The sequence below is a fragment of the Aotus nancymaae genome, unplaced genomic scaffold, assembly GCF_030222135.1.
Source record: "Aotus nancymaae isolate 86718 unplaced genomic scaffold, 86718_ANA_hifiasm-v0.15.2.pri h1tg000033l, whole genome shotgun sequence".
Lineage (NCBI taxonomy): Eukaryota > Metazoa > Chordata > Mammalia > Primates > Aotidae > Aotus > Aotus nancymaae.
The window spans coordinates 47951346-48095524 of NW_026988447.1; positions in this window are offsets into that span (position 1 = coordinate 47951346).

Sequence of the window (144179 nt, forward strand, 5' to 3'; positions counted from 1 at the left end):
GAAGTTAGATAATTAGAGTTTTATGTGAACACTCTTTTTAGCATTGAAAAATAATTCAAATTAGAAAAATAAAACCACAGTGGGCCAAAATGCATTTATTTGCATGCCATATCTAGCCTGGAGCAGTTTGTAACCTCTGGATTTAGTACTAATTTTAAAATTTTGTTTATTGTATCTTACTTTACTTTAAAGGCATGACACTCAAAAAAGTGAAGTGGTTTGTCTAAGATGATAGCACGTTAGTTCCAGAGCTGTCTCTAGAACCGGGTCTCCTGAATCTTGGTTCTCTGTTTTTTTGAGGGAAAAACTGATTTTTATTTTTTGTCTTTGAAGAATAATTATTTACTATCCCCATTAGAAGGTATTTTTTTTTTTTTGGCTACAGATTATAGAAGAGTATCCTATTGGTAGAGAATTGATAAGGTTTGAATTTATATCCCTGACCCCCAGTATTGAAGGACGGGCCTGGTGGGAGGTGATTAGATCGTGGGGATGGATTTCCCCTTGCTATTCTTGTGGTAGTGAGTGAGTTTGCATGAGAGCTGGTTGTTTAAAAGCGTGTAGTAACTCCCTCTGCTCTCTCTTTCTCCTTCTCCGGCCACGTAAGATGTGTCTGTTTTCCCTTTGCCTTCCATTGTGCTTCTAAGTTTCCCGAGGCTTCTCCAGCCATGCTTCTGGTACTGCCTGTGGAACTGTGAGTCAATTAAACCTCTTTTCGTTATAAATCTCCCAATTTCATGTAGTTCTTTATAACAGTGTGAGAATGGACTAATACAAGAATATTTAATTTTAGTGCTATGCTTCTAAAACTCCTTTTATATAGATTTCCTAAACCACAAATTTGCCCTGAAAACCAAGCAAATGGTAACCATCCTCTACTCCCTCCAACAACCCCCTCCCTTAAACCTTGGGTTTGAAGCATTCTTCCAATAATATGGCAAATGATTCCTCTTAAAAAGGCTGCTATACAGAGAAGTAGAAATTTGGTAACCTTTCTACACCCTCAATGACACTGGCTTTCAAGACACTATTTTAAACACAGCGTTTTGTGTTCCTACTTCATTTAGCAAATGTCAACTCTAAGAAGGAGTGCATCAGAATGTTGAGCTCTGGATCTTCTTGTACTTTCAGAATAATAATAGATTTGCAATATCATTTACATTTTGACATTTCCTATGTGTGATAAGTCATATTCTCTAACCCAAGACAATGCTTACATTCAGATTTTTTTTTTTTCTATCATTAATGTAACATCCTTACTTTTGCCAATCAACTCAAAGGCACTCCATTTACAAACATTTTTCACATATATTAAAAAATAATTATCGTAAATATATTTTAATGTAATTAAATATGTTACTCTGAGTCTCCCGTCTTCAGCCTTCCCTTTTTTCCAACCTAATCTGCCTTCCAGTCTTCAATAAGTCTATCACATTGTTTTGACTAGGTCATTCCCCTGCTCAAAAACCTACAGTGTTTCTCATTACAGATTAATGATAAAACCCATAGTTCCCAAACTATGAGCTAAGTCACCCAGGGGGCCATAGTGAATTCACAGGGACACCACAGATTTTTTGTAAAAATTGAGGGAAGCACAGTGAACGTTTATCAGACACTGTCAAAAGGACTATCTCAAAGTAGTTCACAGTTTTAATATTTACATTCCTTTAATTATCTTTCTTTACTTTTGATGATGTCCTTTCTTTTCAAAGGCAAATTTTCAACAATTACCGTGATACAAGGCAGTACCACTCAGAAAATAATGTGGAACATGAAACGGGGATGGTGATATCCAGTCTGATTTTGATGCCTGAGAAACTGTGCAATGCCCAGCAGGCATACATGTCTCATTAGTAAACAATCGTGGCTGCTTAAGAATGAAATAAAATATACTTTTTTCTTTAATGGAGTGTATTTATTTTTCAAATGATTAGTAAGTTTTCAGGATATAAATACATAAGTTGTTTGAACCTACTTAGTAAATGGAGGTATTTCTTTTAGTCTAATAGTGCTATTAAAAAATTACTGAGATAAGAATGAGTCACGAAAGTTTGAGTATGTCCCATCTAAGCCTTTTAGCCTTGCATTCACTGACCTTTAAATACACCTCAACTCCTTTTAAATTTGTCTTATACCATTTTCTTATTTTAATTCTCTATTATCTCTAACATGGTATATTCGTTGTCTCTTGATCATGGCTCATCCAGCTGGTATTTTGGGTGCTTACTTTCCAACCTGCACTTTTGTTCATATATTTTCCACATGTGCCAGTATAATTTGTTGAGATATAAATTTGTGTTTTGTTATCTCTTTCTCCGTCTCTTTTCCAAACAAGTTCTTAGGCATTTTTAGATCACTGGATAAAGGAGGGTGGGTGGGAGAGAAGAAATTTCCTCTAGTCAGAAAAGAGAAGCTATTGTCAGACAAACCGTTTTTCTGATTTTATTTTATTCAGAAGGCCAGAGTCCTTGAGAGATTTATGTTTGGGGGTTGGGGAGGGCAGGAATGGGACTGTGTTGCAGATGGGAAAAAAAGAAAAGCAGAATGTACTAGTTCCCTAGGGCTACCACAGCAAATTAACATAAAGTTGGTGGCTTGAAACAACAGAAATGTATTTTCCAAGAATTCTGGAGACCAGAAATTCAAAATCAGGATTATCAGCCAGGTTGGTTTCTTCTGGAGGCTTGGAGGGAGAAGGTTTTCTGCCACTCTTCTGACTTCTGGTGGTTGCCGGCAGTCCTTGGCATTCCTTGGCTATGGAGATGTCGCTCCCGTCTTTGCCTCAGTCTTCATGTCGTGCTCTCTTCTGTGTGTCTCTGGGTCCTCTCCTCTTCCTATAAGGACACTTGCTTTGGATTTAGAGACCAGACTAAACTCAGGATGATTTAATCTTGTGATTATTAATTATATTTGCAAAGACCCTATTTCCAAATAAAGTCACATTATGAGGTTCTTGGTGGGCGTAGGTTTTTCAGGGGACAACATTCAAGCCACCTAAAGACTGGGAGTAGAAAGAGATTGGCAGCTAAAGAATATTGGGGACTACAAGTATGGCAAAATGTGGAAAGGGACTGAAAAGGTTTTTATTTTACCACATAGGAGAGAATTTAGCTTCTAGAGTTCTGGCAGAACCCAGATTCTTCTGTCCAAACTTGGTACAGGAATGGTAGTCACTTGCCTTCAAGGGACCACACAGGCTTGGAGCACATTTGATTTGAATGAACTAATTTCACAATCTTTATACATCCAAGTATTTAAAATATATCACTACAAACAGATTTATCCCACCTATCCTCCAAGTCTGAGCTCAAATTCCCTTTCTTTATAAAAACTTAGATGAATGTCATTCCATTCTTCATTGTATTGATGGTGACTTTCTTTTAGTAATTAATGTTCTTGCCTCATCTCATTTTTTCCTCTCAAGGTATTTGTATTTTAAGCTTGTAAAGCAGTTTATCATTTCATATCTTTATTTTGTTTCCCTGCTATAATAGATTTTAACTTAAAATTTGTTCTAGTGTTTTATATATCTTGGTAGCCATCTTCATTCTTATCACCATGCACTATTGTGCTGAACTCTAAAAGGAGTTTCCTATTAGAGGGAACTAGGTTTAAGAGGTGGAAGCAAAGACCCAGAGCCAGCAAACAAGGCAAGGAGTTTTATCAGGGGATGACATTCAGTGGAGAGAGTCCAGTGGCAGTGTCCGGACAAGAGAACCACTTTACATACAGCCCAGTGTCTAGGGGCTGGACAGCATGACTGCTTGCACAGTGATGGTGGCTGGGTGGGTAAACCACAACTGCTTGCAAACAACATGCAGTTTAGATAGCATTTTCCCTTAATGATCTCTCCTTAATGATTTCTGCCTGGCAATCTTCATTTAACCCAAAACTCAGGACCTTGATCCCCTGTATGCCCCACTGGTGTTCCACAGGATGGACTGAGGTCTCAGATGTTCCTTATAGGCAAGGAATCAGTCTCTGGGTTGGCCAGTTCCAGGTTCCATAGCTCAGAGCACACATTCAGGTGTGACTGTCCTTCAGTGTCATTCCCAGAGTGTGCTTAAGTTATTGATGTCCGATGCATTTACCATGCATGTACTCAATAGATAATGGATTTAATTTGATTGACTGTATTTACTTTGTGTTCCTGGTATTCGTACCTCTCCCTGTTTCTTCTTTGATATATTTAAAAAATATTTTTGAAAACATGGTAGTATATGGCACTTTTCCATTGCAAACAAAGTATATGGGAGTGTTCAGTCTGCAAATACTCTTTATGATTTTGACTAACCCATCCCAAGATAAATGACAAGCGAAATAAGTTATGTTTTCTATGTCCCTTGCATCTCAGGTGCCCTGGAATTGCTTCCTGTTGTGTCGTACAGCATTGCTAGCCAAACTTGGTCACTTCTAAATTTCACAATTTGGCTTGCTTTATCAGATGTATATGGCAGTGAGCTGTTAGTAAGTGATAAATGAATTACCGTTTGATCCACAAACAGATCCTCTGGGACACAGTTGATGTTCTTGTAGGAATGCACTGCTCCATCTGTTTTCTTTTTCTTGGTGTGTGGCATTTAATATCAGACCTGGAAATAACACAAAACTTAGGAAAAATTTAATCCCAGGATACATCCGTTGTTTTCAAAGGAACTAAATTCATCTTCCATGTCTAGGACCAGGAAACATGTGGTTCTAGACATTTTCTTCTGTTTGACTAGATGGAATGACAGACTTAAGCACAAAGTGAGAATGCCTGATATCAATGAAAATTTTTCCGTTCCAGAATGTTCTATGTCCAGAGTGGATCTGAATAGCTCTGAGAAAATCTGTAGGCCATAATATTCTATGGGCAGACTATCACATTTCAGATCTGTCATTACCTTTGACCTAACATAGATAGTTCTTGTTTAAGTATAAGAAACTTAGGCAGTATCCTTATTAAATACCTAATTTATTTAGCTACACTTTCCCCAAATGGCTATTGTTAAAAATACCTTTAATCAACTAATAAGGAAAAGAAATATCTTAGATTTATTTGCCAACTTATGCATCATTTATCACAAAAAAGTATTTTTCACCTAATCCTAACATAAAAAGTCATTTCTCTCTTGAATTAGAAAAGCACATCTATTTCTGAAAACTTTACTGATTTTTTTTTTCTCGGTGTGGCAACCTCTCTTACTTCTTCTCTTAGAGGTGCAGTGTATTCAGCTGAGTCATTTAACCTCTAACTTTAGGATGGGCTGTGCTTCAGTTTTGAATTGGTGGCTATCATTGAAATTTAATGATTTTACATGAAATTTGTCTTCTCTATAAAAGTTAGAAGATGAAAAATTCATGATCCATATTCCCAAAAAGCAGAAATATGACAGAGCTCACACTTTTACACAGGTCCTGAACATAAATCATGTACTTAGTCCAGTACTCTGGGTTTTTTTCTGCTGGGCTTTACCTGGCCTGGAGAAGGTAGACTTGTTCCTGAGTACAGCAGTACCTGGAGGACCCTGGTTTTATTAACTTGTTTCTGCCTTAATTGTCTTAACAGTGTCCTAAAAATTGTTCTGGTCCTTCAGTTTGTTTGTTTGTACCCCTGCAATGCCATATATTGACCACTGAGCTCTGCTGTTGTTTACTTGGAGCACTCTGAAGCCCTGCATTCCTGATCTCTGCATATGACCTTTTTTTAGACACCCCTGCTCCCCTCAACCCTCCAACAGCTGCACTATGTCTCATAAAGATTTTTTAAGATTGCTTTTTATTTTGTGGCCATAGTGTTATTCTGAAAATTAGCTAAACTTACAGAGGAATGAAGAAAATGGAACCTAAAGAAAGACAAGTGAGAGCACAGGGTAGTAGGGTATGCGAACAGATTTCCCCAAATTCACAGGGATTGGTTGGGTGTGCCAGAGCCCCACATTAGAATAATAATGATCTTGTCACTGGTGGTGGCTTTGCTGGTACCAAAACTTTCCATGCTTTCTATAACCCCTGTGAGGAGATTTCTCGCTTGCTCAGAGACTGCATGATTTCCATCCAGATAACCAGCAGGGCAGTTGAAAACTCTAGAACCATTTGTGTTGGGTCCAGTATTTGCCTCCAGCAAGGTGCCAGGACCAGTGTGCTTCCAGAAATTGTTAACAACATATTTCTCCTGGTAGATGGATTTTCTACCAGTGTCATTGTAGCATGTAAAATTATTACTCAGACATGAAAACAGAGTAAAAGTTCTGTAAAGAGTCTTGTCATGAAGCTCTTTCTGTTTCCCAAACACCAAGAATTTTCTGTGATTTTTAAAACTTTGAAAATAGCTTCAAACAAAGAAAAAGGAAGGGGACTAATTGTCAATAGTAATATTGAATTATACAACAGTGAGTTGGTCCTAGCAAGAGTCAGCCCAGCCTTTACATGTTGGCAGGTCCAAGAGGCAGAGATGTGCAGAGTGCCTTGATCACTTCTTTGACATCCACCAAAGTCTGTTCATCTTCTTTTGGACACTATTTCTCCTCCTTGCTGGATTCTTACTAAGACTGATTTATGTTTCTCAGCACTGTTATTTCCTCAGCAGGGAAGATCGGTGCCCAGGTTCAGGTTTCTATATACTATCTACTGTGAATTACTGTGTTGTGTACCTAGCTGGAGCAAGAGATATAACAAATTCTCTGCATCCATGTGATGTGGTTGGCTCTGTGTCCCTACCCAAATCTCACTTTGAATTGTAATAATCCCCACATGTCCTGCCCTCTTAAGAGCAGGGCCAAGTGGAAATAATTGAATCATGGTGGTGGTTTCCCCTGTGTCGTTCTCATGAGATCTGATGGTTTTATAAGGGACTTCCCATTTCACTTAGTTTTCATTCTTCTCTTTCCTGCTGCCATGTGAAGAAAGATGTGCTTGCTTCCACTTCCTCCATGATGGTAAATTTCCTGAGGCCTCCCCCGTCATGCTGAACTGTGAGTCAATTAAACCTCTTTTCTTTATAAGTTACCCAGTCTCAGGTATGTCTTTATAGCAGCATGAGAACAGACTAATACACCCTGGATCATGTGTTCTGGTTTAGAGTTAGAAGAGATGAGGTGCATGATGCAACATCACTGACTATGAAAAGTGACAGTTGAAAGATGGATGGAGTTACTGTAAAGATTTGGAAATGGGGAAATAAAAGAGGACTGTACTTTGTGTTTGTGAGTGAAGAGCATCAGTACAGAGAATTTCACTTCAAATGACCACTTTTGTAATTATACATGTACTTTAGTATAAATGTAAATGATTAACTGTGAAGCCTGGTAGAGTTTCTTATGTTCACTCACTTGAGTCTTGTTAAATGTTCAAGGTCAGCATGTTCTGGACCAGGGCCCTCTTCTCCATGCTTGTTTATAACACCACAGTTCTTAATTAATAAGGAAATATTCTCTGTGCTTAAAACACTGAGAAGTATTAATAAAGCGAAGTAATAACTGAAGTTATGAGAATATTGATATTTTCACTTTAATCATCTTCTCCTTAATTCTCTTTCTATGTAAGTTTTAGGGCTTGCACAAATCAAATGGGACTGAGTCTAAAATATTGAATTAGTGGCCAATGGTGAAAAACTGATAAACTTCATACTCAACTCCTGATACCTGTTTTCTTCCAGAAAAACTGGAAGTTGTAGCAATTTGTGGTCACATTTTGAAGCTGTTAGCATCCCCACTTTAGGACAAGGCATTTGTTCTTTACATGTCCTGAACACCACAGCCCTGCACACTTCTGCTGTCTCTCAAATGGTTCTTAATCTGACTTGCTTCACTTATGTATTGCCTGCCAAGCCTCTACAGGCATTTAAGAGTCAACTACTTTTAAGTCATGTCAGCATTCTGTCAAAAAAGACCCAAGACATTTCACTTATGCAATACAGGTATTGTCTTTACTTATGCAACACAGGTATCACAGAAAACAACATCCTTAATGTATTAATAGCCAGAACCTCTAAACTTAGATAACTCTTGAAAAGAGGAATCTGGAGACCAAGACCCAGCTTTTTACAATATATTTCTGTGCTTTAGTGACTAGCACAACGACTGTGTTGACTGACCACAGAGTGGCCAGCTCCTGTCTAAGTACTCTGGCCAATGCATGAAGGTAAATTCTGATTTTTATTTTCTTCAAAAGCAACCCAGAAAACCTGAACTTTTCAAACATCTTAGCAGTGAGAGATATCAAAGAATTAGATATAGGTGCAGCATAGAATAAATCTAAATTTGTTCTTGATTACAGAGTATAGCTTACTCCTTGGAGATACCAGGCCCCATCAGATTCCATATGAAGTGATAGTTACAGCTCCTGCTTTCTGAGTGCCCACCATCTGCCAGTTACTAGATTGGAACATTATTTATTTATTCATTTTCATTAGGTCTTCACAAAAATCTTGTAAGATAAAGGTATTTTCTCCCATTTTCCAACCAGTAGACATAGGTTGAGAGGCGCAGCAACCAGCAATACATCACAGAGCTCTTTAGCCAAGCATCTGGGCTTTCACCCCAGATCTGATTCTGGAGCAGACACTTTGGACATAGTGCTATACTGAGAAACAGCTAGCTTACAACCTTCTTTTCCTTGTATCAGGCCTAGCTCCACACGGCTGGCAGCCCGTTTAACATAGATCTCCAGCACGTCATGTTGAAATCTGGAATGAATAACATTATACTCTTCCACAAGAGGCCTTTCTTCTCAGTTGTGTTTTCTGGATAAGATTAATTTGTGTCAATTGATCTTGAGTCTTCCAAACACATTTACAGATGAGTGGCTTTGTATGTTTCTTAGAGCTTGATCTGTCTTAAAGCTGCAGCGTTACGGCTTTCATACTGTGGTCATGTCATTTTTGCTGAGTTGGGTGGTAAGTTTTCTTGGAGTCCTACTTAATTCAGACATAAGAAGAAGAGAAGCAGTCAGGCTACTGTATTGATAGAACATGGAGCCACTGCTCCATTATCTAGTAGGTTGGAATGGAGAAAAAAAATAATTCTAGCAACACACACAGACCAGATCGACTAGAAGTTCCTTGACTCCAGAATTATGACCTGGCTGTGACTTTTATGCCAAGGCTTCTCACATCCCTGCCTCTCTTCCTAGTGGTGGGTATAGTTTGGGGTCTTTAGGCAGCAACATCAATAAGAAGAGGGGGAATGTGCATGGAGATGACAGCAGAACTCTGTGCTGGGTACCCACAGGGGTACTGAGCTGATGCAGCATTAGTGACATGGGCCACAAGGTGAACACTATGATCCATCACCCAGAATTCCACTTCAGAATTGAAGAATTTACTCCTTTTGTTGTTGGGAGTGCTGTAATCAGAAAGACTTCAGCTGTCACCCCTACAGAAAAATATGCCTCTGCTGAGAAGCCACCTTACCCAAGATCACGTTGCATTTCTAGGGTGACCTGCATGCAATGGCTGATTTACATGGGATGTAAAATTTTGACCTTATCCTCCTAACTCAGGGCAACTCTGAAGGGTCATTCAGCATTACAGCTTTTCATAGAGGTGGCTGAGGCCTTCATTGAAATTGCACTGATGCTGAGCTTCTTTTGCCCCGTCTTAATTTTTCCTCTTCCTTTCCACAGGAATTGAGCCCAATACTTCCTAATAACTGTCTTACATACTAAGCTCAGTCTCAACATTTTCTTGCTGGGGAATCTGACATGTGACAGCCACAGGTGGCATGTAGATGAGAGGGGGCTGCTCCATTCATAGCTGTAGTTGGTCCAGTGATCCATGTGGATTGTTCTAGCAAGAAAAATCTTTTAGTTGCAGAGTCGGAGAGGACTTGAAGGCAATTCTGGATGAAATGAGTAGGCTGGTGGAAACTTTCTAATGTTTTTAAAAACACCATTTCCTCATTTATTTTATCTGAGTAACTTTCCAAGGCTTTTGGAAATACATCTTAAAATTATAACTTGATTTATTTAGAGGCCAGTGGAAACACAGGATTTCTCTGTAGAATATAACAGTAGATTTCACCTCATACCTGAAACCTTTTCCGATTAGTTAGCTGATAATGATTTTCCTTGTCTGTAATTCTATACCACTTAGCCTGTACTCCATAACTGGCCACTTATCTCTAGGCTTCTGCTCTTTGTAGAGAGTAGCCTTCTACATTCTAATGTGAAGTCTTATCTTCTTTATAAATTTATGTATTTTTTAAGAATACCTATTTTATTTTCTAGGTTTATATTCACCATAATACGTAGCTAAGAACAGGACACACAGGAGACGTGATGCATATTTTCTGACACAACTCAGATTAAATTCTCATTAATGGTTTGAACAATGGATACACAATTCAAAGAGCTATATCATATTGAGAGCAGAATTGGGTCATTCAGGCAGTTTGTCAAGAAAATGGTATTGGTTCATTTAAAAAATTATTTATGAGTCCTCGTTACTTTCTTTCCCCTTACTTTTGCCTCAACACAAAGATAACTATTATATTCCAAATTTTAAATCATGCCTTTATATGCTTATATCTCATATCTAAAACAATTTGGGGCATAATCATTGTCATTCATCTTTGGTAATATGACTGGTGAAAAGTAGTATTTTGTATTTCTTTTGTTACTGATGAAATTAAACATTATTTACCACGTGTTTATTAATATGGTACTATTTCCCTCTTAACGAGAGCCTGCTAATATCCAGACAAGGTGCTATATATTATAAGCTGTTAACACATTTAGTAAAATAACACTGTGAGGTCTTTATTTTTATCTCTATCTTATTAAAACTGAGTGCTTAGGTAATTTGACAGAGATTACGGAACTCATATGAGACAGACTCTACTTGTCTGTCTTACCTCTTAGGATTCTAGGTCCCAGACCATGTGATTATTACCTGGGAAGAGTAAAGTAAAGATAGGGATAGGGAAACAGTCTAGAGAATTACAAAAACAGTGAAGAATTTGTGAGCAAGATAAAGGTACAGTGCTGGGGAGGAAGAAGGAACGGTCTCAGACTGAGAGTATAGTCAGAGTAAACTCCTGATGCTTTCTTGACTGGCCTCGTGTATGTTTCCTCTTGCTGGGTGTGCTTTCACCTTAGGTAGCTGATGTCAGGAGACTTCTTTTTTTCTACTGTGCTATGATCTTGTGATATAGAGATAAAAGGTGCCTTGTTTTTTTCTCTGAACAACTGAATGACTGCTCAACTTATTGTTACTCAAATGGGTCATATAAAGATAAAGTTCTCTTAGAAATAAACTTCATCATCCTCATTCTTTTAATATGTAAGGACACTGAGCCACGGAGAACTTGAGGTCCCAAGATTCTGGAACTGATTGGTAGTGGACCTAGAGCTGGTGTCTGGAAGTCCTGATTGCTGGTCTTGTCATCTTTCAGTTATCTTGTTCCCTCCTTAAATACTCAGACACCATCTAGAGACTGGTTATAGGAAAGTCTCTAGATTAAAATAAAAATAACTGTCATGAATAAAAAGATGGGAATTGTAAAAAATAACTTGGTATTTGAGTATCCAGAAGGTCTTTAGAGCTAAAGGTCTTACTTCACGACTGAGTGGAATAAGCTTGTTAGAAGAGGAAATATACCTCTTACTCAAGGTGGCAGAGATGACAGATTTAAATGGCCTTTAAAAAATATTGCTTTCCTAAACTCACAGAAAACATTTGTCAAACTGCTATTGCTCTTACTCTAGCAAAGTACAGTTAGTAAAAAAAGAAGAAATAATATGCATATTAGAAAGATTATAAATCAATAGGTATCCAATTCTATATCGTATATATTTATATTTTGGCTGCTACCCAGCATCCAGCTCTATTTCCAATTGACACCCTGATTTTTCTTGGGAGTATTCAAATTTCTTACTCTAAATACTACCTTTAAAACTTTTCTTCTGCAGCTCAGAGAAAAATAAATTTTATCACTTCCTACCAATCACATACATTTATATGAAACTAAGCAAGCTTCAGCAAAAATATTACTAATGGTTATAGATTCTGATATTTATATTTCTATTCCATATGAGTCTATTCTTTAAAAAATTATTACTTGGAGTTTGTTGTATTGATGCATGTCCCACAAATGATTATCATCTATGGTTTGGAAAATACTCATTTAACTCATTATGGTTTGCGTGTAGTTGAACTGACCTCAGGAATGGTCAAATGACAGTAGAGATCTGTTGGGGGTTGAGTAAATAACACAGACAGAGCCAATGATGTCAAAGAAAACTTTTGCTGGAACATAAGGATGTAAATTTTATAAACCCCACAGGAGCTTTGCTACTATAAAGGTAGAGTCCACTGCCAGAGGTCACTGGGTGGAGCCTGAGGCTGCATCTTTCACTAAAAAAGCATAGCAGAGCCATGGAAATACATAAATCATGGGTGCTATTATTTGAGTAACTGTATCAAGTCCCTTTTCAGTCATAATTCTAGATATTTCAGTTTTGTAAACCAATAAATTACATATATTGTTATATAATTTCACAGAATGAAAATCTAAAATTTTATTTTATAATTTTAACTACTTTCCATTATTGCAGAAAAGATAATTTTTTTCATGGATCTAAGTTGTGGTTGGGAATTATTAACAGGAGTTGCGATGAGATGATCCTTTTAAATTTGTTACTTGCTTCAGTGAATTCTGTATAAATGCACCTTCTTGACATTGACAGCTTAAACTCTTGAGAAGAAACACATTCTTAAATGACCCATTCCTAGAAGAAGTGAGAGCTTTGTTTTGAGGACAGTGTTCATATCCATTTGGAATGAAGGGGATGCTACACTACATCATGGACAATTCAGCTTTATCTGTGTGCTTCTAAAGCCTAATGGAAGTAATCGGGGAAACAAAAGATCCAATCTTTCTGCTCTGGGAAGGGGACTCTTTAGTGGCATGGAGGGACACAAACCCAGTGCCATGATAAGACTTTGAGAGGATTTCAGATTTGGATGGAAGTGCCCTACCTAACAAGTGCCAGTGTCCTTTTAAGGTTTAGGACACCAGGAAGTTACAAGGGAGAAGGACATCTTGCTTTGTTGGATAGATGAAGTAACTAAACTCAAATGTTATTTTGTGTTCCAAGTTTGGTGACTAATTCAAATATAGAATTATAAAATAATTGTGGAACATCATTTTCGAGATGATGACATTAACTGTGTAGGCCAGTGATGACCTTGTGAAATATTAGAAATAACACACATCAGTTTGACTGAAGTGTAGCTCAACGTGCTTATTTTAGTTGGGAGGTGAACATTACTTTGAAATCTGAGGGTGGATTGAGAATGAAGCACTGGATCCAAAGCTTACTTGTTCATAATCTTTAGTTAATTTTGACTTTTAGAAAATAATTGAGATATATTTATTTACAAGGATAGTGTGTTTATCTTTAGAAACTTTCCAGTAGAGAAAGCAGCACAGATACGGAAATCATGCTTGGAGCTAGACGTCTTGGTTTTGCCATGCATTATCTCTGTGACACTTAGAGTTTCTTTAGATTTCCTTCTGGGAAATTAATATAATGCCAACACCTGTAAAAATGGTTTGAGAAGCATTTTTATGTAGTACTACAAAAGACTATATAAATATATGAAATTATTTATGTACATTTATAGAAAGAAACAGCTCTGGCAGTATTAAGAAAGAAGTTAAACTAATTTTTATTTGTTAAAGAGGGTCAGAATTTGTCTCAATTTTTCTGAGTTTAGTATTTCTGATTCTGTCTGAACATGTGAGTATATGTTTTAATATTTTCATCTTTAGGTGACCTTGTAATTAATAGTGTCAGCCAATCACTGAAAGTGTTCGACAGCCAAAGTCTCCTTAAAGAGTGGTTACAAGCACAGTAGGTATTTTCAACTACAATTGTAGTTTGCTCAGTGCTCAATTACCTCACCTTACTCAATGCTGTGATGTTGGAAATAGGATCTTAGAGATCACTGATCCAATATTATCATTTTACAGATGAAAAAAACTGATGTCCAGCAAAGTGTGAGCTGTCTAAAGGTACAGACTAAAATTTTGAGAAAGTGAAAATTAGTATTTGGGATTTTTTCTTCCTTGTTTGATTTTTTTTTTTTTCTCAGAGATCCATGCTGCTTCTCAAGGAAAGAACAATGCTCTGGCTATAGTGGATTTAATTATTGAGTGACTTAAACTTGAATGCATATGTCATTTCTACTGCTGGAGAAGAAATAGCTACAGAAATGTGTGAAACAACCCATATTATGTATACCAGATGTTAACAACTAGTGATCCTAGTAATAGGGGAAAAAGTCCCATTGAATGATTACTGATTATAAGGGGACTTCCAGTCTTGGAATAAAATTAGAAAAATTATGAAATCACTGCCTTTAAGGTTTTTTTGTTGTTGTTGTTCCAAAACGTAGTGGTGATGATTATAATGAAAATTCTTAAAGGTATAAACTGAAGTCTGAAAAAAAGGAAATGTTTGAAACACATCAGACAGATACTTTGGTCCTTTCCTGCATCCTATACAGGTAGGAACCTGTCCCTCTCTGACTTTGGCAGGAAGCTGGAGATTTCTTTTTTGGGGGTAACTGAACCAAGGGATTCCAGGCCGGGGACAGAAGGCTTAGCAGACTATACACAAGAGTTGCCATACCAAAAAGAGACGATTATGTAAAAACACACCTACCGAATGGTGAGATCATCCAGCTTTCTTTTGCCTTTTGGATTTGTGCCTCTTGACATAACATTGCCGATAGATTAAAGTTTACTCAGTAGATTTTTCTTGGACAAACTGAATAGTTCCCAAGGAAAAACATATGGTTACTAACATTTGGAAATATCTCAACAAATTGGCGGGCTTCCACTAAACAAAATGTACCCATTCATGCAGAACTTCCAATCTGCCCATTAGTTTCTCTTAAATATGAATAAACCAAAAAATAATCATTAAATATTTGAGAGAAGCCACCAAGATAAAATACAGGAATGAAGGCAAATTAATAGAAATTGAAATTCAAAGAAAACAGAAACAATACAGGGACAGAAGAAAATTTCAAAAGAGATAATATTTATCTATGAAAGCAAAAACATGCCATAAGGGAGAATAAGAGGATGCTTACATTTTAAAAATACATACAAATAAAAATATGTTGTTAAGAAGATAAAGTCAAAGTAATCTACCAGAAAGTAACCAAAAATACAAAGAGATCTATCACTGTGGGGAAAAGATAAGAAACTTAAGGAATCCAAAGATGTTCAATAAACAACTTTGAGGAGTACCAGAAAAAGAAAGAGTTAAAAGGGAAGGAATCTAGAAATAATTCAAGGAATTAAACACTTATTTTCAAATTCAGAAGGTTCACCACCCATACCATGCCATTTCATCATAAAATTTCATAGATTTGTCAATATTAATAATTTAGTCAATTTAACAAAAGTTTATTGAGTGTGTATTATGTGCCAAGTCCTCTACTAAGTACTGGAGATAAAGTGGGAGCCCAATGAGCGGAAGTCTGTTCTCATAGATTTCCCCTCTAGTGAGCCAGAGAGACAGGAATAAGCCATCTCACCAAACAGTGTAAAACTTCCATTGTTACACTTACAGCACATAGTACCAAGCAAGACTATTTTAGGGGCTTTGGCCGTGGAAGAGAGATTAGCAAAGTTTTCTCTGAGGAAATAATATTTGTGCTCTGATCTGAAGGAAGAGTAGGTATTATCTAACCAAAGAGAGCGGGAATGAGTGTTTACGGCAAAGGAAGGCCCAGTGGGATAAGGCAGAGACTGCAGGGAATCCAGTGTGGATGAAACAGAGGGAACAAGCGAGGAACATGGGGTGAGAAAAGGTTGGAGATCATAGGTCAGTGGGATGCTGCCGTCTTAGAGTTTTGCTTTTTTCCTATGGGTACATAATTGGAAGTTACTGAAATGTTTAAGCAGGGTTGGAGAAGGAGTAAATTTTGTGTTATTGTGCTGGTCACTTTGCTTGCAGTGTGGAGAATGGATTGGAGGAGGGTTGGGGAGAGAATGTTAGCAGAGCTGTTAGGGCTTTCATAGTCACCATGCAAAGGATGATGGTAGCTTGGCCAGCCAAGTCTGATAATGACGAGTATGAAGTGAAAGTTTTTGAGAACTACTTAGTGGATTAAATCAACAAGACTTTACAATCAATTATATAAAGGTTGATTCTCTGAATATTCTAAGGAAAAACAAACTGGCTAGTCTCAGCAAAGAAGCAGAGAGGGAAATATAAATTAAGAACATGTAAATGTCAAAGCAAATATATCAACTTCAAACAAGAGTGTTAAAAATTTTACCAGTAAGTGCTAGGTATAAGTCTATACAGTAAGTTTGAAAATCTAGGCAAAAGGATAGTTTCCTAGGAAAATTAAAATTACCACTTTCTTTCATGGCTTATGATATCCTGAATCCGCAACCTGGAAATAAAAGAACCAGACCCTTGTGGCTCCTGTGAAGGGGAGTGGGAAGATTTAGGTGCAATTGGACAGCACTAATTATGGCATCTGGAAATATTCTAATCAGCTCTGCTGTGGTCCCTTTTTATCATCCCATGGTCCATGTTTGCTCCCTGCCCTAGTGAATAACAAGCTTGGCATTCCTCTGGGGAGTCACTAGACAGACAAGTTGTCATCTCTGCAATAGCGTCTCCTGAATATATTTCTTATATAATTTTCTGATATTTCAGCAGGACTGTAGGGAAAGAGAAAATAATATATATATTTTTATTCTATTAAATCAGAAGCAGTAGTAGATATTTTTCTGAATGTATCTTTGAAGTTAATATCCATTATTGTAATAATTTTTATATTAATATAATCTTTGAATTAAATTCAAAAATATTTTTCTTACACTTATCTCCCCTTTGTTTTAATATTCTTATTTATGATGAAGTTTATTTAGACATAAGGAACATCACCATTATTTATTGGTATACATGTTATATTTGTATATAATATAGAATCATACTTGTGGAATTAGGAATATCATCTGAAGAATTTAAGAGAAAACAGTCTAGATATAAATTTCTGAATGCCAAGGGAATTTCTGTGCTTTAGAGCTTTTTGTGTCTCTGTTTTAAAAGATCTGGCAGAAATGAGCTCCAACTGAAGCAGGGTGAATAATTAGATTCTGCTTCATGCAACTTCAAGGCATTTTGGAGTAAAAAAAACTATAGCAACCAAAGAGCAAGTTACGTTTCTCACAGATTACAAATTATGCAGTTGTACAAACCAATGCTGTGGTATGCTGACTTGTCATTAAAAGACTAAGCAGCATACTATGAAAAAAATGGTTTGATTGAATGGTTCTGACACAGCTGTACTTAAAATCTTATGGTCTGTTTTCATAAATGGTGGCTTGGCTTAGAACACAAAACCAGGGATCAGCCTACATATGTTACATTACATGAACTTTGCAGATGTGATTAAAGTGATGGACCTTGATATGGGGAAATTATCCTATATTACCCAAGTGAACTTAGTCTAATTACTTGAGTTTGTAAAAGCAGAGAGTCTTTCACGGATGGAAAGAACTACGGGAAAAACAGTACAAGTAAGATTCAACCAAAAGTAGCTGGTTTTGAAGATGGAGGAAGGGGCCTACGAACCAAGGGATGCAGGCAGCCTCTAGAAGTTGGGAAAGGCAAATAAATTGATTATTCCCTAGAGCCTTCAGAAGTGAATGCAGGCCTGCCCACACGTTGATCTGACACCACTGAGACCAGAACCAAACTTATGACCTACAGAACTGTAAGATAATACATTTTGTTGTTTAAGCCACAAGTATGTGGTGATTTGTGACAGCAGCAACAGAAAACTGATACAGATGAATTGTGGGGAAAAAAACCCTAGGATGGAGGGTTGCAGGAAGCAGATACCAGTTAATATCATTTTACTCTTCCAAACTTCTCCTTTGCAAAAAGGAGGCTTTACTCTCAGCTCCCCAGGAAAAGGCAGTAATGGGAAAAGGCTCTCTGTCTACATAACTGTAACTCTCCACTAGGGATGGCTACTTAATTTCTGGGACCCTGTGCAAGAGGAAATTCCAAGCCCTTTGTTCAAAAAAGCAGAAAAATACCATTAAAGATACTAAAATATAATGCTTTTTCTTTTCCTCCATTGTCTCTCAACTGGAAGTGTCCTTTTTTCTCCTTAGTGTTCTGAGTAAAGAAAAATTACAAATTTAAATTTTAACATGAATTTTCCTGTTCTTTACTGGCAATGACACTTTCAGATACTAATATAGGTTGTGCATGGTGGCTCACACCTGTAATCCCAGTACTTTGGGGAGGCTGAGGCAGGTGGATCCCTTGAGGTCCAGAGTTTGAGACTAGCCTGGCCAACATGGTGAAACCCTGTCTCTGCTAAAAATACAAATATTAGCCGGGCATGGTGGCAGGTGCCTGTAATCCCAGCAACTCAGGAGGCTGTAGCAGGAGAATCACTTGAATCTAGGAGGTGGAGTTTCCTAGTTTGTTATTATCTGAAATTGCATTATTTTATTATTGTTATTATTATTTCAATAGGTTTTTGGGGAACAGATGATGTTTGGTTTCATGGATAAGTTCTTTAGTGGTGACTTCTGAGATTTTAGTGCAGCCATTATCTGGGCAATATACACTATACCCAATATATGGTCTTTTGTCCCTCATCCCTTCTCCCACTTTTGCCCCTTCAAGCCTCCAAGGCCCCTTGTATCATTCTCATGCCTTTGCTTCCTCATAGCTTAGCTCCCACTTATAAGTGAGAACATACAATGTTTGGTTTTTCATTCCTGAGTTACTTCAGTTAGAATAGTGTTCTCCAATTCCATCCAGGTTGCTGCAAATGCCATTATTTCTTTCTTTTTTATGGCTGTGTAGTATTCTATAGTATATATACACCACATTTTCTTTATCTACTAGTTGATTGATGAGCATTTGAGCAGGTTCCGTATTTTTGCAATTGTGAATTGTGCTGCTATAAACATGAGTATGCAAGTGTCTTTTCTGTATAATGACTTTTTTCCCTCTGGGTAGATACCCAGGAGTGAGATTGCTAGATCAAATGGTAGATCTACTTTTAGTTCTTTCGGGAAACTTTTCTTAAAGATTCCATTGTTTTCCATAGTGGTTGTACTGCTCCCACCAGCAGTGTGAAAGTGTTCCCTTTTCACCACATCCATGCCAACATCTATTATTTTTTGATTTTTATATTATGGCCATACATTCGTGAGAAAGGTGGTATTGCATTGTGGTTTTCATTGGCATTTCCCTGATAGTTTGTGATGTTGAGCGTTTTTCATATGTTTGTTGGCCATTTGTAGAATTGTCTATTCATGTCCTTAGCACACTTTTTGATGGTATTGTTTGTTTGTTTATTGTAAATTTGTTTGAGTTTCTTTCAGATTCTGTGTATCAGTCCTTTGTCAGATATATAGATTGTGAAGATTTTCTCTCACTCTGTGGGTTTTTCTGATGTTATCTTCTAGAATTTTTATGGTTTCATGTCTTAGATTTGAGTCTTTGATCCATCTTGAGTTGATTTTTGTATAAGATGAGAGATGAGGATCCAGTTTTATTCTCTTACATGTGATTTGCCAATTATCCCAGCACCATTTCTTGAAAGGAGTGTCCTTTCCCCACTTTATGTTTTTGTTTGCTTTGTCAAAGATCAATTGACTGTAAGTATTTGGGTTTATTTCTGGGTTTTCTATTCTGTTCTGATCTATATACCTATTTTATACCAGTACCATGCTGGCATAAATGGTATAGATTTGATTGCTACTATTTTACTAAGGATTTTTGCTTATGTTTATCAGGCATATTGGTCTGTGATTTTCTTTTTTTGTTATGTCCTTTCCTGGTTTTGTTATTAGGGTGACACTGGCTTCATAGAATGATTTAGGGAGGATTCCATCTTTATCTTTTGTATCAATAGGATTGGTACCAATTCTTCTTTGAATGTCTGATAGAATGCAGCTGTGAATCCATGTGGTCTGGACATTTTTTTGTTGGTAACTTTTTAATTACCATTTCAATCTTGCTGCTTGTAACTGGTCTGTTCAGAGTTTCTGTTTCTTCCTGTATATTTTAAGCCCTCATCTGTCTCCTCTAGGATTTCTAGTTTTTACACATAAAGGTGTTCAAAGTAGCCTTGAATGATCTTTTGTATTTCTGTGGTATAAGTTGTATATTAATATCTCCCATTTTTTGAGCTTATTTGGATCTTCTTTCTTTTCTTGATTAGTCTCTCTAATGACCTATCAATTTTATTTATCTTTTCAAAGAATCAGTTTTTTGTTTCATTTAACTTTTGTATTTTTTTGTTGTTTCAGTTTCTGCTCTGTTCTTGGTTATTTGTTTTCTCCTGCTGGGTTTGGGTTTGGTTTGTTCTTGTTTTTCTAGCTCCTTAAGGTATGATCTTAGATTGTCTATTTGTGTTCTTTCCAACTTTTTATGTAGACATTTGATGTTATGAACTTTCCTCTTAGCATTGCCTTTGCTATATCCAAGAGGTTTTGATAGGTTATGTTACTATTATCATTCAGTTCATATAATTTTTAAATTTTCATCTTGATTTTGTTGTCGACCCAATGATTATTCAGGAGCAGGTTATTTAATTTCCATGTATTTGTATGGTTTTGAGGGTTCCTGTTGGAGTTGATTTCCAATTTTACTCCACTATGGTCTGACAGAGTACTGGCCATAATTTCAATTTTCTTAAGTTTGTTGAGACTTGTTTCGTGGTCTATCATATGGTCTGTCTTGGAGAATGTTTCATGTGTTGATGAAAAGAATGTATATTCTTCAGTTGTTGGGTAGAGTGCCCTGTAAATATCTGTTAAGTCCATTTCTTCTCAGGTATAGTTTAAGTAAATTGTTTCTTTGTTGATTTTCTGTCTTGATAACCTGTCTAGTGCTTTCAGTGGAGTATGGAAGTCCCCCAATATTATTGCATTGCTGTCTGTCTTATTCTTAGGTCTAGTAGAAATTGTTTTATAGATTTGGGAGTTTCAGTGTTAGGTGCATATGTATTTAGGATTGTGATATTTTCCTGTTGGACTAGTCCTTTTATCATTTTACAATGTCTCTCCTTGTCTTTTTTAACTGCTGTTGGCTTAAAGTTTGTTTTGTCTGATAAAGAATAGCTGTTCCTGCTTGCTTTTGGTGTCCATTTTCATGGAATATCTTTTTGCACCCCTTTACCTTAACTTTATGTGAGTTATTATGTGTCAGGTATCTCTTGAAGATAGCAGTTACTTGGTTGGTGAATTCTCATCTATTCTGCCATTCTGTATCTTTTAAGCAGAGAACTTAGGCCATTTGCATTCAATGTTAATATGTCTTATTTTGGAGTTTGTGGTCTTTAGTCATCTCATGACACCACTTTCCACACTTTTATTTCTTCTTTCTCCTAGAAAAACAAATGCTTCTTTCTGTCTCAGGCAGAGAATTTCTGGGTGCATGAGGGTCTAAGCTCCTATCATAAAAGGACCAGCCAAGGAGTTTCTTCTAAAAGAATACCATCCTTCTCCTGAAAGGAATGCTAGAGAAAGATGTTTCTTCTCCAACTCATTGCACAAATTTATTTTATAGCTTCCAAGTAACAAGCTCAACTTGGAGCTTGAACTATTTAATATTTTTTCCAAGTGCTCCCTGCTTCCATTCTATACTGCATGGCACTCCTTACCCTATGACTCTGTAGAGGAAGAATTCTGTGTCTGTATTGTTCATCTGCAACGATTAAGATAAGTGTTATGGTCTGAATATTTGTGTTCCCCGCCCCCCCCCGCAAATTCCTTTGTTGAAAACCTAACTCCCAAGGTATTAGGAGATGGGATCTTTGGGAGTGATTAGGTCATGAGAGCAGACTCTTTATGATTGGGATTAGCACCCTTTAAAAGACACCCCTTGTCCTTAGTTACCTCCTAGACTCCACCCTATTCACCTCTTTGCTTTGTTAATTCTAATCTGTATCCTCTTGCTGTCATAAACTATACAATGAGTATAACACCTTTTTGGGAGCTTGTGAGTCCTACTCTTAATCATCAAACCTGAAAATGGTATTGGAGCTCCTTGATACTATTGGTGATTGCTGTGTAACAGGAAGCATGAAACAGGAAAAATGGCTATCACTTTCCCAATAAGAATACTTGCGGAAAGTTGAGCACCATACTTCCATTTATATATCATTGACTAAAATCTAATTATTAAACCATAGTAGCTGTAATCTTATAGCTTGGCAGCAGCATGTTCATCCCAAAATTAAATTTCTCGTCAATAAAGAAAGTGGGGAAAGTAGATGGATATTAAGAACTAACTGGTAGTCCCTTTCACAAGGAGGACTGAATGTGATTTATGAGCAACATATCCTCTTAATCTATTTGGTTTTTAAAAGTTTTTTAAATATTTTTTTATATTTAACATAACATAGCTTTAACTTAAAAGTTACACAAATAAATTTATTATTATCAAAATCTTTCTTCATTGAAAACTTGATGTTTTAACATGGATTTATCTGTTTTCTTTAATTATTTTCACATTTAATTTATGAATGAGGTAAGCTTTACCCAGGCCTCAGTGCTAAATTAATGAGGCACTGCTAATGGAGGTAACTTTACTTGATGAAGATGAAGTATTTGCCAGGAATTTAGCTGTTACTTAGGACAAAAATAAAATCTTAGTTTTATGCTAATCCTCTAGCTATTTATCATCTATCTATTAATCAATCAATCATTTACTTTTCTGTCTATTAATTAATGAGCTGACTTTATGGCCACATTCCTCACTGATTCAGGATTGTTTTTAAAAATGTTCCTCAGAGCACATAGATTCTTTCTCTAACCTTAATGTAGGTCCTGTGGTGCCTAATCTCTGTGCTCTCTATATAGCCCTCTGGATATGTTCTCTTTCCTCTCCTCTCATCTCTTTCAATCTATTTCCCTGTTTCCCATCACTGCTCTGTGAGACAGCTTGGCTAAGATATTGAACTGTCTGAGGGAAGTTACCTCACCTACAGCTCCTGCAAAGGGAAGAGGTTTAAGTCACTCCAGAGATGGGGTGACTGTGGTCTATACCATATTACTCCCCTGTTCCTCACGGTCAGCTACATGTACCAGGGTGGGCACATGAGCAATGTGTAGGTTTACCCATGAGGCAATTTGACAAGTGGAAACTCTGCCCCCAAAAAGGATAAGCTCGGAAATTTAGACCCTTTCTCTTGTTAATTTCAACTGGAAATAAGGGCCAAGAGATTAGGGAGTAGAAGCAGAAGTTGAAAAAGACATTCAAAAAAGTGGTGGGACAGGAAGCCATGAGAAAATAAACTAATAGTAATGGGTGCTGTTGTTTTCAGTTTGTGAAAGGAGAACAAACAGAGAAAGTAAGAGCTCAATACCATGCAGGCAGAGAAGCAACGGCCTCCTGCCTCACAGCAGGTAATAAGAAAATCTATTGAAACTCCAGAGTTCTGCCTGAGCCTCCACTCTCCAAATTGTTTTTTAGTTTCTGTGACATTTTATACTCTGGGATTTCTATGAGATTTCAGAGGTCCTCATGTTAAAATTGATCTTTACAATAAACCTCTCATTACTTGAAGTAATCCTGCATGAACCCAACTCATACAGCTGCGATCAGTTTTGCTACTTTAGATTAATTCTCTCTCATTTACCCACAAACAACGAACTACTCTTAATTCTGAACTTTAATCCTCTCGTCCTTTAGTTCTTCACAATTTAATTCTACACACTATAGTTCTTCACAATTCTTTTCTTGGGAGAGTTCCCTTTACTTTCAGCAGTGACATGAACTCTTTTACTCTCTTTACAGTGTATCTCCACTGGGACTCACAATTTATGTTTGTGTGCTAAAGCAAACCCTCACTGGCTGCCATTAAACATTTAAACCATCCCTCACCTTGCCTCACATTTTTTTGTTGTAAGACATACCACCCAAAGTAGAGCGTATTCTCCATGCTTCATATCTTCTGAGGAGGGGGAATGGTTCTCGCTCTCTTTCTTTCCCACTCTCTCTCTCTGTCTTTTTCTTAAAAACCAATAAGTTTATATAATTTCTACAAAGCTACAGCTGTCATGAGATTTATAAATAAGAACTTGGAACTTGGGAACTTGGGAATTGCTGGAGTGACTCATAGTCCTAAATGATGTGCAGCACACGTTAACAAAATGTGTGCCAAGGGACTTACATTTTCATTTTCAAAAATCTTACTGATGACATTGTCCCCAAGCCAATGGTTTTCAAAAATTCTTAAACAGGTGAACCATTTTTTCCAAATGTGGAATCCCAACACGGAGTGGAACTGCTTTGTTGGGAACAGAAATGGAAAGCTTAAAGACTCTGTGTCTCAGTACCTTATCCAGCCAAATCCCTGCTGGTGGAACCTTGAGGCGCCTTCTTGTAACCTGACAGCTTGTTGGAGTACAGTTTGAAAATCTCTTCTCTGAATTTTGAGACAAAGCCTAAGTGAAAGAAGTAAACAGTTGACTGCTATTCAGGATCAAATGTATTCATAGCCTTGAGAAGCACTGAGTAATACTCTTACAGTCTCAAAGAGGAAAGGATTCCCCTTTTCCCACCCTCTAATTTCTATAATTTTTTGTATCTATAAGACTCCATTATTTTGTATATCTGAGAAGACCATGCTGGCAGCTTTATGGATGGTCCCAACTGACCTTTCATTTGCTTTTTGAGGGAGTCTAGTAATTTGTTTTGAAGCTTATCTGTGCCTTTCCCTAGAGCATACTATTTGTTGAATCTCTCCCATACCCCCATGCCATCAGAGCTGGCATATGTGCCCCATGAGCAGTGGCAAGTTCCTGGTATCTGTGATGTCGGACACAAGAGGTGGCGGACCAAAGACAATGAGAGGAGAAGCCTCGTTTGGTGTCTAACCCCTGCACATTCTCTAGATTTTGGTAAGCTGTCATTGAGTTTCCTACGTACATGAGAAACGCCAACAGGGTTGGTGCAGGTGGGAGATGCTCTGGCAGCCCCCATGTCTGAGGAATTGCCATAGTATTTAGCTGGGCAAGTCATATTGGCCAGATCAAGTGTTTCCTAATCACAGGCTGCAGTACTTTGGGATCTTATCTGTCTTGGTATGATGCCCTCCTTTTCTTTACAGCTCACATATTCTTCCCCCCTCTTTTTTTAAAATTACTTAGGCATAATAGAAATACCTCTTAATGTAACTGATTGACTCGTAGAGCTCTGTACGAGGGTACAACATCAAGTTCCCATTACAGCTTTTACTTCCCAGTCATCTCCTTCTCTGTATTCATGGGAGGTGACAGTGTAGCAATGTCAGTTACTTAGGGAAGTTGGTAGATAGTTCTCTGACTATGAGTGTCAGTGTGTGAGTTCTCCTCTCATGGGTGACTCAGGATAACAAACAGGAATTCTATGTGTCAGCTTGAATGTCCAGGAGATGTTAAAGAACATATCACAGGATAAGGTTATATAGGGCAGTGGCCTCCAACCTTTACAACACTAGGGACTAGTTTCATGGAAGACAGTTTTTCCATGAACAGAGCTGTGAAGAGGAGGGGATGGTTTCAAGATGAAACTGTTCTACCCGAGATCGTCAGGCATTAGTTAGAGTCTCATAAAGAGCATGCAGCCTGGATCCCTCTCATGTGCAGTTCACAATAGTGTTCATGCTCCTATGAGAATCTAATGCTGCCACTGATTTATATATCTGTGGCCCTGGGGTTTGGGGCCCTTGATATAGGGAATGTTAATCTTGTCAAAAGGAAGACTTTGAGTGATATTGTGGAGTTACGTAGTTTATGTGGAAGCAGAATAAAGTTACATAAGGTTTCAATTAGAATATATATATGTGTATTTATAAATATACATACACATATATATATATATCTCTTATTTAGCACAGCAATTGGCTTACGGTGATCCCTTAATAAATGACAGTAATTGCGATTATCATTAACTTTTTTTTTTTTTTTTTAGTGAATATCAACCTGTGTCTGTGGGACTATAGGTGTGCGCCACCATGCCCCATCTAATTGTTGTACTTTTAGTAAAGACAGATTTTCACCATGTTGGCCAAGTTGGTCTTGAACTCCTGACCTCAAGTGATCCACTTGTCTTGGCATCCCAAAGTGCTGGGATTACAGGTGTTAGCCACTGCATCTGGCCTAACAATGTAAAATTAAATTCTCATGAGGACTAGTTAATATTGTCTTTCTTAGAGTACACCACTGGCCTAGTGTTTCTGGTTCATGTTGTTCAGCCTTGTGTCATTACAAGTTTTCCAAAAATTTGTGGAACGACTGAATGAGTTCCTGACCTTGGCATATTGTTTCCCAGCTGCGTATTCTGACACATCAGTGAATCATGTACATTTATTATTGCGAATGGAAGAGGAAAACAGAACAGCTTATTCTAACCAGTGTCATTTTAACTGAATTTTGGATTTGCTTATGCCCCGAGTTTTAATGCCAATTTTCATTTTTAGGCTCTGTGCTTGTAGAGGGGTCTTCAACATTGTTACAGGAGCATCCAAAGGAGAGTTACAGATGTTTTCATCCCGTGTTTATTAAGCGTTACCAGCCACTTGAGGATGGCTTTTCACAAGTGCAAAGTTGTTGGAACATAGAAGTTGCACATCACGTGTAAAGTGTTGTGCCTTTGCCTGCACTTTCTTTACTTTTTAACAATTCAGAACCAATAGCTTAGAACACAATGGCTGTTAAAGCTGGGTTTACACTTCAGTGAAAGGGGAAAATTTATCAGGTGATAAACTTTTATTGTTGGTGTTCGTGGTGTGGTTGGGAAAGGAATAATTAAAATCTATGGCATATTCTTTTTTCTCAGTCTATTTTCTTTTAACCCAAGGCCACCTAAATGCCCAACTAAGTCAGTCAGCCATGGAGGCAAAATGTTTTCTTCTTGCATCACAGATATTCTTGCACTTTGGTGGGAAAGTCACAGAATATTTCCACAGAACATCTACCTTTCTTGATGCTGGTGCTTATCGGGGCCCCATTGTTTGCATTTGAGTGGAAGCAGTAGGCCTTTACAGGAGGAGAAAACAATCAGAAAAAAACCATATCGTGTTGAGTTTTGCCTTGTGGTTATGAGGATAAAGGAAGAGACAGGCATGTAAGTAACTGTTTTTCAAACCACACAAGGAGAGGAGACCAATTACTTCCTTTAGTTATTTTAAATGCATCCTAAGCAGACATCCTAATATATTTATGTTGCTTTATTTTTCTGTGCACTTTCAATTTTATAATGTTGTTGGCTAGCTTTATATTTGGTGTTAGGTAATCAATTCAAAAATAGCATAAGTTATAAGTACATCCTCTTAAAAATTATAAAGCTGAGTTCTGCAAATACTGGTAGAAGATGTTAAAGAAGAGCTTAATGCATTGACATATACAAGTTCTGGTCATGAAACGTTAACTACACTTATGTGTAAACTTAGTGAAGGAAACTTAAATTAGCACCTTAGAAACATTAGAAATATAATTCTTTAAAATGTTTTAAAGAATTCTTTAAAATAAGAAGTCCAAATAATTCTTTAAAATAAGCCCAGTATATGTGCAGTTCACCCTTGAACAACACAAATTTGAACTATGTGGGTCCGAATATAGGCAGATTTTCTTCTACTTTTGCCACTCCTGAGATAGCAAGACTAAGCTTTCCTCTTCTTCCTCCTCCGTAGCCTATTCAATGTGAAGATGATGAGGATGAAGACCTATATCATTATCCATTTTCACTTAATGATTAGTAAATATATTTTCCTTTCTTATAATGTTCATAATAACATTTTCTTTTCTATAGCTTACTTTATTGTAAGAATACAGTATATCATACATATACAAAATAGGTGTTAATTGCCTGTTTGTTTTATCAGTAAGGCTTCTGGTCAACAGTAGGCTATTTATCATTGAATTTTTGGGTAATAAAAAGTAATACAGAGATTTTTGACTGTGTGGGGGTTAGAATTTGGTGTCCCAAATTCCTGCATTGTTTAAGGTCCACTGCATATTTTTTGAGAAATAAACAATTATTACTGGTTAATCTGTAATTATTTTGTTGAACATCAGTTATGTGTCTAGGACTGAAATATGAGGGTAACAAAAGAAATTGAGTATTCAGCATTGTCTGGTAGAAATTCAAAGGGAAAAGATATTGAGTTGTTTGAATGGCGACTTTTAATAAATGGTATTCACTGGTGGCTCCAATTTGTTGCTCTACTCTGACAATCTGCATCAGAGTCACCTAATCTTCAAACAAACATGGTACATTAAAATAAGGCCCAGGGCCAGGCATGGTGGCTCACACCTGTAATCCCAGCACTTTGAGAGGATGAGATGGACAGATCACTTAAGCTCAGGAGTTCGAGACCAGCCTGGGCAACACGGCGAAACCCCGTCTCTACTGCAAACACGAAAAATTAGCCTGGCATGGTGGTGCACGCCTGCAATCCCAGCTCCTTGGAAGGCTGAGGTGGGAGGATCCCTTGAGCTTGGGGAGGTTGAGGCTGTAGTGAGCCATGATTGCACCACTGCACTCCAGCCTAGCTGACAGAGTGAGACCCTGTCTTAATAAAATAGTCCAGGTTAAACACATCTCTAAGAAACATTGATCCTCATCTTCCTCCAACTTTCCATGCCACAAATGGTCCAGTCCACTATCAATTTTGGAGTTATGGGATGCCATCACTTGTTTTCAGAACTGAAAATTTTGCTGTTCTGTGCATCATAAAAGAAAATATATCTTTATGAAAGCTCTCTAGTCTCAGAATTATACATTTTTCCATGTCTAGAGAAGTGACAAACTCTTTATCACTTATAAATAATAGCTATTACTTAAAATATAATACTTATAGTGCCTATGATAGGTATTATTTACAAGTGATAAATTTATTTATTTTTTTTTATTTTTTATTTTTTATTTTTTTTTTGAGACGGAGTTTCGCTCTTGTTACCCAGGCTGGAGTGCAATGGCGCGATCTCGGCTCACCGCAACCTCCGCCTCCCGGGTTCAGGCAATTCTCCTGCCTCAGCCTCCTGAGTAGCTGGGATTACAGGCACGCGCCACCATGCCCAGCTAATTTTTGTATTTTTAGTAGAGACGGGGTTTCACCGTGTTGACCAGGATGGTCTTGATCTCTTGACCTCGTGATCCACCCGCCTCGGCCTCCCAAAGTGCTGGGATTACAGGCTTGAGCCACCGCGCCCGGCCAATTTATTTATATTTTTAAGATCACAGAGTATATATGCAGGTTTGTTACATGGGTAAATTGCATGTCACTGGGGTTTGGTGTACAAATTATTTCATACCCAAATAATGAGAATAGTAGCCCAAAAGTTTTTTTTATTTTCACCCTGCTCACACCCTCCACTCTCAAGTAGATCCCAGTGTATCTTGTTCTCTTCTTTTTGTCCGTGTGTACTCAAAATTAGCTCCCACTTATAAGTGGCAACACGCAGTATTTAGGTTTCTGTTCCTCTATTAATTCACTTAGGATAATGGCCTCCAGTTGCATCCATGTTGCTGCAGAGGACATGATTTTGTTCTTTTTTATGCAGGTATGATTTCATAATATGAATGTACCACATTTTCCTTATCCAGTCCACTGTTCATAGACATCTAAGTTGGTTCCATGTCTTTGCTATTGTGAATAGTGCTGCAATGAACATATGTGTGCATGTGTCTTTATGGTAGAATGATTTATATTCCTTTGGGTATATATCCAGTAATGGGATTGCTGGGTTGAATGGTAGTTCAATTCTTACTTCTCTGAGGAATTTCCAAACTGCTTTTCACAGCGTCTGAAATAATTTATATTCCCACCAGCAGTAACTAAATCTTCCCTTTCTCCTTAACCTCACCAGCATCTGTTCTCTTTTGAATTTTTACAAGTAGCCACTCTAACTGGTATGAAATGATATCTCATTGTGGTTTTGATTTGCATTTCTGTAATGATAAGTGATATTGAGTATTCTTTTATATATTTGTTGGCCATGTATATGTCCTCTTTTGAGAATTGTCTATTCATGTCTTTTGTCTGTTTTTAAAAGTGGTTGGTTGCTTTTTGCTCATAAGTTTAAGTTCATTGTAGATTCTTGATATTAGACTTTTGCTGGATGCATAGTATGCAAGTATTTTCTCCCACCCCTTACGTTGTTTGTTTACTCTGTTGATAGTTTCTTTTGCTGTGCAGAAGATCTCTAGTTTAATTAGGTCCTACTTGTCAATTTTTGTTTTTGTTACAATTGCTTTTGGCATCTTTGTTATGAAATCTTTGCCAGGGCAAGTGTCTGGATTGGTATTTTCTAGGTTTTCTTCTAGAGTTTTTATAGTTTCATGTTTTGCATTTAAGTTGTTAATCCATCTTGAGTTGATTATTGTGTATGATAAAAAGTAAGGGTCTAGTTTCAATTTTCTGCAAATGGCTAGCCAGTTATCCTAGCACCATTTATTGAATAAGGAATACAGTCCCTATTGCTTGTTATTGTTGACTTTATTGAAGATCAGATGGTTGAGGGTGTGTGGCATTATTTCTGGGTTCTCTGCTCTTTTCTATTAGTCTTTTTGTACCAGTACCATGCTGTTGTGGTCACTGTAGCCTTGCAGTATAGTCTGAAGTTGAATAGTGTGATGCCTCCAGCGTTTTTCTTTTGACTTAGAATTGCTTTGGCTATTTGGGCTATTTTTTGGTTCTCTATGAGTTTTAGAAATTTGCAAAAAATGACATTGGTAGCTTGATAGAAATGGCATTGAATCTGTAAATTGCTTTGGGCAATATGGCCATTTGTACAATATTGATTCTTTTTATCTATGTCATAGAATGTTTTTCCATTTGTTTGTGTCATCTCTGATTTCTTTCAGTGGCATTTTATAGCTATCATTATAGAGATCTTTCACTTTCCTTGTTAGCTGTATTTTTAGGTATTTTCTTCTTTTTGCGCCTATTGTGAAGGGGATTACATTCTTGATTTGGTTCTCAGCTTGGATGTTATTGGTGTATAGAAATGCTACTTACTTTTGTACATTGATTTTGTATCCTACAAACTTTGCTGAAGTTGTTTATTAAATAAAGGAGATTTTGGACACAGACTGGAGGTTTTCTAGGTGTAGAATCATATCACGTTTTCAGTGAAGAGATACTATTTGACTTTCTCTTCATATTTCAATGCCTTTTCTTTCTCTTGCCTGATTGCTCTGGCTAAGACTTCCAGTGCTATGTTGAATAGGAGTGGTGAGAGTAGGTATCTTTGTCTCATTATGGTTCTCAAGAGGAATGTATCCAGTTTTTTCCTGCTCAGTATTGACTGTGTGTTTGTCACAGACGGCTCTTATTATTTTGATGTATGTTCCTTTGATGTGTAGTTTATTTTTTTTTCAACATGAAGGGGTATTAAATTTTATCAAAAGCCTTTTCTGAGTGTATTGAGGTGATTATGTGGGGTTTTTTTTTTTTTTTTGGTTCTCTTTATGTGGTGAATCACAATTACTGATCTGCATATGTTGAACTGACCTTCCATCCCAGAAATGAAGCTGACTTGATTGTGGTTGATTAGCTGTTTGATGTGCTACTGCACTGACTTTGCTTGTATTTTGCTGAGGATTTTTGTATCTATGTTTATCAGGGATATTGGCTTGAAGTTTTCTATTTTGTGTGTGCGTGTCTCTGCCAGGCTTTGATATCAGAATGATGCTAGCCTCCTACAGTGAGTTATGGGGGAGTTCTTCCTCCTCAATTTTTGGGATAATTTTAGTAAATTGGTACCAGTTCTTTATACATCTTGTAGAATTCAGCTATGAATTTGTCTGGTCAAATTTGTCTGGTCCAGGGCTTTCCTGGTTAGGATTTTTTCCTGGGTAGGATTTTTTAATACTGATTAATGTTCAAAACTCATTTTGGCTTATGGTTTCAGTTTCTTCCTGGTTCAATCTTGGAAGGTGGTATGTTTCTAGTAATTTAACCATTTCTTGTAGGTTTTCTAGTTTGTGTACATAGAGGTGTTTGTAATAGTCTCTGAGGATTTTTTTTTGTTTTTTTTTTGTGTGTGTGTGTATGTATTTCTGTGAGGTTGGTGATAATATTCCGTTTGCCATTTCTGATTGTGTTTATTTGGATTTTCTCTCTCTTTTTCTTTATTCATCTAGGTAGTTGTCTATCAATCCTTTTTCTTCTTTCCAAGAACAAATGTTTGGTTTTGTTGCTCTTTTGTATAGATTTTCGCATCTCAGTTTCTTTCAGTTCAACTCTATTTTGGTTATTGCTTTTTTCCTACTAGCTTTGGAAAAGCTAAAAGCTCTTGCTTTTCTGGTTTCTCTAGATGTGATGTTAGGTTTTTAGGGATATTTCTTTCTGATGCAGGCATACAGAGCTATAAACTTTCCTCTTAACACTGTTTTAGCTGTGTCCCAGAGATTCTGGTATGTTGTATCGTTGTTTTCATTAGTCTCAAAGAATTTCTTGATTTCTGCCTTAATTTCATTGTTTACCTAAAAGTCATTCAGAAGCAGATTGTTTAATTTCTACATAGTTGTATGATTTTGAGAGATCTTGGTACTGATTTCTGTTTTTTTTTGTTTTTTTTTTTTTTTTTGCACTATGGTCTGAGAGTGTGGTTGGTATAATTTTGGTTTTTAAAAATTTGTTGAGAATTGCTTTATATCCAAGCATGTGGTTAATTTTAGAGTATATGCTATGTGTAGATAAGAAGAATGTCAATTCTGTTGTTTTTACATGGAGTCTTCTGTAGGTGTCTGTCAGGTCCATTTGGTCAACTGTTGAGTTTAGGTCTCAAATATCTTTGTTAGTTTTCTGCCTTGATAATCAGTCTAATACTGTCAATAGGGTGTTGAAGTCTCCCACTATTGCTGTGTGGTTACCTCAGTTTCTTTGAACTTGTTTTTTCTGGGTACTGTTGTGTTGAGTTCATATATATTTAGGATAGTTAAGTCTTCTTGTTGTATTGAACTCTTTATCATTATGTAATTTCCTTCTTGGTCCCTTTTAATAGTTGGTGATTTAAAGTCTGTTTCATTTGGAATAAGAATAGTAACCCTTGCTCTTTTTGTTTTCCATTTGCACCATTTTTTCTCCATCCATTTGCTTTGAGCCTTTGGGTATCATTGCATATGAGATGAGTCTCTTAAAAACACCATAAATTGTGTCTTGCCTCTTTATCTAACTTTCCACTCTGTGCCTTTTAAGTGTGGCATGTATCCCATTTACATTCAAGGGTAATATTGATTTGTGCACATTTTATCCTGTCACTGTGAAATTAGCTAGCTCTTATGTAGACTTGATTGTGTAGGTCCTTTATGGTGTCAGTAATCTATGGACTCAACTCAAGTGTTTTTTTTTTTTTCTTGGCCAGTAATGGTCTTTTTTTCCCTGTTTCACAATCCATTAAGGACCTCTTGTGATGAATTCTCTTAGCATTTACTTGTTGGAAAATAATTTTATTTCACCTCTGCTTATGAATCTTGGTTTGGCTGGATATGAAATTCTTGGTGGAAATTATTTTTCTTTAAGGATGTTGAATATTGGACCCCCCCTCCCCAGTCTCTTCTGGCTTATAAGGGTTTCTGGTCAAAGCACTCTGCCCTTAGTTGATGGGTTCCCTTTATAGGTGATATGCCCTTTTCTCTAGCTGCCTTTAATATGTTTTCTTTCACAGTGACCTTGGAGAATTTGATTACTATGTGTCTTGGAGATGGTCATCTTATGTACTATCTTGCAGGAGTTCTCTGAATTTCCTGAATTCGAATTTTGAACTCTCTAGTGAGGTTGGACAATTTTTTGGGGACAATATTCTCAAATACATTTGTCAATTACTTGCTCTCTCTCTGTCTTTCAAGGATGGTGGTGAGTCACAAGTTTGGTCTCTTTACATAACCCATATTTCTTAGACGTCTTGTTCATTCTTTTTGATTTTTTTTTTTATGTTTGTCTGACAGAATTGATTTGAATTGGTCTTCAAGCTCTGAGATGCTTTCCTCAGTTTGGTCTATTCTGCTCTTAATACTTCCAATTATATTATGAATTTTTTATAGTGAGTTTTTCAGCTTTATTAGATTAGTTTCATTCTTTTTAAAAATAAGTATTTCATCTTTCAGCTCTTGTATCATTTACAAGATCATATGAGGCTTAGCTGCATGTAGGTGCAGCCAGGCAGAGACCATGGGAGAGGCTGGCAGACAGAGAGGCACTGAGATCAGACTGGCCCCATCCCACAGGCAAGATAGCCCTGTTCTTTCTAGGAACCATTGTCAACAAAGGCCAAAGCCACCTAAAGGAGTGAGATGAGCCTCGGAGGATGGGCATCCCTGGCTGTGCTCCACTGCAGCTGTTCCTGTGCCAAACCAGCTGGGCTCCACACAGGCTGGAATACTGTCCCTGTCAACTCTCCTCCAACCAGTTCTCCTTGCAAGCTCAAATGTCCATGGAGGTCACTGGGTCTCCTGCAGCTAGGATTCCAGAGGTCTATGGTGAGAGTGGGCCACTCCATGCCTATTTAACTCACCCCTTTCCCAGGAGCTGTTTGGGGCCAGGAATGAGTCCTGGTACTCAGTAGCCCCATGCAGAGTTCCTAGCTTCCTCCCTCTTCATTCCAGTGTCTATATCTTCTCTCCATCCACTCTCAGTGCCTTCCTTCCAAAGATCTACTTGGAGTGTGCCAGTCTTCTTGATGGTCTGGTCTCTTGGTGGCTGTGTCTAGTCAACCATCTTGTCTTTTCCCTCCAATAAATGTTGTATTGATCATAGTTAAAGAATTTTACTCAAAGAAGAATTGTATAAATCTTATGAGACAGGTTCATTCTCTATTTTCCTTTCAGGTAAAAGAAAAGACCTCTTAATATAAGATTAAGATATAATAGGAAGGAAGGGGTGCTTGTAAGCACACGGACTCACTCTTCTACCACTACTTTTCAAGGTGAATGCATAGTGACTCTAAATTATCACATATTCCTGTTTGAAATATATTTCCTTAACAAGCGTTCTCTAAATATAAAAGTGGTGCACAAGTATCATTACTTGAAGAAGATCCGCTGTATTTCTGGAAAAACCAGTAACTTCATCTGAATAGCTATTATAAACAATAAGAAAGTTCAAGAAATCAATATATAGAAACCTGTAGCATTACAAAATATAGTTAAAATATAATCATGAAGAAAACTATTGCTACAATCAGAAACAAAAGGAAACCTAAAAATAAGAAACGACAGCCTGTGCTTTGAGTGGGAAGATCAGGTTTTTAAACCTGTTAGTGCCATATAAAGTAATCTACAAGGATTTAAAAACTATATAACTAGATGAATGGATTCAAAAGTGTACAGTGTATATAAAAATGTGCAAGAACAGCCAAAAAAAAAAAAGGAAAAAAAAGTAATTGAACGAACTAGCTCTATTTGATACTATAGCATACTATGAAACTGTTATAATCAAAATGACATGACACTGATATAATTTTGTGGAACCTAATAGAAAAAGCCATCTATATTTACAAAACAGTAGTGTTAAGATTTTACGTAAATGAAAAATAATGAATAAGTGACAATTGAGAGCACTTGGATAAATAAACTTAGATTTCTGTTTCACTCCTTATAACAAAATCATTTGAAACTGTAAAAGTATTGGAATAAAACTTGGAATAAAAATACATTACTATAGATGAGGACAGCAATGCAAAAATTCAAAAGCCGTAAAAGATTGATTTTTGATAGAAAAATACTATAAGCAAATTCAAAAAAGCAAATAGCAAGCTCGGGAAATATTTGGAAAACATGAGAAAAGCCTAATTATCAAATACAAAAACTCCTATAAATCAGTTACAAAGGCTGTATAGGCTGTATACATATAATTCAAACACGAGTGAAGTATATGCCCAGACTTTGCAGGAAAAAATAAAAATAATTTTTATACAAATGAATAGAATTCAACTTTGCACATAGTATTTTGGAAAATAATATTAAGTAAATAAAACCTTTTTATCATTGACAGAATTTTGAGTAACAAAGTTGATTAATATACTGACAGATGTAGTCTCTTTTCTATTGATGGTGATATGAATTGACATAAGGAGATCTTTTTGACAATAGCTATTACAATGTAAAATGCATGTACTCTTTCACCTAGCAATTCTACTTTGAGAATTTATTCCTATAGCTTAGACATGCAATGTGCGTGTGTAAATGTATCTGTATAATTTCTTTAAAAACACAATTTTTGATACAAAGATTTGAAACCACCTATATTCCCAATGGTAGGTCATTTGTTAAGCAAATTATAAAATACTATAATGTGGAATTCTAAGCAGACCTTAAAAAATAACAAAACAATTCCATATACAGTAGCCCCCTTTTATCTGTAGTTCTTCTTTCTGTGGTTTTAGTTGCCTGTGGTCAATGGCGGTCTAAAAATATTAAATGGAAAATTCCAGAAATAAGTGGCCAGGCATGGGTAGCTCATACCTGTAATCCTAGTACTTTGGGAGGCCGGATCATGAGATCAAGAGTTTGAGACCAGCCTGGCCAACATGATGAAATCCCATTTCTATTAAAAATACAAAAATTATCCAGGTGTGATGCCGGGTGCCTGTAATCTCAGCTACTTGGGAAGCTGAGGCAGGAGAATTGCTTCAACCCAGGAGGCAGAGGTTGCAGTGAGCCAAGATTGTGTCCAGCTGGGCAACAGATCAAGACTCCATCTCAGGGGAAAAAAAGAAAACCAAAAATAATTCATAAGTTTGAACTGTGAGCCATTATGAGTAGCATGATGAAATATTTTACCATCCTGCTTCATCTAACCTGGGATATGAATCATCCTTTTGTCCAGGATATCCACATTGTGTATGCTATTTGCCATCACTTAGTAGCCATCTTGGTTTTCAGATAGAAAAAATAGAGTATATGTGGGTTTGGTGCTATCCACTGGGGCATCCACTGGGGTCTTAGAACGTATCCAGAGGATAAGGGTGGATACTCTATAGTGTCATATAATGAGCCTTAAGATCAATGGTAAAATAAAAAATAGAATAAAATGTATAATATGTGTACAAATTGTGTACTATTTTAAAAAATAATGCACACAATGCTATGTTATTCTAGGAACATATCTAGAAGAATTCACCAGAAATTAATAACATTTATTTCATCTGAAGCATGGAAGACAAGAAGAGAAGATAGGGTAGGGAGGAAGATTTTTTTTATTTATACCTTTTTTTTTTTTTTGGCTCCTGGAGTGGATGGGGCTGTGCAAATTGATAACTAGTACTTACAAATATTTGATTGCTTTATCATTTAGAATACTTTTATCATGTAATTTACCAATCATATGAACACAGTGTGATAGTATCATGCCTATTTTACAGAGGAAGAATGAAAGGCTAAGAAAATTTAAGTATGCAAGTTTAAAAACTTTGTTAGGGCCAGATTCAGGAAGTGACTCCAAAAGGCATTTACTGGAAATAGACACAGCTGTCCTTCATGGCAAGTTTCAAGGTTAAGTCAAATTTGGCCTTCTGGGTATTGCCACCCCTCTTAAAATTCCTTGGGAGAGCTTTCCCAACCAATGGTACATGTTTAACTTTGGTGATATCAAAGAATGAGGCCACCATTTAGTCTCTGGAAAACACACACACACACATACACACACAGTGCTGAATTTATTGCTTGCTTAAGTAAGGGAGAGCTATGCTGGTTAGGTACATCCTCTCTGAGCATAGCAAAGAGCTGATAGTGTAAAAGGCTTTTGGGAAATAGTGAGTCAGGGAGTTAGTTGGTGGAGTTTTAGGGATGGGTTTGTCTCAGCTTTAGAAACATGGTTACTTGGGCAAGAGTATAGTTGATAGATTGGCTTTTAAAAGCTTGCTCATGGGGTAAGCTTATTCTTATTTAGCTGATTTTCAAAAGCAAAGGACTGTCATGAATTGGTTTGCAAAAGTGTGTTCACTGAAGTAATCTATCACTGATTGATTTAAAATGAATTTTTGTGGTTATTTGTTTTCGTGACTACAACATAATCAGAATTTTTCTAGGTGTATGGGAACTTTTAAAATGTTAGTCTCTGGATAGATTGTAGGTATTCCCCGTTCTGGGCAACCTATCTAGATTATTTTCTCATTTCCAAACAACTTCTGCTCTTTAGTGCCATGCAAGTATATCTCCTGGGTTGCCTAGTGTGTAGACATTGATGATTTGTTCTAGTTCACCCTTGCTCATTTTCTTCTCCCACATAAAGAATGTATGAAAGAAGCATTAGTTAACATTTTGAGGAGTAATATTCTAAAATTCTGACATCAGCCTAATCTTTTTGTAGCCAGAATCCTTGCTAAACCCAGAAAGAATTCAGACTTCTCTGGATCTATTTGAGGAATTTGTGATTACAGGCAATCAGTGGTCTATTTACATGACAGCCTGATAATTTTGGTTGAGAGAGGAAAGGAGAGGTTGGTACACAGGATCTTTGAGAAAAGACAATGAAAGAGTCATTAAGGGTCAGGTCCTCTTTCAAGCTGCCTACACATTTTCTTGAGCACCTATGGAAAGAAGCATGGAAGGAATATTATTTTCATTAAAACTTTTTTCAGATACAATGAGAAAGGGCACAATAGTTCAAGTTAGATCACCTGTGTGGCAACAATTGACAAATATGGGGGCAGGCAGTTTCACTCGTGGCTTTCTGACTCTTATGAATCGTTGGCTTTGGGATGTTTGAGAGGCAGCATCTTTGCTGAGTTCTTATAGGAAGCAGCATCAGAAATCACAGCAGTTGGGCACCTTCAGCCAGGTGGGGGAACAAAAGTTATTGCTAAGGAGAAACTGGGGCAGGAGAACAAGGTCAGGGCAAGTTTTCCAAAGCTAGGTTTGAGAGTCTGTATCGGCTCTTACATAGAGAGGCCTAAGAAATATTAGGGGACATGTTTTCTAGGAGACTGGAGACTTTGTGGGTAAATGGAGACAAAAGCAGAATATTTATATGATTACTATATAACTTTAACTGTTAAAGTGACTCCCATCTGCATCAATGGAATTAAGAATTCGGGATGTTCAGTTTACATTTATTGAATTCTGATTAAAAACCAATGTTCATCCTGTTCTGATTTTCACTTTTTGTTCTTCAAGCCTCATGAGCACTTATCTCTTTGTGTTTCTAGTCATAGTAAGTTTATTCATTCATTTATCTAGTTTATTTTCATTCAGCTTTCAAACAACAAACATTTAATAGTTGCACACAATGATGAAAAGACAGTTTCTACACTCATAGTGTTTGTGGCTTAGTAGTTAAAAATCACAGTGATAATATTTTGATTTGTATAATGGAGTTATACACAGAGTAAAAAAAGTTGTACAGAAAATTATGTTCTTAAATCAGCTGGGCAGAGTCAGAGAAGGCCTCTCATAAAATGAAATCTGAGTCATCAAGGAAGATTAGTTGGTTTCCAGGTGGTCACACTTGAGGGGGAGTACCCCAGGCAGTTATGTTCAAATGCATGAGATTTGTCAGGGAACAACAGATGATGTTAAATTACTTGAGCATTTAGAATTAAAGTGGAATGGTAAAAGATGAAACTGAATGGATGTTAAGGATACACATAATGAAATGGTACTTTATGCCCTAGTACAGAGTTTATTGTGGGAGCAACTGAAAAAGTTTAAACAAAAGAGTAATAGAATTAGATTTGCATTAATGTAAATCACAGTGATGACGTTTTGCAGTACAATAAATATAAATAATTATATAATTAGATATCTACATCCTTTAATCAATTTTTCTATTTTTTGCAAACTATCTCCACTCCCTAACTTCCTTATATTTTTCTTCAATACCTATTTCAATTTTACATGAAACTGTCTCATAACTATTTAGAGGTAAGAAAAGAAAATTCTTAAAATGGATTTTAGGAAGATGTGTAGAAATACCCCCATATGACAGCCAATGTCATCTTTCCAATCAAGAAGTAGCAGTCCTGTCTTTGCTAAATATGCTAAAAATATATCTGGAACTGGCTACTTGAAACATATTTGGAAAAGGCATTCTTCACAGAAGAATGTCTATCTCTGCTGCTCCAACAGTGCACTTAATTTCCAGATTGTCAAATAAAAGTTGTACTCTACGTTTTTGTGGCTGGGCATAGCCTTTTTTTTTTCTTTCTTCTTCTAGCTCCTCTTCTCATTAGTAATGTAATTCCCACAGGAATCTCTGCATAAAGAAAGACATCTGTTTTCATTTTCTTCTTAGAGGAACAGGATCTCTATACATCATTGAATAGATTAGTGTCATGAGTGTTAGCACTTTCCATGAAGCATAATCCCAAAGACCAAGAAAAATTGAGATCCCCAAAGGAGAGGATGGAGAGTGCTTCCCCCACACCACAGGGTGTTACACTGCTGCTGCCTCTGCTTAATGTAGAGGGTACACATTTCTCTCTTTTTTTCTTTTTTCCTTCTTCCCTCTCTTCTTCTCTTCCCTTTTTACTTCCCTCCTCTTTTTATGTGCAGAGTTAGTAAAGAGATAGAGGTATTTTACTTGTATTGAGCATGTAAATTTCCATTTACATTCTAAATTAGAAAATGATAATATGATTTTGTTTTCTGTAACATCTTAGAAGTATAATGTGTCTCAAATGGATTTACAGCTCAAAAAAGCAGTATTAATTTTAAGTTAAAGATACATGATATAGGAAGAGATTCGAGAATAATCCATGAGAAAAGAGAGATGCTATATTTGTCTCTCAAGCAGCATAGTTAATTAAAATCTTTTGGTCACTTATTTTGGGTGAAATATACTTCATGGATTATGAACATGTTTAATGATAAGGGACTGAGAAATTAGTTCAGTATTACAAATCATATATTTTTATTTTAAAAAACATACATAACTTCAGCTAGGTAAAGTGTATCATCTTGTGACTTTCTTTTGCAGATTATGTAGTTCTATCAGTGGGCCTTATGAAATTTCTCTTAGAATTATCTATCAGTCTAACGCTTAGGGTTCACGAATATTTGTTAAGAAATACACCCTCATTAAGCATGTTGCACATATAATATTTAAGCATTTATATAAACAAATGTTAATAATTGTTTTTGAAGATAATGTTCATTTTTTAAAAAGTCACTTAGCTTGAAGCTGACAGTAGGAAACAATGAGGAAATCAACCTTTATCAAATGCACACTATGTAACAGGCCTGGATAAAGGACATCTTATTAAAACTTACACTCTAGGTTCGCTGTTGTTTTTTCCATTTTATAGATGATGATGCTCAGTCTGAGAGAAATTAAGAGGGTTGGCCCTATTTATACAAAATTCAAGTATTGGAGCTTTGAATAAAATGCAGATCTGTCTGGCTTCAAATCTATGCTCTTTTCAGAATATTACATAAATGATTTGGAGACGAATGACACTATTGAGTAAATTACATGTTTTGTCCTAAACTCAGGTAATTTTTAATGCAGGGGCTCCTCGAATTTGTTTCAAAACTAAAATCATCCTCAAGTAAAATTCCTTCATTGTCTGAAGTGGCCATTTTTTCAAGGTAAAAATTGTTTCATTTGCTAGTCTTCACCTTGCTAAAGTTGCAACCTTGTGAGATATCTAGAAGCTTTTGAAGGGTTTAAGGATAGCCCAGTAAGTTCTGGAGAAATGAATAGTGTAACACTGTTACCCTTTATGGCTGGCAGGGGATGGTGACAAAATAGCCATTTCTCCCCTGGCAAGTCCTGATACACTTGTTCCTTGAGTTATAAACTTCTCTCTCACCAGATACACATTAGCTAAAGATTTTAGCTGGGAGTTGAGTGATTCTGTTGCTTGGGTTTCCTGAACAGAATTATTAACTCATTCAGTGATTCAGGTATTACCTTGTATATTTTTATTAGAAGTCAGCGTATGTAACAATGAAAAGCCATTCCTTGAATTCCAGGATTTTTTCTCAGTAATATAAAATATTATATATATGTATACCTAATAGTCCCACTTTATAATAGGTGTCTTAGTTTATTTGGGCTGTTGTAACAAAATATCTTAGACAGGGTAGAAATTGATTGTTCACAATTCTGAAGGCTAGGGTGCCCACAATCAGGACACAGAGCCAGTCAGTGTCTGGTGCAAGCTTGCTCTCTGCTTCAAAGATAACACCTTCTTGCTGTGTCCCTATATGGCAGAAATGGGAGAGGCAGCTCCTTTTGACTTCTTTTATAAAGTTTTAGGAGGGAGGCTTGGCAGCAGAAAGAGACCCTGTCTCTACAAAAAGAAAACAACACAACAAAAAACAAATTAACTGGCCTAGTGGCGTACACCTGTAGTTGGAGCTACTTGGGAGGCTGAGGTGGGAGCATTCCCCTAGCTCAGGAGTTTGAGGCTTCAGTGAGCTGTGATCACCCCACTGCACTCTAGCCTGGACAACAATGTGAGATGTGTCTCTGAAAAAATAAAATAAAATAAAATTTTATGAGGGCAGAGCCCTCATGACTTAATCACTTCACAGAATATCCCACCTCTTGATACTATCACATTGGGTGTTAGTTCCTAGCACATGAATTTTGAAGAGACACCAACACTCAGACCATAGCAACAGGTTTCGTGGAACATGCTTCTGTATAAGTTCACTCCATGCACTTTGGTTTCTCAGCTTCCGCACTACTGATATTTGGGTTGCATAGTTCTTTGTTGTGGGGGGAGCTGCTCTTTTCAGGATATTTAAAAGCATCCCTGTGTTCTATTCACTAGATGCCAGTAGCATCTCCTCTTCTAAGTCATGACAATCAAAAATATTTTCAGGTATTGTCATATATCTCCTGGGAGCTGAAATTATCCCTAGTTAAGAATCACTGCCTTGGGTTCCTAGAGCTTTATTTCTGGTCAGTTTGGAATAGGAAAGAGGAATATGTTCTTGAAGATATAGAAGAAAAGAAGATAAGAAAGGAAAGTGAGATAAGTAAATAAAATTAGATGTGAGCAGGATTATTAATAATAGACTTAAACTGAAAGCAATCCAAATGTTCACCAGCTGATAAATGAATAACTAATTGTGGTACAGACATACAGTGGAAATTCAGCAACATATAGGAATGAACCACTGAACAATGTGAAACAGATTGCATTTTGAATGAATGTTTAAACACCATGCTCGGTGCAATAAATTTGATACAAAAGACTATATACATTATGATTCTATTTATATGAAGTTCTAGGAAAAACAGAGCTATAGTGACAGAAAGCAGATAATGGATGCCAGAGGCTAGGGGTAGGAAAATGCAATTGACCTCAGAAGGGCATCTAGAAGGTTTTTGTGATGATGAAAATATTGTTTATTTTCCTTGTTCTGGTGGCTGCATGACTGTGTACATTGCAAATATGCATAAAATGTATACTTGTCATAGTTTAATTTTATTGTATTTAAATTATACCTCAAGAAAACTGTTAAAAAAGTAAATGTGAGAATATAGGAAAATAAATACAATATAGTGGACAGGATGGGGGTGGGGAGAAAGAAATTTCCAGACTCATCTTTGTAAACAGTCTGTGACAATTGACCTTCCAGAAGTGGAGACGATGCTCAGGACTGGAATTGATTGGCAGGTCTGAATTTTTTTGGGGGGAATATCCCCCAGCAGTTGTTATTTTTACGCAGTGGCTTGCTTCTAGTGGGGCCAGTCAGACTTTTCTCAAAGATGATCTGAAAACTCCCAGATCTTTGGAAACTATCATCAAGGAACCCAGAGGCCCCTTTGAGAAACTATGAATAAATAAGAGATAGGAAGTTAATACTGGGGTTCAGCACCCCCAATAAAAAGTCATACAGCAGTGTCTCCTTAGACTCTGAGATGCCAAGAAACTTTAGAAATGACCTTATGGTGTTCATTAACCAAGCCAATTTTCAATGTTTCTTTCCTCCTCAACCTGCTTTAGGAGCTTTTTGACTTAAAAGAATGTGAGTAGAATGATCTTAATGCATTCTTAACATAAACTTATTGGCTTTTTCTAGAAAATGGTAAGGGAAAAGGTGTGGAATTATATGACAGAAGCCAGAGAGAAGAAGAAAGGGTTTGTTTGTTTGTTGTTTTTTAAAGTTCACATCCTGGCTCGGTCACACTCTTTCTCACTGAACTTAATTACTTTCTTTTCTGAGACAGAACTTCTAAATATAGAAAATGGGACAGTAGCATCTGCTCCTTATAGTTGTTATAGGAATAAATGAAAACACTGTATGAGTTTCTGATGGCTGCTGTAACAAACTATCACAAACTTGGAGTCTTAAAAAACAAAAAATTATTCTCTCAAGTTCTGGAGGCCAGAAATCCAAAATCAAGATGTTAGCAGGGCCACACTCTGTATGTGGACGTTAGAGGACAATCCTTTCTTGCCCCATCCAGCTTCTGGTGATTGTCGAGACTCCTTGGGACTGCATCATTTCAGTCCCTGTTGCTATTTTCACATGGCCTTCTGTGTGTCTCTGTTCAATCTCCCTCTTCTTTCTTATAAGAACACCTGTCACTGGATTTAGTGTCCTCCCTAATCCAGGATGATCTTGTCTCAGGATCCTTAATTATATTTTTACGCTTCTTTCAAACTAGTTCACATTTAAAGGTTCAGGGCAGATATATCTTTTCAGGATGGGGTGAGTATGCCATTATTCAGCCCACAACAGGTACTACTTCTAGAGAGCACATAGTGTCAGCTCAATACTTAGGCTATTACTATGCTCATGATTTTATTTTATAATTTCATGAGGGCTAAAAAACAAAAACAAAAAACTTCTGCAATAATCATTTGGATGCCTCAAATTACATGTATTTCTACTCTCGTAGGCACAATAAGGTATCAAGATGACTCAATTTTAAAACTAATGAAAATTCTACATTTAGTTATTTTTCCAGTGCTGTGACAGTAGTCCCCTTTTGTCTTCTTCCAATCATCTATGTAGCCTCACATTTTCCAGTAAGTGTGAGCATGAAACCACACAATTGTAATTTTTATTTTGTGTAGTATTTTAATAACAAATATTTATTAAATAATTATGGTAATAAATCGGGTGATACAAAGTATAAAATCTGAAAATCTGGAAATTTACTCTAGCTGTATGGAATGGAAAAATAAGTTAATCTGTTAGTATCACTTTTTACACAGACTAACACAGAGGTGAAGTTACTTGCTCAAGGTCACATAAGCAGTATGATTTAAGGGACATTCTTACATATGGAACTATTACTGACTTAGCTGACTTAAGGAGCCTCTCTCTATAGGGAACTATTACTGTAATACGCAAAATATATAAAGTTCATTATCTTGTCCCTCCTTCCAAGTCAAAATGTTTAATTACATGCCTTTAAAGTGCAATAGCTTTTGAAGTTATGATTAAAATAAATCTCTGCTTTGCTCAGCAGTATTCTGTTGAGTATCTTAAATAACTCCAAAGAAACTTTGTCTCCCTTTTCATAGGCTTAATAGCAATATTTTCTCTCTTGATGTTCCTTTGTAGTGATATACAGGCTTGGTGTTTTCTATAGATAACACAACACAAGATCAAAATGTACAGAAGTAAAATAAATGGCATATGAGGCTCATCTGCCGTCCTTAGGCAGCACATTGGTAGCGATTCCGTTTGCTTTACTGCGGTCTTGACAGGCATCCTGCTCCTTGACAGTGAAGCTAACATGCCTCAGCAGTGGCTGCAAAAGCAGCTTCGGGTGATTAAATCTCAGTCTTTCTGTCAGGAAACTGCCGGTGATGTCTTTTCTCACAACTACTTATGTCTCATTACAAGCCTCCTTTCTCCTCTGTAGATTTGACTCAGGCGTTGCACAGAAAAAATGCTCACATGGCATGTCTTGTTTCCAAATCCCTTACCTCTATATTTTAGGTGACAGGATGCTTTATTTGCTCATTACCAAAGAAGCCGAAAACAGAGGAAAATATTTCTGAAAATATTGAAACTTGCACATGCATTTCTAGTCTAAATATAAATGCTTGATTTCTTTCCCCCAATAGATTATAAATACACATGGTTGCTCTGTTTTCACTGATATTTTCTAAGCGAATATTTCATTTCAGCATCTTAGTGCCTGTGATGTAGTGTATTTGTGAAGTTCATGTAAATATATACACCATAAATTTAAAAAACTAATTAAGGTAAGTCTTCTAGGCAAAGCATGGGTTTATATGCACAGATAAGTATTGTAAAAAACAAGTATGTATTTGGTTTAATAGTCTGAACAGACTTTTGAATGGATATGATTTGTGAAAAAAGACATGAAAATTATGAATAATATTGAGCTGGGGGTGAGTACAGGGGAAAGCTATTTCAGGTCTGGAGTATCATCTGTATGACTCAGGAATGGGTATTTATTTACTTATTTTTTTTTTTATTTTAAGTTCTGCAGCACATATGCAGGACATATAGGTTTGTTACATAGGTTAATGTATGTCATGGTGATTTGCTGCATCTTTCAACCCATCACCTAGGTATTAGGCCCAGCATGCATTAGCTGTTTTTCCTGATGTTCTCCCTTCCCCTTCCTCCCCAACCAACAGGCCCCAGTGTGTGTCGCTCCCCTCCAGGTGTCCACGTGTTCTCAAAGATAAAAAGAAATGCATGTTAATTGTTTGATTAAGGTTGGTTCTAATTTTTAATTACTCTTCTTAAATAATAATGCTATGAATGTGCTTATAGATACAGCTTTCCCCTTTATTTCTGTTAATTGTATCCTCTTTGACAAAGGGTGCAGCTGTTATTTTTCTTTTTTTTCTTTTGTTATTTCAGTAGTTTCTAGAAAAAAAATTGCAGCACAAAGAAGCATACCTAAATATTATCATTGGTTTTGGGGAAATTAGTTTCTGTTATTGTTAGTGAAATTAGAAACTATTACTGGCGTGTGTATGCATTTGTGTGCATGCATGTGCGTGTGTGATATTAAGCTCATGGATAAGATGACTTAAACACTTTTTCATAATTTTGCATAACTTAGAGGTGATTACATCTTTTTGAATTTTCTGCTACTCAGAAATTTAAAGGAGCTGGTTTAAATTGCTATCTATATTAGGAGTGTTATTTCGAGGTAAATTTTGTCATACGTGTAGTTATATTTCAGTTTAGTCCATAATTTGTTTTTGGGGTTCAAACTTAGATCAGCTTTTGAACTTTTTCCCTTTTTTTCCAAAATACTATTGTGCAACTATTTTATATTCTTCTTAATAAAAAGGAACGATAGTAAATCTTCAACAAAACCTAAGCTTTCATTTTTATCTTCCACCTTCTTTCTAATTCCTAATCATGATTTTTCGTTCCCTTTTCTCTCTTTTGTAATTAAAAAAATTTATTTGAAAGACTCTGTTGAATGATTTGAAGATTAAAACAACATTAACACTTAAGTAAAAAAATTACTAGGTTAGGTCCAAGTTTGACTTTTTATTTCACTGAAATTACTTGTAACCGAAGGCTCCTTTGAATTGAAGAATCTCCCTTTTCGTTATCTGAGAAAATTTTTATTGTACTGTATCTCTGAATATTATTCTTCAATTTTAACATCTGTGATTTCTAGCTTAAAATTATTTCTATGTTGTGTTTATCTTTTCTCTCTGCATTGTTAATGAGTGCTGTGACTTTGTCTTTCACACTAGAAATTCAATTTTTGGGCTATGTTTTGTTTTTATAGCCTTCAGTGAAATTCAAATTGTAATTGAATTTTAAATTTCCCTGTTTTTGTTTTTCATGCCATTCTACTTTTGTCCATGATTTTTCTTTTTTTCATTTTATTATTATTTTTTTTTGAGATATAGTTTCGCTCTTGTTACCCAGGTTGGAGTGCAATGGCTCAATCTTGGCTCACTTCAACCTCTGCCTCCCAGGTTCAAGTGATTCTCCTGCCTCAGCCTCCTAAGTATCTGAGATTACAGGTATAACCACCATGCCCAACTAATTTTTGTATTTTTAGTAGAGACAGGGTTTCATCATGTTGACCAGGCTGATCTCAAACCCCTGATCTCAGGTGATCCACCCACCCTGGCCTCCCAAAGTGCTAGGATTACAGGCATGAGCCACTGTGCCTGGATTTTTATATTATCCTGAAGGCTAAGCTTCTTGAATTTTATTAAAACTGTATGACAACTTGTAAAAATGTCAAGAATGCCAACCAGATATTTTCTTTCTTAATTTTCATGCATTTCTTGAAGAAATTCATTTTCATAACCACAATTTTTATTTTCTTCTGTGTCTATTGAGCAATGAGTCTTGCTCTGGAATTTTCCACATTCCTCATTTTTCCTTCTTGTCACACATTCTAAGAGTGAGGGCTACCCACTCCTAGAATGATCCACCCTAGCAAGGCTGATGGTGTGTCCTTAGCCCTTCAAATAATAACTTGGTTATTAGCAGCCTCACTTTTCTGATCTAATTCTGAAAATCACGTTCATAGTTTCTCCCCTGTTTAATATGCAATGGCTAGTAGATATTTTTCTACTCCAAGTCTACTGTACTGAAACTAGATTGTCTCCTGTTACTGATTTGGGGGTTCTGTGACTTGCTTAGAGAGTTAGGGATGGCACATGACTGGGTTCTCCTCCAGCTGGCTCAGCTCTTGGAGCTCATTCATTCTTCGCTCCAGTGTATACCTTTGCTTGGGGGTTCTGCGTCTCAGAAATTTATAAAACTGTGGCTTTCTCTTTCCCTTCTGCTGGGAAGCTGAAATTAGCAATCTTTGAATTTAAGTAATCACAGCGTTGAATTTTACTAAGCATTGTCCTCCTGGAAAATATATAGTAATAATGTAAGAAATCCTCTTACCCTTTTGTATTCTGGTATATGACTGACTGCAAAGAAAAGCCCTCTTTCACCACGTGACTAGAAAAGTGTCGCACACGTCCCTAGTTACCTATGAATGCCAGAAACACACCCTCCAAATGTCCATTCTTTGCATCATAAATGTTAGCTGGACTGTTTTGTCCCCAGTGATAATTACAAAATGCATGTTAATGAAAAGTTTTGGCAAATTTATTGTCATTCCCGGATGCGTGAATGTCAATCCATTCCCAGCATGAGCCAGTTCTTATCAGTCCCTCCTGAGATTAATCTGACCTCGGAGTAGAACAGGTCCTTATTTATGGTTCCATCCTACCCCTCTTGTTTATCCCACTTACTCACACTGATTCTTTCTAGGCTTGTTTACTCCTCCCTATATATATATATAACAGCCCTCTTCTGACTCTCCTTTGAGATGCCTACCAATCTCCTGGTTAGAGTGTTCTACCTATTAAAATATTGATTTTACTATATGGTGAAAGATAGGAATCTAGCTTTATTCTTTTGTATATGAATATCCAGCTGTCTCAGCACAATTGGTTGAAAAGAGTATTCTTCCCAAATTTGATTCTCTGGGTATCCTTGTCTCAAACTAATTCACTATAAATGTAAGAGTTTATTTCTGGACTTTAAAATCCATTCCATTGATCTTTATGTCATCCTTATAGACATTGTCTTGACTTCTGTAGCTTTGTAATAAGTTTTGGAATCAAGAAGTGTGAATCTTCTTTCTTCTTTTTCAGATTGTTTTGAATATTCTGAGTCCCTTACATTTCTATATAAATTTAAAAAGAAGGTTTTCAATGTCTGAAAAAAAAAAAAAATTCAGCTAAGGTTTTGACAGAGACTGCATTGCCTGTGTAGACCACTTTGGGGAATGTTACCCTTTGAATATTATTCATGCTCTTAACTACTGAATATGAGATTTATGTATTTATATCTTACTCTTTCAGTAATGTTTCATAGTTTTCAATGTCCACATCTTGAGCCTCTTTTATAAATGTATTACTAAATATTTTATTATTCATGAGGCTATTGTAAATGGAATTGTTTTCTTAATTTTATTTTTAGATTGTTCTCATTGTCATTTTAACATTTACTTAACAAGAAGTTTTTCTCCTGTAAATATTTGAAAACTCTGGCAGGAGTTAGCTTTGTAGGGCTACCATAACAAAATGCCAGAAACTAGGTGGCTTAAACAGCAAAAATGTATTATCTTACTCTTCTGGAAGCTAGAGGTCCAGAATCAAAGTGTTCTCAGGGCTATGCTTCCTCTAAAGAGGAATCCTTCCCTGTAGGAAAATTGTTCTTTGATGCTTCCTAGTTTCTTGTGGTTTTCCAGTAATTCCTGGAGCTCCTTAGCTTATAGATGCATCACTCCCATCTTTACTTCCATCACCATTGGTCCTATGTCTTTGCATGGTGCTTTCTTCTTATAAGAAAAGGACACTAGTTTACTGAATTAGGGCCCACCCTAATGACTTCTTCTTAACTTATGACATCTGTACTGACATATTTCCAAATCGGATCACATTAACAGCTTCCCGGGGTTAAGACTTCAGCATAACTTTTGGAGGGTCACAAATCAACCAGTAATAAGCCCTGTGAAGTTTCTGGGTTATCTTAGGCAATAGAACATTCAATGCCTTCTTCAAATTTTAAAACCAAGTTTTTATTAAAAAAAAAAAAAAAATGAAAAAACCAGAATGTCCAGTCCAGGTCAAAGGTAAGCCCTGTAGATGTCCTGCCCACTATAGAAAAGTATAAAATGGGTTTCTCTGTCTTGCTAGGCTACTCTACCACTTGTGAGCTGCTGTTTCTGACCTTTTGGAGTTTGGAGGAAGGAAGAAAAGAAAACTAAGGGAAGAAAGTTCTTATTTTACTGGTATGGGTTATAAACTGCCATCATTACTTCTAGGCCTAGATTATACTTACCATGGATTCTTTGGAAACTTCTTTTAGGTCCCTTGATTATAAATTATATGGTGTCTCTTATATGCACACTATTCCTCCAGCTTTTTGCTCACGCTTCAGCTCCTGGCTTTCCAGCAGTACTGTCCAAGCAGGCACTCTTTGTTGGAGACCATTTGCCATTCCCCTTCGGCAGTTCTACTGGAAAGAAACTTACCTTGAGCTAGTTTTACTACTTCATGGCCCATGTCTTGTTCACATACTAAAGTAGTTTTTTGCTCTGAAGAGGTTAGCTATGTCTCCTTGGATGAGGGAGTAGTAGCCCATGTCTTCTTAGTTAAGATTTTTCAGATGGTTCACTCCCCGATGCCTCTAAACTGCAGAAAATACAAACCAACCTGTCCATCCATGTAGCCCTTCTTAATATATTTCAGGTGAAGAAGGAGGCACCCTTATGCTCTCTCTCTTTTCAACAGGTAATACTCACAGCATTCTAATATCTATCTCCAATGATTCTTCCCACATCATTCTCTTGAAACTCCATGTGTTTATATAATTGGGCTAGATAAAAACTTTAGCTTAAAGGGCCCAAGAATTATATAACTTGTTTTTTAGTTTGAATTACCCCAGAAACAGACCTTAAGACAAGTTTTGAGTATAAGTAGTTTATTTAGAAGGTGTAAGAAACATCAGCAGAGGAATAAGGAAGGGAGAAAAGGAAGAAAAGCTTCTAGAAAAAAACATACAACTTTAAAATGGTTACCATGATGAAGGATGGAAGTTTAATCCTGCAGTGAAACTGGGAAACTGTGTAAAATGTATGCTTCAGAATTAGCCCATCAGAGGAGCAAGAGAGAGTGGTATTTATAAATCAGAGTTGGTTGAAGGATACTTCTTTCTAGCAAGAAAGAGAAATAAAAAAAGTGTTAATTTCCTGACATTTCCAGCCTGCTGCACCTGTGAACAGAACTGTTTTGTAGAGATCTAGAATAAGCTTTCAGACACACAGATGCAGATTCTGGCAGTTGGAAGATTTCCAAATAGCACCGTAATTGAAAGGCTCAAGGAATACGGGTAGGGCACTAATTTCATTTGCCACAGCCTATTCCTTGCACGCTCACATTCCATTTGTCAAGGTGATGGCTGGTCACAACTTTTTTTAAAAAGAAAAAGGCCTTACTTGCACTACAAAGATTGGGAGGCCGAACTGCAAGCTTTAGTCTTTGCTACTTCCAGTTGTCCCAAGGTTATGAATGATATTTATCATTTTCCTTCTCTACCACAGATTCTAAATTACCTCACAACCATCACCTAGCACTTCTCTGTTGCTTGCCCAGTGGTATAACCTAGACAGACTGTAGCAGTTGCTTTGCCCACATCTTCTTGTGTCCCTTCACTATTTTTTTGTGCATGCTGCCTCTGAATGTTCTTTCATGTCCAACAGTCAGTACCTGGATTATATTGCCACTGATCAATCATCAGGCTGCTGGACCCCAGTTTGCCTATGGAAAGGGAAGACTCAGAAGTGCATGGGAATTTACATCCACATGGGGGGCATCTCTTAATGACTGGCAGGTGAAAGGATGTAGGTATTCCAATTCTCTTACCTCTGTTCAGTACCACTCTGAGATGTAACATGCACTGTCCCTGGAGCTGTCTTGTGGAATGAAAAAAGTTTCCATGAATCTTTGCCTGGCATCATACCTTTGATTGGCCTTCACCCAGTCCCAGTCCCATTTAATGCACTCTATTACTAGTTTTTCCTAGGGAAATTTCCCTAATAAATAAATTTTCACAAGAATCCTTGTGGTAAAGTCTCTTTCTGGAGCTTCACCTTAAGTGATTGGAACCCATGGCTACCATGCCTTATTAGGCACATTTACATTTAGCCTTTAGAAGCACCAAGAAACCAGTCAACCTTTTGAATTTCAGAAATACTCCTCCCTTCTCTGCTGTAAGCAGTAGCATTGTCTGCTCATAATAATCAGGATCAATTTATTTTACCTTTACAGTAAATCTGTTTTTTTTACCTGCTTGTCTGCTGGTATTAAAAGCACCAGACAGTAGCCTAACCCTAACTTTAAGTTTAATGGATGCTTTAGCATGTCTTCTGTTAGAGACATTTCTTCCCTGGAACCAGAACCTCTAGTTCAGCAGAGCTTGATGAAAGCACAAACTTCCCAAGAGTGAGTAATGGTGAGAAAGCTGCTTCTAATTCCATGAGTAAAGTTCCAGACCTGTATACTCTACTTTTCAGGGATAATAATAATTTCAGGGATACTAATATATATTCGTTTAAAGTATATAAAGGATACTGAAGAACAATGTCAAAACATTGCATGATAATATCTCCAAACTAATGCCTTACTAGTTGAGCCTTTCAGAGGCTATTCTGAGGTTGCAGGTAGCAGCTGTTTCTGGGTAATTTGATAAATTGTTAAAAAAAAAAAAAAAAAAAAAAGAATCTATAGACTCATGGTGGTACCTCTTTTTTTTTTTTTTTTTTTGAGACGGAGTTTCGCTCTTGTTACCTAGGCTGGAGTGCAATGGCGCGATCTCAGCTCACCGCAACCTCCGCCTCCTGGGTTCAAGCAATTCTCCGGCCTCAGCCTCCTTGGTGGTACCTCTTAAACTGAAAAATGGACTCCACAGGTAACATATGCAGGATCCCATGATGCAAATCAGATACTATGTGTACCCTTAAAATGTTAAAAGCAAGTTATTATAGGCGGAAAGCCAAATCCAAATCTGGAAGAAATGTTGATTCTTGTCAAAATAAATTGCTGTTCTTTGTTACTAAGTTGCTGGTTGGTTTCCTTGAGGGGCAGTTTCATAGAGGAGGGATCTCAGTGCTTTTCTTGGTTGGACTTTAAACACCTGCAGTAACCGGATAAGCCATGGTGAGCTGTATGTCTTGCTGTTGAGCCATCCATAGCCTCCATATCTGCCACTACAACTGTCTATGCCTTTTTCTTACCCGCTCTTGATCTGTTTTAGTTGTGTAATATAAGCAATACATTTGTATTGCTCATGTTGCCTGACCACCCATCTTGCCCATAGGAACACCGGATTTTAATCCATTTACGGACCCCTGAAGGGCTCACGAGTGCTATTCTATCTTAGATTCTTGTTGTGGTAATTATGTCTACCTTGCCTCTAGTTACAGGTTGCCAAATGACTTTTGCTGTTTTGAAAAATGATGATCTGCATTGACCATTTGAATCTTTCGCTCCATTGAATTTAATGTCTTGTTAGGTATAATTCTTTTTGACCCTGGCTTTCTTTTATTAATCTCATGTTTATTTGTTTTAAATAGAGCATTCTGTTTTCTAAAAGGAAGCTCTCAGTATGTATTCCACAATTGGATTATCTATAAACAAGTGGGCTAAAAAGTTCTTAGATTTATCGCGTTCTCTTCTTTCTTTATTTAAAGCTATCTAGCATTTGTGCAGCTCTTCATTCATAATGAAAACCAATCAAATTTTATAAGCCAACAGAGAATTTAAAGATAAATTAAGTCTTCAACTTGCCTTTTCCTTTCTTAGAATTTACCAAAATATCACATAATTTTTTGTTTTCTCTTTAAGATGTTGTTTCCTCTTAGTTTATTTCATGTCAGTTTCGATTACTGATAATCTCTTCTACAAGCCAGTCACTGAAGCTTCAACTTCTCTGTCCTGTACCATTTTCCTTAAAGGCACGCCTCATTGCATGTCTGTCTCTGTCATGAAATTATCAACTCTTTGTGTGAAGCAAGTGTTATTGTCACCTCTGCATTTCCTTTGCCAAACGTAGTAGGCACTCAATAAATGTCTATTAAGGGAATGAATACATGAGTAAATGAGATTGCTGAGGGCACAGTTTCTCCTACATGTTTCTGGTCTGTAAATATCTTACACTGTTTTCCTCTGGGTTTTCAGGTTTGAGTAGAAATTCCAGCAAATAGATTGGAAGCAGTTCTGCTAAACATCCTCTGCTGCTTACTTTCTCTTTTCCTTTAAAAGTCTTACTTTTGCAAAACATGTTCCATTGCCTATCCATCTTAGCTGTTTGTCTTCTCCTTCACTTTTACTCTGTGATGCTAAAATTGGACTCTTTCTTCTTCTGAGTTTCAGTTGAAATATCAAAGACCAGAAACATACAATAGGTGTAAGCATTTACATAACTTAAAGTGAGTTATATAGGATGACATAAATTTCTGTAAAATTGATTCTGCCAAAATAAGAAGTCTTCTAGCTCAGTCCTATAAAAGAGTGGGGATTAGTGAATATAAGGAGAGGATTCCATTAGGGAGAATTGTTGAAGTGTAATGACATATCCTGCACTGACCTCCCACTCCTAAGGATGAGAGACGAGTGTATGTGTGGGATTCCTCCACTTTATGTAAAAAAGAATTCAAGAGAACTACTCAGAAATATGGAAAGGTGCCTTCAGAATTTAAGAGAATATCAAGGCTAAGATGAAATGCTGTGCCTAGATTGGTCTGAGGCAGCAGAGAAGAGAAAAGACAGGATTAAGTGGGAAGGCAACTGTACTTTCACCATCAGTGTTGGGGCCAAAAGTTGTTATCACCCATAGACCAGATATGGACTATGTGGGTGGGATCCTTTCTGGAGCTTTCTTCCAAATGGCTATCAAGATGGGTAAAGTGACCCAGTAAAAAAAGAACAGAACTTCAGAAGCCCAGATGATGAGGGGGAGTCAAAAGCAGCCAGCTGGAGTATGTCGCTCTGGTCAATGCTTGCAGATGGAAGCTTCCAGTGAAGAGCTATCACATGAACGCATCAATGTGACTCATAGGAGAAAGTGTGAACTGCAAACATCTACCAAACCCAGAGGACACCAAGGATAGATCACCACCTTTCCAGCCAAATGTTTGTTCCTTTTTCATTTAATCTCTTTTCTCTCTGTCAATAATAGCAGCATAGAGAAAATAGGGGTGAAAAGATGTTAACTTCTCTGAATGAAAAATAATCCCCAAACTTGTTTGAAACACAATATTTTTGTGTAACGGGATATTTGATTTCCTTTGCTAAATAATCAGTATTCCCAATAAACTGCTTAAACCATTTTCTGACATTTAATGGGATTAAGACTTGCTTTGAGAAATTATTCGCCCTTTACCCACCTACTCCACTGACTATTATTCATCTAATGGACCTATTCATTCCTTTCAATTTAGGTTTAATCTAATAGTCTAATAATTTTCAGACCATGTTCTTTTCTTATAAAATTTTCCCGCCAAGAGAAGATTGCTGAATAAGTCTGCTAAAGCCCCCCTTTTTTTTACAGCAATATTGTAATAAAATTTGGATGCCCTTTTATACATTGTCAGAGGTTTTTTGTTTACTTATTTACTATTATTTTTTTCATATACTTCTTGTTCTTCAGGCTTCTAAGACTAAACAGACCTGAGATAGGTCAAGAGATATGTTTATATGAATTCGTCTTGAAGTCATAATACTACATTAGATTGGACTGGAAATTTTAATTACTGAAATGAGATTACCCTGGTGACTTAGATGTGCTATAAAGACCAAATGATTTAATTAAAGGGATTAAGGAAAGAACTAGATTTTAGAGAGGTATTGAAGGAGCAAAAGGAGAAAGAATAAAATAGCTTTTTGATTGTGCCATCTTAAAGCAGCACATCAACAGTTGTAAATCTTACTATATAAATATGATCCATACTTAAACAATTTATTATTCTATTAACTCATAAACATGCTCCTATGGCATTAATTCAGTGTATTATATTTCAGTGTGTGGTTCTAGGTCTTTTCACTGGTTTGCTGATGATAAATGCTTAATACATGCAAATGTCAGAGATATTGTGGATTTGGCTCCAGACAACTGCAATAAAGTGAATGTCTCAATAAAGCAAGTCACACAAACTTTTTGGTCTCTTAAGTGCATATAAAAATTATGTTGACACTATACTGGAGTCTACTGTGTGTGCAGTAGCATTATACATAAAAAAGTACATACCTTCAGAAATATTTTATTGCTAGAAAATGCTAATGGTCATATAAGCCTTCAGCAAGTTGTAGTCTTTTTGCTGGTGAAGGATCTTGCCTCAATGTTGATGGGTGCCAACTGATCAGGGTTGTGGATACTGAAGTTTAAGGTCGCTGTGGCATTGTGTCTTTGTTAAAATAAGACAATAATGAGGTTTCCTGCATTAATTGACTCTTTTTATTAATTGACTTTTTAATGAAAGATTTCTTTGTAGCATGTGATGCCGTTTGATAGATTTTACCCACAGTAGAACTTTGAAAATTGAAGTCAATCCTCTCAAACTCTGTGACAGCTTTTTTTGACTAAGTTTATGTAATATTTTAAACTTTGTTGACCTTTCAACAATGTTCACAGCATCTTCATCAGGATTAGATTCTATCTCAAGGAACCACTTTCTCTGCTGATCCATAGGAATCAACTTTTCATCTATTTTAGTTTTATTATGAGATGGCAGAAATTCAGTCACATCTTCAGGCTTAACTTCTCATTATAGTTCCCTTGCTATTTCCATCACATCTGCAGTTTCTTCTTCCACTGAAGTCTCAAACCCCTCAATGTCATCCATGAGGGTTGGAGTCAACTTTTTCCAAACTCCTATTAATGTTGATGCTTTGAACTCCTCCCCCAAATCTAATTGTCCTTAATGGCATCAAAAATAGTGAATGCTTTTAAGAAGGTTTTCAATTGAATTTGCTCAGATCAGAAGAATCACTACTAATGGCAGCTATAGCCTGATGAACATATTTCTTAAATAATAAGACTTGAAAATTAAAATTACTGCTTAATCCATGGGATGCAAATGTGTTAGCAGGTAACATGGTTTGGATCTGTGTCTCCACCAAATCTCATGTTGAATTTTAATCCCAGTGTTGGAGGTGGGGCCTCCTGGGAGGTGATTGGCTCATGGGGGTAGATCTTTCATGAATAGTTTAGTACCATCACCTTGATGCTGTTCTCATGAGAGTGAGTGAGTTCTCATGAGATCTGGTGTTTAAAAGTGTGCAGCACCTCTCTGCCCTCTCTCTTCCTCCTGCTTCAGCTATATGAAGTGCTAGCTCCCTCTTTGTCTTCCATCATGACTGTAAGTTTCTTGAGGCCTCCCCAGAACCCAATCAGATGCTGCCATGCTTCCTGTACAGATGAAGAACTGTAAGCCAATTACAACTCTTTCCTTTATAAATTATTCAGTCTCAGGTGTTTCTGTATAGCAGTATGAGAAAGGACTAATATAGAAGGCATGAACAGCTTTTGGGTGTTCATATATTTTATCAGCAAACAGTAATATTTTGAAATAAATCTGTTTTTCTTAGCAGTAGGTCTTAGCAGTGAGCTTTACATATTCAGTAAATCATGCTGTGAACAGGTATACTGTCATGCAGGCTTTGGTTCATTTGTAGATAAGCAGAGTAGATTGAGCATCATTCTTATGGACCCTGGAATTTTCTAAATAGTAAATAGCATTGGCTTCCACTTAAAGTCAACAGCTGCATTAACCTATAACAAGAGTCAGTCTGTCTTTTGATGCTTTTAAGCCATGCATTGACTTTTCCTCTCTAACAATGAAAGTCCTAGATGGCATCTTCTTTCATATAAGGCTGTTTAATATATACTGAAAATCTGTTGTTTAGTGTAGCCACATTCACCAATGATCTTAGCTAAATCTTCTGGATAACTTGTTGCAGTTTCTCCATCAGCACTTACTGCTTCACCTCGTACTTTTATGTTATAAAGACAGCGATTTTCCTTAAATCTCGTGAACTAGCCTCTGCTAGCCTCCGACTTTTCTTCTGAAGCTTTTTCACTCTTCTCAGCCTTCAAAGAATTGAAGAGAGGTAGGGACTTGCTCTGGATGAGGCTTTGGCTTAAGTTTAAGAGAACATTATGGCTGGTTTGATCTATCCAGACCACTAAAACTGTCCATTTCAGCAGTAAGGCTGTTTCACTTTCTTATTGTTTCTGTGTTCACTGGAGTAGCACTTTAATTTCTTTCAAAAACTTTGCTTTTGCATTCACAGCTTGGCTGTTTGGCACAGGAGGCCTTGCTTTTTCACCTGATCTCTGTTTTTGACATGCCTTCCTCACTATGCTTAATCATTTCTAACGTTTGACATAAATTGAGAAACGTGTGACTCTTTTTTTCCCTTGAACAAGTAGAGGCCATTATAGAGTTATCAATTCGCCTAATTTCAATATTGTGTCTCAGCAAATAGCGGGGCCTGAGTAGAGGACAGATACCGGAGAAAGGCTGGTGGTGGAGCTGTAAGAACATGTACTTATTTAGTTTGCTATCTTACATGGGCATGAATTATGGCACCTCAAAACATTTACAATAGTAACATCAAAGATCACTGATTGCAGATCACCATAACAGATATAATAAAAATAAAAACATTTGAAATATTGGGAGAATTAGCAAAATGTGACAGAGTCATGAAGTAAGCATGTGTTGTTGAAAAATGACTTCAGGGGGTGGGGCCAAGATGGCTGACCAGAAGCAATGCCGTTTGGAAGCTCTCATCAGAAGAAAAACGTACCAAATGTGTGAATCCTTCACCAGCAACCAAGTTATTCAGATTTTCTCATCAAAATTGACTAGAAGGCTGGCATGACTCATGGAGAGAAGGAAGAGTGGTGTGGTGCGGGAGGCCCACCTGAGAGCTACACGGGGAAGGGGAACCCCCTCACCCCAGCCAAAGGAGGCAGTGAGTGAGCGTGCTACCCAGCCAGGGAAACTGTGCTTTTTCCATGGAACTGTGCAACCCACAGTTCATTTGTGAGTGGGATTCTTACAGCCTCTCAGTTGAAGTCTGCTTAAGCCTACTGTACTCCTGAGGGGAGGGGCAACCAGCACTGGCTGTGGCTGCCTCCTGTCTAAGCCTTTGGAGTTCCTTTGGGGAGGGACAGCAACCAGCACTGAGACTCACAATGGCCTAACGTGCTAAGCTTCCTGTGTTGGGGTAGGATGGCACCCATGTCCGTAGCTCCATGCTGTGCTTTTCTTCTTCTGGAGCCAGGGAGGCTGGACAGCTTGGTTCCAAGACTTGTCCCAACAGCCCAACACAATGGCTGTGGCACTGTGCAGCCAGAGTGCCTCTTTAGGTCTAACCTGGACCCATCCTTCCTCAGTGGATGGGGCTTCCCTGCAGGATCTCCAATAACTCCAGCCAGAGGTTCAGGGAAAGAATTTGGATCTCGCTGGGCCTCAGCCCCTAGCGGGAGGGGTGGCTGCAGTCTCTGCTGAGCAGACTTAGCCTCTCTTCCTGGTAATTCTGAGGAATCCAGGCAGCCCAGAGGAGTGGGTTTCTCTCCGGTAAAGCACACTTTGTCATTAAGGGACAAAGTGCTTTGTTAAATGGGTTGTGCTCCCCTTGCAACCCAATTGGGTGAGACCCTCCAACAGGGGTTGTCAGACACCCTATACAGGAACAATCCCTACTGGCATCAGGTTGCTGCCCCTCAAGGTCAGAGGTTCCAAAAGAAGCAGGCACTTATCTTTGCTGTTGTCCAGCATCCTTGAGTGACAGCTCCAGGCACGTTAGAGAATCAGTTGAATAGGGCTTGAAGTGAACCCCCAGCAAACTGCAGCAGCCCTACAGAAGAGGGACCCGACTATTGAAAGAAAATAAACAAGCAGAAAGTGACAATAATATCAATAACAACAAAAAATGCCCCCACAGAAACCCTATCCAAAGTTCAGAAGCCTTGAAGACTGAAACTAGACAAATGCATGAAGATTAGAAACAATCAAAGAAAAAAATGCTGAAAACCCAAAGATCAGAGTGCCTATTCTCCTCCAGATGATCACAACGTCTCTCCATCAGGGAGGCAGAACTGGATGGAGGATCAGATGGATGAATTGACAGATGTAGGCTTTAGAATATGGGTTATAAAAAACTATGGTGAGCTAAATGAGCATGTTCTAACCTAATGCAAAAGAGCTAAGAGCCTTGATAAAAGGTTAGAGGAATTGCTAACTAGAATAACCAGTTTAGAGAGGAACATAAATAAGCTTATGGAGCTGAAAAACACAGCAGGAGAACCTTATGAAGCATACATAAATAACAACAGCCAAATCAACCAAGCAGAAGAAAGGATATCAGAGTTAGAAGTCCACCTTACTGAAATAAGACATGTTGACAAGAATAGAGAAAAAAGAATGAAAAGGAATGAAAAAGCCTCCAAGAAATATGGGACTATGTGAAAAGACCAAAGCTATGATTTATTGGAGTACCAGAAGGAGATGGGGAGAATGAGAACAAGCTGGAAAACACACTTCAGGATATTATCCAGGAGAACTTCCCCAACCTAGCTAGACAGACCAACATGCAAATTCAGGAAATACAGAGAACACTGTTGAGATACTCCATGAGAAGATCAACCCCAAGACACATAATCATCAGATTTTCCAAGGTTGAAATGAAGGAAAAAATGTTAAGGGCAGCCAGAGAGAAAGGTCAGGTTACCTACAAAGAGAAGCCTATCAGAATAACAGTGGATCTCTGTGCAGAAACCCTACAAGCCAGAAGAGAGTGGGGGCCAATATTCAATGTTCTTAAAGAAAAGAATTTTCAACCCAGAATATAATATCCAGCTAAATTAAGCTTCATAAGTGAAGGAGAAATAAAATCCCTTCCAGACAAGTAAATGCTGAGGGATTTCATTATCACCAGGCCTGCTCTGCCAAAGCTCCTGAAAGAAGCACTAAATATGAAAAGGAAAAACTGGTACCAGCCACTGCAAAAACACACCAAAATATAAAGACCGATGACACTGCAGAAAAACTACATCAACTAGTGCACAAAATAACCAAATAGCATCATGATGACAGGATCAAATTCATACATAACAATACTAACCTTAAATATAAATGGTCTAAATGCCCCAATTAAAAGACACAGGCTGACAAATTGGATAAAGAGTCAAGACTCATTGGTGTGCTGTATTCAGGAGACCCATCTTAAATGCAAAGACATACACAGGCTCAAAATAAAGGGATGAAAGAAAATTTACCAAGCAAATGGAAAGAAAATCAAAAAGCAGGGGTCACAATCCTAGTCTCTGAAAAAATAGACTTTAAACCAACAAAGATCAAAAAAAGACAATGAAGGGCATTTATTGGTAAAGGGAACAATTCAACAAGAAGAACTAACTATTCTGAATATATATGGACCCAGTAAGGAGCACCCAGATTCACAAAACGAGTTCTTAGAGATCTACAAATAAACTTAGACTCCCACACAATAAGAGTGGGAGCTCATACTGACCAGTGTGTCTAATAATGACCACACTGTCAGTATTAGACAGGTCAATGAGACAGAAAATTAACCAGGATATTCAGGACCTAAACTCAGATCTGGATCAAGTGGACCTAGTAGATGTCTACAGAGCTCTCTATCCCAAATCAACAGGCTGTACATTCTTCTCAGTGTCACATGGGATTTATTCTAAAACTGACCACGTAATTGGAAGTAAAACACTGCTTAGCAGATGCAAAACTTGAAATCATAACAGTTTCTCAGACCACAGTGCATTCAGATTATGACTCAGATTTAAGAAACTCATTCAAAACCACAAAATTTTATGGAATTTGAACAGCCTGCTTATGGGTAAATAACAAAATTAAGGCAGAAATCAAGAAGTTATTTGAAACCAATGAAAACAAAGAGACAATGTACCAGAATCTCTGGCACACAGCTAAAGCAGTGTTAAGAGAGAAACTTATAGCACTAAATTCCCTCATCGGAAAGATAAAAAGATCTCAAATGGAAACCCAAACATCACAATTGAAAGAGCTAGAGATGCAAGAGCAAATAACCAAAGCTAGCAGAAGACAAGAAATAAATAAGATTAGAGAAAAATTGAAGGCTAGAAACACTAAAAACCCTCCAAAGAAATCGACGAATCCAGGATCTTGGATTTCAAAAAATCCAGGCTTTTTGAAAAAATTAACAAAATAGACTGCTAGACTAATAAGAAGAGAGAGAATAGTTAAATAGACACAATAAAAATGATAAAGGGGATATCAACACCAACTCTACAGAAATACAAACTACTATCAGAGAATACTATAAACATCTCTATGCAAATAAACTAGAAAATCTAGAAGAAATGGATAAATTCCTGGATGCATACACCCTACCAAGACTAAATCAGGAAGAAATTGAGTCCCTGAATAAACCAATAACAAGCTCTGAACTGGATACAGATACAACTATTTCTATGGAATAAGAGGAAAATGGATTTTGGTGGACAGTTAGAAACTTCAACCACAGTATTCATGCTTTTCAGAATATATATCAATGAGCCCAATAATTAGTTTGCTCTTTTTGATGGGTTTCATCACTCTCCCCAGAAGGGACTTGGGAATAAAATTTGGTTGCACCTTATATACCTAGAACATTGGAGAGTTTCGCGCTATTGCCTATACGAACCTGCTACTGGGACAGCACATTATTAGCACCTATTAGCACCCTATGGTGGTTATGTAATTTCCTGGCTAAACAGGACACCATTAGCAAAAAAAATGGGGTGTTATGAATAATTATAGACTACCCATGACTTACAATAGTTTCGACTTTAGAATGGTACCTATACAAGCATTCTGTTTTTCACTTCCAGTACAGTATTCGATAAATTACATGAGATATTCAACACTTTATTATGAAATAGACTTTGTGTTAGATGCTGTTACTCAACTACAGGGTAATATAAGCATTCTGAGCATGTTTAAGATAGATTAGGCTAAGCTATAATGCTTATTAGGTGTATTAAATGCGTTTTCTACTTAAAATATTTTTGGGCTGGGCGCGGTGGCTCATGCCTGTAATCCCAGCACTTTGGGAGGCTGAGGCGGTGGATCACAAGGTCAAGAGATCGAGACCATCCTGATCAACATGGTGAAACCCCGTCTCTACTGAAAATACAAAAAATTAGCTGGGCATGGTGGCGCGTGCCTGTAATCCCAGCTACTCAGGAGGCTGAGGCAGGAGAATTGCCTGAACCCAGGAGACGGAGACGGAGGTTGCGGTAAACCAAGATCGCGCCATTGCACTCCAGCCTGGGTAACAAGAGCGAAACTCTGTCTCAAAAAAAAAAAAAAAAAAAAAAAATATATATATATATATATATATATTTTAATCTATGATGAGTTTCTTGGGAAGTAACTTCATTGTAAGTTGAGGAGCATCTATACACCAGCACACTAGAAAAACTGCAATGTCTAGTAACTCTATCTTGAATTCTTAACTCTGAAGACTGAAAAATCCCCTCCCTCCCTCCCTCCCTTCCTTCCTTCCCTCTCTCTTCCCTCCCTCCCTCCCTGCCTCTCTTCTCTTCTCTTCTCTTTTCTTTCTTTCTTTTCTTTCTTTCTCTCTTTCTCTTTCTCTCTCTCTTCCTTTCTTGCTCTTTAAGTTCTGGGGTACATGTTTAGAACATGCAGGTTTGTTACACAGTTACACACGTGCCATGGTGGTTTGCTGCATCCATCACCCTGTCATCTACATAGGTATTTCTCCTAATGTTATCCCTCCCCAATCCCCCCACCCCCTGCAATCCCTTCTCTAGCTCCTCACCTCTCAACAGGCCTGGGTATGTGATGTTCTCCTCTCTGTGTCAGTGTGTTCTCATTGTTCAACATCCACTTATGAGTGAGAACATGTGGTGTTTGGTTTTCTGTTCTTATGTCTGGCTGAGAATGATGGTTTCCAGGTTCATCCATTTCCAGCTTCATCCATGTCCCTGCAAAGGACGTGAACTTATCCTTTTTACGGCTGCACAGTGTTCCATGGTGTTCTTATTGTACTATTCCTTCGCTGTATATTCTGGTTAGTAATGGAGAAATAATTACTAACCAAACCAAAGCCATTTCTGCAGATTTCCATTTGTTTCCCACTGACTGCAGAGTCTCTAGGATGAAACAAGAGAATCCTGACTCATAGGCTTATGCACAATTGCAACATATTACTCATATTACAGCTTTCAAGATCTTTTCACATATATTGTCTCTTTTTACTATTAAAAGAACTTTTTGCAATAAGTGGTATTATTATCTCTGTTGGATTAATAATGAAAAGAGGCCAGGAGGACTAAGATTATTAGATGGTAGAACCAGAACTAGAACTTAAATCTCCTCATACCATTGACTGTGCTCTCTCACTACACTTGGCAGTTTTCTCTCATTCTGACAATAACTTTCCATTGAATGGATTTATTGCTAAGAACAGAATGGATTCAGCTCCTTGTATTAGCTGAAAACAAATGCTGAATGCTATCTTTGGAAATACTGTTGTTGGAGCTAAAAACTGAAGACAAAATGAAGTGCTCATCATTCTCTTTCATCTCAGTTTCCATTATGGATAAATTAATTTTTAAGAAGAAACATTTAGTTTTTCATCATTGCCCTTTCTTCTTTGTTAATAATAACTTGGCATGCTTTTAAACAGATACTTTTTTATTCCTCATTTTTCTCAGATTAATTTTTCAAAAAGAAGTAAAAGTCTTAGGAGAATACTTTTAGGCTATCATGTAATAATATAATGTTTTTCTGAATATTTCATTAATAGTTTTAAACTAACCTGAGCGTGTCACAATACAGCTATTCTAATTATGTGGCTACTGTTTGTCTTTTTGTTTATTCATAATTTTTAATACTATGTATTTTTCACTATTTATAAAATATAACATCTGTAAAAGATCTTAGAGATAAAATAATTTATCACCCAAATCCCCATTTTATAGTTGAAGGTAGTATTCAAATTTCTAATTCCTTCCAAACAGAAAAAAAGAAAAACAAAAATAAACAGGATAAAACAACAAAACACATAAAAAAACAAAAAACAAAACAAAACGAAAAATCCAACAAACCCAATATTAAATGAAAAATAAGCTGTAAGTATAATAAAATAGTAAATATTCTGTATGCTTTATTTAAGTTGAAAAGAATTGGTGGTATATGTATTCAATGGAATATTTTTTAGCCTGTGAAAGGAGATACTGCCATTTACAACAGGATGAACTAGAGCGGAAATATAGCTCTTTTTATTTATAATTCAGTTTGATTTGTTGGTGTTTGGGTTATCCCAGATATATGATAATTTCCAGAAATTATAAGTTTTAGAGTGTTTGATTATATTTCCTTTGCAATACCATGAACGGCTCTAAGTTTTTTTCATTTCACTTCCTAAAAATAATTCTTACAAATTCTTATAATCCACATTACCACAAACATAATGTGTTAGAAAACTGAAATTTATGTCTAGTAGATGCTATTAATGTCTTGCCCACTTTCTTAGGCATTCACCATTTCTAGGCTTATTAATGTTTTCCTGTTGCAAATAACTGCCACTTTCATCCAGAGGACTTTCTCTGTTTGCAAGAATATGCTTGGTCCCCTGAGCAAAGCAAACCAGAAATGCTAAACAGTAAATGTCCCTGGGAACAGCCCTCAATCTGTCATGGGTAAGAGTAGAAAAAAAATCTGAGCTTCTTTACTACTGAAAGTCCAGAAATGGTACTGCAGGCAGAGAAGACAATCTATGCCAAGAAAATGTATATAATCCTATGAGGATGAAACACTGTATCCTCCCTAATGGGAAGTTTTAATGTAATAAATCAATGACAAGGTATCTGGCTGTTCCTGCCAAATATAGTGACATTTCAGAGTCTCAGCATTGGCCTGACCTGTAAGTTGGCAGGTCGGGCAGTTAGCAATGATGGTAGCTAGGTCAAATCACAAAGCTGATCTCATGCATGGCTACCATCCCTAATGCCTTCATCAGTTCATATATTGGCACATTCAATAAGGAAGGACAGGAGGTGGCCGGTGAAGAAGACTTGACATTTTTAGGATGGGTCTTCTTGTGCTCCCATCAGAATTGATTAGAATTGTCCTCCTTTGATTTTGTTAATATAAAGAACTTGATATCACTGGTTTTTCAAAAGAATTTGTAACCCAGTCATGAGAGTCATTCATTTTCTCAATTTCATTGAACTATACCCAAAAAAAACTTTACAGAAAAAGGCTCCAATTTTACCTGTTATTCTTTCACTTAGAATCTTATATTTAAAAATAGACTAAATTGGGATAAAATCAACCCTGTAAACTTAGAACTTAATTACAAACAAAGGCATATAATCATGACAAATTTCAAAGTTTTCACACTGGCATTAAAGGCATGTATTCATATGGGGGATTGGTTCTAGGATGCCTAGGGATACCAAAATCCACAGCTACTCAAGTCATTTATATAAAATAGTGCAGTATTTGCAAAGAACCTATGCATATCCTTCTGTATACTTTAATCTCCAGATTATTATAGTACCTCATACAATGTAAATACGATATAAAACATTGTTCTACTGTATTATTTTTTGTTTGTATTTTTTATTTTATATGTTTTATATGTTTATATGTATTGTTTTATTGTTGTATTGTTATTTTCATTCCTTTCAACGTTTATTTTAGAATCAGGGTGTGCATATGTATATTTGTAACAAAGGTAAATTTTGCGATATTGAGGTTTGGGGTATGAGTGAACCCATCACCCACATAGTACATAGACATAGTACACAGTAGGTAGTTTTTCTCTTCCCCATCTAGTAGTTTCTGGTGTGTATTGTTGCTGTCTTTATGTCCACATGTATCCCAAGTTTAGCTCTCACTTCTAAATGAGAACATGTGGTATTTGGTTTTCTGTTTCTGTATTAGTTTGCTTAGGATAATAGCCTCCAGTTCTACCTATATTGCTGTAAAAGATATAATTTCATCCATTTTTATGGCTGTGTAATATTCCATGACATATAGGTATCACATTTTCCTCATTGATTCCACTGTCAATGGGCATCAGGGTTGTGTCCATATTTTTGCTATTGTGAATAGAGCAGAAATGAACATATGTGTACATGTGTCTTTTTGATAGAATGATTTATTTTCTTTTGGTTATCTATCCAGTAATGGGATTGCTGGGTTGAATGGCAGTTCAAATCTTAGTTCTTTGAGGAATCTCTTGCTTTCCACAGTGGCTGGAATAATTTACATTCCCGTCAACAGTGTATAAGCATCTCCTTTACTCCTCAGCTTTGCCAACATCTATTATTTTTTTTGACATTTTTGCAAAAGCCATTCTGACTGGTTTGAGATGGTATCTCTTTGTGGTTTTGATTTGCATTTCTCTGATGATTAGTGATGTGAAGCCCTTTTTCATATGTTTGTTGGCTAGTTGTATGTCTTCTTTTGAGAACTGTCTGATCATGTCCTTTGTCCACTTTTAGTGGGGATATTTATTTTTTTTGCTTTTTGATTTAAGTTCCACATAGATTCTGGATGTTAGACCTTTGTTGGATGCAGTTTGCAAATATTTTCTGCCATTCTGTAGGTTGTCTGTTACTCTGTAGATAGCACTCTTGCTGTGCAGAAGCTCTTTAGTTTAGTGAGGTCTCACTAATCAATTTTTGTTTTTGTTGCAGTTGCTTTTTAGGACTTAGTTATAAATTCTTTGCCAAGGCTGATATTGAGAAGTGCATTTCTTAGGTTTACATTTTAGGATTTTTATAGTTTTAGGTTTTACATTTAGGTCTTTAATCCATCTTGAGTCATTTTTTGTATATAGTTGGAGCCCAGTCTCATTCCTTTGCATATGGCTTGCCAGTTATCCCAGCACAATTTATTGAATAGGAATTTTTTCCCATTGCTTTTTTTTGTCAAATGTGTTGACAATTAGATAGTTGTAGGTGTGCAGCTTTATTTCGTGGTGATCTATTTTGTTCCTTTGGTCTATGTGTCTGTTTTTGTATACATACTGTTTTGTGTCAAAACAGTACCATGGTGTTTTAGTTACTATAGCCTTGTAATATAGTTTGAAGTCAGGTGTGATGCTTCTAGCTTTGTTCTTTTTGTTTAAAATTGCTTTGACTCTTAGGGTTATTTCTTTGGTTCCATATGAATTTTAGAATAGTTTTTTTCTAATTCTGTGAAAAATGACATTGGTAGTTCATTAAGAATAGCATTGAATCTGCAAATTGCTTTGGGCAGTATGGTCATTTTAGCATGGAATGATTTTCCATTTATTTGTGCAGTCTTTGACTTCTTAAACAGTATTTTGTAGTTCTCCTTGTAGAAATCTTTCATCTCCTTGGTTAGCTGTATTTCTAAATATTCCATTTTTAGTGTGGCTGTTGTAAATGGGATTGCATTGTTGATTTGACTCTCAGCCTGGACATTATTGTTTTATAGAAATGCTACTTATATTTGTACATTTATTTTGTATCTTGAAGCTTTACTTAAGTCATTTATCAGTACTGGAAGTCTTTTGGTGGAGTCTTCAGGGTTTTCACAGTATACAGTCATATTGCCAAGGAAGAGTTTGAGTTCTTCTTTTCCAATTTTGGTTGCTTTTTATTTCTTCCTCTTGCCTAATTGCTTTGGCTAGGACTTTTAGTAGGAATGATGAGAGTGGGCATCCTTGTCTTTTTCCAGTTCTCAAGAGTGGTTGTTCCAGCTTTTGATCACTCAGCATGATACTGACTGTGGGTTTGTCATAGATGGATTTTGTTATTTTCAAATATGTTCTTTCCATGCCTCATATGTTGAGAATTTTTATCATGAATATTTGATTGAATCGAAAGCTTTTTCTGAATCTATTGAGATAAACAATGCTCTGAGGGTGGGGGGGTCCTCCCTAACTCAAGCACCAGCCACACATCTCAGCTCTGCACTCCTGAGAGGTATGGTGTGACCTTGGGGCATTGGGAGCAGGTCCATGACTTTTTCCTCTGACCCCTTAGGCTCAGGCATTGGCTGTGCTGGGAGAGCCAATGTGCTCCTATGCTGTTGACAAAGCAAACCTGTGCCATGTGTGCACTCTTGTGGGAGCATTAAGGTAGGAGCCTTGGGAGGGCTGGTGGGCCAAAGGGCCTGCAGATGATACATGCTCCAATCCTCTGGGAACAATGGCCTTGCTGTCTCCTGGCCTGGAGGTCAGCTGGGGTTAGAGCTACTTGAAGGAAGATAAAGAGTCTTGGCAGATTGTTGTGTATGGCCATGTTTTGCTGCAGCTGCCCAGCACAGAAACTCCTCAGGCTCTGTGCAGGCTGGAGCTCTTTCTCTGCCTACTCTCTGGACAGATTCCCCTGCCAATTCAAGTATCTATGGGGGTCATGGGATCTCTTGTAGCTAGAATCCCAGAGGTCCATGGTGGCAGTGGGTTGTCCTGCAGTTATTTCACTTGCCCCTACTTTAGGAGCTGTTCAGGAACAGGAACTACTCTTGGTGCTTGGCAATCCCATGCAGGGCTCTCAGCTTCCTTCCTCTTCAGCCCCAGTGCCTGTGTCTACTCTCTACTGATGCTCAGTGTTTTCTCTCCAAAGATCTGTTTGAAATGTATTGGTTTACTTGATAATTTTTGTCTCTCTCATTGGGAGAAATGCTTCCTGGCTTTGTCCAGTTGGCCATGTGGTCCCTAGGGAAATTTATTTTAATCATTATTTTTTTGTTGTTTTCCTTTGTCCTGAATATTTTCAATTTACAACTGATTAAATCTGTGGATTGAGAATACACAGACATAAACGGCCAACTATAACAGATAGGTAAAGAAAACTCTTGAAAATTTTAATAAGTAAATATAAATTAATAATTCTATTTTATAGCTTTATGCAGTTAAGGTAATAATTATGCATATAAAAGAATTAGAACAACATAATAACTGAGAAAGAGGACATTCATATTGAGGTCAAGGTGATTTTCTAAAGCACAGGTGATTACTTTTCAGATTGTACTTTGGAAAAATTTTATCCTACAATTTATTGTACATAAGTAAATGTTCTAACATCCATAGATACACAATTTGGTTTATTTTTTTCAGAAATTTTAACCTTGTAGCTATGAGATATGTTTCTTTTAGAAACTCAGATGCCAGAAGAAAGATAAGCTGATTTGAAGACAGATCAATGAAAATTATCCAACCAGAAGAACACAGAGAAAAAAGATTTATGAAAAATGAACACTGCTGCCTGTGTTCCCTGAGTGACGTATAGAAAGTCAAGCAGTCTAGCATATGGATAATTAAAATCCTAAAACATGACAAAAAATTTAAAGAAGTAATAGTAATAGCATAAATTTCCCCAAAATTGAAAAAAAAAAAAAAAAAGCATCAACTTTTGGGATCAGCAAACCCTAAGCAAAATAGACACAATTAGGCACACTGTATTAGGTTGGTGCAAAAGTAATTGTGGTTTTTGCCATTAATAGTAAGTTTGCTGAGAATCAAAGATAAAGAGAAAACCTTCCAAACAGTCAGAATTACATACAGTTGAACAAGGTTACAAATGATAGCTGACTTCACGTCAAAACAATGAAAGGATAAGATAATTGGACAAATTTATTTAAAATGTTAAAAATTACCTGTCAATTCAGGTTTTTATATCCAGCAAAAATGTCAGTCAAAACTGAGGAAAAATGAAAGCATTTTTACACAAATGACTGCAGAAAGAATTCAATTTCATGAAACCTGCACTACAGGAAAGGTAAGAGGAAGTTATTTATTCACTGAATTGAAATGATACCTACCAGGTTTCAGATCTATGGGAATAAAGAGCACTAGAAATTATAAATGTGCTAAACATATTAGAGACTATAGTGTATAGAGGAATTTATAATATATATAAAAGTAAATAATGTTAACAATATTCCAAAGGATAAGTGGAGACAAGTATATGGAATTATATTGTATAAGAGGTTTTTATTTGTAAAGTGGGAATAGTAATGTGTCAAAGGAACAACACTAAGAGATTTTGATTAGTAAATCGTGTATAGTTTCATATAGAGGAAATTAAATACTATACATATGGGTAAAACACCATTAGAGGAAATAAAATTTGATGCTACATGTATTTGATTAACCAAAAGTAGACAGATAAAAAAGCCATAGCAAGTAAACAATTTGGGGAAATTGAAAAACAAATTTTAAAGTGGTAGACTTAAATGCAACTACAACAATAATTATATTTACTTGTTGTAAACATTCCCATTAAAAGACAATGATTGTCATACTGGATGAACAACAAGACCCAACTAAATACTATATGCATGAAAAGTATACTACATAAAGTGATCTAGGTAGGTTAAAAATAAAAGGCTGAAGAAAAGACCTGGCATGCAAATAGTAAAGTAAGATATAGCTCCTATGGCTCTGTTTGATTCAAACAATATAGTCTTCAACACAAGGGTTAATTCTTCAGGGAGACATAGCAATCATAAATCTATACAACAGTCTTCAAAATACATGAAGCAAAAATTGACAAAATAAATAGGATAAATAGGTAATTTGTTTAACATCCTTCTTTCAGCACTTGATAAAACAGAGACAAAAATAGTAATAACATAAAAGATCTGGAGAACTTTATCACCAAATTGCTCAAATTGCCCAAATTTATATTTACGAAATAATATATCCAGTAACTTAAGATTATAATGCTTTTGTAGTGCATATTGAACACTTTTCAAGATACACTATATACTTGACCTTAAAAAGTCTTAGTAGAATTAAAACATTGAGTTCTCCAAGTTGTTCTCTGACCACAGTGTAACTGAATTTAAAAATTAAAAAAAAGTTATATAGAAATCCCCAAATATTTGGAAATTAAATAGTATAATTTTAAGCAACTCATGGGTCAAACAAGTAGTATTAAAAGAAATATTTTCTTAATTCTTTTAATTTTCTCAATTAAAATGACATTGTATAAAAATTTGTAACATGTGGCTAATATAGGTGTATTAGGGTTCTCCAGAGAAACAGAGCCAATAGGAAATATGTATATATTTAGAGGAAACAGAGCCAATAGGAAATATGTACATATTTCCTGTGTGTGTGTGTGTGTGTGTGTGTGAGAATTGGCTCATGTGATTATGAACTAAAACGTCCACCACCTGCAGTTTGCAAGCTAGAGAACCAAGAAAATTCATGATGGTGGAATTCAGTTCAAGTCCAAAGGCCTGAGAACTTAGGGTGCATGGGTATGGGGTGAAGGTGGCTGCTGACGTTACTCCGGAAGTCCAAAGACCTGAGAACCAGGAACTCGGATGTCCAAAAGAAAGAGAAAAACATCTCAGCTCCAGAAGAGGAAGAAAGCCACCCTTCCTCTACTTTTTTGTGCTATTATGGCCCTCAAGGAATTGGATGATGTACACCTTCATTGGAGAGGGAAGATCTTCTTTACTCAGTTTACTAATTCAAATACTAATCTCTTCTGGAAACATCTTCACAGACACACACAGAAAGAATGTTTTATCAGCTACTTGGGTATCCCTTAGCTCAGTGAACCTGACACAGAAAATTATCCATCACAGTAGGTCCTAGGGGACAATTTAACTTTTTAAATGCCTATCGTATTAATCGGTTCTTGCACTGCTATGCAGAAATATCTGAGACTGAGTTATTTATGAAAAAGGAGGTTCTTTTGGTTCACAGTTCCACAGACTGTACAGCATGATTCTGGCATCTTTTTGGCTTCTCGGGAGGCCTCAGGAAACTTAGAATCATGGCAGAAGGTAAAGAGGAAGCAAGCACTTCACATGGCCAGAGCAAGATGTGGGAGGAGGTGCTACATACTTTTAAAAACCAGATCTTATGAGAACTCATTCACTATACAGTCCCAAGGGGGGATGGTGATAAATCATTCATAATGACGGAAACCATGAGATTTCTGTCATTATGATCCAATCACCTCCCATCAGGCCCCACCTCTAACACTAGGGATTGCAATTGAACATGAGATTTGGGTGGGGACACAGATCCAAACATATCACCGATATTATAGAAGAAAGACAAGGAGAACTATAAAACACTGCTGAAAGAAATCATAGATGACACAAACAAATGAAAACACATCCCATGATCTTGGATTGGAAGAATTAATATTGTGAAAACAACCATACTACCCAAAGCAATCTACAGATTCAATGCAATTACTAGCAAAATATCAACATCATTTTTCACAGAATTAGAAATAAAACAATCCTAAAATTCATGTGGAACCAGAAAAGAGCTGGAATAGTCAAAGCAATCCTAAGCAAAAAGAACAAATCTGGAGGCATCACATTACCAAACTTCAAATTACACTACAAGGCCATAGTTACCAAAACAGCATCATACTGGCATAAAAATAGACACATAGCCCAATGGAACAGAAAGAGAACCCAGAAATAAAGCTGAATTTGTACAGCCAACTGATCTTCGACAAACAATTCAAAAACATAACTTGGGAAATGGACATCCTAACTAATAAATGGTGCTGGGAAAACTGGCAAGCCACATACAGAAGAATGAAACTGGATCCTTATCTCTTACCTTACACAAAATTCAACTCAAGATGGATCAAAGCCTTAAATATAAAACTTGAAACCACAAAAATTCTAGAGGAGAATATTGAAAAAACTCTAGTAGACATTGACCTAGGCAAGGAATTCATGACTAAGACCCCAAAAGCAAATGCAACAAAAACAAAAATTAATATATGAGACCCAATTAAACTAAAAAGCTTCTGCATAGCCAACGAAATAATCAGCAGAGTAAATAGATAACCCAAAGAATAGGAGAAAATATTTGCAAACTATACATCCACGAAGAACTAGTATTCAGAATCTACAAGCAACTCAAACAAATCGGCAAGAGAAAAAGAAATAATTCCATCAAAAGTGGGCACAGGTCATGAATAGACATTTCTCAAAAGAAGATACACAAATGGCCAAAAAACATAAAAAATGCTCAACATCACTATTAATCAGGGAAATGAAAATTAAAACCACAATGAAATACCACATTACTTCTGCAAGAATGGCCATTATTAAAAATCAAAAACCAATAGATATTAATGTGGATGTGGTGAAAAGGGAACACTTTCACACCACTAGTGGGAATGTAAATTAGTACAACCTCTATGGAAAACAGTGTGGAGATCCCTTAAAGAACTAAAAGTAGAACTACCATTTGATCCAGCAACCCCACTACTGAGTATCTACTCAAAGGAAAAAAGTCATTATATGAAAAAGAAACTCACAAACACATGTTTATAGCAGCACCATTCACAATTGCAAAGGCATGGAACCAACCTAAATGTCTGTTGACTAACAAAAGGATAAAGAAAATATGGTATACATAGGTATATATACTCCATGGAATACTACTTAGCCATAAAAAGAAACAAAATAATGTCTTTGGCAGCAACTTGGATGGAGCTGGAGGCTAATATTATAAGTGAAGTGACTCAGGAATGGAAAATAAAAAACTACATTTTCACTTCTAAGTGAGAGCTAAGCTATGGGTACATAGAGTGATATAATGAACTTTAGAAACTCAGAAGGGAAAGGTTAGAATGGGGGGTGGGTAGGTATAGAAAACTACAAATTATCTACAATGTACACTACTTGTGTGACAGGTGCACAAAAATTTCAGAATTCACCGCTGTCTAATTTATCCATGTAACCAAAAATCACTTGTATCCCCAAAGCTATTGAAACAATAAACATTTTTAAAAATTATATTTTAATAAAGTAAAATAATCAGTGGGAATTTCTTTACCTCAGCTGCTTCTGAAGGTCCACAACTCATAGTCTGTAGATGGAGCTGGGGCCACTGCTGGTGAGTCTGGCAGTTGGGAAAAAAAGCTGGATTTGGAGCTAGGGAGAAGGAAGACAAGTTAGAACCTGTGGCATCTTTGCTCCTTTCTGTCATTGCAATGCATTGTAAATATGACTGCTGCAGGGATTAGTGGCTGCTGCCTTACCTCTGTTTTTCAAATTGTATGCACATTGCTCTGATGCAGAACCCTGTAGGGAATTCTGGGACAACAGATTTCAGATTAAGCAAGTTGACACAGTTCAAAGCAGCTCAGTAACCACGAATCACTACAATTCTATTTTTAGAAGTGAGAAAAACCCGAGTCTAACAATTTCACCCACCAAAGCTTGAGAAAATTGGGAGAAAAAATATCTAAATTCATAACCGTTTGCTAAAGGGTAATTTATCCACTTGATATTGTTAGCTGTCAAATTAACTTCTCTTCATTTGCACACATGAAATTTATTCATAAAGGACTGTGCATGCTACACTGAGCAGCAGAATATTTCTGGCTTCTTTACATTCACTACTCAGTATTTTTTTAATTTTTCATTTTACTTCCTTAGTGTTTACCATCAAGCTATTATTATGTATGCCTTGTAAATATATAATTACACCCCAGGTTTGCATCTCACTGAACAACCCTATTTCAGGAGGAGGGAGATACACATAAGCACAGCTGCTGTTATTGTGTTGCTCTCAGGCTTCCCACCCAGGGACAAGGAAAAAAGAAAAGAGAAAGATACACTTCTCTTCATTCTTCTGGCGCTGCACAATAAATTTGTGACTGGAAATCATTTTTTATTATTTACCAGTTTTAGTTGCTAGATGGTGACTTCTCTTACTGAACTAATGAGCAATCTGACATATGTGAGTGAATTGCTAATAAGCACAGTTTTTATACTTATCCTGCTGCTGTGAAACTTTTATTCTTCCAAAACTGCTTTCCTTGTCAATATTTTCATTTTGTCATTAACATTAATAATTTCTAGGTCTGTGAAAAAATTTAAAATGCAGACATTACTTATTGAATGATGGCTATGGTAATTACCCTGGTTTGATTATTATGCTATGTATTCATATGTTGAAACATCACTTTGTTCTCCATAACCATATATAATTATAAATTTAAAAATTTGATAAAAGGAGGAAACAAGGGCTTAAGAAACAGGCAAACATGTTCTTTATTACCTTATTCAGTTAATAATCAAATCCCATTAATACTTATTCATTCTTCTATTTAACATTTATGAAACATCTACTAGGTGTTGGTAAAGAAAATGGGCTCAGGAAGTGGGAAGGAAAAAGATGAATATAACGTGACCACAGCCCCTCCTCTCCATACATTCCCATGGCTGCTGGCTCCTCCATGCCCCATGGGATCAAACGTGGTTTGCTCTTACGAGACTCATCAGAAGGGATTCATGGTACCAACCAATCAAGCTTAGTAAACTCTGTTGAATGTATCTTAAGGAATCTCCTGCAAAACCCCCACTCCACAAATTTATTACCATTGCTAACCCCTCTGAGATTTACTTCCCACTGACCCCATCCAAACTCAATCTTACCTTATCCCTGCCTCATCTGTTACTCTATTCCTCAGTGCACTAGGTTCAAGGCCATTTGCCAGGCTTAGTGCTATCCCACCATCTGGGGTGCTTTCCTTGTTTGTCTTCATATACTACCCATCCTTTAAAATCCATTCTGACAACTCTTATTCTATATTCTATATATGAATTTCTAATCTATAAACATTGTATAATAATATAATGATACCAGTCTGTTTTCCTCAGTCTTTGTTTCATGGGTGTATGTTTTTCTAACTAATTTGTTAATTAAAATCCATCTACATTTTATGCTGAATAGCTGTAGGCAGACCATTTAATTCATAGACATCTGCAATGAAGTGATTAGGCGCCTAACTTCTGAAACCCCATACTGGATTTATATCTGAGTTACTTACTGTCTTACCATGAGCTCATTTATAATAACACTTACCTTAAATACAAACACATTGATCAGTGGCACAAAAATATTTTTTCTTTAAATTCCTATTATATAAGCATTTTCCTACTTTAAACATTTTTTTCATTTTTTAAAACTCTTAAAACTTTTTTTGTTGAAAATAAAGACACAAATACACACACTAGCCTAGGCTTACACAGAGTCAGGATTATCGATATCACTGCCTTTCACCTCCATATTGTCCCACTATAAGGTCTTGAGGGGCATTAATGTGCATGGAGCTGTCATCTCTTACGATAATGATATCTTCTGGAATACCTCCTGAAGGACCTGCCTGAGGCTGTTTTTTATATAAACTTCTTTTTATATAAAGAAGAAATACATTTTAAAATGGCAATTAAAAGTATAGCATGGTAAATACATAAAACAGTAAACAGTTATTATCCCATTATCAAGTACTATGTACTATAAATAATTATATTGTTACGCTTTTATATCACTTGGATACCAGTAGTTTTGTTTATACCATCATCACCACAAACATGTAACTAATGCATTGTGCTGTGATGTTATGAGGGTCATGAAGTCACTAGGCAATAGGAAATTTTCCGCTCCATTATAATCATATGGACCATTTCCATATACGTGATCTGCCGTTGAGAGAGTTGTTATTGCTGCTCATGACAGTATTTACATAGCATTTACATTGTAGTAGGTATTAAAAGTAATATAAAAATAATTAAAGTATATAGGAGGCTGTGCATAGGTTACATGTAAATACTATGCCATTTTATATAAAGGACTTGGGCATCCATGAATTTTCATACCTTTGGGGTCCTGCAACCAATGCCCTGTGAATACTAAGGGACAGCTGTAGTCATGAATATATAATCTTCAAAGTTTCTACTTTTAGCATGCTCACATGGCAAACCTCCCATCCTGGTCAAACCTAATTCTCCACAGACTGTTTGATTGCACCTTTAAAAATAAAATTTCATTTGGAGAAAGCATACAATGATGCTGACTGGTCTCAGTTTAAATTTATGGGCACTAATTTTTAGTTAACCCTTAGGGTGGCCTGGCAATTCATGTTTTCCAGTCCATTCATGATTTTATTGTTCTTGGGCAGCTAACTATATCATACCTTCTCTTCACATCTGAATCTTTTATTAGTTTATTCTCCATTTTTATGCTTAATGGAAAACCAAACTTTCTCTTGTAGTCAACAGAAGACACGTTCACAGGTTACCACCAATATATCTTCCCTTTTTCCTACCCCTGTGTCTAAAAGACTCCACCCTTCCTCCTGTTAATATAATTAGCAGTTAGTGCTGCCAAGGTCAACCCTTTAAATTGTACATTACAACGATTTCTTTTGACTACTCAAGAACATCATCCAGCATTTCTCCACTTTGTTGTAGGCATGATTAATATTTCACTCTCTCCTGGATTAGTTTTATTTGCATATAAACTTGCAGTTATTTCTCTCATCAAAAACACCTTCTCTTGGTTGCCACTTCACCCTCCAGCTATCAGGTGGTTATCAGTCTACTTCCTTTACAGCAAAATTCCTTAAGAGCTGTCCATATTCTGTCTTTTCTTTCTCTTTTTTCCTTTTCTCTTGAACCTACTCACATTAGTCCTTTGCCTTGAGCTCCAAAACCTCTCTTGCCAAGATCACTAATGATTTCGCCATAGATAAATTGACAAAGACAGGCTTTAACATTCCCCTTAGCTTGACTAAACTTTAGACAGGTTTCTTCTTGACTATAGGCCTCTGACCTCCCTTTCCTTAGATCATTTATTTTAGAACACTAGCAATTGTAAGTTCTGTCTTTGCCTCTTTGATATAAATCTCTCAAACTCCTGTCAGTTTTACAACCCAGGACTGTCTTTCTCAAGGACCTGAGAGCTGTCTCTTTGAAATATAGTCATCAAGAAAGATAGCACCCCTATATCCCTGTCTGTGGGAGTGTAGGAGTCTATCTTGGATAAGCACCAATTAGCAAACACAGATGGCCTGATCATATTGACCAAGCTCTTCCATTGTCCTCTAGGACTTTTCTATTAGCTCATCATTGCTTGTAAAAACCCTCTCACCTTTGTCTCAGTGGAGTTGAGTTCAATCTTTCTTTCCTATTATGAGTCTTCTTTGATTATTTAACTATTTGGTGCAATGGTCAACTCTCATTGCTTATCTTAATAATATATCAATAATACATGGTATAATTACTCACACTCTTTTGAAAAACTTTCTGCTTTTCTTTTTCTTCTAACATATTGGCTGCTACTTCTCTGTCTTTCTTGTTTGTTTTTTTCCTCATAAAATTGACCTTTAAAGATAGGACTGAGCCAAGGCCCAATCCTTACCTCTTATTTTCCATAGCTATAATATGTAAATTTCTCTAGTTTTACAGCTTTAAGTGCCATCTACATCAGTTAATTTTATCAGGGAAGCAGAAAACCCATGCATGATATGGAATTATGGAATAAGAGTCATTGCAGGTGTTACAACTGCTCTGGTTGCTGGTGAAGAAGTCTATGGAGGGCTGTTGGCTCTGCATCTGGTATGAGCTTAGGGTCATAGGAAATCCTCAATGGCTGGCAGTTGGGAGAAAATCTGGATGTGAAGCTTGGGAGAGTGGTAACAACCCAGATCCAATGAATAAGCAAAAACTGGATTTCACAAGGAGAAACTGGAACCTGCTTCCAACTTGGACAAAGTGGAAGAAGCTAGTACCCTTCCTCATGGAACTACACCTAGGTGAGTCCAGAATTTGGAGAAGTTAAAGAAAGGAATTTGATGGAAGCTAGACAAATTATAACCTGGATACTGCCACACGCCATTAAGGTGCACAAGCCGATCAGTGACAACATGAGCAAGTTTACAGCAATGCCTGGTGCTCCAACCTCCAGAACTTTGGGCCTTCTGGTACACTTCCACTTTCCAAATCTTACACAAATGTATTGTGTGGCCCACTCTACCATAGAACCATATAGTAAGGAAAATTTGTGGAAACATTTCAGTAGTGAATTTAATATCCCTAAAAGTGACATCCCTTATATACTGACAATTTCTAGTTTTGTATCTGTAGCTTAAACCTTTTCCATGAACTCCAGATTTGTCTATATGCCTATTTACTTTCCACTCAGATATCTAGTAAACATCTTAAACTTAACTTGTTCTCCTGCAGTTATTTGCATCTGAGTAAATTCAGCTTCATCTTTCCAGTTTCTTGTATGCAGCCAGAGTTACCCTAGTCTCCCCACTCCTACCCATATATGACCCATTAGAAGATTCTACTAGGTCCAACCTCACAATGCAGGCAGCCCTTGTTATCTAAATTCTCTGTGTCTAAAACTCAGTGGCTTAATTAATTTCAGTAACTGGTAGCTTTTGTTACCTAAACACGCAATCAATGCTGTGATTTGAATATAGGGACTGAATAGAATAGCACAATGAGGCCTATATATATATATTTAGGATCTGATATTTCTCACCATCTCTGTCAAAACCACTCATCTCCTTCCTGATTTATTGCTGCTTGATTTGTCTCCCTCTTCCACCCTTGTGCCTCTGTAATCTATTTTTAACCTAGCATTCAGAGCAATCCTTAAAAAAAGCCAGATCAAGCCTGTAATCCCAGCACTTTGGGAGGCCGAGGCGGGTGGATCACGAGGTCAAGAGATCGAGACCATCCTGGTCAACATGGTGAAACCCCGTCTCTACTAAAAATACAAAAAATTAGCTGGGCACGGTGGTGCGTGCCTGTAATCCCAGCTACTCAGGAGGCTGAGGCAGGAGAATTGCCTGAACCCAGGAGGCGGAGGTTGCGGTGAGCCGAGATCGCGCCATTGCACTCCAGCCTGGGTATCAAGAGCGAAACTCCGTCTCAAAAAAAACAAAAACAAAAAAAAACAAAAAAAAAGCCAGATCATGTTACTCATTGATTATAACCCAGTAAAATTCAAAGTTGGTGTTATTCTTGCCAAAGCCTTTGTAATATGGCCTCTCACTACCTCTGAGACATCATAGCCCAGTAACGCTCCCCTCCATTCACACACACACACCTTTTGCTTTATCTCCACTGGTCTACTCCCTGCTCATAAACATTCTACTTCAGCTTTGCATTGCTGTGTCCCCTACCTAAAAAACTTTTTCCTCTCCTCCCTCCAATAGGCCCGTGGCTTATTCTTTCTCAAATTTTCCAAATTTTTCTGAAATGTCACTGTGATAGTTAATTTTATGTGTCATCTTGGCTAGGCTGTGGTGCTCAGTTGTTAGGTCAAATACCAGTCTAGATGTTGCTGTGAAGGTGGTTTTAAAGATATAATTAACACTTAAATCAGTAGGTTTTGAGTAAGGCAGGTTACTCTCTATAATGTGGATGGACCTTGTCCATTTAGTCGAGGGCCTTAAGAAACTGATGTCCCCTGAAGAAGAAGGAACTCTGCCTTCTGACTGCTTTGGGACTGAAGACTGCAGCATTAACACCTGCTGGGATTTCCCGCCTGCTGGCCAGCTCCTCATACTGCAGACTTACCAGCACATTTGTGTGAGCCAGTTTCTTAAAATAGATCTCTTTCTCTCTCGCACTATCCTATTATCGTTTCTCGGGAGAACCCTGAATAAAACAGTCACTTTTTCATTAAAGTTTTTGCTTTGTTCAAAATAAGAATCATCCTCATGCAAATGCCCCAAGACAATTCCTATTCCACTTAACTGATTTTATTTTTTTTCCTAGAGCCCGTGTATACCATGTTCATATGGTTATTTATACTATCATTTTCTTAGTGTGTGCCAGAAATTCTAAACTTTATAAAAGCAGGCACTTTATCCTGTCCTCTGCTGGATCCTTAGCTTTTAAGAGTGTTTGGCTTAGAATAGGTACTTAGTGAATATTTGTTGAGTGGATGAATGAATGAATAAGTGAATATTCATTCAATGAATTTGTTGAATAAATGAGTTTTAAATAAATGGAGTTTCCTATTTAGTTGAAAATTTTTTGGTGATGATTGAGTGAATCCTTAGAATGGCATGAAAATGTGGTAGGGAAGTTGTAGACAGGAAGAGGAAATTATGACAACATAGATGTATGAAAATTGTTGTAAATCAAAGAAGAAAGAAACAAGAAAACCATAAAAAGCAAAGAACTACTTTTCATCTTCATTGTGCAATGTTTAAATTGATAATGATAGTTACTGTTTTTCTTGCTTCTGCCTAGAAAAGAAAAACAGTCCAAAGAAAATTAGCTTTGAGAAATAAGCACAAAGAAAAAGAAAAAAATCGGAGAAAAATAAAAGAAAGACAAATGGTCTTAATGAATGCCAGTGCTTAGCTAAGATTAGGAACCACAAATGCTAATGCTACCTATTTACATAGATTGTAACACTGCTTATCTGTTTTGCAGAGAAGAGAAATTAGCTTATGCTATAAAATATAAAAGTGAATAAAACACTAAATATTTATAGCCTGCAGAACAAAATTGAAAAGCAAAGCTTATTTGTATAATTTAAATATTTTATGCATTGCATTTTAAAGGATATTCTGTACCAAAGTCCTGACAAAAACAGATAAAATAAATAGCTTGCTTGCTCCTTTTATATGAGATATCCAGCCCAGACAATGCATTGCAAGACTAAGTTGGCTTTTAGAGTTTTCTTTATTCATTTTTTTCTTTATTCATTTATTCACAAAATATGCATTGATTACTTCCCATGTGCTAGACATAGTAATAGGCATTGTGTTTATGAACTTGTCAGATATGATCTTTGATTTGTGAAATTAGAGGCTACTATGGTAGCAGATGCTCAGTACTAATCAGATACATATTTAATTGTAAATGGTGACAAGAGATAAAAAAGAAGGAAATTATAAGATGTTATGAGCTACCATAGATGGGAGACTTTGATGGAGTGTCAAAGACACTGGGGCATGTTTACAATAAGACCTGAGAAATGAGTAGGGCTTACCTAAGCAATGAATGGAAGAATTTAACTTTGGAATAGAAGGAACAAAATACTTAAAGCAGGAAGAAAAGACTTGGTGCAGTTGTGGAAATAAGTCCAACATATTTGGGGGAGAAACTTGCTTTTTGAGGAAGACAGTAAGGGACAATTCCTATATGTCACAGTGGTCCTTGTTTAAGATTTGGAAATTCATTGGTACCTAAAATATCAACACGGGCATGTGAAATTTTAAAAATACTATCAGAAATTGTATGTACAGAAAAGACAAGACAATATTATTTCTGGGAATGTTATTATTCTTTACAGGATATTTTATTGCTAGAATCAAGGGAGACAGGCTTTGCAACAGGAGCCACCAATAAGTAACTGCAGCTATCTTAATGTCAGATGCAGACTCTAAGATTTGAATTTAAATGCAAGTAGTTTGTTTGAGAGCTGATTCCAGGAAGCATGGTAGGAAAGCAAATGAAGTGAGTCAGATGAGGGAAGAAGGCTGTCATAGGCTGAAAAATTGCTCCCAAAGATAGCCGTTCTAATCCTCAGAACCTGTGAATGTTACTTCATCTGGTAAAAACGTCTTTACAGATGAGATCAAGTTAGGGTTCTTGAGGTGAAGAGAGTATCCTGGATTATTAGGCTGAACCCTAAATGTTGTTACAAGTGTTCTTATAAGAGGGAAGTAAGTGGAGGTTTGATTACAGAAGAGGGGAAGGCCACGTGACTACAGAAGCAGAGACTGAAATAACTTGCTTGGGAGATAGAAGGGAGCGGTCACTAGAAGCTGAAAAGACAAGAAATAGATTCTCCTCCATAACCTCCAGAGGAAGTATGACTCTGCCAACACCTGCTTTTGGCCTGGTGAAACCCGCTTTGGGCTTCTGACCTGCAGAACTGTAAGAGAGTAAATAGGTGTTGTTTTAAGCCACTGTTTTTGTTGTAATTTGTTACAGCAGCAGTTAGAAACAAATACAGAGGCATACTTATCTCTGGTAGATAAGTTCTCTGTTCTTTCACTGACTTTTCAAGGAAGTTGCAATTTCTTTTTCTTCTTTTTTTTTTAAAGCCTCAAAACAGAGAGTACAGTGAGATAAACTGTCTCTGCTCCTCTAGTTGGTTCCAAAACCATATTTGACTTTTATTATGTGCCTTTTCTGTTACTCATTTTAGATCTCCCTACTCTCAGCTAGCCATTCTGTTTTCTTGCTCAGTAGGGTACCTAAGATCTTCACCCCTAAGTTATGTAAACCTTGTTTACTATGCCCCTTTAAGGCTGTGGGTGCTGCGATGGCCAATTCTTGGCTTTGGGTGTTGGAAGGGCTAAGAGAAGATCCAAGATGTCCCCTTAGTTTTAACATTTTCTCCCCTAGCCTCATTATTTAGCAGTCGCCATATCTCATTATGACAATCAGAGATTACCCTTAACAATAAAGTAACTCACTTTTCTGCTTAATAATTTGTGGGCATATAGAATAAAGAAACATCTGTAGCTTTATGTTTTATGAAGTGCATACTATACCAAAAGATAGAAGCATTCCTTCACCTAGAAAGCACAAAGTTCCTAAGTGAGTCCTGTAGAACTATATTGAGAGAGGCCAATTCTACTTCCATCTCTTCATTCCCAGACTCATATAGTGTCACTATTAGCATCACAGTTTTATATAATAGTTATTGCTTCAAAGTCTATGCTGCATTTAGAGTATCCCAAATATATACAAATTGCCATCTTCAAACTGATGCCTTAAATTGTGTCTGTAAGACACAATTCCAATGTTCAATTAGTCTGTACACTTCCAGGCGAAGCAGTATACAGTAGGACTGGTAGATTCCATAGTCGTGTGCACACTGTCTTTACACCTCTTGTGTAATAAAGTAGGTCCTTTCATCCAGGTCAATATGCTACAGGATCGTGTTTGGTAAATCACATCTTAGTGAGGTTTTGAATAATGGTGCTATTTAATAGCTTAGTGCAGAAAGAAAGGGAAATCCACACCAAGAACACACATAGTCTCGATAAGGACAAATCACTACACCCCTTCAGAGCTGAAGGAAGACAAAATAATCCATTAGCTCCAAATGTGTAGTTAATATCCACAAATTATAGAAACATATTGAGTTTTAGCATTGGTCTCTGACTGTTGACAGTTGATAAGTTAGACTTTCAATGCTGACAGTAACCCAATAAACCTTGATAAGAAGGAGCCCATGTTTTAGCCTCCATCCCTGCCAACGAGTCAATCCCATTCATAGGCCCACTATGAAAAGCACAGGAGTGGATTAGATCAGAGGCTAGAAGACATCCATGAGGCAAATCATACTGTGTTCTTACTCTGTAATAGATACTTTCTGTTGAGTCTTGACATGAAACAAAGTTGTACATATGGATTGTCTTTCCGACCTACAGTGCTTCTCCTAGCACCACCATTCAATACTTTCAGAATGCCTTATCCATGCCATAGTATCCTATATTACAGTGCTTTTAAGTAGGGGTGATTCATGATTACAGAGGCAATGTGGCAATGGGCTCTTTACCAAGGATTTCACTGGTCTTACCACATCCCTTGTTGTGCAGAAACAGTTGGCTTGGAAGAATAATGAATAAATTGCTAGGATTTATTCAATTTTGGAGAAATCTGACACACATGCTTTCTGATGTTTGGAGGAGCTGTTGTGCAGCATGTAATATATGCCTTAAACAAATAACTAATATATGGTGGTGTCTCTCCCACAGAGTGTGTTTACAGGTGTGTCAAACAAGAGAGATGTGAGTAGCTATCTCTCACCATATCCTTTATTTCTGCTGGAATTCTTGCTTCTTTTTCCTGTGATCTTCAGTTTGTGGATTTGGTGATCCTGGACTCCAAGGTAGGGCTTTTTCCACTACAAAAAACAGTCGTGATTCCAACAAATTGAAAGATGAGTCCCCTGGCCATTCTGGAGTCTGTGCCAATTATCTAATTGCTGGGGTGATAATCCTAATAACTAGAGACAGATTGGCTTGCTGCTAAACAATGAGAGAAAGACTACTTTTAGAATCCAGAGGATTCACTAGAGAGTCTCTTAATATTTCCTTGTTCAAATATTATAGTCACTGTAAAATAGTGTTAACTAAAAAAAAAAAAAAAAAAAGATAACACCATGGACACAGATCCTGCAGAGATAAGGTTTGGGTGACCCTGTGAGGCAAGTAATTTTGTATAGTCAAAGTGTTGGCAGAGGGTAAAGGGAATCTGGGATATGTGTTGGAAAAAGGAGTTAGGTTTACCAAATTTGTCCTCATGGCAAGCGACAGAGTTGTGAACTGTAACAGCTATGTTTCTGCTTATTTAACTGTTTCTTTCATCTTTCTTTCCATGCTACCCTATATGAAGAATATCAGTTGCACTAATATTGTAGCATTCCCATGGAATAATAACTGAATTGATACCCCCTGAGGGTGGGACTTTTTGAATCTCCTGTGTTGATGTTTTACACTTTCACTCAACACAGAATGAAAGTGAATGCTAAAAAGCTAAGGGATGCATTGCACTGGCTATCTACTGTTTGCTTCACCAGAGGTACTCTCTATTCATTTTTTCATCCCTTAAGGCTGACTTATATGAACTCCAATAGACATTGATTTTTCTCATATTGTACAAATTTTCTCCTTCAAGATTTCATTGACGCTTTCTTTCCTCCTTCTTTCGGCCTGTGATGGAGTGCCCTGTGTTACTCTACGATCTTTTGTGCTTTCCCTACCCTGATAGCTTTGTAAATAGTGCCCTTAAAAGTAAATCTCCTTGAATTATCCTATTTCAAGTGTATCAGCAATTACCTGTTGGGACCCTGACTGATAAAGATGATGAGTATGGTTTTGGATGTGTTAAATCTGAGTGTTCGGGAGATTAATATTGAGAACATTTCTAAATAGAAGTTGGATAGAAGAGTCTGAAGAGATGCGGAAAAGTCTAGACTGGTGACATACATATGGAGGTCATTAGCACGTAAGTAGAGGATGAGGGCACTCGTGAGGAGCACCAGGCTGATGATGGAATAGCTAGAGATACAGATGATGAGATGACAGGCAGAAGATGAAGATCTCACAAAAGAGGAAAAAAATGGCACAGACATCAAATCATTAAAAGAACTGGGAATGTGCAGCATAACGAGAATAAACAGGGTGGAGGACTTCAACAGAAAGGGACAACCATCATCAGTGTCAAGATGCAGTAGAGAGAACTAGTAAGATCGTAATTTTTTTTTTTTTTTTTTTGAGACGGAGTTTCGCTCTTGTTACCCAGACTGGAGTGCAATGGTGCGATCTCGGCTCACCGCAACCTCCACCTCCTGGGTTCAGGCAATTCTCCTGCCTCAGCCTCCTCAGTAGCTGGGATTACAGGCACGCGCCACCATGCCCAGCTAATTTTTTGTATTTTTAGTAGAGATGGGTTTTCACCATGTTGACCAGGATGGTCTCGATCTCTTGACCTCGTGATCCACCCGCCTCGGCCTCCCAAAGTGCTGGGATAAGATCATAATTTTAAAAGACAATTTTATTGTATATGGCAATTTCAAATTGGAAGTCGTAGAGGAGATTGCAAAGTCATTAGAAACCCAATAACATTGTAGTGGACAGAGACTACATTGAAGTGGTTGAGGAATGGGTTGTAAAAGAAGTAGAGCTGTCTTCAAAAAGATATTTGTTCAGAAGGTTGTTAAGAAAGTAAGAAAAGTGACTGGACACAGTAAGATGACATGAAATTTTGGAAGATATTTTACTTTTTAAGATAAGGACTATGTCAGTATGTTTTCAGTATTGAGAAAAATACAATAGAAAGATAATAAATAAAGACACATAAAAGAGATGGAAAACAAAAGAAGCAATGCCCCAGAAAATGGCAAGAGACAAAATCAAGAGAATATGAAGAAAAGTTGAACTTGAGTAGAGTGAGAACCTCCTCAACCTCTGGACTTATAAGTCAAGCAATGATGTGGATGCAAATTAATTTATAGGTAGTGAAGCAGGAGAGCCGCAAACAAACCTCTCGAACACCGAACAGGGAAAAAAGTGGTAATTTTATTTGGCCAGGAGCCGTGGCAGGCATGGATGCCTCAACAAATGAGCTCCCGGACAAAGAAAACCCTGGTCCTTTTAAAGGCCTACAGTCTAAGAGGTGCACATATGAGAGGGTCGAGAGCATGGAGGACGTGACTTAGGTGGGGGTCTAATCGTGATTAAGCAAGAACAGTACCTTCACCTTCCGGGGAAATTTCCTCCGTATCATATCCGTGATCCACAGAGAGGATTGTGGTTAGCAGTAGGGGTTTAATCCTTTAGACCTGACTGGCAGCGCCCAGCGGTCCCTCCTCTGGCTGACTTTTAACTTCTTTTGAGATGCAATTTGGAGGCTAAAGGGGAAATGACCTTAGAAGCTCAGGAGGAGAGGGTCTCCTTTCTCAGTAGAGAACATTAAAGGTTTATGGTTTCAGTTTTATTATTAAATTGCTGTTGTGAGTGAAAAGTGAGCTGCAAAGAAGACAAAGTACAAAATAGCTATTGGGGAAGTGGGAGGTGACATTGACAACAGGTATTAAAAGGATGATAGTAGTGAGGGCTCAAGTGATGGTAGAAAACATGAATTTAGAAGGGTGATAATCTACTATATATTTGCGTTTTTCTCTAACAGTCCTCAGAGTTTCTTGTTAACTGTATAGGAGCGAAAAACGCAGTAAGTATCACTGTGATTCCGCTGCTAAATATTAAGAAAATAAAATGTTGGTTTATTCTTGCCTTTCTTTCTTCCTCCCTCTTTCCCTCTTTTCTTGCCTCTTTTGTACTTTCCCCTTTCATTTCTTTGCCTCTCCTTTTCTTTTTGTCCTCTTTTGTTCTTTTCTTTTTTCCTTCAGCATTGGTGGTGCACCTTTATGTGTCAGATACTGTGATAGTTACAGAAGACACATTTTACAATATAGTTGCAGTAAAAAGTTTCAAAGAGAAGTTGCTAATGCTCCTCAGTTGGGAGACTATTAATCTTTACATAATACCAAGTAGGAAAATAAGAGTGTTTTTGTACTTTGAGCTTTCGTTAGTTTTATTCTTTTGGGAGTATAAGAAGTAAAGAACACATGGACTCAGGGAGAGGAGCATCACACACTGGGGGCAGTTGAGGGGGTAAGGGAGGGACAGTGGGGGGTGGGGAGGGATAACATGGAAAGAAATGCTGGATATAGTATACACCTAAAGTAAAATAAAAATAAATAAAAAAAGAAGTAAAGTTTGGGTTACTCTGAAAGTTTTATCTTTAATATTTTTTTCTCATTTGCTAATTATTGATGGAGTAGATGCCTTCTACTCCATCAATACTTTTAAGTATCCATACTGAGACATTTGACAACTTATTAAATCTCTGCATACTACTTGCAACCTATTGGGAATTATTATTATTTCTTTAGAAAAGTTTTGTAACCACTTCTCTCAGCCATTGCTGCCCTGTGGCCATACAATACTGTCCCATGGTGGATGCTGGTCTTCTCCTTGAGGTCCTCCATGTCTCTCAGGCTAACTCTGCTAAGTGCTCTTGATTGGATTCATATCCACTTGGAAGTGGATATGAATCCTACCTTCTCACTCAACTTCTGTCATAAGCACCTTTGTGTGAATAAGGAGAGAAAAGAAACCCTGACAGATGAAAATTTTCTTTTGATCAGGATACATAATAGGGAGAAATATATGCAGGTTTATAGTCAGAACTAGTTAGAACTTGGAGAAAGGAAAGGGAGAGAGAAAGAAGACAGCAAAATAAATTTATAGTAACACAGATGATGCCGTCCAATTCTTCAAAGTAAGGAAATAAGGGAGAAAATGAAAGAAAAGAAATCCTCTTTCCCAAAACACTGGAGGTTATACATAATTTTCATGACTTGGCCCAGAGACTCATGGTGACAGCCACAGAGAAGTGAAATTATATATTCTTGACCTTCTGCATTTTCCTCTCCCTGCCCACTCAGAATGATTCTTGTGATGAAATGAAAACCTTTTTGTACTGTGAAGTTGAGAATGAAGTGAACATTAAAGCAATTCATCTGTGTTTCAAAAAGTTACATTGTTGAAATGCTAAAAGTAATTTCTAATTCGGTAATATTAAGGTGAGGGATAACTTTCAGTGATTTGAAAGCATAGATGGCCAAACGCTTTGTTAAAAACCTAGTTGGTATCTAAAGTTCCTATGTTGCCTCATCCTGGTCCAATGTCATGGCTAATTCCTTAGCTCTGTTTCTTACTGGGTTGATTACCTGGCAAATTAATGATGCCTAAAGGAAACAAAGATCAAATAATTATCTCTTTCTTTCCCTGGTTTTGGCCTTGGTCTCTAACCCACTAAGTTCAATGACTTCAGAAAAATCTTTGAATGCAAGAGAGAGAATGTCTCCATGGGCTGGACTATGGCAGCATCTTTTGGCTGGGATAAATGTCACTTATGTTGTCAGAATCCCTTCTTCTTCTCTTTCTTCCTCTCCCTTGCACTAACTGAAATGTGTATATAGTTATGGTGAGGGCTGAGAATGTATTTTTCCAATAAAATGACAGACTATCATATATATCAATTTAGTTTTTATTCCCCCCTCACCTGATCAAAGTGAAAGCTTTTGTGGAGGTTGACAACAATCAGGATGTGGTGGTATCAACACTATTTTACAAATCGTTGTTTTTACCATGATTTTTCTATAAAGTGGACACAGTTTGCTTTGTTATGCTAGAACATGTATATAAACTGTGTTGAAAGATACATACTGAGTCTCATTTATGGGTTTAGCACTGCTTTAGAGCAGGCTGACTGGTGAGAGAAGCTTAAGCACAAACAGCAGGAACATAGTCTGCATATGATCCTGTTCTCTGGGATTGTTTTTTCTTTTTGGAAATTGCTGCAAAGCTAAGCTAGACAAATCGATAGTAGCACATTGATAGAAGAGAAATTCTTTGGAGGTGCTGCCAGTAGACAATGTTCAGGAAATAAAATGTGATATAATTGATTCATTGAAGCCCTTGCTGCTTTCTTGCATCATTATGTGTATTTATGTATTTATTTGTGAATAACAATCAAATAAATGAATGGCACTGACAAATGCTTCACTCTATTTTCTTATGTTGGTTTCCTTCTTGTGCCCTCATTTTTTCGTTTGTGTCTGTGTAGTATAACTTATATAAGCTGTCACAGCTGTTTGTCAGTTCTTTCTAACAGCCTTTCCTTTCTGAGAGGAGACTAGATCATTCTGTATACTTGGCTCCTCACTGATGTCTGGAATTCCATCCAAGACTCCCCGTCTTGGCGATGAATGACTTTTCTTTCAACTGGTTGAAATTTAACTTTGGAAAGTGACTAGTTTCAGGAATGACATCTCAATGAATCATCCAAAGCTTAGATATTCTACCTTGAGTAACTTTGCAAACACACACAAAAAATAGACTAATAGGCAAGATACAGCTTTAGTTTTCTATTAAAAGAGCTACCCAGGAATAGCCCAGAAAAGGATGAGCTTTTCTAACACTTATCCAACATTTCACTTATTTGATTGCAAGGGTAAGCAAGTTTTTGGAAGACTGTCTTACCTAGTATGTAGGTAAGATTAAATTTATTTTTCTGTGAGGAAGCTCTGGAGGAACAGGAGAGGTTATATGCATTTTGACATGTAATTCTGTTTGGATAAGGGTTAAACACGACAGAATGCCCACATTTGCATCCACTAACTCTTGAAACTGCAGTAAAATGACATTAAAAGAATTTTAGATGGCTTGAAATTACTAAAAAAAAAGAACAGAAGAGGAGAGATTTTAAGCAGCAAAAATAGATGCTTAAGCAGTAGTTAATTTAGCTGACAGAAAAATTAAAACCACTGGCTTGTAGAGAAACTTGCAATCCTAACCACTGGCCTTGGGAAGGGGAGGAGGTGGGGGGCTGCTGATTAGCTCTATAAAAACTCTCAAACATTGGGATTTGATGAGCTCCTGAGTTGGTGAATGCTTCTATATGCTAGAAGGGTGGGACACCCTAACTCCATAGACAGAGGCTCCTGTGCTCAGGACCCTCTGGATTTTGTCATATCTACTCTGTCACCTTGCTGTTTATCTGAAGGGATGAAAATAAGTGCATATGTTCAGGCCTGTTAAGAAGTCAGAAGTGGTTGTTTCCCACTAGGCAATGCCAAAAATTCTCAGGAATTGACAACAGCAGTAACCTTTACAAAAGGGGATGGTGGTGGACGAGAGGCAGTAGGACTGAAAACATTAAAAAGCTTCTGCACAGTAAAAGAAATAATCATCAGAGTAAACAGACAACCCACAGAATAGGAGAAAATATTCACAAACTATGCATCTAACAAAGGACTAGTATCCAGAGTCTATTATACAAGGAACTGAATCATATCAGTAAGAAAAATAACAAATAATCACATCAAAAAGTGGTCAAAGGACATAAATAGACATTTCACAAAAGATACACAAATGTCCAACAAAGACATGAAAAAATATTCAATATTACTAATTATAAGGGAGACTCAAAACCACAATGAGATACCACCTTACTCCTGCAAGAATGACTATCAAAAAGTCAAAAAACAATAGATGTTGGTGTGGATATGGCAAAAGGGAAACACTTCACTTCCACACTGTTGGTGGAAATATAAATTAGTTCAACTTCTATGGAAAACTGTATGGAGATTCCTTAAAGAACCAAAAGAGGATCTACCATTTGATCCACCAGTCCCTCTCCTTGGTATCTACCAAAGGAAAAGAAGTCATTATATGAAAAAGACACATGTACATATATGTTTATTTCAGCCCAGTTCACAACTGCAAAGATATGGAACCAATCTAAGTGCCTGTTGACTGACAAGTGGATAAAGAAAATGTTAAATCATACGGCATATATATGTGTGTGTGTATATATATCTATATATACACACCATGGAATGCTACTCAACCATAAAAAGGAATGACTTTTGCAGCAATTTGGATGAAGCTGCAAAATGAAGTAACTCAGGAATGAAAAACCAAAAACCGTACATTCTCACTTAGAAGTGGGAGCTAAGCTATGAGTACGCAAAAGCATGCAGGGTTGATGTAACGCCCTTTAGAGGCTTACAAGGAGGAGGGAGAGAGAAGGGTATGGGATAAAAAACCTACATATTGAGAACAATGTGTATTACTTGGGTGATGGGTGCACTAAAATTTCAGAATTCACCACCACTATGTAATTCATCCATGTAACCAAAACCACTTGTACCATATATATGTTTGTGAATATTTTCTCCTATTCTGTGGGTTGTCTGTTTTATATATATATATACATATATATGTCTGTTATATATATATATGTCTGTTATATATATGTGTACATATATATATCTAACAGACATATGTATATATATGTATATATATGTTTATATATATATATAACAGACATATATATATAAAACTGTTTGAAAGTCTATATATAAAGCAGTTCAAGCAGTGAACACCCCCCGACCCATATCACAGTTGTCATTCCAAAAACTGGGTGAATGCACCTACCCCAGGTCTGCAGAGACTCTGGAGAGACAAAGAACCTTAGGGACAATGAATTCAGAAACACAGATTCCATGTTGATAAGTGGATGCGAAGGGGGATTTGGAAATTCAATTCCTTGCTGGCTGGGAGTGATAGCTCCATTGTGGGAGGTGAGTAGGAATTTTTGACCATGCACTGTCTCTGCCTTGCTATGATAAACATTAACCTTAAGGAATTTCATGAATAGGACAAGTTACTTGCTGTGGAATAATACTGATTTTTGGTTTCACTTTTTTCAGTGGAAACTCCCAAATCAAGTATCTTAGTTTGGGCATTTTGACTGGTGATCCCATCAACCTCATAATAAATGTCTGAATTTGCAAATATTTCCCAAAATACAAGGGGTTACTTCTTTATTCTGCATGATCACTAGGCCCTGTGCACTAAAATCTTGATAGTTATCTGCGACAATCTGCAATGGGAGAAACTTTAGAAATCCTTTACGACTTTCAGGGATCTAACATATGGTATGATGTAAATGTGTTTACGTAGTTTCCTTTGAGCAGCAGTCTTTAACTCTATTTCTTTAACTCTGGAACAGACATGTTTTGTACCATGCACCACATCTGCTTGGGCCGCCTGTGACTTTAGAAGCAGTTGTGGTGGAATGTTCCTGTGCACAATGACAGCTTCCCACCTCAAGCACTTGCTATGTTTCTTAGCATTTTCTGAAGCCCTGAGCAGTTCACTTAGCCCAATAATTGGGCAGCTTGGAACTGCAAGGACTTAATGCCCTTTGGTCAACCTTAACCAATAACAAACCAGAATGGATAGATAAATCTCTCAATCACCTATCTATCAGAGAAACAAATCAGAGATGTGGTTTACAGTTTCTCAGAGGATCTCACTTGGGACTGACACCCAGATGCTCTAAGTGGTAACCAGCTTAGTACTATAGCCTTAATTAGCTTTCTTCCTATCCCTTTGTCACTCTTCGTGGCCCCTCACTTCTACTTCCTGAGACCATTTCCTACATATGCCACCTGCATTGAGATTCTTGTCTTGGACTCTACTTTGGAGAAAAATAAAACTCAGACAAGTCCCATCAAAACATTTGTTATGATGTAATGAAAACACTATTTGTTGCCCCAGTTCAACTCCCCTATATAGAGGGCAACAGGTGATTAGAATTCTGCAAACACATGTTTAGATTTTTATTGGACTTACCTGCCATAGGAGTGGTATGGGTAATGTGGTTACTAGCATTTATAAGAAATAAAACTTTGTATTTTTGGTTATTGATTGATAATAAGACAGGAATTTTAAAAGCTAGCACTTTGTATTAATTTAAATGCTGGTAATTATAACACATTGTGAAGTGGGCCTACAGTAGCAAAGGAGAATGGTTAGAGATGTAGTCACCTCTGCAGAGATGCCTGCAGCACTTGAAGATTCCAGAATGAAAAGCCTGCCTCCTTCTTTGCTCTTTTCAGAAATGATGGCAATTGGGTTTGGGAACTTTGCTGATGTGCACAGAATGTTAACCTAAAGAACCAGAGGAATTAAAAAAGAGTCTCTGACAAACATAAATTTCCCAACTTTTTTTTTTTTTCTGCATCTTTTCCTGGCCTTGGAGTCTGGAACACCTTTCATTTTTTTTTTCCTTTAATGTACAGATTGGCAGACCCCTAACCAGAAGATATTTCAAATTTTATGGCTCTATTTTTTCTGGAGCAGATCTCTTCCTGCCTGAGAGAGACTATTCATCATCCCAACCAGCTTCACATTGCACTACTCACTCTTGCACAGAGAAGAGAGCAGAGGAACACTGAGAAAGAAAGGCTGAAGGGAAGAGACTTTTTTTTTCAATGATGTTTATTTAATTAAAACTTTAAATTTTAATTCAAAAATGTTTTAATAATTTATAGAATAGGTAATATAAATAGTACAAAGTTTTCTTTCAAAGACAGCCACTAATACCAGTTGTTTTGTGAATACTGTAGACATATTGTATGTGTACATGTACATATATATCACTATGGATCATAATATGTCTACAATGTATGTAGTATCTAGTGGTAATATATAATGTTATATATAAATGCATAGCCAATATATATATCAGTAATAGTAACATATATGCATACTCTTCTACCTGCTGTTTCTTGTTTTTTCCACTTACGGCATCTTAGAGATTTTCCTTGGTAAAAATATGTAACAGAATCATTATTTTTAATGTCTTCATAGTATCTAGTTTAGGAATATGTCATTAAATGTTTTACCAACCTTCAGTAAAAGAGTTTAGTATGGATCTTTGCATTTTTTGTCAATCTTTTTCTAATGCAAACAATGTTATAACCACTATCCTTCTCTATATCCCATTTCTCCTACATGTTACCAAATCTACAGGATAAAGTCCTAGTAGAATTGCTGAAAGAAAGAGTTTGGGAATTTATAATTTTGATAAAGATTATGACATTTCTATGCTTAGAATGTTATTAATTTCAACTCTCATAAGTTATGCTCATTTCATTAACTTATTTGTAAGATTCTTATATTTAAGAAAATTAGCTTTAGGTTAGTGATGTAAGTTATAATTTTTTCCTGTTTGCCATTTATCTTTTGGTTTTTTGATTATTTCCAGAAAGTGTAAATTTTTATGTAGTTAAAAATATGTTTTTTTATGTTTCTGAGTTTTGCAGCATCCTCAGAAAGGCTTCTCTTTTCTGAGATTATATTTTTATGCTTTTTTTTTTAGTACTTTTAGAGTATGCTTATGTTTAAGTCTTTGAGCTATTTGGAGTTGACTTTGTGTAAGGCATGAATTAGAAAAAATCTTAATTTTTTCTATGTATCTGGCAAGTGATCTGAACTCCTTTGTTAAATAATCCATATTCCCCATATGTATTTGAAATACTATTTTTATTATACTAAATTCCTGCATGCATTAGTTCTAATTATGGATTTTGTCATCTCTTATTGACCTGTTCTACTAATTGTGCATAAATATACATTTTTAATTACTTAATTTAATAAAATATTTTAGTGTCTAGACAACCAGTCTTCCCCCAACTCTTTTTTTTTTTTTTTTTTTTTTTTTTTTTTTTTTTTGAGACGGAGTTTCGCTCGTTACCCAGGCTGGAGTGCAATGGCGCGATCTCGGCTCACCGCAACCTCCGCCTCCTGGGTTCAGGCAATTCTCCTGCCTCAGCCTCCTGAGTAGCTGGGATTACAGGCACGCGCCACCGTGCCCAGCTAATTTTTTGTATTAGTAGAGACGGGGTTTCACCATGTTGACCAGGATGGTCTCGATCTCTTGACCTCGTGATCCACCCGCCTCGGCCTCCCAAAGTGCTGGGATTACAGGCTTGAGCCACCGCGCCCGGCCTCCCCAACTCTTATTACCAGCCTTGTCTTGGTTATTCTTGCAACACACACACACACACCACACAACACACACACACACACACATTTCTATGTCTGTGTATATTTTAGAAGTGCCTGGTTTGATTTTTTTAAATGTGGTATTATTGGGGTTATATTAAGATTGTTCATTAATTTAGATAAGCGATATCCTTATGATAGCAAGGGTTCTAATTCAGTAATGGTAGTGTTTTTTATCTTCTGTGTCCCTTGGTAATATTGTAAAATTATCATTTTATTCCGATCTCACATATTTCTTAAGTACATTTCTAGGTGTTTTATGATTTTAGTAGTAGTTATATTTGGCATTTTCTTCCTTTAGCTTCTATTTGGTTGTTTGACTCTATGAAGACTATTGATTTCTGGATATTAATTTCATACTCAGCTGTCAATAATTCCTCATAAAATTTGATTTCATTGGCCTTTCCCAGCAAATAATAGTATTATCTACAAATAGTGATAAGTTTATTTATTCTTGTGCAGTTTTTACGTCTCATATTTGCTTCTTCTTTCCTTGAATTCATTGGCTGGTTCTTGTAGAATAAAGTTTAAAATGGAGGTGAAAAGACTATCCTTTTTCATGTTTTTTCCTTTGCTTCTTTTTTCAAATTTTATACTGTATTTTCTGCAAATAATTCAGAAATATTTTTTATAGAAAATAATAAAAAATTTGATAATTTTTTTAAAATTTGTTTTTTAGAGAGGCTTTAAGTTTAAAAAAATAGTGGAAAAAATATCCATTATCTTTTTTTCTACTGCATTTTCAGAAGTGTCCATTTTTCTTCATGATGTTTCTAATTTTCTCCTCATTTCTCCACTATTTTTCTTCTCATTTTTCCCTGCATTCTGATGTGTCCTAATTTCATCTCCTATTATTTTCCTGTATCTTCCTAAAAAATAGGCTTCCTTATCTTATTGAGGTCTTAATTAGGTATTAGATCTAAATTGAACAAACCTTAAATTTAAAGTTTATTTAAAGTTGTTATGGCTCTACTATTGACCAACAGTTTTCACTGATAACATGGTAATGTTTTGTTAGTAAGTACATTTTGTTTGGCATTTCTCCCTGTTTCTTCTGTTCTCTGTTTTAAAAATCTTTCTAGTATCTACTCTGTTTTGTTTCTAATTAATATACTCTAGTGAATAAGGTGAAGTTTTCTGTATCAGTTATTTGCAACATGTCCATGTAGAGATGGGGACAGGGCTGTATCCCCTGTAGCAGGCATTTTCTCCATGACCTATGGTTATCCCTAGGTGAATTTTTTTCACTTGCATTTTTCCCCAGCTCACTGATATTGATGCTTTAGGCACCTCCTAATGCAGTCTTTCTCCTTCCCTGTCCAAATGACAAATGGTGTTCTGCAAATTGGTTATATTATTTGGATCCTTGTTCAGTGCCATCTTCTCTGCTTCTTAAATCAGATGACAGACTAGATATAGGTAGTCATCCTCCACCTCCTTGTGTCCCTGTTGTTCCAAACAAAATATTAGTGATATTGAATATCAAATGTTCCTCTTATTTAGAGAGTTACGGTCTGAGACTTCATCTCAGCTCTTTTCTACCATTCTCTCACAAGTTATTCAGTATCCTAGTTGAACTTCACTGCTTCTAACAACCCTTCATCAAATTGTGTAGTTTTAGTTTGTAGAAATCTTCTCGTTTCATCGAAAGTGGAGTTTGCATTTCTGTTTATCTTTTTTTATTATTTTGGATGATTTCTAAAGCAGAATAGGGGAGGGGGGAGAAATTATCTTATTAATGTGTTGTTTTAAAATAAAAATATCCAGAATCTACAAGAACTTAAATATACAAGAAAACAACCACCTCATCAAAAAGTGGGCAAAAATTATGAACAGACTCTTCTCAAAAGGAGATATTTATTCAGCCAGCAAACATATGAAAAAAGCTCATCATCACTGGTCATTAGAGAAATGCAAATCAAAACCACAGTGAAATACCATCTCACGCCAGTTAGAATGGTGGTGATTATTAACCTGCACAATCTGCACATGTACTCCAGACCTTAAAGTATATTTAAAAAAAAAAGTCAGGAAACAACAGATTCTGGAGAGGATGTGAAGAAATAAGAATACATTTACGCTGTTTGTGGGATTGTAAATTAGTTCAATCATTGTGGAAATCAGTGTGACAATTTCTCAAGGATCTAGAAAGGAAAATACCATTTGATCCAGCAATCCCATTTCTGGGTATATATCGAAAGAATTATAAATCATTCTACTATAAAGACACATGCACATATATGTTTATTGCAGCTCTATTCACAGTAGCAAAGACATAGAATCAACCCAAATGCCCATCAGTGTTAGACTGGATAAAGAAAATGTGACACATATATACCATGAAATACTATGCAGCCATAAAAAAGAATGAATTCATGTCATTTGCTGGGACATGAATGAAGCTGGAAACCATCATTCTCAACAAACTAACACAGGAACAGAAAAATAAACACAGCATGTTCTCACTCATAAGTGGGAGTTGAACAATGAAAACACATGGACACAGGTAGCGGAGCATCATACACTGGGGTCTGTCAGTGGGTGGGGTCTAGGGGAGGGATAGCATTGGGGGAAATACCTAATGTAGATGACGGGTTGATGGGTGCAGCAAACCGCCATGGCACATGTGTACCTATGTAACAAATCTGCACGTTCTGCACATGTATCCCCAAACTTAAAGTATAATTAACAATAAATAAGTAAATAAATAAATAAATGTAACTAAAATCAAATTTAAAAATAAAAAAAATCTATACTATGTTGGAATTCAATTTTTCCAAGGACTTACTACTTCAAAATATCTACTAAATCCAATTTAACTTATTTCTTTAGTTTCTCAATCTTGGCTATAACCAACTTTTAAGGGCAAGATATGTTTAAACTGTGGTAAATGTAAAGACATATTTTAGGTGAACAGTTGCAGGACAAAGAGGAGGCAGAGTATTGGACGTGGGAGAAGGAATGTGTGATAAGGAGAAGTAAGGAGTGTATACTATGTTTTTTCCATTCCAGAATTAAACTAGAACTTTAATATTGTGTGTATATGTATGTAATTTATTTGTTTACAATAGTTTTATAAATTTGTGATGTTATATACTGTAATTTGCAATATTAGATTTGTTCAGAGCTGTTTAAATAAGAAGAAAAAGTCATGGTTCTTTCAGTTAAATGAAAATCAGAAATAGTGTCTATAAAAGTCACTGTCAAATAATAATTTAATGCAATTGCCAGTGTTTCATAAGTTCAGTTCTCGAGGTTGAGAAAACTTACCAGAAATTATTCTTATGAAGTTATCAGATTAACTGTACCATTATTACCTTTATTTGTGTCTCTAAATTAGTACATTAGAATGTTAATTTCAAAAGCAAACTAAAATTAAGTGAGACTTTTGTTGAGGCATAGCAACCCTTTTATTCAAAGTTGAATCTAAACTATTCTTAGTTAAGTTCTAGACTGAATTTCTATGTACATTTAATAAGGCAAGGATAGATTTTGCCTTAATTTCTGCTATTTTGATAAAGCTATCTAATCTTACTAAGCATGTAAAATCTGCTTGCTGGTGGAAAATACTTTTAAAAAGTGAAATGAAATACACTTGATAGAAGTACCTATCAGGAATTGGTTGGAATATAACCATAGAATTCTACACATATTACAAAATGAACATAAATTACTTTGCAAAGAATCCTTCAATTACCCAGTTACTTATTGACAATTTGACTTTAAACATGGCTTGCTGAATTGAATAGGGGTAAAAATTTATAATGTCAGGAAATGATAGTTAGAATTTATTAATAGTTTCATCTGGATGAGAAGTAAAGTACAAAATACAGCCATGATACCTACCAAAATATGAATAAATTGTTCAATAATAGCAATAATCTATTACATACAGAGCTGAAAGAAGCAATTTGCAAATTGGAAAGAACATGGGCTTCGAATACAGACTTATCAGTGCTCAAACTTCAGCATCTTGCTTTATTTCCCCTAGGGCATATAACCTTGGCCAAGTTACTTGACAGTCTCTTTATTTTTGACTTTGTGATAATAGCTGCCATTTAATAGCATTCTTAGGAAAGGTACAAACATTAGACCATTCTAGTTTGAAAACAAGGTTTGGGCAAAGGAGGGAGTCAGGCACCTAACACAATATGTTGAAATTCACATTATTGTGGGACTCAGCATTACAGGGTTGTACAGTAATTGATTTCCTTTTGGCTTTACAGTAATTGATTTCCCATGACTCACTTAATTTTAGTTTGCTTTTGAAATTAACATTCGAATGTACTGATTTAATGATACCAATAAAGGTAATAATGGCACAATTAATCTGATAATTTCATCGGAAAAATTCCTGAAAATATGTTTTCTCAGCCTCGAGAACTGAACTTATGAAACACTAGCAATTGCATTAAAATATTATTTGATAATGACTTTTATAGCCACTATTTCTGATTTTTGTTTAACTGAAAGTAATGTTCACTGTTTTATCTTCATTCTTTATTAATTCAAACTTTAGCAAAAAAGAAGTAATATTTATGAGACCCCTGAAAAGCTCAATAGGGAAAAAAAAAGCAACAGTTAAAATTAGGAGAATAGGCTGAGGATGCTCAAATTCTGGCTTTACCATGTACCACATGGGCTAGTGACTTAACCAATCAGTGCTTTAATTCCCTCCTCTATCAAATAGAGATACCAATAGTGGCTATCTTCTTGTGACTTATTACATATAACAATGAACAGTCCTAACTTACAAATCTTATTTGTTCTATGCAAAAGTATGGAAAACCATTAATTGTACTGCAAATATTAGGCGAGGTTCAGTTTTATAAGCAGGAATTTGACCACGGGCCTCCCACAACAAAATTGCATGCAACGATTGTGTGGATGTTCTTTTAATGTTTGAGGTTTGCAGCACCAGACCATCAACCAGAGACTATTTGGGAGTTTTGGTGCCAGGGAGACTATCAAAGCAGTAGATATCTGCTTCACTAATAGTCTGACAATTCATGAGTTAGAGAGTAGTAATAACCATTATAAAAAGTACTATTCCAAGAAACAAGAGAAAAAAAAGCAATTCGGGTCAAACTAAGAGTTCTGGTCATCTCTATTAAATCTGAGCATCTTCTCTACTTGAATTGTGTTAAAGAGAACTTACTAAGGGAAATGATAATAAACGTTTTAAATAAACTACATTGAAATTCTACTATGTTACAGCAAGAGAAGAAATGAAGGAAATATTCCACTTGTTAAGTATCTTCTCATCTAAAATGGTAAACACATATACCATAAGTAGCACAATATTTCACTAGAATTCAAAACTAGACATGTAATACTTTTTATTCCTGGAAGCAAAATGGGCTTTATGATTATTCAGCTTTTATTAAACAGAGAAAACTCCACCTGAGACCTCAATTCAGCAACTAAAGTATATGTCCTGTGGATATTCTTAGGACCCTAAGGTCTCAGGTAGATCTTAGAGAAACATTTATCTTTTAATTTTGACCTGTATATTTGGGATATGAGTCCTTTGTCAGATTTATGAATTGCAAGTATCTTCTTTTAGTATGTGCTTATCTTTTTATTCCCTTAATGGTGTGTTTTTGATGAACAGAATTTCTCTTTAAAAAGTTTGCAGTTTTAATGATATTCCATTTATCATTCTTTTCTTTATGACTAGTGCTGTTTAGTGTGCTGTTTAAGAAATTGTTTTTTCCTCAAGGCAAAGGAAGCGAATGCCAATATGAATTCATCTGAAACATACTTTTGTATGATATATGACATATAAGCAAAAGCACTATCATTTAATCAATCTCGTTGGCACCACATAATTTCAATTTTATTAGAAACAAATTATCAATGTAAGAAGTCATGAATTCCGTTATTTTTCTTATAGCAATACACAAGTAGCTAATATGTACAGAATACTCTGAAAATTCATATAAAATATTTTATTTTTAGATTGATCTAAAAGTCTAAAAAAGTTTTAGGACCGGGCGCAGTGACTCATGTCTGTAATCCCAGCACTTTGGGAGGCTGAGGTGGGTGGATCACCTGAGGTCAGGAGTTCAAGACCAGCCTAACCAACATGGTGAAACCTCATCTCTACTAAAAATACAAAATTAGCCAGGCATGGTTGCACATGCCTGTAATCCCAGCTACTTGGGAGGCTGAGGCAGGAGAATCACTTGAACTCAGGAGGCAGAGGTTGCAGTGAGCCAAGATTGTGCCATTGCATTCCAGCCTGAACAACAAGAACAAAACTCTGTCTCAAAAAAAAAAAAAAGTTTTAGAAAGATTTTATATGTAATAATTCAAAAATCTACCTTTTCTGAGCTTTCTAACTTATTGGTGCTGGCTCTTTTCTGTGATACTTCATGAGACATCTAGTTTTTTTTTCTCTATGTACTGGTTCTCTGGGTACTTAGAGGTAACTATCATCTTCTTACTAAGGCTTTGCTTTTAAAGAGCATCACACACCTAAGTAAAAGAGATCACTTAGTTTTGAGGTGATTGGGGAAGAGAGCCAACAGGTACAGAAAACACAGATCTAAAGCTTAGAGGTTGTTTCAGAAATTTAAGTGATTTGAGAAATCCTGGAACCCATCTGACTTGGAAATGTGTAATCACTAAGCATGAATGTTTGGAGGATGTTTTCTTGGGAAGTTTCCACTTTTATATAAGGGTGAAAAAGGTACAGGGGTAATGAAGCCGAGGTGTGAGAATCCCTTGAGCCCAGGAATTCAAGGGTACCTTGAGCTATGATCATACCACTGCACTGTAGCCTTGGCAACAGAGCAAGAAACTGTAACAAGAAGGAGGAGAAGGAGAAGGAGAAGAAGCAGAGGAATAAGGCAGAATCATTAAATTCAGACAGGAGAGTTTATAAAAAGTGCAATAATGTCAGTGGCTGCAGAGAGTCGGTTGGGTTAAAGCCTGACAGAATGTCTTGGTATTTGTTGACTTTTAGTTAACTGGTGCAGGTATACAATTTTAGTAAAGTGAGGGATTAAAAATTACACACTAGAGGGTTAATAATAAACTAAAATAGTTATTATGACTATAAAAATCCTTTCTTTTTAGTGGTAATGGAAAAATCTTGAAGCCTGGAGTATCTAAAAGTGATAATGTGAGGGCTGTTAGCTCACTGGTAAGAGAAAAAGTGTTGAGATCTGTGGTTGTGTTGAGAATTTGTGCTTAAACATGAAAAAAGTGATACTTAAATTGTAGAAAAAGATTGGCAATGATGAGAAGTGTTTTTATATTCACTTGAGGGTGCTGTCTACTTTGTGGAAGGTTGCCACTTTACATTTTGCCAATCATCTGAGGAGTTGCTTACAGAAACCTGAGCTAACTTCTACAAATTTATGATTAACCAGGCTGTGTTTTGCTGCCCTTACAGATCACTTTGGCTGAAAGTTTACTTGAGTCACCCCTGGACCATTTGTAAACATAAGAATAAAAAATAGGGTATCCCAGAAAATGAAGAGGTTCAAGAAAATAGGGGAAGATCTAGTGCTTAGAAACTAGGGAAAGTAGGGTTTATCCTTGGAAAATGAACTTTGAATCAGAAGAAAACACGGGAAATAAGAGCAAATGAGATAAAGATTGAGCTACAGAGATACATAAAGGTGAGAAAAAGAGGGAAGAATGTAACTAATAGCACCAGCCTCCTTGTAGAGTAAGGAAACTTGATAAAGATTTAGAAAAAGAATGATCAGATATATTTAGTTTTAAGAAGAGTGAAGATAATAATTTGCAGTAGTGATTTTAATGATTATAATAATCATGTTATAAATAAAAGGGCATAGGTAACAATTATATTAGTGATTAAAAGAAAGTGGATTAATACTATGGATTTGTGTAGAACAATACCAAAGCACACACACATGTAATTAGGTAATAAAGGGATTATTCTAATGGACCTAGAGATGAAAACGTTCAGTTTTCTGCCTGCTAACCCTGAGTCAGGATTTTCTCTGATGCATAATCAATCCAAGATTGTAGGTCAATTATTCAGGAGAGCCCAAGTTTCCTCACACCAGGAGATATTTATGTTCTTCAAATATGGTGAGGTTTCTGGGAGTATTCCTTTTCTTGCCACCCAGTTCCTTTAAACTTGGAGGCTTTCTAAAACATCATCAATCTAAACTAGGAATCAGCCCTTCCTTATCAAATAAGGTGGCATTAAAAAAAAAAAAGACGTCACCTTCTTTCTAACACATCCCACATATAGAACTCCTTGCAAAGTCATTTGGTTTCCTGTTCTTCTAAACATATCATTTCAAATTTACATTACTTCTTTTAATATTTACTTAGAATAATTTTCATCCTTTTGTATACTGTATAGAGAGGGGACCTTTCGGAAGTTCAGACTTGAAGTGTTAATTTGAGATCCAATTCATGACTGTTTCCAAGATACTAGAAAGACTGAATTAAACTAGTACTAGCAACTAGATAGACCCTGGTTTATTTTATCTAGGCCTACAATATGTCATTGAGTTGGCTTACAAGTGAAACAATCTATAATCTTCAGTGAAATTTGGAAGTCAGTATAATGTTTGCTAACATTTTTCACAAATGTGGAAGGAGGATACTGCTTCACTTCTTCCCTGATCTTAGTGCTGAGTGGTAGCTTTTCCTAGGCCTAATCTGATATTCTGTACTGTGGCTGTCTTCCATGCATATCCCAGAAAAGAGTTCCATCCCTAACCCAGAAAAGAGTTCCATCCCTATAGAGGAATGAGTTTTTTTTTCGGTTTGCTATTCTATGCTATCAATAAATGTACATGTGAGATTTTAAGCACTTGGTTTGTGGCTGTTTACTAAGAATCCAATTAATCATACGACAGACATTTATGGAGTTTCTGCTATATCTCAAGACTAGGCAGTGACTAGGTGCAGAGATGAGGTACTAGTCTAGATGGGGAGCATGACACACAAATCATGGCTTTCTTGGAACTTAATAGAAAATGGGCCAGAGAATTTTAAATGGTTGGCCTGCTATGAAGACAATAAGCAGGGTAATGGGATAGAGTAAGTGGCAGAAGCTATGTTAGATTTGGTAACTGAGAAAACCATTCTATGAAATTGTTGAAACCTGAATGATTAGAAAGAGTCAGTCCTGTGCATGTCTGAGAGAAGAATCTTGTGAGAGGAAGGAAAGATGAATGCAAATGCCCTAATGTGGGATCAAGTTGGTATGTTCCAAAAGCAGGAAGGGATTGGTGTGGGTGGAGGAATGTGGAAAAGGAGAAAGATATGAGAAGGTTGGGCAGGTGAGCAGAGGCCAGTTCTCAGTGCACATGAGAAGCTGGAATTCTATTCCAGGTGCCATTGAGAACCACAGTAGAATTTTGAGCAAGAAAATTTTATGATTTCATTTTGATTGCAAAATGATCATTCTGGATCCCATGTGCAGAATGAAGGAAATTAGCTGATGCCTGCAGATAGATCAGCTTAGAGGCTCTGCCTATAGTCTATGTGATCACATTATGGAGACTTGTACAAGGAAGGTGCTAATGCAGATAACAGACAGTGGTACGTACAGAGTTTATTTTAGAGTTGGATTTGACTGCTTTGTTAATTAATTATATAGAGAAGAAAAGAGACAATTCAAGATTGAGTCCTGGAGTTTTGGCTCTAGAAACCAAGTGAGTGGTGGTGATACCTTCAGATTATAGCTAACGTATGTATTCTTAGAGACAAGGATTTAGGAAGACTTTGTAATGGTCCAAGATTCTGATTTTTGCAGATCTAAAATACTATTCTGAGAGTAACCTCAGGATTCACGAAGCCTACTCCTCCAGCTTCTCTGATCATTTGGACAGCACATCATTCCTTGTATTACATCTCCTTATCTTCAGGTGCTACAGTGATTTCTATTTCTTGCACCTGAACTCTGATAATGTGAACTTGAGGAAAGACAAGAATATAACTCCATTGAAGACAAGAGAAAGGACTGTTTTCAAATTGTTGACTCTGTTGAATGCTGTTGAGAGATCAAGTGAAATAAATAAAATATGTAATCTTTGAATATGTAACATGAAGGAAATTGGTGATGATGGTCACTATAGTCCAGCAGAAGACTGGAAATGGAAGCCCAAGAGGAGGATATTAAGGAGGAACAAGAAGTCAGAGAAACTATGCAAATTAAATCTTTTAAGTAGTTTTGTTGTGACAGGGAGTGGAGAATGTTTAGAGTAGCTAGATGGGAACAAGGGTCTAAAGAAGGACATGCTTTGGGTGAAGATACTTCGTGCATGAGTTATTTTACTGTTGGCTGTAACATACAATTGAAGTTGGCTTAAGCAATAAAGAACGTTGAATAGTTTACATACCTGAACAAGTCCAGAATCGGGGGCTCCAACTAAATTTTTCTTCAGCTCTCAGTTCTGCAGTTTTTGATATTTTTCTTTACACTCAGTTTCAGCTTTTATCATAATAGCAAAACAATAGTATCTGATCTTTTTATCTTCACAGCATACATTTCAGAGTGAGAGAAAAACAAAAGTCCAAGCATTTACTCTGATTGGAGCCACATACATTGATTATAATTTCCAGAGGAATTTCACGAACAAAAATGACTGAGGTCTTGGATCTTGTCACACCCCCAAACAAGAGCTGTGTATAGGCAAATAATGTGAGTTGAATTGTTTACACTCTGAAGGTGAAGGCAGGGTTCAATCTCATCCAACATTTGACTTGGACAATGGGGGTGGAAAGAATGATTAAGTTTCACAATCCAGTACGGTGGTTGTGTGTGGTGGAAAAGAAGCTACAGGAAAAAATTAATGATAGAATAGGCAGTAGAGGTCATTTGGGTGTAAGACTTTCAAAACCTATTAAGAGTGCTTCACAGCACAGGGACAGGGGCTGGCGTGGAATAGGACAGGTCTCTCTTTATTCACTGAGTTAGGAGAAAGGGAGAAAGGGTAGCTGGGGAAGAGAGTAGCTGGCTGCATGTGGGAAGACAAAGTTCCTACATGACGGCTTTTATTTTCTCAAGAAAGCGTGAGACAAGACCATCAGTTGATGTTGGAGGAGGCAGAGAGGCAGAGGAGTGTAGAGGCAAGAGGAGGAGGTGTCAAGTCATCTTGGAGAGTGTGAAAGTGAAATGTGGGGGATACACAGAATGAGTGAACAACTGAGAACCGCTATCATATTTCTAGTTTTGTTTAGGAGAACTGAAATTCTCCTAGAAACTCACGTTAGCAAACTCGAAGTGATTATTTATTCTCTCATTTGTTTTTTATTTTCCTCACTCTTAATTTCTAAAAATGATCCTTAAGAATTTTTTTAGTATCCATTTTTCTGTCTCCCAACCCACCTTCACTCCTCTGGTGCAGGCTGTCATCATTGCACAGGGGGATTATTGTGGCAGCTTCAGTAGAAATCTCATATTCAGACTCTTCCTTCCCTGATCTAATCAAACTGCTGTCAGAATAATCATTCTAAGTACAGCTTTTGTCGTGTTGTTTTCTTGTTCACCACATCTGCCCAAGTTTCAAAGGTCTTTAGATTAGGTCTTCCTTATATTATTTTCCCTCTATTTTCCAATACGAACATTTCTAGTTCTGTCAATCTAGCCTTTTCCTTAGAATTTAATGCCATGTCATTTTCCTTTTTTTCTGTGTTCACTCATGATCTCCTTGCTAGAACTCCCAAATTTGGCATTTTTACTATGTCGTATTACATTAATCCTTTAGGACTTTATGTGATGATGTAAATATTCTATATCTGCATAATCCTATGTAACTATCAAGTACTTGAAATGTGGCAAGTGAAGAAGTTACGTTTAAATGATATTTTATTTTAATTAAATTTAAATTTAAATGTAAGCCGCCCTGTGTGGCTAACAGCTATCGTGTAGACAGTGCACCTTGAGGCTCTACACCTTATCCCCTGGCTTCCCTAAATCCTTTCTGGACCACTTAGCCACTTAGACTTTTGTAGCCACCCTTCTCAGAAGTCCTGCAGCTTTCGTCATCTACGCAGAACAATTCTGTATTTATTTCTATATTTTCCTACTTTCACGCATTTATACTTACCATATTTCTCCCTATATCTTATTTTTCTATTTTACTTGCAACATAGAACTTATAGCATAACCTTTGGTATACGCTTACTGAGGGTTGAGTTATTTTTATGTAAGGCGATGCTTGTCTCCTATTGAGACAAAATTAAAAACCAGAGACAAAAAGTAGAAGCATTTTCTGACAGACCAACCTTCTAGCAGGAATGGAATTCAAAATGGCCTCTTCTCCTTCTTGAGTTATATTCTCTCTTTTGGGTTGCTCCCACATTTATTCCTGCTTAGATAAATTAAAACATTATTGTTATTATTTGCTTTGCAAATACTGTTTTTTGATATACAGTGCGATTGTAGTTTATTACTATTAAGATAATAGTGTTTTAACCACTGCTTTGTGGGATGTTAAAAGTATATTGTAACTTTTCTTCTGGAGTTACTCAAACATATAACATTTTCCTGGAAGTTGTGAGACCATCTGATCTTAAGTTACTAGCCTAAATTGTAGTCTAGCAATTAAACCTAAACGTCTTTTAATTTGAAGACATTCAACTTTTTAAGTGGGAAGTAAAGGGGCAATATTGCTGGTCTGGAGGGAAGTTAAACGGATTATTCAGTCATTCTGTACCACTCCTCTTCTGAAGGGTTATTCAAATCTACTCACATAATACATGCATTTTTCTGTAGTGATTAGCTCACAAGCATTCAGTTGAAAGAAATGTAGCATTCTCCTTTTCCCTCCAATGGGAAGCTGGGCTTCATTTATGCAAATGATGGCACTCATGCTGGGGGCTCACCAGAGATCCTGACACAATTGCATCAACAGAGATATAAATCCCTCCACATGCCTGCCTTTCCTATTCAGGAAGCTGCTTCAGCATTCAGTAATGTTCATTTGCATGTTAACACTAGCAAAAAGTATTCCAAACATAAATGTCCAACTTTTCAAATGGGAGGAGGGCAGGCAGGCAGCCAGGAAGAGGAGAGGGAGGAGGAGAAGCCTAGGACAGACAATTGAGTTTGGTTTTGCTTTCTTGACAATGAAAGCCCAGTAAAAAAATCAACTTGCCAACTCACCTTTTCTGAAAAAATAGAAAGGAGTCAAGCTATTTGCCCACTTCCTGATTAGGCAGTTTAACTTTCTCCCAGTGTTTTCTTAAACTTGGATTTAAACTCTTTCAAACTTGTTTATGAGGCGTATCAGCTCAAATCCTCACTGTGGGTAGCACGTATCAGGGTTTGCTCTTAATAATCAGAGTTTTATCTTTCTCATTTGCTTCCTCATGGACACTTCCTTCTTATCCCTTCACACACATACATGTAAAGCCTCTATCAAGTAAATAATATACTATGCTATATGCCATACATCAGTATTCTGCATAATGACAAGGTGACGTGACTTGGCTAAATTCTATTTTATTTATAATGGCTAATACTATTCTGTGGTATATGGAGTCCTCTGAATGATTTAAATGCTTTCACTTCTATTACACCATATGAATATAGATGTAATGAAACAATAAGAGAACATAAAATGCAATAATTTATTTACTTAAAAGCAAAAGTTTGGGGGGCTTTTAGGAAAAAAGGGATACTTCAAGAATAGTAAAGCCAAACAGGATATTTAGTTGAATTGTTTAAAAAAAATCTGGAGGAGAAATCAGGACAAGAACAACAAAAAAGAATGTTAAAAAGACAGTAGTTGAAGAGAAATCTGACATTTAAACCTAGGCTCCTAATGGTGCCCATGGCAACTCTTCTGACAACTGGGTTTAAAAAAAAAAAGACAAAAAATCTATTCTCTTCTTTGCTTTCAAGGATAATCCTTGCTTTTTATTTTTTCTTCCTGGGAACCATGACAATTTTTTTTTTCTCTTTTGGGACCATGCAGGACTTTCTTTTATAATCGACCTAATAAATAATGGAGGGTTAATGTCCTTTAGACAACTAGCTGGGAAATTTCATCTTCCCAGAGCACATTTTTACACTGGTGTACAAACACAGAATTATGTGATCTGCGTGCTGAGAAGTATAAGTATAGTTAGTTGTTTTATATTTAGGATTTATGCAGTTTTGCTCTTCTCAGGTTGAATAATACAGCATGAAGATGAGGCATATACTTAAATTTTTCTTTGAATTCAACAAGTGGAGGTAATCATTCTCTCCCTTTTTTTTTAAGACAAAGTTTTATCTATTCCTCTGGCATTCAGTTACCTCTGGTTATATCATTGCCCAGGATTAGATAAAAATAGGAGGTATACATTGAAGGTATGACATTTACCTTCTCATTTCAAATATAATTTTTAAGTTGCGACTTATTTTTCAAGAATTCTACCACAGCATCAGAATTACTTCTCATTTAGAGCTGCCACCATGTGAGCCTAAACGCTGTGGAGTGGGAACAACCATTTGCAGGAAGAGAGTGTGCTACCGCCCATTGGGCCTTACTGCTATTTTGCACATAACTTGCTCGAGATGGTTTTCTTTCTTTCTTTTTTTTTAAGTAGAAAATGGAAAGGATGGTCACACTTTTACCATCTTGTTTGCAAGCACAAGTCTGAATTTTAGGAATGCCAGTTTTCCCTTAAACTTGTTTTTGCTTTTAAGATAAAAATGCTTCCACTCAACAAATTAAGTGTAATTTAAAAATACAGATTGCCCCTTTTATGTTTTGGAGAAAAATTTCCAGGAAGATTTCATGTCTGTAAAGGATTGTCCTGTTCGTTATTTCCCAAAATCTTAAGATTATTTTCTGAAAAGATTAATAATCCTAGCATAAGGATGTTTGTTGAGCACTCATTCTGTGCCAGTGCCATTTTACATAAATTATTTCTTATCCTCTTAACAGATCTATGTGATAATATTTTATGCTCATCTTCAGGTGAAGAAAAGTAATAAGGAAGTTTTCCAGCCACATAATTCAAAGGCAGTTGAGCTGGCATTCAAACCCAAGCCTATCTAAATCCAAATCCTCACATCCCTTTTTATACCTCATCTGACATCTGGAATCAGCACCATAAATCCCATCTCTCTTCTCAGACAGATAAATTAAAGCAGGCTACCAGATAGATTAAAAAGAAGGTTGCTTTTTTTTTTCCCTCTACAGTTTTGTTGTTGTTATTGTTGAGTTCAAGACTGGGACAGCCTCACCAATCATAGGGTGCAAAATGGCAGTTTTCTTTTTTTTTTTTTTTGGTTTTGTTTTGTTTTTTCTATTTTTTTTTTTATTGCATTTTAGGTTTTGGGGTAAATGTGAAGAACATGCAAGATTGTTGCATAGGTACACACATAGCAGTGTGATTTACTGCCTTCCTCCCCATCACCTATATCTGGCATTTCTCCCCATGCTATCTCTCCCCAACTCCCACCCGCCGCTGAAAATGGCAGTTTTCTTCATAAAAATATCAATGACTGATTTGCCTCTTCATCTCTGTTATCAATTGCACCTGACATTCCCTGGCAGAGAGCTAAAAATCAGTCATAACTATGAAAATGAGAGAAAGATATAGGGCCATGAAAACTTTAGCACCACGAACTGGTTTTAATGATTATATAAAAATATATACATTGCAGAATAAATGCTGTGTTTGGAAATGGCCATAGAAAAGTGTTGCTCAGATCACTTGCTTTGGGGATCACTCGTGATCAACAACCTCAGTTATTGCTTCTCTGTATTTGCCGCTCTTTCATGCTGAGGTGACACTTTCTCTGAGGGGTCTCAATAATAACTGAGCACTGTGGGGTCACTTGTGCACGTCTATTCTTGCAGGACATGGGACTCCTCTAATGAATGGGTGGCTATAGCTTGAGGACTCCCCATAGGCCCAGTTGAAACGTTCTCTGAGCTGCTATGAGATTCTTTATAACCAATACTCCTTTCTTCCCTCTCTTCTTTCACTGATATCGGACACTCATGGTTGTCCGTAGGCTTTTCCTGCCTTTTCTACTCCCTGCCCTTTATCCTGATAAGCTCTTCCTCTGAGAAATCTTTTCAACATAGAATCCTGTCTTGGTATCTGCTTCTTGGAGGACTTGAACTGACATATGCATCAAAGTAGTTGAGCTCGGAGACCACACACATTGAATATGTGTTTACATCTCGTGATACTACTGTTTCTAGGTGTTGTCAGTGTTATCCTAATGATCTAAAGAAACATAGATTTTTGTAACTAAAAGTACATCAATAAATTTAAATCCTGGTCTTCATCAACATAAATGCCTTTAAATAACTCTATTTGTATAAAATCAAACTTTCGATAAAAGGATTAAGGTTTCTTAAAGGAATACACCTCAGTGTTTACTAAATTCTCCATAGACTACATATATAGGCATATATGACCATGATGAGTGGAATAAATATTCTATAATCAAACTTACCAGTACACAAGGCTTTAGCTCTAGAATTATTTAAACAATACACTGAGATTTTTCTCATTTGAACTTTTGTGTCACTATCCCTATAGTCTAAGCACCATCTGAGTGCCTGCCCTATTGGAAACCATGTTTCTACCTAATTCAGTTAATATTCTTTACACTATCCTGTTAGTCTCCAGTACAATTCTTCTGCTGAATTTCTTTTAAATTTTAACCTTAAATCTAATGATCTTTCTCTATACTCATCACTTATGTAGTGTTACTACCTCTGCACCTGGCTGATTCCTCAACCAGTATCTTTTTCTCCTGAAGGACTTGGATAGGAAGGCATAAATTTTCCCATCATGAGAAACTGGTTGACCAAGTTGTTCATCAGTCCAGGGAAGCAAGTATGTTCAGTTCTGTAGCTGTAAGTTTATAAGAGTTATACGGACAGCTGATAGGCCCTATAGAACAGAGGCTCGAAAGTTATATAACCTGGTAATTCTAACCCTATCATTTATTAGTATTGTGACTTCAGAAGTTTATAAATCCTTTAAGTCTTAGCCATCTGCAAATATCTGCTTATAATACCATCTATTCACAGAGTTATTATAATGGCTGCATCATGAGCTACATAAAGTAAGTAAATCTTTCACATAGGAGATCCTTAATAGATGTTACTTATTATTATAATATGTTGTAGTTCAGTGTGTCCAAAAATAAATACTCGGCTTTCCCAGATCCACATTTCTTCCTTTGAAGTATGCTAAAAATGAAAACATATCTCCTATAAATCGGAATATTAAGTAACTATGAAAATGTGAGTTTGGTATGTCATTTATTCAAGTTCTGGATTTGCATTGAAGTTTTGCTTTTTACTCTTGTTTGTAAGTAGATATTCCTATAATGTGATTGTCTTTAATTAAATGCACATTTCAACCAGTTTAGTAAAAGAGGATAAATTAAAACGTGGCAAAATCTACAGGTGGTTCTACCTGAAAGCCAGGCTGAAAATAAGATAGTATCCGGGATTCTTCAGCTCTCAAAATATGACATGTACAATTTCTTTTAGTAATAATACTAATTGTGGAATTTAAAATCCTTAGTAATCTCTTGTTTAAAATGAATGTAATGAAAAATATGATTGCCTCTCACTTGAATTTCTTGTGTCCTAAAATGTCTTTTTCTCACTGCATTAAAATTTGCGGTTAAGCTTCAATGTTTCCTCATAGCAAATTACTTTTCAGTTATGTAAGAGAGAAACAAAATATTCTGGTTGTGCAAAGTTTCTTGTGCACAGCATTTATGACATTTGAGAATAAATACTGGGCTGAATGGGACTTCTGATTTGTATATTGCACCTTCTTTGGGGGCTCAAGATGTCTTTTTGTGACACCAGCCACCCAAAAGTATCTAAGTGATCTCTCCTGGATAAAGACTGTTGAATAGCAAGTTGGCTACAGGTAATTGGTTAATAAAGCTGGAGTGAAGAGAGAGTGAACTTTCAAGAGTAGTTTAGAATTCAGGTTATTTTCCTCCTTCCCACTTTAAAGACCCCACCTCCTTCACATGGTCCTCTCCCATCTCAGTTTCTCCCCCATTTTCTTTCTTTCTCTCCCGAATCTCCTTTGTTACCTAATCTTTGGGATGGAAAATGAATCTACAAGCAGTATCAGAATTTTTCTTTGTTGTAATCTGTCCAAAAGGTTTTCTGAGTTTTTATTTTTACTTTTGTATTAACTGGAGTTGTCCTTAGCATTCCAATGAAGTAGCTAAAAGAAAGAGAATTTAAGAGAAAAGAGGTTAATATTAATATTTTATTTATGTTTTGTTTTTATTTGTTGATTATGGAAGCATTCAAACATACAGAGTGAGAGAATAGTACTATGAATTCGTGTGTTGTCATCACTCAGCTTAAACAATCACCAGCATGAATAATTTTTGTTTCATTTACCTTTCTCTACTTTCCCTCTGTTTTTGATCCTGAAATATTTTAAAATAAAGCTCTGACATATTATTTCACCATTAAGTACTTCAGTAAAGATTTCAGCAGATAAAGACTTTTGCTTCCGTTGATGATGCTGCTCTGAAAAGTGGAAAACAGTATAATATTATTCCATATTCTATGATAACCTTTTAAACTAAATAATTGCATATAGTTGTGAAAAAATCTTGCTTTGTTCTCAAATACTGACAGTAAGGTTTTCCTGCTTCTCATGCTAGTTGTATTGACTATTAATGAGAGACCATTTAGAGGACCTGAAATTCTATATTGATAAACTCTCTATTGTTTTATAGTTGTAACTATTATAAATCCTAGCAAATGCCATAATGCAAGTGTGAAATGCAGCATACAGCAGCATGTTAATTCTTCTTTAAGTCCTAATGTCATTAGTAAGTATATGTTTTCAAAAATCCTTCCAAAGAGTTGAACCTCAAGAGGTGAGACAGAAATACAGGACAAATGATGTGTTTAGAGATGCAGGATCCTATTTGGAGGGCTATGTAAAGGGTTCATGTTTTACTCCTAGAGGTAGAGGGGAGAAGGCTGTTTTGGAGGAGGGAAGACTGAACACTAGTGTCCCAGGAAAGATGTCAATATCATGCTTTCTCCAGCCACAGTTAGTACAACGAATTCCCAGCTATTGTAGATGTAATGACCAATTGCCCATAAGAAAACACAGGTGAGGTTTTGATCTCTGTTTTATTTCTAAGTTATTAATAGGAAGTGTTGGTAGGTCAGTAAACTGAATCTTGACCATTGCACTCACTCTGAAGAAAGAGTTGTAACGTGTAATCTCTGGGCTCACACATGTTAATCTCAACCATAACTGCAACAATGCTGGCATTTCTGTGCCTGTTCAGGATCATGTTCATTTCTTTGAGTGCAAGGATTTTATCTCTTTTTGGTGCATTCATCTCTCGCGTCCCTGCTGAATGCATATATTTTACTGGCTACTTCTTAATAAATTATTTATATGAAGTTTTTCTTCTCTACATGTCTCTTCAAAGGATAGTAGAGTATCTATCCTGTGGCTCTACTTTTCTATTGCCTTTTGCTCATATTTTTAGTTGGTTATAAGCATTTAAGATATATTTTTTTTACTATTTTATTCATTCCAAATTCTACTCAAGAGCCCTTTCCATAAACCTGTTAAGATTAGAATTAGAGTCGATAGAGAAGACGTTCAAGTCTCTTCTCCTTTCCCTAAGGATAAATCTGATGTCCTTGACTCTTTCGCTAAAATATTTCAAATGTGCCTTTGCTTAATAAACTCAACAATGAGAAGTTTTTCAAAAGAGTCTATTTCATTATTGAAAGACTTAATATATTAGAAAATTATATTTTTTGTATAAAACTGCCTGTCTAGCTTATACCCATTCATTTTTTTCCCCTTGAGAAAACCCTTCAGATACTGGTAGACATTTAAAATATCCCTTTGTTAACTCAGGAATGTATAATAGAGATTAAAACTCCTACTAAGTTTAATCACTGAAAGGGATCTTTATGTACAAAGATACCCTCTTGTCCGATAGATTAAACAAAACTTATATTTTGTATACATTGAAAAGTAAAAAGGTAACAAAAAGAGGGCAGACGGGAAAAAAAGAAAGACAATGCTTAAGTTTTATTTCTCTGTATGCATCTTCATAATGCTACCTGAGTATATTCATAATTGAAGTTAGATTCACCAGTATAAATATTCACATACATAATAAATGTCTTTGGAAAGTTGAAACATAAAAGTAGATTTAAAATACCAAGAAGTAAAAAAAAAATTTAGAATGCTGGCTTTGTGTAGAAATATATATATTTTCTAATGATAAAAATGTTATACTTTATACAAACCACACATCTGCTATTTCTTTTCTTTCTAGCTTCTGAGATTTTAGAAGTTTTTAATATTTTATATCTTTTGTCTTTATAATGTCTCGTGATACCTTATATAGGGATTAAAACATTGGCATTTAAAGCTGTTTTGTTAATGATTAGTGATTGATCATCGTCCAACCAAAAACAAAAAACTGGTCATATTCAGCAAATCATGACTACATTACATTTTGATTCTTAATTTAAGAAATATCTATATTTATTATCAAGGGAGAAAGCTAGACTTAATGAAAAAAGTTTTAAGAGTTCTAAATCTTTAACAAACAGAATGTTTTTCAATTTCAAACTGTTTTGAAAGAGGTTGAATGTAGAGAAGTTCAATAAATCCTAGACTCTTCTGTTTTCTTCTTTTTCCCCTTCTTCTTATTCTTTGTAACTAAAGAGGCAATCTTAAATCACATTTTAATAACAATATGTGGCTCGAGGGACCCAGAACATTACCATATTTGAAAAATAAAGTTATCTCAATCTATCCTTTTCTTTCTAGCTTCTGATGCAATCAGGAAATGATTTAATGTGTTCCTGTCATTAATAATAAAACAGGCTGTAACTAGAATGTACTGAACAATAATCAATTCATTTTGTTTTATTTCAAAATAGGGAAGAGAATGAAAAATAGAGCTCCCCAAATTGCTTAATAAAATAACTACCCTTTTAAACTAGCAGCTTTCATTAATTCAGTACATTGGCACTGTGGAACTGTGGTGACATTTAGTAGCTCATTACCTTTCGTGAGAAAAAGAGTAAAAAACAATGAGGTTATGTTTGTGTTCTTTTTCACTTGGCCAGCACGATATTTTTAATGTAAATTCTCCATAATACAAATGCATATCTTTAATCTTCATCTACTTTTGCACACTTGTATTGCTTATTTATATACTTCATTTATAACATTTTCTTGAAATCTTGGCAGATATTTGCCTTCAAGACAAAATTTATCAAATTTATGAACTCAACACTGCATCTTCTGTTAATGCAAAACCTAGGAGGAAAGATCATTCGTACTGGGTCAGAATGATTAATTTGTTAGCAAGGTTTAGTGACCATTTGTCTATCTTTACATTGTCTCTAGTCAGAGTTATAAAATAGCATAAGATAGATTCAGGGACTATTTCTCTTTTTCAACTTGACTGTATTTGTCATGAAAATTCTTTTATCCTAAGGGATCCTATGACTTTTTCATTACACCATATAGTACAGAGTGTTTAATAATATTTCATAGAATAATAAAATATCTTTGGTAAATAAGTGATGAAAGTACTTTATAGATATATTTGGTTTACAAAGAAACTGGGGCCTAGAAGGAGAAAGAGTGAAAGAATTTCTCCTTAGAGCTCATCCTTTGAAGACATCACTTATGGTATCTAGTGATACCATAATTATTCAATTATGTTGTTCTGTTCAATTATTTGAAAAAAATAATTCTGTTCAATTATTTCTCAACCAGAAAAAGTGTGTCTTCTACAGTGAAGACAAGAAGTGATTCAACAGTTCTATTTAACAATAGTCTTCTTAAGTTACTTTCTGACAAACTGGAGGTATGAATAATTTGTTGAATTTTTCGGTAGATCATAACATCATTACTCCTCAGCAATAGTGATTCACATATTACTCCCTCACACATGTATCTTCAAGGAAATACTAAGGAGAATGTGTTTTTTCAACTTTATTGTATAGACTCAACTCATATACAACTTGGAAAACTTAAATTAATGATAACATATCTAACATATAACTTCTAACAAATGCTGAAAATATTCTACCTTTATGTATAGGGAGAATCTTCCTCTATTAGTTTTTTAAGAGATATTAAAGAAGTTGGCTCAATGGGTTTGTGTGTGTGTGTGTGTGTTTAAATATGAGAGAACTTCAAAAAGTTCATGGAAACTGAAATTAAAAGATAAAAAAAATATATAAACTTTATTTCTCAACATAAGCTCCATCAAATTCAAGACATTTTTTGTAGTGATTATGCCAGCCATGTATTCCATTCCTAAAGAGCTGAGAGTCCGGGGAAGTCTACATCTCAATGGAGTTCTTTTTACATTATTAACAGGGGAAAATGTGTGCCTATTAAAAATTGTTTTCAGAGTAGAAAACAAAAATAACTCAGAAGGTGCCAACTCAGGACTGTAAGGTGAATGCCTGATGATTTCTCATTAAAACTCTCAAAATTGCCCTTGTTTGATGAGAGAAATGAGCATGTGCCTTGTGATGATGGAGAGGAATTCTCTGGGGAAGATTTCTGGGGCATTTTTCTGCTAAAGCTTTGGCTAATTCTCAAACACTTGTAACAAGTAGATGTTACTGTTCTTTGGTCGTCCATAAAGTCAACAAGCAAAATGTCTACAGCATCACAGAAAACTATTGCCATGACATTCCTTTGTTCTTGACTGGCCTGCTTTTGCTTTGACTGCACTCCTTCCATCTCTTGTTAGTCATTGCCTTGACTGTGCTTTGTCTTCAGGATGATATTGGTAAAGCCATGTTTCATTTCTTGTGACAGTTCCTCAAAGAAATGCTTCAGGATCTTGATCCCACTTGTTTAATTTTTTTTTTAATTTAAATTCAGCAAGGTACGTGTGTATATTTGTTACATGGATATATTGTATTATAGCAGGGATGGGGCTTCTAGTGTACCCATCACCCAAATATTGAACATTTTGCTCATTGTGTAATTTTTTCGTCTTCACCCCCCATATTCTCACCTGGTTTGGGGTCCTCAGTGTCTGTTATTTCCATCTTCATGGAACGAGAGAGGCAGAGGTTGCAGTGAGCTGAGATGGCATCATTGCACTCCAGCCTGGGCAACAGAGCAAGACTCCTTCTCAAAAAACAAAAAAAATGGGTTTGGGGGTACATGTGAAGGTTTGTTACATTGGAAAACATGTGTTTCAGGATTTCTTGTATATATTATTTCATGACCCAGGTATTAAGCTCAGTACAAACTGTTATCTTTTCTGCTCCTCTCACTCCTCCCACCCTCCCTGATCAAGTAGACCCTGGTGTCTGTTGTTTCCTTCTTTGTGTCCATAAGCTCTTATCATTTAGCTCCCATTTATAAGTGGGAACAGTTGGTATCTGGATTTCTGTTTGTGCATTAATTTGCTAAGGATAGTAGCTCCATCCATGTTCCCACAAAATACATGATCTCATTTTTTTATGGCTGCATAGTATTCCATGGTGTATATGTACCACATTTTCTTTATCTAATCTGTTATTGATGGGCATTTAGGTGATTCCATGTCTTTGTTGTTGTGTATAGTGCCACCACGATGAACATTCATGTGCATGTGTCTTTATGGCAGAATGATTTATATTCCTTTGGGTATATACCTAGTAATAGGATTGCTGGGTCAAATGGTAGTTCTGCTTTTAGCTCTTTGAAGAATCATCATACTACTTTCCACAATGGTTCAACTAATGTACAATTCTACCAATAATGTATAAGTGTTCCCTTTTTTCCGTGACTTTGCTGGCATCTGTTTTTTTTTAAATTTTTATTATTTTTTATTAATAGTCATTCTGATTGGTGTGAGATGGTGTCTCATTGTGGCTTTGATTTGCATTTCCCTAATGATGAGTGATATAGAGCATTTTTTCATATGCTTGTTGTCTGCATGTATGTCTTCTTATGAGAAGTGCCTGTTCATGTCCTTTGAACACTTTTTAATGGGGTTGTTTGTTTTCTCTTGTAAATTTGTTTAAGTTCCTTATAGATGCTGGATATTAGACCTTTGTCAGATGTAGTTTGCAAATATTTTCTCCCATTCTGTAGGTTGTCTGTTTACTCTGTTGATAGTTTCTTTGGCTGTGCAGAAGTTCTTAAGTTTAATTAGATCCCATTTGTCAATTTTTGCTTTTGTGGTAATTCATGTGTGTCTTTGTCACAAAATCTTTGTCTTTTTCTATGTCCAGGATGGTATTGCCTAGGTTATCTTCCAGGGATTTTATACTTTTGGGTTTTACACTTATGTCTTTAATCAATCTTGAGTTGATTTTTGTACCTGGTGAAAGGAAGGGATTTAGCTTCAGTCTTCCACATATGGCTAGCCAATTATCTCAACACAATTTATTGAATAAGGAGTCTCTTCTCCATTGCTGTTTTTGTCAGCTTTGTCAAAGATCAGATGGTGGTAGATGTGTGGCCTTATTTCTGGGCTCTCTGTTCTTTTCCATTTGTCTATGTTCCTGTTTTTGTACCAGTACCTTGCAGTTTTAGTGACAGTAGCCTTATAGTATAGTTTGAAGTTAGGTAACAAGATGCCTCCAGCTTTTCTCTTTTTGCTTAGGATTGCCACGGCTATTTGGGCTACTTTATAGTTTCATGTGAATTTTAAAATGATTTTTTCTCATTCTGTGAAGGGTGTCATTGGTCATTTGGTAGGAATAGCACTAAATCTGTAATTGCTTTGGGAAGTAGAGTTATTTTAGTCATATTGATTCTTCCTCTCCAAGAGCATGGAATGTTTTGCCATTTGTTTGTGGCTTCTCTGTTAAGAGGAAAATTTATAGCACTAAATGCCTGTATCAAATGTTAGGAAGATTTTAAATTAACAACCTAACTTCACAACTGAAAGAATTAAAGAAGCAAGAACAAATCAGCCCCAAAGCTAGAAGAACTGAAGCATATAGAGACATGAAAAACCATTCAAAAGATCAACAAAACCAGGAGTTGGTTTTTTGAAAAAAATAATAAGATAGGCCACTAGTTAGATTAATAAAGCAGAAAAGAGAGAAGATTCAAATAAACACAATTAGAAGTGACAAAGGCAATGTTGCTGCTGACCACACAGAAATAAAAACAACCATCAGAAACCACTCTGAACACTTCTACACATATGAACTAGAAAACCTAGAAGATGGTTAAATTCCTGGACACATATACCCTCCCAAGACTGAGCAAGGAAGAAATTGATTGAACAGATCAAGAATGAGCTCCAAAATTGAATCAGTAATAAATAGCCTACCAACCAAAAAAAGCCTGGAACCTAATGGATTCACAGCCAAGTTATACAAGATGTACAGAGAAGGGATGGTAGCAGTCCTACAGAACCTATTCCAAAAAATTGAGGAGGAGGGACTTTTACCCAACTCATTCTATGAGGCCAACATCTACTTGCTACGAAAACCTGACAGACAGACAGACAGACAGACAGACAGACACACACACACACACACACACACACACAAAGAAAAGTTCAGGCCATTATCTTTGACGAACATCAGTGCAAAAATCCTAAACAAAATGCAAACTGAATCCAGCAGCACATCAAAAAGCTAATCCATAATGATTGAGTACTCTTCATCCATGGGATGCAAGGTTGGTTCAACATATGCAAATCAATAAATGTGATTCATCATGTAAATAGAACTAAAGACAAAAACCACACAATTATCTCAATAAACACAGAGAAGGTTTTCAATAAAATTCCGTACTTCTTTATGTTAAAAACTCTTGACAGAATAAGTATTGAAGGGACAGACCTCAAAATAACAAGAGCCATCTATGACAGTTCCACAGCCAACTTTATACTGAATGGGCAAAAACTGGAAGCATTCCTCCTTAAAAACCAGTACAAGATAAGGATGCCATCTCTCACCATTTCTATTCAACATAATATTGGCAGTTCTAGCCAGAGCAATCAAGCAAGAGAAAGAAGTAAAGAACATTTAACTAGGAAGAGAGGAAGTCAAGCTATCCATGTTTGCATATGACATAATTCTTATCTAGAAAGACCTACAGTCTTGGCCCAAGAGCTCCTCGAGCTGATAGGCAACTTCAGCAAAGTTGAAGAAGGATACAAAGCCATTATACAAAAATCACTATCATTCCTGTACACCAACAGCAGCCAAACCGAGAGCCAAATCAGAAAGGTAATCCCATTCACAACTGCCACAAAAGGAATAAAATACCTAGGAACACAACTAACTAGGGAGGTGAAAGATGTCTGTGATGAGAATTGCAAAACACTGCTTAAAGAAATCAGTGTAATATTTTATATTAGCTTAAAGTAAACAGATTAGAAACCTTAATTATCTATGCACAATCCATTCAATTTTGTCATATTGCATTAGAAACAAGTTATAGATGCTGCTCGCACTTTAAGGTTGGGCAAAGACAATAGATACAAAGATGTTGAACTCATGGATCTTAGAATTCTGCTTTCCACACTTAGTTTTGTTTACTTACTAATTTTAGACATTTTGGTGACATTGCATTTTGATTTTAATTTCCATTTCCCTGATATCATGAAATTGAACACATTTTCATATTTCACTGTCCATTTGTGTATCCTCATTTGTTAAATGTCTTTTAAAGTCTTCTGCCTATTCATCTGTAGGAGTCTATGGCTTATTGATTGAGAGGATTTCTTTATTGTTTCAGTGGCATGGTATAGTGAATAATGCTTAATTTTAATGTATTTTTTTTTATAATTTATTCTTTACGGTTAGTGTGTTTTTGTAGCTTATTTAATTAACAAATTTTTGCCTAACCAAAAGTCATGAATTTGGTTTCCTATGTTTTCTCCTGAAAGCTTTGCCTTTTACTTTGCCTAATTCAATAGTAAACATTCTAGAACTAATCTTGTTGTGTTGAGTTATTTTTACTATGTAGATATCCTCTTATGTGATCACAGAATCAGTAAATGGCACCAAAAAAATCAGGTTGTCACTTTTCAACTCACTTTTTAAAAGTTTTTCTGCCTTCTGATGGTCTGGTCTAACCCGCAGACTCTGACCCAGCAACAGATGAATGCATGCACTCAGACACAGATATCCAGTGAAAGAGCCCGCTAGGGGTCCGGGTCACTCACAGACACCGAGGAGGGTGCTTTAAAGAGTCAGCAGCCATGGTCCTCTCAAGCTGGCACTGCAGGCATTTATTCAGTATAGATTTAATGACAAAAGGTTTTGAGTCAACACATTTATAGATAATTAACATGGTCACCAGAGAGCCATCTTATAGATGATTAAAGGCTAGATTCTGAGGCCTAAGTAAACTAACTTCTCTAGGTCAGTTTTTTCACAGCCCCGAGTTACCTAACTTAAGGTTTTAGGCACTGAATAAGAGAATCTGGCTGCCTTCAGCCAAATCCTATTCCGAGGCATTTGCAAGACCCTCCAGCCTTTCCAGAAGGTTTGCATCCATTTTACAGCTTTTCCCATCACCCTGACTGAAATCCTGTATCTTTCCCTCTTCTGTTTTTTTGCATCAGGCTTTGTTGATTGAAGAGCACAGATGTGTGCAGCAATAGGTTTGTCAGGCGCAGTGTTTATAACTCGTGCTCTGGTTTTGCATCCTAGAATTAGTATATAGCATAAGACAAAGATGAGTATAATCAGTAACATTCTTTTCCAATCAAGGAGTGACCTTTATTGTTACTTGGTGCCTCAGTTCAATGTGTGCCATTACTGAGGGACCCCACTGAGGGTATGTTAGTTCCTCCTAGCCAAACAGTTGCATCATTAGAGGCTGGGAAAGGAGTATCTGCCTAAGTAACAGGAAAAAAAGGCAAATTTAGAAGATGGGCTTAATAGAGTGTAGCAGGTACAGGTTGCAAACAGAGTGAGAGAATAAGAAAGGAACAAAGTATCTGGAGTGAATGGTGTTTGTGTTTGGAGTAGGATTCACTTAGCCTTCTGAGTTGTCTTCTTCAGCATAATGTTTGGGGCTGGTGTTGTTCCAGGAAGGCCCAGCATCCAGCACTGAGGGTCCTGCAGGGTCATTTTCTTCATCTCTGGTACCAGGTGGCATTCTAGCCATGCTGAGGTAAGATTTGATGCATCATGCTGGAATCCAAAGAGGAGCTGAGGGGGTATGAACACAAGCATATCCTTTTCTTCATGTTATCAAATCATTTGGACCACATTTATTACTATTGACATCCTTTCATAACACTGCAGGTTTTATGTTCTGAGAGGCTTTAGAAAAGTGTTTTTCTGTAGCTGCTTGAAATTTATCATCTAAAATTTAGAAATTAAGGGTAAATAAGGCTTGTGCTAGTAGTGCTTCAGGGTTCTTACTCATACTCTCCCTTTTTTGTTTTCTTAGCATATTTTTAAGGGTGGACTGGGCACATTCTCCTATGGCCTGTCCTTGGGGGCTATATGGAATGCCTGTGGAATGTTGGATGTTCCATGTGTGACAAAATTGCTGAAATTGTGAGCTGATATAAGCTGGACCATTATCAGTTTTAATTTTTGTGGGCTACCTCATAAAGGCAAAAGTTAAAAGAAGATGTTTAATGACATATTGAATGGACTCTCTAGGAAGAGTGTGTGCACTAATTAGATGAGTGTTGGTATCAATGGATACATGCACATAACTTAGTTTTCCAAATTCTGGGACATGTGTAACATCAGTTTGCCAGAACTGATTAGGTTTTAGTCTTCTAGGGTTAACATCTGTTGAAGGAGGGGATGTGCCTGTGAGCTGACACTCTGGACATTGCAGGATGATTTGTTTAGTTAGTCTTTTGGTAAGTCGAAATTGTTTAGTTACGTTTCTCCAAATTTGGTGGAAAAATTAATGCTTTGCGTGGCTTGGTCAAGCAGTGACATCATAACCTGTAGGTCTGCTTGATAATTGCCATAAGCCAATGGGTCACGCAGTGAGCTGTGGGCCTAAATATGTGTAATAAAAACAGGATGGGTATGTTGATCTAGCAATTTCTGAAGTCAAAGAAAAAGTGCAGACAGCATGGGCTCCACTAATAGGGCTGTCTCAAGGTTCTGCAACAAATAAACAAGAGTAAGCAGTCACTAACAATATTGATGGGCTGAGCGGAAAATGTCTCTAAGGCCAATATTAAAGCTCCAACCTCAGGTCTCTGAGTGCTAGTAAATCCAGACTGAGTGAGAGAATTACATGGTCTCCACCAAACAAGTGCTTTTCCATGTTTATCAGAGCCATTGGTAAACAGTGTTAAAGTGTTAGGTATGGGAGACTGAACTATTTTAGTAGGTAAAAGCACAGAAGTATGAGATAAGAACTGAAGGAGCTTGTCAACAGGAAGGGCATGCTCTACATGGTCTGAGTAACCAAAGAGAGCTATTTGCAGATCCACCCATAATGGCAATAGTGCTTTGAATTGCTTTTTGCTTAAAGGAATCCTGATGATATCCGTGTCATAACCTAGCATTGTCTGCTAGGTTATGATTGCATTGTCAGATTGCATTGTCTGCAACCTGAATAGATGACTTTACTGACTAACTGAATATATAGAGAGAGTGTTTTAGTCCCAGTATGTGAGCAAGAAACCCATGCTAGAAAGCACATTCCTGGTATCATCTGTCCTATCAACCCTATAGGGGAGTATTTAGTGGGAAAGACAAACAATTGAACTGAATAGTGTGGGTCTATGAGATCTAGTTGCCTGTGAGAAATGGCTTGTTGTATTTCCTCAACTTCCCTTTTTGCTGCAGGGGTTAAATACCTGGGAGAGTCCAGGGCAGTATTACATTTTAAGATAGAAAATAGGTTTTGCAACTTATCAGTTGGTATGCCCAAGGTGGGGTGAAGCCAGTTAATATTGCCTAGCAATTTCAGATAATCATTTAAGGTCTGTAAGTTGCTAGTATTTAATTTAACCTTTTGAGGTCTTACTGACTGAGAAGTTAGTATGTACCCAATATATTTTTAAGGAGAAGACATGTGCACTTTTTCAGGTGCTATGATTAAACCTCTTACCTGTGTATTCTTTACAACAGAGGCGTATAAACTTAAACGTACTGGCTCCCTTGGGGTTGCCAGTAATATATCATTCATAAAATGAATAATCTTTCAGTTAGAAAATTCTTTTCTACTGGGGGGTAAAGCCTGATTTACATGATACTGATATATGATAGGACTGTTCTGCATTCCTTGAGGAAGCACTTTCCAATGAAATTGGCAAGCTGGCCTTTCATTGTTGATAACTGGTATTGTAAATGCAAATTTTTCTTTCTGTCCTGTTCTGCAAGTGGAATAGTATAAAAACAGTGTTTTAAATCAGTAACAATTATATGCCAATTTGAGGAATTGTTGCAGGAGAAGGGAGGCCCTGTTGAAGAGGCCCAATAGGTTGCAGATTAGCATTAATAGCCTGTAAGTCATGCAAAATTCTCCATTTGCCAGACTTTTTGGGAATGACAAAAATGGGCAAATTCCAAGGGCTGTTAGATGGTTCTATATGGCCAGTTTCTAATTGCTGCTCAACTAATTCATGGGCTCTCTGTAATTTCTCTCCCTTCAGAGGCTACTGTTCTATCCAATTAAGATTTTGAGAGAGCCACATCAGGGTTAGGGGAGGAAAAACAGTGGTCATTATTAGCTGCTAGTCTACCCTCCAGAGGAGGTATTGACTGGCGTTTAAAGTTGTTTCAGCTAGCACTGACAAGTCCCATGGGCTGGCATGGAAGTTGTTTGCTATGGCTTCAATTGATCCTTTTGTAAATTGTCTAGTGGCTCTGTTCTCTCTCATGCTTTTCCTTATCTCTTTGTAAGCATACACCTGATTGCTTTGTTGATCTTGCATCACTGGGCAGGCTAAGAGCTCCCCTTCTAACGCCGCTTGCCTAAGACAGGGTCCTGTAGCTATAGCGTATCCCTTCTCTTTTTTTCCAATTTACTGGAGGAGGCAAAATCTCCGTTTCCTCTTGGTTTTTTTTCCCCACTGATAACGGGGCTGAGGAAAAGGTAAAGTAGGTGACAGTTCCTCTTCCTTCTTCTTTTTGGGCTCTTGTGTGTAAAGCGGGACCATAGCAGCCTTAACTAAGGTCCATAACGTTAGAGGTGTTACTGGGACTCATTGCCCTTGTGCATGATGTTGTTTAAGAGTTCTCCTCAGCTAGGTGTGGTGGCTCATGCCTGTAATCCCAGCACTTTGGGAGGCCGAGGCGGGCGGATCACCTGAGGTTGAATGTTCAAGACTAGCCTGACAACATGGAGAAACCCCGTCTCTACTAAAAGTACAAAAAAATTAGCCTGGCATGGTGGTGCATGCCTGTAATCCCAGCTACTCAGGAGGCTGAGGTAGGAGAATCCCTTGAACCCGGAAGGTGGAGGTTGCGATGAGCCAAGATCTCAAGATTTCGCCACTACACTCCAGCCTAGGCAACAAGAGTGAAACTCCATCTCAAAGAAAAAAAGAAGAGTTCTCCCCACTTGTTCCCAGAGCTCTATGTCTGCGTACCTTTTGCCGGAACCATGGGCTTTGGGAAACAGCAGTTTGCATTAGGTCCCTTAATTGAGTCTGTGAAACTGAGGCTCCACTAGCTTAAGCAGCTGTTTCAGTACTTTTATCTGTTGAGCTGATAACTGTTGTGCCGTGATGAAACCCTAGCCTAAACAATTCCCTCGAACTTGGAAATCCCGAGTGCGCACCAATGACTTACTGACTTACTGACTTACTGACCTACTAACTGTGCAGTCCAGTCTGCTTCACCTTCATTTTTGAGGTTCCATCACAATCTGTGATCCATTACAGTGCTCCTCACGTGGGGCACCAGCTGTCAGGTGGACCTGCAGACCCTGACAATTTTCCCACCACCCTGACTGAACTCCTACATCTCATACCTACACTCCTGTCATACTCAAAGCTTTTGCAGCTCTCTAATACCTTTGAACAGATATTTTTTTGAATTTTATTTTGCTTTTGTAACTGTTCTAGTAGGAGCCTTGTATTTTTGTTTTATCATTAATTTCTAACATTTTGCATATTTATAAGGTACTTGTGGATATTTTGTTACCTACATAAAATATGTAATTATGAAGTCAGGGTATTTTAGATGTGCATCATTTTGAATATTTCTCATCTCTATGTGTTGGGAACAATCCAAGTCCTCTCCTCTAGCTACTTTGAAATACACAATCATTGTTATTAACTATAGTCACTCTACTTTGCAGTTGAATGATAGAACTTATACCTTTCACTTAACTGTATGTTTATATGTGTTAACTTACCTGTCTTCAACCCATCCAACCACACTTCCCAGCGTATAATATTTATTATTCAACTCTCTATTTTTGTGAAATCAACATTTTTAAACTCATAAAAATGAATGAGAATGTGACGTTTTTGTGACTTGATTATTTCACTTAACATAATAACCCTAGTTTCTTCCATGTTGCTGCAAATGACATGATTTCATTCTTTTTTAAATGGCTGAATAGTATTCCATTATGCATATGTACCATATTTTCTTTATCCATTCATCCATTGATGGACATTTAGGTTAATTCTTTGCTATTGTGAACAGTGGTGTAATAAACATGCCAGTACAGGAATCCCTTTGATATATAGATTTATTTTTCTTTGACTAGATAACCAATAATGTGATTGCTGGAGCTATGGTAGTTATAATTTTAGTTATTTGAGAAATCTCCATACCGTTTTCCATAGTGGCTCTACTAACTTAGATTCCTACCAACAGTTTATAGGAGTTCTATTTACTCCACATTAGCACCAGCATGTTATTATTATTATTATTATTTGACTTTTTAATATAGGCATTCTGACTGAGGTAAGATAAAACTACATTGTGGTTTTGATTTGTGTTTCCCTGATGATTAGTATGTTGAGCATTTGTTCCTATACTTGTTGATTATTTGTATGTCTTCTTTTAAGAAATATCTATTTATGTCCTTTGTTCACTTTAATTTTTTTTGCTATTCTTTGAGTTCCTTTTATATTCCAGATATTAGTCCCTTGTTAAATGAATAATTTGCAAACATTTCATTCCATTCAACAGATTAGCACATCACTCTGTTAATGTTTTTTCTTCGTTATAGAGAAGTTCTTTAGTCTAACATAGTCTCATTTGTGAATTTATGTTGTAGCTTGCTGTGCTTTTGAAGTCTTAGTTATAAATTTTTTTGCATAGACCAATGTCCTGAAGTGTTTTTATCATAATTTCTTCTAGCATTTTTACAGATTCAGGTCTTACATTTGAGTCTTTAATGTATCTGGAGTTGATTTTTGCATGGTGAGGATAGGGGTCCAGTTTCATTCTTCTGCATATTACAATACAACATTTCCAGGACAATTTAGTGAAAAAGATGTCTTTTCCCTTGTATACATTCTTGGTGCCTTTGTCAAAAATCATTTGGCTGTAAATATGTGGATTTATTTCTGGGTTCTATATTCTGTTCCATTGTTTCTATATTCTGTGTCCATTATTATGCTAATACTGTGCTGTTTTGGTTACTGTAGCTTTGTAATATATTTTGAAGTCAGGTAGTGTGATACCTTCAGCTTTATTCTTTTTGCTGAGGATTGTTCTGGCTCTTTGGGCTCCTTTTTGATTCCATATGAATTATAGGATGATTTTTTTCTATTTCTGGGAAAATGACATGGGAATTTTGATGAAATTGCAGTAATCTGTATATTGCTTGAAGCAGTATGATTTTTTTTTTTTTTTTGAGTTGGAGTCTCACTTTGTCATCCAGGCTGGAGTGCAGTTGGGCTATCTTGGCTTATGGCAACCTCTGCCTCCTGGGTTCAAACAATTCTCCTGCCTCAGCCTCCCAAGTAGCTGGGATTACAGGTGCCTGCCACAACGCTTGGCTAATTTTTGTATTTTTAGTAGAGACACAGTTTTATCACACTGACATGGCTGGTCTCTTGGCCAGGCTGGTCTCAAATTCCTGACCTTGTGATCTGCCCACTTTGGCCTCTCAAACTGCTGGGATTACAGGAGTGAGCCACCATGCCTAGCCGATCATTTTAATAATATTAATTCTTCTGATTCATGAGCATGAGATAGCTTTCCATTTGCTTGTGTACTCTTCAGTGTTTTTCATGAGTATTTTGTAGCTTTCCTTGTAGAGATCTTTCACCTTGGTTAAATTTATTCCTAGGGTTTTTTATTTTTCTTTACCTATTGTAAGTGGGATTGCCTTGTTGACTTCTCTTTTGTCTATTTTATTATTAGTGTATAGAAATGCTACTAATTATTGTGTGTTGATTGAAAGTGTCCTGCAAATTTATTAAATATTTTCATTAGCTCTAAGAGGTTTTTTTTTGAAGTGTTTAGATTTTTTGAAATATAAGAACATGTTATCTGCAAATAGGGATGATTTCACTTCCTTTGTTCCAATTCACATGATTTTTTTTCTTTCTCTTGTCTACTTGTTTTAGCTAAGACTTTTAGTACTATGTTAAATGGGGGTGGTTAAAATGGGCATCCTTGTCTTGTTCCAGTAATTAGGGGAAATGATTTCAACTTTTCCTCATTTAGTTTAATGTTGGCTGTGGGTTTGTCATATATAAGCTTTATTATTTTGAGGTCTGTAATTTCTATGCCTAATGAAAGATATTGAAGTTTATCAAATGCTTTCGCTGTGCCTATTGAGATAATCATATGTTTTTTGTCCTTCATTCTGTTGATGTGACATGCCACATTTATTGATACATGTATGTTAAACTATTGTTGTATTCCTCATATAAACCCCATTTGATCATGATGTATTATCTTTTTGATGTGTTGTTGAATTTGGTTTGCTAGTATTCTGTTGAGAATTTTTGCATCTATGTTTATCAGGGATATTGGCCTGTAGTTTTTGTTGCTGTTCCTGTGTCCTTGTCTGGTTTTGATATGAAGGTAATATTGGCTTCATAGAATGAATTAGGAAGAGCTTCCTCCTCTTTACTGTTTTGCAATAGTTTGAGGAGGATTGGTATTTGTATGTATAGTAGAGAAGGCAGTGAATCCATCTGGTCCTGGCCTTTTTGTGTTGGGAGATTTTTAAATTGCTATTTCAATACTACTAATTATTGGTCTGTTCAGGTTTTCAAATTCTTCCTGATTCAATCTTGGTAGGTTGTATGCATCCAGTAATTTATGTATTTCCCCTAGGTTTTACAGTTATTAGCATTTTTTCATAATTGTCTCTGATGTTCTGTTGTATTTCTGTAGTATCAATTGTAATGTATCATTTTTTATTTTGTCTGGGTCTTCTCCCTTATTTTCTCAGTCTAGCTAGTGACTTGTAAATTTTGTTTACTTTTTAACATAACCAACTTTTTGTTTCAGTGATTTTTTTATTCCTTATTTTTATATAATTCTAGTCTGATTGTTATTATTTCTTTATTCTGCTAATTTTTGGTTTGATATGTCATTGCTTTTTTAATTATTTGAGTAGAAATATTAGATTGTTTATTTTACATCTCTCTGTTCTTTGGATCTAAGTGTTTATTGCTATAAATGTCTTGTATTACTGCTTTTACTGTATCCCACAGGTTCATATGTTGTGTTTCTATTTTCGTATGTTTCAAGAATTTTTTTTTATTTCCATTTTAATTTCCTCATGACCAAATGGTCATTTAGAATCATGTTTTTAAATTTTCATGTAGTTGTATAGTTTCCAGTGTTCTTCTTAGTATTGATTTCTAGTTTTATTGCATGGTGATTAATATGATTTCTAGTTAAAAAAAAACTTGTTTAGACTTGTGTGGCCTAACATATGATCTATCTTGAAGAATGTTCTATGTGCTGATGAGAATAATGTGTATTCTGCAGTAGGGTAAAGTGTTTTGCAAATGTCTATTAGGTCCATTTGGTCTAAAGTCCAGTTTAAATCCAATGTTCTTGTTGATTTTGTATCTAAATGATCTATCTAATACAGAGAGTGAGGGTATTGGAGTTCATCTGTCTCTTTAGAACTAGTAATATTTTTTTATCAATCTGAATGCTCCAGGGTTTATTCCATATATCTTTAGAATTGTTATTTTCTTTTTCTGGATTTATTGCTTCATCATGATACAATGACCTTCCTTATGTTTAAATTTTTTTTTTCTGTTTTTAGCTTAAAGTTTGTTCCTTATAAATATAGCTTCTCTTGTTCACTTTGGTTTTCTTTTGCATAAAATACTTTTTTTCATCTTTTTGCTTTGAGTTTATATGTGTATTTACAGAGAAAGTGCATTTCTTATAAACAGCATATAGTTGGATTAGTTGGATTATGTTTTCTTATCCATTCAGTCAGTATATCCTTTTTTTTTTGAAAGAAAGAAAGAAAAAGAATAAAGAAGAGGAGGAAAAAGGAAGAGAAAGAGAGAGAGAGAATGGAAATATTGCTTTCTTGCCCAGGCTAGAATGCATTTTAGTAATGGGTATTGAAAACCTCTTTTATACCAACAATTATACTTGATGTAAACAGGAAGGAATAAGGGAAGAAAATAACAAACGAGCAGCCAACCAATATTTCATTTAAACCCATAAAATGCTATGCGATTACTGAGGAGTGATTTACTTCCAATTATGTAGTAGCACTTATGGAATAGGTGTGAGGTGGTAATGTATGTTTTATATATTTGAAGTGGAGAGCTCTACAAATGTTTATTAAGTTTACTTGTTCCAGGTCTGAGTTCAAGTCCTGGATGTCCTTGTTAATTTTCTGTCTCGTTGATCTATAAAATCGTTAGCTCTTCTTGTTACATTGATCCTTTTGCCATTATGTAATGTCCTTCTTTGCCTCTTTTGCTCTTTGTTGCTTTAAAGTCTACTTTATCAGAGGCAAGAATTGCATCTCCTGCTTTTTATTTATTTGTTTATTTTTACTCTCTGATTGGTTGACAAATCTTCCTCCTTCTCTTTCTTTTGAGTCTTTGTGTGTCGTTGCATGTGAGATGGGTCTGGATGCAGCATACTAATGAGTTTTGGCTTTTTATCTGATTAGAATATATATAACTTTAATACTAGCATTTGATGCTAGCTGGCTGTTTTGCCCATTAGTGTAAATTTTTCGTTGTGTTAATGTTCTTTTCTTTTTGATATATTTTTGGAAAGGCTGATATTGGTTGTTCCTTTTTTTTTTTTTTTTTTTTTTTTTTTATTGCATTTTAGGTTTTGGGGTACATGTGAAAAACATGCAAGGTTGTTGCTTAGGTGCATACGTGGCAGTGTGATTTGCTGCCTTCCTCCCCTTCACCCATATCTGGCATTTCTCCCCATGCTATCCCTCCCCAATTCCCCACCCCCCCGCTGTCCCCCCCACTCCCCCACAACAGACCCCCATGTATAGTGCTCCCCTCCCTGTGTCCATGTGTTCTCCTTGTTCAACACCCGTCTATGAGTGAGAACATGTGGTGTTTGATTTTGTGTTCTTGTGTCAGTTTGCTGAGAATGATGGTTTCCAGGTTCATCCATGTCCCTACAAAGGACGCGAACTCCTCGTTTTTAATGGCTGCATAATATTCCATGGTGTATATGTGCCACATTTTTCCTGTCCAGTCTATCATCGATGGGCATTTGGGTTGGTTCCAGGTCTTTGCTATTGTAAACTGTGCTGCAATGAACATTCGTGTGCATGTGTCCTTATAGTAGAACGATTTATAATCCTTTGGATATATGCCCAGTAATGGGATTGCTGGGTCAAATGGAATTTCTATTTCTAGGTCCTTGAGGAATCGCCACACTGTTTTCCACAATGGTTGAACTAATTTACACTCCCACCAACAGTGTAAAAGTGTTCCTATTTCTCCACATCCTCTCCAGCATCTGTTGTCTCCAGATTTTTTAATGATTGCCATTCTAACTGGTGTGAGATGGTATCTCAATGTAGTTTTGATTTGCATTTCTCTAATGGCCAGTGATGATGAGCATTTTTTCATATGCTTGTTGGCCTCATGTATGTCTTCTTTTGTAAAGTATCTGTTCATGTCCTTCGCCCACTTTTGAATGGGCTTGTTTGTTTTTTTCTTGTAAATCTTTTTTAGCTCGTTGTAAATTCTGGTTATCAGCCCTTTGTCAGATGGGTAGGCTGCAAAAATTTTTTCCCATTCTGTTGGTTGCTGATTCACTCTATTGACTGTTTCTTTTGCTGTGCAGAAGCTGTGGAGTTTGATTAGGTCCCATTTGTCTATTTTGGCTTTTGTTGCCAATGCTTTTGGTGTTTTGGTCATGAAGTCCTTGCCTACGCCTATGTCCTGAATGGTTTTGCCTAGGTTTCCTTCTAGTGTTTTTATGGTGTTAGGTCTTATGTTTAAGTCTTTAATCCATCTGGAGTCAATTTTAGTGTAAGGTGTCAGGAAGGGGTCCATTTTCTGCTTTCTGCATATGGCTAGCCAGTTTTCCCAACACCACTTATTGAACAGGGAATCCTTTCCCCATTGCTTGTTTATATGTATAGTGCTTCCTTCAGAAGCTCTTGTAAAGCAGGCCTGGTGGTGGTGAACTCTCTAAGTACTTGTTTGTTCTCAAAGGATTTAATTTTTCCTTCGATTATAAAGCTTAGTTTGGCTGGATAGGAAATTCTGGGTTGAAAGTTCTTTTCTTTAAGGATGTTAAATATTGGTCCCCACTCTTTTCTGGCTTGTAGGGTTTCTGCTGAGAGGTCTGCTGTAAGTCTGATAGGTTTCCCTTTATGGGTAACCTGACCTTTCTCTCTGGCTGCCCTTAGTATTTTCTCCTTCATTTCAACCCTAATAAATATGGCAATTATGTGCCTCGGGTTGGTCTTCTTGAAGAATATCTTTGTGGTGTTCTCTGTATTACCTGGAGTTGAATATTACCCTGCCTTGCCAGGTTGGGAAAGTTTTCCTGAATGATATCCTGAAGAGTATTTTCCAACTTGGATTCATTCTCTTCATCACATTCAGGTACACCTATCAAACATAAATTAGGTCTTTTCACATAGTCCCATATTTCCTGGAGACTTTGCTCATTCCTTTTCATCCTTTTTTCTCCAATCTTGTCTTCTTGTTTCATTTCACTGAGCTGGTTCTCGACTTCTGATATCCTTTCTTCTACTTGATCAATTCGACTGTTTAAACTTGTGCATGCTTCGCGAAGTTCTGGTGTTGTGTTTTTCAGCTCCATCAATTCACTTATATTCCTCTCTAACTTGTCCATTCTTGTTAACGTTTCGTCAAACCTTTTTTCAAGGTTCTTAGTTTCTTTGCATTGGGTTAGAACAAGTTCTTTTAATTCACAGAAGTTTCTTATCACCCACGTTTTGAAACCTGCTTCTGTTATTGGAACACACTCGTAATCTATTAAGCCTTGTTCCGTTACTGATGAGGAATTGCGATCCCCTGTAGAGGGAGAGGCATTCTGATTTTGAGTATTCTCTGCCTTTTTACGCTGGTTTCTTCCCTTCATTATATATTTGTCCGTCTGTCGTCTTTATAATTACTGACTTTCTAACTGGGTCTCTGACGTCCAACTTGTTAATTCCCAGCGCCGAAATCTGAGCAATCCACTGAGCCGGCCAAAATAGCGGTGTTAAGATTGATGGTGCTTTTCTGCCCGGGAGTCTCCAGACTCTGCACCAAAAACTGGTGCGCTAAGGCACCAGCAAAACCGCTGCGCCGGCCACAAAAGTCGCCCTGGTGACACGTGGGGCTCCTCTGCTGGGAATCTCCTGGTCCATGAGCAATAAATATTCGTCTGAAAGTGTGGCGTCCTCTCGTTCTCTGCGCTTTCACTGGGAGCTACGAGCCCGAGCTGCTAGTGATCAGCCATCTTGGATCTCTCTCTCCTCAGCCAGTATATCTTTTAGCTGGAGAATATAATTCATTTACATTTAAGGTAATTATTAACATGTACAGTTTTGTTCCAGTGATACTATTGTTTTTTTGGTTGGTTTGTATATCTTTTTTTTTCTCTTATTATTTGTCATAGTGGACTGGCAATGACCTGTAGTTGTATGATTTATGTCTCTTCTCTTTCTCATTTGTGTGTTTGCTTTACTGTTGAGTTTTATACTTGTGTGTGTTTTATGCTGGCAATGTCATCCTTTGCCTTCCAGATTTAAGCCCCTCTTGTGCATTTCTTGTAGGACTGGTCTAGTGGTGATGGACTTTCTGAGTTTTTTTTTTTTTTTTTTTTGCCTAGAAAAGACTTTATTTATCTTTCACTTATGAAAGATAACTTTGTTGGATGTAGTATTGATCAGCAGTATTGTTATTTTTTCTTTCAGCATGGTTAATATGTCATTCCATTTTCTTCTGTCCTGTAAATTTTCTGCTGAGAAATCTGTTAGTCTGATAGAGTTTCCTTTAAAGATCATTAGACACTTTTCTATTTCTGTTTTTAGAATTCTTTCTTTGTTATTATTATCTTTAAATATTTTGACTGTAACGTGAAGTGGAGGCCTTTTTCATTGTATCTGTTTAGGAACTGTTGGGCCTTTTGTATCTGGATATCTTAATCTTTTGTTGGATTTGGGAAGTTTCATCTATTATTATATTAAACAGGTTTTCTAATTCCTTTTTTCTCTCTTTTTCTTCTGGGATACCAATAATTCAGACATTTGGTCACTTCATGATATCCCATATATCACAAAAGTTTTATTCATTCTTTTTTTCTTATTTATTTATATATTGTTATTTATTTTTTTCTGATGCAGAATCTCACTCTGTTACCCAGGCTGAACTGTAGTGACATGATCATTGCTCACTGTAGCCTTGACCTAATGGGCTCAAGTGAGCCTCCTGCCTCAACCTCCTGAGTATCTGGGACTATAGGCATGTGCCAACATGCCTGGCTTATCTATCTATCTATCTATCTATCTAGTAGAGACAGAGTCTTACAATTTTTTCGCAGGCTATCCTCCAACTCCTGAGCTCAAGCCTCAAGCAATCCTTTCTCTTCAGCCTCCCACGGTGCTAGGATTACAGGAATGAGCCATCATGCCCATCCTCCTTACTGTTGTCTGGCTGGATTATTTCAAAATATTTGTCTTTAAGTTTTGAGATTCTTTCTCTGCTTGATGCAGTCTATTGTTGAAACTTTAAATGCATTTTACATTTCCTTCAGTGAACTCTTCACTTCCAGAATTTATGTTTGTTTTTATTTTATATCCCTTTGTTAAATTTCTTATCATATCCTGAGTTATTTTTCTCATTTCTATTACATCTGGTTTATCAATCACTTCTTTCAACATTTTGAGTTTGCTTTCATAGGAGAAGACTTTTTCCTGAATATCTATCTATGATGTTGGTTGGGTAGGTCACTTTGCCTTTGATTTTTGTTATGTGCAGTAGTATAGTCTCTGTATGAATTCTTTGGCCATAAAAGTGTCAGTGGTATCTGAGATTTCCTTAGTGGCTTAGAATGCAGTCATTAGTGGTGGCTGTGGTGAAGTTTTGGGAGGATGCTAGATAGGCCAGTCTTCAGGTTTCAGTAGTTGCAGCAGTGAGCTGTCTTTTGGCCTCAGGGTGGCTTACTCTGACACTAGTGTTATTGTGTTCTAGTCAGTTGACTCTTGAGTCTCCAAATGTCTTACTCTGATGCTGGGTAGTGACAGCCATAACCTTTGCAGGTTGGTGGGTTATTGGGCCCCTGTTGAGATGGTGTGGTGTGGGTTATGACAGTGCAGTGGCAGGATGACCCTATTGGTTCTGAGCAGTACTGCAGATGGCAGTGGCTACAGTGGATTTTGCTAGCCGGTCTCCAGGCCTGCAAGTAGCATGTGCAGAGAGTTGACTGTTGTGGTGGTAGTGGCTGGGTGGGAAGGCCCAATCTCAGTTTCTCAGGAGGAGTATTCAGGTGCCAACAGTGATTAACTTGGCTGGGCAATCACCTGGCTTCTGGACTGTGAACACTGGCATATGTGGGGAGAGGGGTGAAGCTGGGCTTTGTTGGCTTGTCTTCAAGGATATGATGGTGTATCTAGATGCTGGCTGTGGTAGGCAGAAGTGGGGCAATTCTTGGGCCACCAGTGAAATTCGCAGGTTGATTGAACTAGCAGCTGTGCAGTGCCCTGCCCTGGGGAAGGGCAGTGCCCACTTCAGTGACAGCAGTGTAAGCTGCAGGTGAGAAGTATGCATACCACTTATACCTCATCTGAGGGTGTGGTAGTTACAGTCTCTCATGCCTAAGCCCTGGAGTTAATAGCCAGCTCTTCTCTTGCACCTCAGTTGCAGCATTGCTGGAATTCAAGACAGTGCATAGTCTGTTGAGAGACAGGCTTTAGAACAGTGTCTCACTGATGCCTCAATTCTATAAACAGTAGCAGATGTTTCTGTTGTATCTCTGTCCTGAGTAGGATAACCTGGAGTCACTTCTGCCTAAGCCCTAAGAGCAGCAGCCTGTGCTTCTCTTGCATCTCAGCCACAGCACTGTGGGGCTCCAGGACAGTGCAGAATCTGTTGGAAGCGGAGTTATAAAATGGCACTTTGCTGTAGAAGCTTAGCTCTCAAGAAATATGAGAGACCCCGTGTGTGCTTCCTTCCTGGGGCAATGACATAATAAAATTTCCCAGCCATACCCTGTATTATTTTCAGAATCTGTGAGGATAGAGGGCTCTTTTGTGGCTAGAATTGCAGGAATCCATGGTAAAAATGTGGACCACTGAGGTTCTTTCATTTACCCTTTCCTTGTGTTGGGGAGTCTCTCTTGGCTTCCAACTGAACCAGGTTGAAAAGGCTGCCTTGATTCGTTTTCTTTCCTTGCTTAGGTATTGCTTATTCATTTTTTGTTGAACTCCAGTATTTTCTCTTGGATGACACCTTCAAAGTGTGATTATCTACTTGCTATTTTAGTTCTTTTTAGTGGAGGAAGCTAGTACAAAATGTCTTTAGTCAACAATGTTGAAGAAATGGATAAATTCCTAGACACATACCACCTACAAAGATTGATACATGAATAAATCCAAAACTTAAACAGGCCAATAAGAAGGTCAATAAGAAATAACAAGATTGAAGCCATAATGAAAATTCTCCCAGAAAATAAAACCCTGGAAAACAATGGCTTCACTGCTTTAAACTACCAAATATTTAAAGAACTACAGCAGGTGGTGTTTGGTTGCATGAATGAGTTCTTTAGCGGTGATTTCTGAGATTTTAGTACACCCATCACCCAAGTAGCGTACACTGAATTCAATGTGTATTTTTTAGTCCTCATCCCCTCCCACCCTTCCTCTAGAGTCCTCAGAGTCCATTATATCATTTATTCTTATGCCTTTGCTTCATCACATCTTAGCTCCTACTTATAATTGAAAACATACAATATTTGGTTTTAAAATACACTCCTGTGTTAGTTCTCTATCAGTACATAACACATTACCCAAAATTTAGCAGCAGCCGAACACAATATATCTTTATTATCTCATGGTTTCCGTACGTCAGGAGTCAGTCCAGGCATGGCTTCACTGGGTTCTCTGTTTCAAGATCTGCAATCAACATTTCACCTGGGCTGTGTACTTATTTACAGGCTTGATCAGGGAGAATCTGCTTTCAAGCACATTCAGGTTGTGAGCAGAATTTATTTTCCTGCACTGTATGACTGAGGGCAGTGGTCTTTTGCTGTATGTTGGCTGGAAGCTGTCCTCAAGGCCTAGAGGCAAATCAGTTACTTGCCCTATCCACATGGTTTCTCATTTGGCAGTTCACACATGGGTGTTTGCTTCCTCATGTCAAGCAGAAGAGTCTCTCTCTTCAGTCAGCTAAGATGAAGTCTCACACAATAAAACATAATCATGGGAATGACATCTTATCAGCTCTGCCATATTTGATTGACCAGAAGTGAATCACAAGTCCCACCCAGACTCAGATTATACAGTGCTTAATACTAGGGAGTGGGGATCATAGGACCATCCTAGAATTTTACTGATCACAGCTTCCTAAAGCATTAGTACTATATTAACCTTAGTGGGGTTCACAATTAAATTACACTTCTGTGTATAAGAACTTCGAGTGGTATGCATCCATCTAGTTTTAGTACAAGCATACCTCAGAGATTGCAGGTTCAGTTTCAGACCATAGCAATACAGCAAATACTGTAATAAAGCAGGTCAGACAAAATTCCCATAATATAAAAGTTATGTTTATACAATGCCATATTCTATTAAATGTGCCATGGTATTATGACTAAAAAGTGTATATACCTTAATTTGAAAAATACTTTATTCCTAAAAATTGCCAATACTCATATGAGTCTTCAGAAATCTGTAATCCTTTCATTGGGAGAAAGTCTTGCCTACATGTTCATGGCGGCTCTCAGGGTGGTGGTTGCTGAAGTTCGAGGTAGCTGTGGCAACTTTCTAAAATAAGACAACAGTGAAGTTTGCTGCATCGATTGATTCTTCCTTTAATGAAAGCTTTCTCTGTAGCATACAATGCTGTTTGAAAGCATTTTATCTTCAATAGAACTTCTTTAATATTTGGAGTTAATCCTCTCAAACCCAGCTGCTGCCCTGTCAATCAAGTTTATGGAATATCCTAAATCCTTTGTTATCATTTCAACAATGTTCACAGTATCTTCAACAGGAGTAGTTTCCATCTGGAGAAACCACTTTTTTTCCGTCGTCCATAAAAAGCAAATCCTCATCTGTTCAAATTTTATTATGAGATTGCAGCAATTCAGTCACATCTTCAGGATTCATTTCTCATTCTATTTCTCTTGCTATTTCCACCACATCTGCAGTGACTTTCTCCACTGAAGTCTTGAACTTCTCAAAGTCATCCATAAGGGTTGGCATTAACTTCTTCCAAATTCCTGTTAATATTGATACTTTGACTTCTTCCCATGAATTATGAATGAATGTTCTTAAATGTCTAGAATGGTGAATCCTTTCTAGATGGGTTTTTTAAAGTTCCTTTGCCAAGATCCATCAGAGGATGGTTATTGCCTTATGGAATATATTTGTTAAAAAATAAGACTCAAAAATTGAAATTGAAATTGTTTCTAGATCCATGGCTGCAGAATGGATGTCGTGTTAGCAGGCATGAAAACAACATTCACCTCTTGTACATCTCCATCAGAGCTCCTGGTTGACAAGGTGCATTGTCAGTGAACAGTAGTATTTTGAAATAATCTTTCATTTTCTAAGCAGTAGTTCTCAATACTAGGCTTAACATACTCAGTAAACCATGTTTTACAGAGCACTGGCAAAGATAGATTTAATATCATTCATAAGAGCCCCTGGGTTTTCTAAACAGTAAATGAGGATTAGCTTCAATTAAAGTCACCAGCTACATTAACCTATAACAAGAGAGTTAGTCTGTTCTTCGATGCTTTGAAGCCAGGCATTGGCATCTCTTCTCTAGTTATGACAGTCCTAGATGGGATATTCTTCCTTACAAGGCTATTTTATCGATACTGAAAATCTAATCTGTTTAGTGCAGCCACCTTCCTCAATAATCTTAGCTAGATTTTCTGGATAACTTGCTGCAGCTTCTCCATTAGCACTTGTTTCACCTTGCACTTTCATGTTATGGAGATGACTTCTTTCCTTAAATCTCATTAACTAACATCCACTGGCTTCCAACTTTTCTTCTGAAGCGTTCTCACCTCTCCTAACCCTCACAGAATTGAAGTTAGGTCCTTGGTTTGAATTAAGCTTTGGCTTAAGGGAATGTTGTGGCTGGTTTAGTCTTCTGTCCAGGCCACTCACATTTTCTCCATATTAACAATAAGGTTGTTTTGCTTTCTTATCATTCTTGTGTTCACTGGAGTAGCACTTCTAATTTTCTTGAAGAAATTTTCCTTTGCATTCACAGCTTGGCTAACTATTTGGTAAAAGAGGCCTATCTTTTGGCCTATCTCAGCTTTCAATATGCCTTTCTCACTAAGTTTTATCATTTCCAGTTATTAATTTAAAGTGAGAGACATGCAATTCTTCTTTTCACTTAAACATTTAGAGGCCATTGTGGGATTATTAATTGACCTAATTTCAACATTGTTTTGTCTTAGGGAATAGGGAGTCTTTGGGAAAGGGAGTGAGATAAGGGAACAGCCAGCTGGTGAAGCAGTTGGAACACACATAACATTTAATGATTAATTTCGCTGTCTTGTAGCAGTGCAGTGTATGGTGCCCCAAAACAATTATGATAGTACCAGCAAAGATGACTGATCACAGAAAACCATAACATATCTAATAACAATAAAAAGGTTAAATAGTATAAGAATTACCAAAATGTAACACAGAGACATGAAGCTAGCTCATGCTGTTGGAAAAATGGGCCAATAGACTTGCTACCTGCAGGAGGCCACAAACCTTCAATTTGTAAAAAACGTAGTATTGGCGAAGCATAATAAAGCAATGTGCAATAAAAGGAGAAGGTATGCCTCTATTTAATTTCTCTTCTCTGCACTTTATTGCTGTCATCAGTGTGTTTATTGACTGCTCACTTGGACCTTGTGCAAAATATTTCTTTCTCCAAAATACTTTAAAAATATAACTTTGCAGTAGATATTGTTGTCTCATCCAATTTGCTTTCGCTAGGCCAATGTACTCCTCCCTTTGGACAAGTGAGAGCTAGTGTGCCTGGATGTAACACCCACCTCTACCTCCACTCACTTTAATGGGCACTAGCAGTGATTGGATAATATGAGAGTACAAAGAACTGAGTCCCTGTGTCAAAGTACAACCAACCAGGTTTAATATGTAGTCCTGAGTTCCCAGTGGGGTCAAGCTAAAGTGAGGTTCCAGCCAAGACCACATCCTTGTTCATCCCTTCCTGCCCTATCCTACTTCACATACTCCGCCTCCTAAATACTATAAATCACTTTCATGAGAATCCTTGTTTCAGGGTTTGCTTTTAGGCAATCCTTCTTGACACACTCTCTTAGATTTTTGTCTTTAGATATGAAAGTCTAGGTGTTTACATGTCAACATTTTTTGAGTAATGCTGTTCCTTTAAGGATTCTTTTTTGACTTTATAGGAATTTAAAATGCTTGTTACATGAAATGGTGATGATGTGAATACTTAAGAAGGAAAATTCCAGGAATTATATTTGTGATACAGCTAGAAGTCTTGTTGA